The 144,179-nt window shown below is 39.1% G+C and overlaps 4 protein-coding genes across 17 annotated transcripts in view; 3 read left to right on the top strand and 1 right to left on the bottom strand.

Annotated features, from left to right (window-relative positions):
- Positions 1-24,862, top strand: part of QSER1 (glutamine and serine rich 1) — a 42,698-nt gene extending 17,836 nt beyond the window's left edge. Inside the window, exons 3-14 of one of the 4 annotated variants that reach the window (XM_065683235.1) lie at positions 186-353; positions 3,604-4,241; positions 5,013-7,311; positions 9,662-9,954; positions 10,945-11,061; positions 11,675-11,808; positions 12,938-13,149; positions 15,397-15,534; positions 16,849-16,946; positions 19,511-19,663; positions 20,063-20,158; positions 20,731-24,862. In XM_065683235.1, coding sequence (XP_065539307.1) covers positions 186-353; positions 3,604-4,241; positions 5,013-7,311; positions 9,662-9,954; positions 10,945-11,061; positions 11,675-11,808; positions 12,938-13,149; positions 15,397-15,534; positions 16,849-16,946; positions 19,511-19,663; positions 20,063-20,158; positions 20,731-20,871 — 4,487 coding nt within the window. In that variant the 3' untranslated portion in view covers positions 20,872-24,862. Of the gene's footprint in view, positions 1-185; positions 354-1,541; positions 1,619-3,603; positions 7,312-9,661; positions 9,955-10,944; positions 11,062-11,674; positions 11,809-12,937; positions 13,150-15,396; positions 15,540-16,848; positions 16,947-19,510; positions 19,664-20,062; positions 20,159-20,730 lie in introns of those variants that run through there. The other 3 variants (XM_065683234.1, XM_065683233.1, XR_010613552.1) reach the window with 3 other exon arrangements.
- Positions 24,863-33,367: 8,505 nt separating this feature from the next.
- Positions 33,368-42,993, top strand: DEPDC7 (DEP domain containing 7). The gene is made up of 9 exons (XM_065683230.1): positions 33,368-33,475; positions 35,919-36,306; positions 38,112-38,242; positions 39,660-39,849; positions 40,671-40,885; positions 41,858-42,000; positions 42,196-42,321; positions 42,419-42,497; positions 42,676-42,993. Exons 1-9 carry the CDS (start codon positions 33,403-33,405, stop codon positions 42,888-42,890), a joined length of 1,560 nt encoding a protein of 519 aa, XP_065539302.1. The 5' UTR covers positions 33,368-33,402; the 3' UTR covers positions 42,891-42,993.
- A 2,040-nt stretch (positions 42,994-45,033) lies between these two features.
- TCP11L1 (t-complex 11 like 1) lies at positions 45,034-63,939 on the top strand. Of its 9 annotated transcripts, none has more exons than XR_010613551.1 (12): positions 45,034-45,169; positions 46,689-46,777; positions 48,590-48,755; positions 51,375-51,507; positions 54,086-54,206; positions 54,685-54,905; positions 55,655-55,791; positions 56,218-56,414; positions 56,765-56,946; positions 57,711-57,883; positions 58,095-58,520; positions 61,680-63,939. XR_010613551.1 is itself a non-coding variant. In XM_065683224.1 (12 exons), exons 2-11 carry the CDS (start codon positions 46,757-46,759, stop codon positions 58,328-58,330), a joined length of 1,587 nt encoding a protein of 528 aa, XP_065539296.1. In that variant the 5' UTR covers positions 45,034-45,169; positions 46,689-46,756; the 3' UTR covers positions 58,331-58,350; positions 58,444-63,939. The 9 variants fall into 9 exon arrangements, 7 of the variants coding, with proteins under 7 accessions (XP_065539296.1, XP_065539297.1, XP_065539298.1 ...); XR_010613550.1 differs by having other exon boundaries at positions 60,584-63,939; XM_065683224.1 differs by having other exon boundaries at positions 58,095-58,350; positions 58,444-63,939.
- On the bottom strand, positions 61,622-112,124 carry CSTF3 (cleavage stimulation factor subunit 3). 3 transcript variants are annotated; one of them, XM_065683219.1, is made up of 21 exons: positions 111,705-112,124; positions 102,113-102,214; positions 101,888-101,983; positions 78,051-78,083; positions 77,572-77,669; positions 76,117-76,183; positions 75,991-76,025; positions 75,758-75,884; positions 73,025-73,102; positions 72,655-72,817; positions 72,126-72,235; positions 71,635-71,751; positions 70,413-70,487; positions 68,945-69,088; positions 68,748-68,850; positions 67,059-67,128; positions 65,572-65,767; positions 63,941-64,094; positions 63,474-63,568; positions 63,307-63,367; positions 61,622-62,314 (listed from the first exon to the last, which is right to left on the bottom strand). In XM_065683219.1, the coding sequence occupies exons 1-21, from the start codon at positions 111,732-111,734 to the stop codon at positions 62,112-62,114; spliced, it is 2,157 nt and encodes a 718-aa protein (XP_065539291.1). In that variant the 5' UTR covers positions 111,735-112,124; the 3' UTR covers positions 61,622-62,111. The 3 variants fall into 3 exon arrangements, with proteins under 3 accessions (XP_065539291.1, XP_065539292.1, XP_065539293.1); XM_065683220.1 differs by lacking the exon at positions 71,635-71,751; XM_065683221.1 differs by lacking the exons at positions 102,113-102,214; positions 111,705-112,124 and adding an exon at positions 91,769-91,872 and having other exon boundaries at positions 101,888-102,106.
- Positions 112,125-144,179: the final 32,055 nt, after the last annotated feature.

The raw sequence follows: 144,179 nt of genomic DNA, 5'->3' as shown, positions 1-144,179 counted from the left end.
AAGTTCCAGTTTACAGTTGCAACACTATAGAACAGTCAAAACTGAAAAATCAATGTACTTTAATAATACTGCTAATGTTTCATAGATTACTGAATGATGAATGTGTATGTTTGTTCCTTGATTGAGCTTCTTGTAAGTTCATCTAAATTGTCTGTTCTGTTTCATTTCCCTCCACCCTTATCCAGGACTTTCAGGAATATTTGATACCACCAGTATGCACAGTTCTGGAAGTAACACTAAGGAAACTTCTTCAGTTATGAATTTTCTCTCTGCTATTGAGTCTCGTACTGCTCAGGCAGTCTCTTCAGGATCTACCCTTTTACCGCAATTCAGGGCTCCTTCCTGGCAGACAGGTGAAAAATTTCTCTTGAAATAAAATTTGTCATTGTTACATTGAATGTTGAGGAGATTTTGAAGCAAAAATATCCTGACTTAACTGAAAAGGCTACATGTCTTCTACGTCTTTTCCATCTCAGTATTCAAATATCTCAGAATCAATGAAATTATATTAACAGAAGGATTCTATTAGACAAAGAATTACATGAGCAGATGTTCTAATTGTTTAGAAGGATTTTGGATGTATAGGATATTATTTTGTCAAAAGAGTCAAATATATTCTCCAATTTTGGGATTACTCTCGCTAACACCATAAGCACATTGGAGGGTGTACACCTGTACACCCGACCAGAACTTTCATTCTCAAAGTGTTCCTTGTCATAGTTGCTATTCTGTGATATTTGTACTAAAAGTCTGTGGATAACTTTAACCCCTTTGTAGACAGAAGTAATGAGCAAGATGTTCTCAAAAACAAGGTCTGAGATGCATGTTGCACAGAAATAGCTGATCTAATTTACAAATAAACAAACATGCCATCTTTCTTGGCAGGCTGACTGCCTTCTGCAAACCTCCCCATCTGTGAAGCCTTCTGTGCAAAGCAGGAAACAGTGCATATTTTGAGCTTGCTGTGGACAGCCACAGTAAGATAAGTGTTGCTACTGCATCTCTGGGTAGCTTCAAGGTATGGTTAATATTATGCAGTGATTGCACAGCTGTGCAGTGAATCAGATCTATTCACTTATCTGACAGAAAAGGTTTGGGTGGATTTTCCTTTGGTGGGATGGGTTTCCGTCATATCAGCAAGCTGATCTCTGTCCTGGTGCAGCCGTGTGATTGCTGCTTCTGATTTAGGGAGGAGGCATAAGGTAGGAAGAGGGAAGAGTTGAACAGTCCTTTTGGTGGCAGTTTGTACTTGATCTGTTCAGTGTAACATGCAGCTGCATTCTGTGAAGAGCTACTCAAAGGTGGGAAGAGAGAATGTGGCTTTTTATTCACCATGGCCAGAAACATATGTGTGGGAGCACGGATGAAGATGCACACTGTTAGTCTGTCAAAAAATCTTACTATAAATCAGTGGTATTTTAGAGTAGCGATGACCTATCCTCACAGCAGATTATCAGCTGGGAAGAAATCTTTTTTTCTCTTCGTCCTAGCATGTTTTCTCCATTGCAGCCTGCCTAACAGTGAATTGTGAAGAATGGGGAGACATGCTGTGGGTCGGGTTTGATGTTGATACCCGTGATTGAGAGACTTCTCAGTACTCAGTACTAAGAACTCATCAGTAAGCCCATTTTCAATATTACAGTTCTCTGAGCTTTCTGTTGTCCGTTAATACTTTTGTTGCTTTTCTGTATCCCTCAGTCTCCCGAAGTGTCTTTTGAGAGCTTTGTCTTCCACAGACTTTTTTGATGAGGAAAAGCAAGTGCTCTTTGCTCTTCAAGGCGACCTTTCTTTAGAAGGGCTTTTCACTTTGTTTTTATTCTCCAAACCCTGAAACTGCTGATTTTGGGGGGAAAAGAGGAGCAGCATGTTTGTTATATTGTCCTATCAAGTCTTCCTCTGGTATGTGGCATTTTTATCAGTGTTCTGATTTCTTAGAGTAGTGCGGCGGTGTCTGGGCACACAACTTACTACCTTTGCCATACCTTTTGTCTGCTCCTTTACACAAGTAAAATATAAACCCAGCAGTTCTGCTGTGATGATGCTTCTTTGACTGGCTCATGTCTGGTTCAAGAAATCACCTGCGTAGTAGGAAGGGCTTTAATTTATAGAAGGGAAAAATACAGGTTAGATGAGAAATTAACATCTGCAGTTACAACAGGTGTAAATTCTTCTCCTTCTTTGATGCTTCCGGATGCCCCTACTGCTGTGTTACTGGTAGGGATCAGTAAAAGAAAACCCAGTTGTACATGATGTTGAAGTTTTATAGAGCAGGGGGGAAAAAGGCGTTAAAACACTGCTTATGCTTTCTTACTCAGAAAGACTTTACTGTTAACTTAAGAAAAATACCTTGGTGTTCCCTCAGTCTCACATCTCTTCGTATCGGTTTGTCTTGAACAAAGACTTTCTTTTGCAGTTTCATCTGAAACTTTCAAAGCAATGTATGATTATGTTGCAATCAGTTTAAGAGGACTGAATACATTTTTTAATTAAAATTGATTTTTTTCCTGAAGTGTTTGTCTCAAACCCACCTTTTATTTACTGAGAGGTTTTTTATTTACTCTTAAATTATACAAAACTAAAAGCTGTTTTAAATGTCCAAGAAGAACTAAAAAAGGTCAAATTAAACCAGTAACTTTCACTTTTTTTTTTCTGATTTGCGTATCTTTTACAAGAAGTTTAAGTCTCCCTGACAATAAACTTGTCTTCTTCACTTCTGTTCATAGACTTTGGAAATAGCACACAAACTTTACCAGTACCTGCAAGTTACAGGGTGAAAAGCGCTGAACAGTATGGATCACTGCAAGGGAAAACTTGCAAGGGAATTTCTCACTCCTCACAATTGGAGTATTATGTGCTGTAGAGAAGTATTATTTAAGGCAGGATATCATACTAGTGTCCAGATACAAATAAGTAATACCTTTCAGTTGGATACTTGCTGTTGCACTGTGCAGATAGTTGCTGTCTTTGGATATTTTGGAAAGCGTACAAATCATATTTATTCTTTGTCTTGAAAGTCAAAGCCCTCTTTTAAGGAACACATTACAAAGTGTGTCTGTTAGCTATTTCACTGTAAGCTCCAAAATGTTTCCATAAAGCGATTTATGAAAGTATTGGTGAGGGTAGATGCAGGAGATGGAATTGTTCCTTTAACTGTGTATGTATTACAATCGGTGAGGTGTAATTTTGCCTTTTACTGTATATTAAAGGTGTACAGGGCTTTTTATCAGTTATCCTCTACTACTTTTTCTAAACTGACAGAAAAAGTAATAAAGAGCTTTCAGTTTCAAAGAAGAATTTATCTTGTACAATTTTTTTATCCACAGTTTTTATCATAAGGATATGGGGGTTTTTTTGCCCCCTTGCCAATTCACTGTAGGTACAGAATTTGGAATTCTTAGAAAACCCTGCACTTCCAGTTTGAGCCGCAGTAAGGGCCTCCCTTTTGTATGTTTTCATTGAAAAGGGGTGGTGGTTCTAATGAAGGTTACATTTGTAAATGCTGTAAAATCTTCCAATAAAATGAGTTCTAGAAATGCAGAGTGTTGCAACTTGTAAAGCTCCCTTATGCTCTTTTTCTTCTTGTTTTTTGTTTTTTTTTTCCAGGTATGCATTCCTCAACAGCCACAGAACTTTTTGTTACTGGAGCTTTGCCAACCTCTGGAACATTTCCACCGGCATCTGCTTTATCAGCATATCAGCATCCCAACACTTTCAGCAGTAGAAACTTTGCTACTACCCCTTCTCTTACTCTTCAAGATACTACTTTCAGTGCTACATCTAATGGTCTCTTAACTACCCATGATCCTTTATTGCAGATTAAAACATCACAAGGCACTGTTCCAACTGCTGTGACATTTGAGCGCCTAGGCAGTTCTGTTTTAAGTACCAGTATACCACCTCAGTCATCAACATATCGTTCTGCTCAAGAATCTGCACCCCATCTCTTGCAACCTCAATTTAGTTTGTTGCCTTCAACCCTTGGAGGAGCTCAGCAGGTTTCTCAGGCATACAGCACATCTGTCTTTACTGGTTCCACTGCTTCTATTGATCGAGCACTTCAGCGTGAATGTAGTGTTATTAAACACCATCAGCGGCCTTCAAGTACTCAGTCTGTTCAGCCTCAACTGACTGTTTCACAGCATTCCTTACACAGCTATTTAACAAGTACAGGTGGAGTTAATTTTCAGGATACATCTAGGCACTCAGCATTATCTTGCAGCCCAGTTGGAGATGTTACTCAGGTGAGCAATGGAGGACTACAGCAGAAGTCTTCTCAAGTCACAGTGGAACTTGCTCAGTCATACACATCTGCAGTTCCATCAGCTGGTTTTCCATCTGCTTCCACAACAAAAGTGAAAAACTGTTCCATGAAGCAGCCTCCAAGGTCAGCAAAGACCCCCAAACCTCAGAGTGTAGCTCCCACTGTGCAGACACAAAGCTATGCCAAAACTGCACAAAACCAGAGTTCTGTCATTACAGGCCAAGCACAAATCTATTCTACAGCACAGCTCCCAAGCCTCTTGTCGGTCAGCCAGTCCCAAAACTATGTTTCATCCCCAACTCAGAGTGTGCCACCTGTCAGTCACTCACAGGATTTCTCATCCAGCAAGGTTGAGAAGTTGCCCTCACTGTATAAAACACTGACTTTTTCTGGGCAATCACAAGCTATTACTTCTGATAGTCAAACTCTCAGTTACTCCTCAGAGGAACAGGTACTGACTTCAGTTCCAAATGAGAATTACTCTGGGCAAACGAGGGAACTTTCTTCAGTCAGCCAGTCTCAGAGCTACTCTTCTAGTCACACTCAGGGTTTATCTCCAGTTAGCCAATCCCAAGTTAGTTTTTCATCTCAATCACAAGTTTTATCAGCTGTTAGTCCTTCAGAAAGCTATTCTTCAGGGCAGTCTTTAACATTGACATCGCCTTCCCTTCCCTTTAATGCCTCTCCTCGGATACAAGCTCTTCCAGCCTCGAGTCCTAACCAGAGCTATATTTCTTTACATTCTTCTCAGAATTCTCAGTCACAGGAATCCTCCTCTCCACAGTCTCAGAAGTTTTTGCCATCTGTCCAGTCTCCTCCTTTTGCATCCCCAGCTCATTCACAGACACTGCAGAACAGCAGGCCTGCCTCAGAAACAAAGTCATATGTTAAAAGGAAGTCTGACTCTAATTTGTATGCCTCATCAAAACGAGAGGAGGAATTATCAATGCAGGATATGCAGGCATTGCAACAGCAAGCTACTCTTGAGTCTTCCACTCAAAGGCTAACTGATGAGGAAATCAACGCTCAGGATGCATCCTATAGGGTCTCAAAAACAGATGACAGATACTCTCAAAGTGTTATCAGAAGTAACTCTCGTCTTGAGGATCAAGTTGTGGGACTTACTCTTCAAGGAACAAAAAAAGATGAAAGAATGGTCAATTCTGTGGAACAGCTTTCCCAGCATATTGGCCATATCACTAGTCTAAGCCATGATATGAAAAAGACAGCTAATTTAATGCACACAACACAAGTAACTGTGAGCACTAAAGAACTAAACCAGCAACATTCTCTTATGCATAAGGTACATGAAAGTAAAGCTCAAGAACAGCAAGGCCAAGTTATCAGCACACCATCGCAGGTTCAGTCTCATGCTTTAAGACATGGTCATCAGCTGTGCTTGCCCAGTGCACAGGTACTACTGGAGTCAGCCTGTGACTTGCAGATTCTTCACCAGTCAATACTTCAGTCAGGTTTAGGACAAACAAAGGCATCACCACAAGTGCAAAGAATACAGAGTCCTCAACAGGTGCCACATCCATTCCTTCAGATGGATGGTCATATTATTCAAAGTAATGGGAGTCATTCGCAGCAGCAGCTTCATACTCAGAATTCAGAAGTCATGAAAATGGACATGTCTGAGCCCTCAAAGCCACTACAGCAGCATTTGACAACAAAAGATCATTTTACTCAGACAAATCAACATGATTCAAAAAACCAGTTTGTTTCTCTCAGTTCAATATGTTTCCCAGAATCTATACTTCTCAGTGATGAGAGGAATATATTATCCAATGTAGATGATATCTTAGCAGCAACAGCAGTAGCTTGTGGAGTAACACCATCTGACTTTGCCAAATCAAATTCTAATGAAGGGGAAATCCAGTCTGTTGAAAATAGCGAGGAGTCTAAACCACAGTTTCGATCAGTGGATGTAAGACATGTGTCTTCTGGTTTCAGTGCCTCATCTACAGCAGTTGGAAAGCCAACAAGCATTAGTAATATTTCTTTGAATGGAAGCCAAATTACTATAAATATTACACCGGTGTCAACAATACAGACAAAAACTGTGAACCTTGATCAGCAACACGTTGAAACTTCAGATCAAAATACAGCAACAAGAATGACCTCTCCCACGCTTGGCCCTGGTCAAGAAGAGCAAGAACAAGGGGGTGTTCCAGTTAAGAAACAATGTAGCATCAGTCATGAATCTGAAGAAGATAATGATGCTTCAGCTGATGGTACACTGAATGCAAGAGACACAGAATTTGTTTCAAGTGGTAGGAGCCTAAGTGGAGAAAGTGCTGCTTCAGAGAATGACTTTAATATGGGTGGTGATGATGGTACTGTGGCAGGTAACCAGTCAAAGGTTTCATTGCAGCCACTCTCTGTGCCCCAGAGTGGAGATGGAACCATTAATAGAACTGAAGAAGAATGCCAAGATCTATCTCAAGGGAACCTTCAAAAGAAGAAAAACAAAGGAAAAATCCAAACCAGAAATGCTGCAGAAGACGACAGTGCAATTCAGAAACAGCTAAAAAGAAGTGGACAGTGCAAACGTCAGAATTCAAGAGGAAGTGACTCATGTTTCACATACTCTTCTGCTGTTTCTGAAAGTTGTTATGATACCTATCAGCATCAGGAAAGAATGAGGCAAAAAATCAAAGAAGTTGAAGAAAAACAGCCTGAAGTCAAAACAGGATTTATCGCATCTTTTTTAGATTTCCTAAAATCTGGGCCGAGGCAGCAGTTTTCAGCTCCAGCCGTCCGAATGCCAAACAGGACGAGGCGACCTGTTAACCAGGTAGTTCGTGCCCCATGCCTTCAACCCTCTGCAAAGCCTCAGCCAGCAGCAGCAGCACCTGTAGCTGCTGAAGGTAGTGATGAAAGTCCAACCAAAAAAGCTGATGAAGAACTTAAGAAAAATTTAGAAGCGTTGGCTTCGTTTTCTTCTGATGAAGATGATTCTGTGGGGGGTAACCACGATCTTCAGAAGAGCATCTCTACTGCATTGTCAGCCCTGGATGATACATCTGATAGAAAGAACAAATCAGGTAAAACAAGTGCAGATGTTGAAGGAGATTTCTGTAGTTGATGCTGAAAAAATAAGGAATAATTTTAGCTATCTTCAGTTGAGGTAAAGGTTTTGATTGGGTTTGGTTTTAATCCCAGCCATAATTAAGAGTTATGTTCAAAAGGTGCATTGACTATGAACAAAACTAGTGTTTTATACAGTTAGAAAATCTGTAGGTAAACTTTTTAATGCTACTTAAGTAGGACTCTTCTAACACCAGAAAGTTATTTTATCCGAGAATTGGAATAATATGTCTGTTCTCTTCTTCTCTGGCTTAGAATGCTAAATATGATTTTCACCTGGAAACCTCAGCAAATCATCATGTCAGAGAAAATCTATTAAAAAAAAAAAAAAAAGTCTAGCAAGAGAGCATATTAAGAATTGCCATCAGCAGAAGTTAAGTTCTTCCTAGATAAATTTGTACTTCCGATAGAGTTGCACAGAGTATGTTTATGAAAGCAGGGTTTTTTTTTTTTTTCTCTTTTTAGATGAGAGGGGGAGATCTTTTTCTCTAGGGGTGACATGATTTACTGAAAAATACATAGCACAATTGAACTTAAATTGTAATAATCAGACTTAAAATACTGGGAAAAGATTGTGGAATACATGATATACTAAACAATACTACATCTTAATTATTGTTCTCTTCTGAGGATATTTCTATGAAGTTACGTTAAGTTCAAGCAGTTTGGAAAGGCAATTACAGAAGATGAGGTTCCTCATACGTCTTTCTATTGAATGCATATTTTAAACAAATAAGCAGTGACTTTTTTTTCCAGAAGGCCAAAATGTGGACAGTGCCGTCATGTGAGCCTCTTGCTGAAGTCTGTCAATTCTAATAAGCCATGTTCTGTGTACAGCTTCTGAAGGAAGTATTTCAAAGGGGTTTTGTTGATGGCCATTTCTACGAGTGTTTTATTTGCAGTATTTTTCTTTTACAATGTTATTATGACTTCTTTATTATTCATAAAGATTTAATATTTATACCACCAATATTTGAATTCACCTTCCTGTTTTGTTGTATACAAGACTGTACACTATACAAGGTGCTTGGTAATGACTTCTTTCTTACTTGCTGGGCTTTTGCAGGTTTTCTAGTAATGTTTCTGCCTTTTTTTTTTTCTTTACGCAAGTATGGAAAGACAAATACTAAGATGTAGTCTGTTGGTAGCATTAGGTAATATATGTCCATTTATCTGCTGTTTTGAAGACACTGTAATTACACTTGGGGAACTAATAATGCTGTGTCTAATTAAAGCTGTTATAGCTTTCACTGAAAAAAGACATACAACCTATTTGCAATAATGGTATAGGATATATGCAGAAGAATGTATTTCTTGGCTTAGCAATTTTGCTGAGTTGATTTAATTAATCTTCATGTATCTGGCATAACTTTTTTATTGGCACATTAATTTGATATTTAAATAATTTGGTTTGGATGACTTTTATTAAAATTCCACATTATCTTTTTTCTGTTTTTTTAAGTGATAAAGCCAGCAATTAACAGTGACTGTAATGAAACTGTACAATAACAGTTTGAAGCCAGTTTCCTAAGTGATATTAGTAGTTATGCTGTAGCCAATATGGCTTGATGTCTTTTAGATCAACAATTCAGTGTCAAAACTAATATGTATAGAAGAGTATAGAGTAATATCTAAAAAGGTTTCTTATTTTTTTCAGGTGGGAAAGATTAATAATTTTGAAAGGTGGGAGTTTCTTTTGGCTCTTTGGCATAGAGGAGGAGAATGTTCTTTCCCTTCTTTGTTGTGTATCATCAGTTCTCATTTTTCAAATCTGTTAATATTAAAAATTATTAGAATGTTGCCAAAGTTTTAATCTCAAACTTCCAGTTACAGTATCACAAAATCAAAAATGATAAATGTCCAAAAGTCAGACAGCAGGTGTTTTCGTATTTCATGTATATTTCTCTTTCCTTAATTAATTTTTAAAAAACTGCTTATCAGCAGATTGGAAACAAGATTTAGTGTTGTTAACCTTTACTGTTGTGTTTGCTTACTCGCACAAAGTACAATAATATTTCTTGTTGATCATGTCTGCAACTGTCAAATTGGTTTTGAAAGCTGTTTCTCTTTGTTATTTCTAGATGCTAACAGATGTAGCAGTTTAATATAAACAGAGATATACTAGCCACAATATTCTGGGTTTGGTTTAATTTTAGTTGTAGCCAAGATGATGCTTCTGTTTTAACTCTTAGAAGAGGTGTTTTTAATATGTGTTGTAACAGAAATGAAGAAAAATACTCTAGTTCCCATTTTTTGCCAATCCTTGATAATTTGTTTAACTAAAATTTCGATTTTTTTTGTCTTCAGAAGCTGAAAAAGTGTCAGTTGTTCCTGCTGCTGCCACCACCACTGCTGCTGTGATCAAGCAGGAACTGCAGACAACTGCTCCTGTGGTCAGTGCACAGGAGAAAACGAATCCAGCCGACCCCTTAAAAGTAGCCCAACAGGACGCTGTGACTTCAGACCAATTGGCAAAAACACAGGCAACTGTTGCAATAGAAGGATGTACTGATGAGGAGAATATGGACAGTGGAGGAGAGGGCATGTACAGAGAACGTGATGAATTTGTAGTGAAGATTGAAGATATAGAGACACTAAAGGTAACCTGAATACTTGCTGGGGAGAGGTGGGGGAAATCATGAGAAATCCTGTGTATGAATTTAGTTTCAACAAACTACCAAAAGGGGAAAGGCTGCAGATCAGTTTTCTGTTTCTATTCTAATATGCCCTGGTTGCTGCCAGGACATATTAGGTGTCTTTCATAAAGGTGTCTTTCTAGTGCAAGTTATTAATATGTTTTGTATGTACGCGACCTGTTTTATTCTACATGCATAATAAAGTAGATTTGTGTGCAGGTAACCTCTGTTAGGACTTGGAATTACCTTTTTATTATTGAAAGGCATATTTTTTTCACAGGCTATTGGCAACCTTTGATTTATTTATTGAGGTAGCAGTAGGTTTCTAAGTGTAAGCTGTTGAGGATGTTACTTTTGGACTTGTGCAGTAAAAGATCTTGGAATTGTCTTTTTTTTTTTTTTTCCTTTTTTTTTTTTGAAAGAGGTTCTGCTTGCTGTTCCAATAAGGAGTTGCTTCCATAAGCAACAGTACAGTTCTTCCCATGAATTTATGGGAACACTTCTTGTGTTCTTGATTCTTTGTTTGGTTTTGTTGCTTCTCCATGTTAAATTCTTCATGTTTACCTTTCATTTTGTTAGTATTGTAGCCAGCAATAGTCTTACCATTAATTTCTAATACTTCTGATTACTTGTCTATGTATTCATCCTCTTGAGCAGAAGTTTTAAATGAATTCACATGGCTTTGTTGCCTGCAATAAGTGATACCAGTTTTCAAGTGTTCCCTTGTCACTTACAAAAATGATTAAGGTATATTGTTATACGCAGTTCGCATTGTACTGTCTTGATGCAAATGGCACATAGTGACTATGGGTTTGGAATTTTGAATGACTTATTTTAATTTCATCCCCGTGTAACTTGCTCAAAAGTATAATGCATGACACATTTCAGGGAGAAAAATAAGAATTCTTTAGAATTCTTAAGAATTTCTTAGCAAATAATTTTATGTTCTTACAGGTTGCTTTGCAAACAGGAAAAGAGCCTCCAGCTATTTGGAAAGTACAGAAGGCTTTATTGCAAAAGTTTGTTCCTGAAGTCCGAGATAGTCAGAGAGAGTTTGCTGCTACTAACAGTGTGAGTCTTAAAAATTCCTTGTGAAACCTCATGGGAACTGATTTCCTTGATGAAAGTCTAGGAAACAGGATAAAATGTGATTCTGACATACGTTCTTAGGAAGCATCCTTGAAGGGGAGGAGGGGGAAAGGTTTCTTGATTTCCTCCTACTCTAAAATTCACTCTAATTATATGAATGGACAGAATTTTTGTTTTCCAGCGTGGGTTCTTTAGTATTGTTCAGACCGCATAAAGGAGCAGGTTTACATAACCAGAATAAAGTCAGTGGATGCAGGCTTGTGAACCGCAGTGGGAAGGATTCAGATAGGATACAGTTTCAACAGGCAGCTGTTTGCCATACAGATAATTCTTTAGGCATAACGCATGGGGAGAATTAAATAAATGGAAAAAATTAAGCCCAAAGTATGTCTTGCTTTATTTTCCTTATTTTCTTCCTTTAAATGTGGAAATCTATTGGAGAATTTCTCTTAAATTGTAAATGCTGTAGGATGGCTCATTCTTGTAAACAAGTTGTTTTTAAACTGACTTTGTCTTTAGTATTTGCATTTTTAATTGTTAAAACTGAACAATTTTACTTAACAAAAAAAACTTGTGGTTTTTTGGTTTTTTTTAGTATCTTGGGTATTTCGGGGATGCAAAAACAAAATATAAACGAGTGTATGTGAAGTTCATTGAAAACTCAAACAAAAAGGAGTATGTCAGAGTATGTTCAAAAAAACCACGGAGCAAATCTGTACAGTCAGCAAGGTATTTTATGTCTTTTTTTTTTTTGTCATTTTGCCATATTATTTTTATATTAAGAACACACCCATTTTAATAAATAAGACTGTAACTCAGGGTTATGTTAATTCAGCTTTAAGTTAGAAACTGAAAACTGTGTGTTTTGCTTTAAGAAATAAGATATAAATTACTGTCATATTAAGACCTTCCTACCTTGAATCTGTGGATTGCAATAAATTTTGGAGGTGTTGGGGCTCCTGATGCTATTTCTTTCTGACAGCTTTTGCCTCAGTATCAACATAGAAGCCTGCAGCTGTAATGATTTTAAATGTGTGGTGTTTTTTCCTATCCCACGGACTTTGCAAGTTAGTTACATTTTTCTGGATTGTTTTAATGATAATCCTGTACCGGTATACTACAAGTACTTCTCTCCTGGAAAGTTAATTTAAAAACAGAAGTCAATTGTTGAAGTTGGTTGTTGCAAGTGTGATTTTCCCTCTTCTGTACTGTCAGCACACTGACAGCATTTACTTTTCTCATTGCACGTGCCCTACCCCCCCCACCCTACCCCAGAAAGCCTTATAACTTCGAGTGATGACCAGAAGAGTCTCTCACAGAGTTACTTTGGGTAGCTCTGAGATTTCCTCAGTCACCTCCCTTCTGATAGGGTTTTCACTGTCATTCACTGGCTAAGGGTTTTTCTGTTGAATTTTGTGTTGACCTGTGACTGTGCTTTTGGAACAGGTTGCAGATTCTGTATTGAAGAACTCTGTTGTGCTTTATTGCTTAGCTTATGTTACCTTCTCACAACTTCAGGTGATATCTGAAGATTTTTTCTCTATGGATTTTCAGTAATTCAATGCAGATTGTGCTCTTTATCAGACACTAGTAAACAATAATAAAAAATCACAGTGCTCTTTATTCAAGGAATGACTGGGATTTTCAGGTAGTTGAGAATAATTCTTACACATCATATAAAAAATGAAGTAGTATAGTGTGTATGGCCTCATTTCTAGCTACATGTTCTAGTTAAATGAACTAAGTATATGTAATCCATGGAGAATATATTGTGGCTACATAAGATTATAGCTATTATATTAATATCAAAACTTGTGTGGTAATTATTTTCATAGAGATCATCTTTATGATATTGCAGGACTATTCATTGCAAACCTAACAGTAGCACCAACAAACCCCCTGAACCACCAGCACCAAAACCAGCAGCAGCAAAGGTCTCTTCTGTGAAACCCAAAGCTAAACAGCCAAAGGTAAAGGCTGAACCACCACCAAAGAAAAGGAAAAAGTGGAAAGAAGAATTTTCATCTTCCCAATCTGATTCTTCACCTGAGGCCCAGAGTGATGAGGATGGTGAGAGATACTGTTGTTAGCAACTAGGGCCATTTGAACTTAACTAAGTGTAGTAGTAGAAAAGTATGTTGCTCAGTCTTGCAATTTTTTTTTGCTAGCCTCAGAAGCCAAAAACCCCACCAAACCACCCAAAAAAAAAAAAGGAAGAAAATCTGACTGCCACACAAAATTGATTTCTTAAGACTTTTCATTTGTTTGAGCAGGAGCAAATTTATGCAACTGGTTATCTCAAGCGTAGTTTACCAGTTGGGTAAATATATTTTCACTACATGCTTTCTGAGATGGGTACAGTTGAAGTCTGATTTTGAAATACATCTCAAGAATCAGATTCTTAATTGATTTTTCCACTACAGCTCCATGTTGTGTCTGAAAGAACATTCTTGCAGTGCCTGTCTGCATGCAGATGTGGGCAGAATTCAGATGTTACTGTTGCTGTTTCAGGACCCAAGAAAAAGCAGTTACTTTTTGGCTGCTTCACTGCTTGTCCAAATGCCAGCTGTTCAAATGTAGCCTGATGAGCACATTTGCTCTTAAGACATTCATGGTGTCTTGTAACAGTGAGATGTTTGCAGTAATTCTATGGAACAGAGAGGAATTTTTGTATGTTGTTTATAGAGATTATCTATGATAGCAGATATACAGTGCATTTTGCAGGGTTTTTTGTTTATTTCCTCTATGTCTGAAGTTAAGTTGTATAGTACTCATGTTTTGTATTGCTGCATTTGCAAAGCATGTTGGCTTCGGTGGCTTCAACTGAGGATAAGCTTGGGTTGGTGTACTGGAACAGTGCCTCTGCTGAGGACAGCACCTTTAAAATACTGTTTTTCGAGCAAACTTGCCCAAATAAGCATTAATGTGTACAACTGTCCATATTTAACATTTCCGGTAATGTGATGATAGTCATCCATAGAAATGTTGCTATCTGAGAAAGTCTAACAGCCCTGCTAGCTAAATTCCTGTAAAATACTGGTGTCATATATTGGAGACTAAGAAAAGCTCCAGAATGTTCAATAGTACTGAGGACTGCTCCATGTGCATATGTAAAATTGCTGTCTATGAAAAAAAAGCAAAAAACACAAAACGACCAAAAGTTTCCTCAGAATAGGTACAAATGTGCCTTCATTGCTTCCCTGGTAAAATTTATTTATGTGGTTTTTGTGAGTTGGACAATTAGGTGGGATTGACTTCAATGGTATGCAGGCTTCTAAGTGACATGAGTGCTTGTCGTGGTTTAAACCCAACCACAAAGCTCATCCACTCACTCCCCTCCCCGCTTCTTGCCCTCCCTCTGCTCCTGGAGGGACAGAGAGGAGAATCGAAAAGAATGCAAGTCCCACGGGTTGAGATAAGAACAGCTTAGTAACTAAGGTATAACACAAATCACTGCTGCTACCACCAATGATAATAATGATAAGGCAAATAACAAGGGAAGAGAATACAACATCTCAACACCAGCAGACTAATAACTCGCCCCACTCCCCCCAACCGAGCACTGACCGATACCTCCTCCAACCCTGCAGTCCCTCGCCCTTCTGGGTAACTCTCCGTTACATCCTGGGCATGACGTGCTGTGGTATGGAATACCTCCTTGGTCAGTTTGGGTCAGGTGTCCTGTCTCTGCTTCCTCCCAGCTTCCCCTCCTCCCTGGCAGAGCATGAGGCTCAGAAAGTCCTTGGCCAGACCAAACATTTGAGCAGCAACTGAAAACATTGGCGTTATCAGCGCTGTTCCCAGGCCAAAAATCAAAAACGCAAGTGTTGCACCAGCTAGTAAGAAGGAGAAAAACAACTGCTACTGCTGAACCCAGGACAGTGCTTTTGAATGGTTTTCTGTTGGACTACTTCAAATTTTGTGGTTTTAGGAGGTACTCGCATTGACATGAAACCTGCAGTTAGGGCACTTTGCCTGACTGAAGTTATTTATTATCCCTTTTCTCTAGGCATTCATCTACAACAATAGAAAAATGTTAAAATTCCCTAAAATACTAGAGTCTAAGTTCTGATGGTTATAAGTAATTATATGTGTTTCTACAAAAAAACTTGCACCATTTATACCAGATTTGGGTTTTGTATCTGGTTTTGGCATGTAAGTTAGTTGAATATTATTTCTGATTGTATTGAGTTTTAATCTCTTGGGATACCAGTAGGGGTCACTTGTGTTTTAAGAGAGAAACCTTCAGTTTTGAAAAATACAAATACTTGAAGGATATAAAACGAAAATAGTCATTATATTCCAATTCATTTTCAGAGCTTGTACCTCCAGCTCCCCTCGTTACTCGGTTTTTGAACACAAGAGCTATGAAAGAGACTTTTAAGAGCTACATGGAGTTGCTTGTTAGCATTGCCTTGGATCCAGACACAATGCAAGCCTTGGAAAAGAGCAATGGTACAGTATGTTTAACATTTGTATGTTATAATTACATTTTAAGGTTATTAATTGGTGAAGCAAATGTATTAAAAATAAATAAATAAAAACCCCACCAAACTTTTAGCTGAATATCTGCATCTGAAGAGCACTTCACAGAAATTACTTGTGTGTGTGTGTATATATATATATTTGCACTATCTCTTTGAACAGTCTAAGTAATTTGGAAAGACTGTTTTGTCTGCTTTGTTAACATACAGCTTGAGCTGTGAATGTCAGAGCTGAGCTCTTTGTTCCTGCTGTTACTATATTTTAAAATCTTTGCAAACATTATTTCAGGTTACTGTTTCAAGTGTGTATTTACTTTCTTATGAAGAAACATCCTTATAAGTAGTTCTGATCGTTGCTGTTATTAAAAATTCTGCATTTCAAACTCTGAAACCTTAAAGTTCTGATCAAAACTAATTATATTTCACCTTTTGTTTGGGGAGAAAATGTTTGCACTTATTCACTGTGGGCTTATTTACTATAGTGGACTCCAGGATACCAGTCAAAACTCTTATTTCTCAAAATTTAGTGAGACACTCATGTATAAAGGTCCAAAAAGAGAAATCATTTCACATATTTTTTAGTTGCAGGCTGTTGTTTTGTACTGCTCTGTTTGCCTGTATTTAGAAAACTAGTTTCTATCATCTCCTTCCCTGATTTGCTCTGGTTGTGCACCGGTGCACACTTACCTCAAGGTTTCGTACCCATGTGTATATCAGTAGGACGACTAAAAGCAGAGAAATTGACATTATAAATTAAAGATTCTGTACTGAACTGTAAACTTTCATTCATGGCCACATACTTTGTGTTCAAATGTATATCATAAAATTTATAGTGGTTTATCAGATAACTTCTATCAGTAAGTGCTTTCCTCAATTTCTTTTGTTATAAATGCCAAGAGGGTCATCACTTGTAATATGGAATAGCAAATGTCAAAGCCACATACTTGTCTTTACAGAACTGCCAGTTGTATCACAGAGAAGAGGATTATCTAGGACATGATTTGAAATTGTCTCAAGATTTGTGCTCTGTATTGCTCTTACTTTTTTTCCTTTCAACTGAAAAAAGTCAGAGGATTGCAGTCTGCAATTAAACTGCATAATGTCTAGACCATTTTAACAGGCTGATAAAAAATAATTCATGTTTGAAATCAGTTTATGTGAAAATTGCATGATTTTTTTTACTTCCACATTTTATGTTAATGGGTCGAAGCATAGATTGAATAGGAATCTCATTACTGTATTTTTCTCAATCAACTGCTGACACTGGGTTTTTTGTGTCTTTCAGATGAGCTACTTTTGCCTCACATGAGAAAAATTGATGGTATGCTGAATGACAACAGGAAAAGACTGCTTTCCAAATTACGCTTGGATCATACATTCAAGGTATTCTTTTTTAAATCCTAGGATTTTTGAGTAATGTTGTCAGTAAAGTCAGTCAGTGAATGTATACCATGCAGGCATGACTTTAAACCCTGAAGACAAATCTGTAACAGAAGTGAATACAGATCTGAAAGAGATGCTATAAATTCCGTGCTTGTGTGTGGCATTTGGAGAACATTTTGTGATGGAAGAGTATATACTGCAAAGTTAAAGTTCTAGCCTTAATCCCCATGCTTTCTGGTTTGTTCTCAAGCATTTTTTCTGTTACACTTCTCAAGTTTGCCAAAAGAAAAGTCTGTTTCCTGTCCTTCTAAAGCTTTTGGTCAAGTAATTGTATTGCCTAAAAATCTTAATAAACTTTTACATGAAACAGCTATGCTGTGGAACAGATGTCTGAACTTCTTTGAAGTAGAGAACATGATCAGAATAGTTTAAAATTGGGACAGAGGGAACCTGAGAACAACTTATTTGTGTGCTCTTTCATGTATCTTCAGCATAGAAGGTTGGGAAAAGTATGGATAACAAGCCCATACTACAGCAGTTTTGACATGAAAATAAAAACCAGGTCTGGATGTGGGCAGGGAAGTGAGCAGCCCTACTGTCTCAGTAGAGAGAAGGTAAACATGAGGATAAATAAGCACTGTGGTTCCTCCCATCTAGCCCCCAGGCAACAACACAGATTTCCAAAGTGCAGTGAAGTGAATTAAGGTTATTTTTGTGTATGCTGCTGAACTAGTTGTTGATGTCTGTAATCAGACTGATTATTTCTTCTTATAACAGTTTCGAGACCAACGAGAGTAAAGCAGACCTGTCTGTAAACACCATCAGACCAAACTTGCTTTCACCTGTCACTGTTCCCTTTACATCCACAGTACAGACAAACTTGCAAAATTAGTTGTCTCTCTGTATTACTCTATACTTATTTTTGCGGAGGAATATAATAGCAGGCTTGATTGTCCTGTGTGAGAGATCTTTTTTTCCACAGCCCATTCTTCATAAGTCTTGTGGGATGCTGTGACCTTGTTTCAGAGATGAGAACATCATCCACTGGTGAAACAGCTTCAGTTCACACTCTTTTAACTCATTTCTTGTAGGTAATGCAGTTTTCCCAGTTTCAGGGAAAAAGCTCATAGGATCTTCTGTAATACTGACATATAATTATAGCTGCTTATTCAGTTGGAGTTCATAACTGTTATAATAGCTTTGCTGTGTGTGCACTTAGCAGCAGATTATGTATCATACCTCTTAAATTAGCTGGAAGCCTGTATTTCTCTGTACAATCTGCAAGAAGCTAGTGGAGTTCTGGATGTGAGGGAAGGGATCTGCTTATGGTGTAAACTGCTAGATAAAGTCTTCTGTTTGTCTTCTAGTATGATGGTACCAACTTGTGCCATCCTTGTGCCAGTATTTTGGAACTGGCCAAAGCCCCTTGACACTGAAAGTCAACCCTGAGGAAGGCTACACAGCAGCTAGAAAAACTAAGTAATTTAAACCTGTGGAAGTTGGTGTTCCAGTTTGAGAGCGTTGTGATGAATATTGCATATGCACAGGTTAGCTAGTCAAGGTTACTGCTACTACTGTGCAACTGTCTCCCTGCCAGCTGATTCCATACCTTTTTACTGGGAGGGGTTTTTTATAAAGTGAAAAATGGCTGATGTATGTGAAGTGCTAAGAAATTATAGGCAGGGAAGGTTACTGAATTCTGCTACTGCTTGTTAAAAGAAAACATAAAAATTTAATCCACTTCAAGATGATTCAAATTAGCTCCTTAAGCTGCAGCACTGGTATATTTTTATGTGTCTGTTTTTTTCTCGTACTGGAGTATAACACAAAGATAGATATGTTCATTGAGCTTGACATTTTTTTTTCAGTACCAAATTACATAGCATAACAACTGTTTCAAAGTAGCTGCTAACAATACTATATTTGTACAACAAAGTTGTATTCAAATTTATGTATGCAAATAACATAGAAATGAAGCTGGTCGTTCACTCTCATGAGTTAATATGTCTTAAAAACTTGTGCCTTTTTGAGCCAGCCATGTACTTCGCTGTGCATTAGCATTTCTACCTTACAGATACAAGATGCAATTAAGTTGTATTTTGCAAAAGCTGGGACAAAACCTATGACAATATTTAGGCATCCAATCCCTGCTACAATTGGTAGGCTGAAGTACTTGGGCATCTCCAAGTAACTTGGCCTTATTGATTCTTGGATGGAAACAGAATGGGAAGCATTCTAAAAGGTGAAAAATGCCTAGTGCAGCCTTTTTGGTTTGCTCTTTCTAATGAAGGAATCACAGATGATAATCTGAGATGCAATAAAAGGAATTTCTTAGTCTTGAAAAATTACAGTAGTCAGGAACAGGTGGTCCTGCTTTACAAAGTGTGTATGGTTGCTTGAGCTGATAAAGACCATTTATAGGCTCTTTGTGGAAGAATAAATTATTTCATAATAGGCTGCAGTCATACTTTTCAAAGAAACATAGCCAGTTTATCAGCAGTCTGGGTGGCGTGGCCATTCTTGAATTTTTCAAAATCCTTTTTCTTTATATGCTCTGTTTAAAGAATGCTTTGGAAAATTTTCCTGAACTGACAGTGATCACTCGGGATTCTAAGACAAAAACTGGAGGAACGTCTGTGTCTAAGATCAAAATGAATGGTAAAGCTTACAACAAGAAAACACTGAGGGCTTCTAAATCAGCCACTAAGTTAGCGCCGGTGAGTGTTCAGAAGGTTTATTGCTGCCACCATCTGTCTTCTAATGAAAACCACATTTACATATAAAGTACTGCTTCGTGACTTGTTTTTTTTTGGTAGATCTATCACAATATTAAGTATTTGAGTGAGGTGCTTTTTCTGTAATAAGGGAATATTAAAAAACATTTTAACAGTATATTAATCATAGGTTTAACTCATTTGTGAAATATAATTATATTCCAGGAATAAGAAATTATTTCAGAATTGTTCCTCTATTTAATGTCTATGTTTAGACCTAGATGTTCTTGTCCTGTATATTTGTACAAGGGAGGGGAGGATTCTTTACAGAAGAAAATGTCCATCATATATCTGTCTTGGAAAATAATGTGAATTTACCTAAAATAACTGTTCTTTTTGCAGGAGTTTACAGTAGATCCAGAAAAAATACAGTTGTATTCTTTGTATCACTCACTCCATCATTACAAATATCACATATATCTAACATGTAAAGAAGAGGTAAGTCTTGTCCTCTTTGAGATACTTTCATGCATTTGAGGGAATCAGGTCCAAATAGAGGAGCTGTTGTCTTGTGAATGAGTATGGATTCTGGCCTCCTATTTTGATTAATTCTTTCTGGCAAAGGAAAGGGTATGTTGAGTACTTCTGTTGCCCCTAATGGGCACTGCTGCCCAGAGCATTCAGAGATGAGGCTTACAAGGTTTGTGTGAAATCAGTTTCCCTTGGGGATAGGTAAGCATTCTTCACTGTTATCCAAAGTAAACAAAACTGAATTTTACCAATGTGTGTAACTCCTCAGATTTAGAAGCTACTTTTTGTCTTAGAATGCCCACTCCTTTATTTTTTCTGAAAATCCTTAGTGGAAGTGTTCCAGGTAGCAGAAATACGAGAATTGAGCTCTGGTTCAGTTGTTAAGAAATGCTTTTTTGGGGCATTTCCTATGTTTTTAAAGTTTTAAAGGCTTTCTTCCAAAGAAGGTTTGTATTTAACTGCAGAATATTATAAAAATGAAAATTCTGAAGTGCTGCCAGCCTAACGTGTGTGTATGCATCTTTCTCATTTTTAAATAGATTTCTTCTGTGCAGAAGAAGAGTGCAGACCTAGGACAGGAAGAGATTGTGCAGCTCTGCATGAAAAATATAAAATGGGTGGAGGATCTTTTTGAAAAGTTTGGTGAACTTCTGAACCGTGTCCAGCAGAAATGCTCCTAACAGAAATGTATCCCAAGTCTCACATTTTTCTATGGCACTAACCCAATGGAACAGAAAGCTCAGAGAGAGGCTCTGATTTCTTTTGCAAGGCCAGACTGCGTTCTTGCCCATAGCCGTTTTTATTTCTCTTTATGGAACATTGTGCCTTGGCTCTTGCTAAGGAAAGGTGATGCTGCCAAGGAAATCAGTCCTTCGGAGATGGAACTAAATGTAAACCTAACCATATTTTTAACCTGAAGAATTATTTTCTATTTTGTAAACTATTGGATAACTTAGTTTTATTTTCAGAAATGGTTTTGACAAGTGATAAAGCATGCACTACATATATTTTTTCTTTATTGCTAAAAAGATAACAACTCTTAGAATACTACAGATTTTTCCATCCCTGACTATACGACAGAAAAATCAGCGTTGGGGTAAACTAATTTTTACATGTCTGGCCACCAAATTTAGAGTTTTGTACATTTTGTGAACAGAGCCAGAATAACATCAGCTTCTGCATTACGTACATTGCCGTCATGAAATCCAGCAATGTCATTATGCTTTATGGACTCCTTTTACTATTGTCATGTTCAGGAGGCTGAACATGGAGTTGGTGCAATCCTATGACTGCTTTTTGTGTCAAATTATATTGTAATGAAAGACAATGACCTTAACTATTTTCCCTGTTTTGAAGAAAAAGAATATTTTCCTTTATACTGTGTTGTTTGTTGTTTTTTTTTTTTCTTTTGGGAAAAAAAAAAATCTCAATTGTACATTTTATCTCACTAATAGTTGTATTTTTCACAGAGGAAATATTGTGGTTAAAATTGTTACATGTATCTTTGTAATACATTTTCCATTGTTTTCAGTAAATCCTATTCATTTATATGTTGATTTCATATTGTAAACTATGTATCTCGAGGTAACCCTTTTGTTTATACAGGTTTGCTTCAGTGTTAACCAGAATAATGCATTCTAGACTAGTTTTGCTTTAAGTGTAGTTGTGTTAGACACTGCAGTTATTTTCTGATACGTGAAAATAAATTTCTTACTAAACTAGCACTTGATTAACTGAGAGTTTAAATGAAGAGCTACTACACTTTATCTTCATCAACAAAGATTGATGATTGACTAAACTATATGCAGTGTTAAACACAGCTTACATTATTATCTGTAGAACTGGCAGTTGCAGAGCTATCTCTTTTTGGTGCCTTTCAAGTCTTCAGACATCTTTGTAGCTTTTTCTCTCCCTTCCAGTTTGTTAACAGTTAGTAGTGCCACTAGTCACCCTCAGACAATGAATGTAATGGGCTCTGGTCAGGAGAACATTTTCCTTAAATTTGCCAACAGAATGCCTTACTGAGTCATTCAGAATGAATATGTACTCTACTGGCGTCCTAAAAAAAAAGTCGTTTTGGTCTTTTTTTCAGATAATGTAGAAAAAAAATTAATTCCTTTATCCTTTTGCTGCCACCTAGTGCCTTAATTTCAGCCAAGAAAGCAGGGTTCACTATTCATTGGCCGAATGAAATAATGTTTATTGCCACGTGACCTTTTTTCCCCATTATCTGTTTTGATCCTATTTAGTTGTTAAATATTCATTAGACCATAGAAATATAGAGAGTTTAATGAATAGATGTGAAAATGAAATTATTTCATCTTGAGTAATCAGATAGAGGTTTGGGTATTAAAGTATGTACAGAATTTTAGCTGATTAGCTTTAGAACGTTGTAGGATGTTTACCATTTTTCCAAAGCTTTTCATCTTTTAAAAGCAATAATTCTCCTTTATGATTTGTATGCAGACTACAGTGAACAGAAATGGGTATGTGCCCTTGCCTTTTTTAAAGCCTCCTTATAGTGGTTTTGCTTTAAAAAGCGAGGTCACTATCATATTACTAGAGGCATTGTGCTACTGCTATGTCACCTGTGATCAAGGAGAGCAAGATGGGTTTGTGTTTAGGAAGAATGTGCAGGTTGTTGGAGCTATCATGAGGCTAATTCATTTTTGTGGTGAAAAGAAGGGTAGCCACAGGCTTGAAGAGTTGCTATTGTTTTGGTTGCGCTGTGTTGACTCTGGTAGGAGCTAGAGTTTATATGATGAAACCAGACAGCATAGTTACCAGCATTGGTAGGAATCAGCTAAAATTGTTTTTATGTACATATGCACGCTGCAGATACAGTAGAAATGTGCCTGGTATACTCTTTAATTGATAGTGAAGGTTCCCAGATTTACTGAGTGTCTTCCATTACTGGTGGGGGTGGTTAGCAGTGTGTGTAGATTCATGAGAGATATTTACTTACCTGGGCAGAGTTCTGTGGTCACATTATGGTGATATATATGGACAGCACAGTTTGGGAATTCCCAGTCTGCAGCAGTAAAAATTACCAGGATACAGACTTGAGGAAACAATCAGGATGGATCCTCGATAGAAAGGAAAATGTCAGACTTTGTGTCTTACATATCCCTGCCTAATGTGACTACAGGGCAACTAAATGAGAGAGGTCTCTGTGCTTTCTAAATGGTTTCTTAACTGCTACTGGATGTTTACTCTAGAAGTTGAATCTAGAAGCAGCTTTAGGAAGCTGCATGTTCAGTCCAAGTCCTTAGAAGCTGAAGAAAGAAATGAGAGGCCTTTGGAATAGCTTGTCACTATTCAAAAAGAAGGAAATTTTAGCGACAGCAATTTAAGAAAACCCAAAGAAAAGAAAAAACCTGCCAGGATGCTCTGCACTGCCACAGAAGGTGACCTAGCTTATTTTTGGCTGTTTTGTTCCTGAGGCCAGTTAAACAAGCACTGTGGCTGTAGAAGACAGGAAAAACCTGTCTTTACTAAGACTAACTACCCTAGGCTATTAAAGATTAATATAATGGAGCTTCCATCTTTGTCTTGGGCAGCAAAAATGGTGGCTGGGTTATTAATTTACCAAATTAGAGTAAGTAAAACCATGGAAGTCTCAAGTGTGTTGAAGGATCATGAATCAAACCTTTGTTAGTGGGATCGAAGAGGTTTTTTTTATGCTGAAGCAAACTTAGAAAAAAGTCAATGGAGAGTTACTTTTTTACACAAATACTTTGTTGCATTTTAGGTTATTAATTCTGCGCTCACGGCTCAATCCTTTGGGTTTTTTAAATAACAGTGAGGTCTTCACCCCTTAACATCTGACAGTGAAAACCGAGTACTCATTTGATTGCAAGAGAAATGCATTAGAAAGGAACAAAACCTTCCTTGACTACGAATTAGTAAACCAGAAATTAAACTAATTGCAGGATGAATTACTTGGTTTTTAATGCCACTCTTCCTTCCTTTAGCATGGCATCCCTGTTTATACTGGGTTTGTTTTTCTTGAAATACATTATTTCTCTTAAAGGCAGGTTTTCTTTGAGATGCTACTTCCAAAGTTTTGCTAGCAAAAAATCAGAGACAAAATTGGATTGAGAAACTGTTTCTGAAAATGGCTAGGGACTTTAGGGTCTTCGATGTTCTATGACATGTATTGTATTCGTATCTTGTCGAAATGAAATGCTACTTTTTAAAAAGTCAGATGTCACAGGCTGTCTTCCAAGTAAATGATTTCCATAGGGAAATATATTTTAAATATTATTTAAATATTTAGTACTATTTAAAACAATTTTAAAACAGAAAAGGTAATACTACGATCACAAAATATCAGTGTGTCATCAACCATTTCTTTTTTTGTTGCCAACAGTTCACGCATTTGGTCTCTCTCGCATACCTGTGCATTACACAGTGCACGTTTTGCCATATCTTATTGTTTAAGCTAATACTGACATGTCGTTGGTAACAAATGCATGTTTTTCTGCATATATCCTCTACGTATGGCAAAAATGAAGCTAGGGCTAATTAAGAGACACTTTATGCATTCTTAGTCCAGATTTTCAGGTGGTCCGTAATACGATGTATGGAAATGTGAAAAAGGACAGTTTTGTACCATTCATGATGTTATTAACTAAACCCATTAAAGTGAAAACACTTTTTAAACAAAAACCTTATAACGCTTAGTCATTTATTATTAAAATACTAAGTTGTGAAAAGTTAGATCGTTGGAAACCCTTGGTAATTTAAACTACATGTTTTGGTTTCCAGATGAAGAAATACAGTTCTAGGGTTTGGGGTTTTTTTTTCTTCATTTTACTGCATGAATTGAGCATGTCTAGTTGATCTGGTTTGTTACATCCTTAATGTTCTCAGCCAGACAGTTGGCGTAAGAGAGACTATTGCTGTGATTCATGTGTTTCTCAGCTGCACTATTTTCTACTGTTCTTGTTCTTGCTAAACTAGAATACCATCTCTGTATCTGCGGGAAGAAATGGTGCTCTAGAGGGTTTTAGTGTCACCCCACATTACAATTAATTACTCTGGATATTTTTAGAAATATCTTTTCCCCATGCAGAGAGATGAAGTCCTGTGGTGTGGCTATTGGCCGTAAGATACATAATAGGCCTTCTCTGAGCCACTTGCTGGCACAAAAAAGTGAATCTGAAGGGCTGGAACATGAGGGGGGGTTTGATGCTCCTGTGTGCAAGAGCTGCTTCCCAAACCAATATAAGTGTAAGACATTTGCCCATGGAGTTGATCATTGTTTTCTCCAAAAAGCACTGGGAAGCAGGTAGACACAGAGAATGCCCTTGCAATGTGGAGGATGAACCTTTAGCTGCTGTGTTCCAGATACACATTATCATTGATGAACTGTTTTGTTTTTGAAGAGGAAAAAAATAAAAAAAGCAAGAAGCTGAATGTATGCAGCTTTTTAAAAGAAAACTATCCTCCTATCAGCAATTTGTTGGTAAGTATCAGGCAATCAAAAGAACTTATTCTGCATTAGGTATTTGCCCCTCCTATAGAAAACAAATCTTTGTTTCATTTCTAGAAACAAAACTGTCTTAAATTGGTTTTAATTTGGAAGAAGCATGGGTTGGGTGTGAGAAGACATTGGAAAGGATGAAGAATTTGGAGGGAGGCTAGGGGAGTTTTTGGAGTGAAGGTAATTGAGGAACAAAGGGTGTGGTAGTGAGGAGTGGTCTTCATTAGGAATAGCATCAATTAGGTCTGCTGCAGCCTATATGCTGACTGAAAAGCAAATAAGCCAGCAGCTTGGCCTGGCGGCAGGTGGACATTCCTAGCAATGAGTCCCACTAGGGCACTTGTAGCATTTTGCTGCACACAGTAAGATTAATTCAGTCTAGTCCTAGTTCTGCCTTTTGTTATGCTATTAAAAAGGGGGCTTCTTTTGAGAAGCATGGATTCCAGCATATATATCCATATAGCAGCAGTGGGGTTTTATTGCCTCCTACTGTAACCCATTGTTAAGAGCGTGTATTAATAGACCGTGGTTCCTACTTGGTTTGTCCTGTATTGTCAGTGTTCAAACAAGTAGGAGGAGAGCAAAAGCCCTTTTAGGAAGCATTTGTATTGCAATCATCTGAGGCAAGAGCTTTTGTTTTATTTTTGCAAGTGCAGGTATATCATAAGACATTCAGTGCTAATCTTCCTTCCATGTGAAGGGTTAAAAAACCCTTATATTTGGACAGTGTCCTGCATACAGTTAGTATATTAACTTTAAAATACAGTAACTGGGTCCTAATGGAACATCCTGAGCAGTGAACTGTTGATCGTATAGCTTGTGTAACAGCTTCAGAATCGGGAGTATGTCTTCTAGATATGCTGGGGTATTTACACACACAGGAGTTGGAACTGTGTATCTGATCCTGTGCATGTGATAAAGGTAGCAGCCTTTGCAGTAAAGATACATGGTAGCAGCCACTCTTGGCTCCAATTACTATCCTTAGCCTTAAAAACTCAATTTAAAGTGCCGTGGTTAATGTTTAATAGGTGGGTTTGGTTCAAATTAGACTTAAACTAAGTCTCTATTCTACATGTGTTACTTGAAATCTTGAACTATCTCACTGGGAGTATGTGCTGTAGCTTTCTAAGACTTCCAGGACTTAGCAAGACCTTTTAAGTAAAACCACATTGTTTGGCCTCATTCTCTCCTCTCTAACTGGTCGTTGCTGCTGTGCTTTGTCTGTGCATTATGTATCACACCTATGTATCACACCTTTTTGATACAGCAGCAGAAGGCAAATGGTATGATAACTGAATAAAAGCCAAAGCAGCAATGTTTTATCATGTAGTTAGATCATACTGGTAACCCATTCAAAGCTCCAGAAGAATAAGGATTTAGGTCTGCTCTCTAAGTAAAGCAGCTATGATGGCTTTTGAAGCCTCCCGAATTTTTGCTGTTGGTCAGCACGTAGAAATTACCATCCTTCCAGCTTTTGTAAGAGAATAGGGTAGGTGAATGCCCTGTATTTGCTTCAGTACAAGGTCCACCTACTTTGTTTAAACAGTCAGAGAGGTAGTTTGTCTGTAGTCAGTCCTTCGCACTAAAGGAGTTGAAGAGAAAGCTTGCATGTTGTGTGAGAACCCAAGTGTTGCAATGCTGGAATCAGCTGGTTTAAACAAAGGCCGTAAGAAGCGCTTGGCTGGGATTGTTACTTTCTTCTTGACATGGACTCTGCAAGTTCTTTTTGAGTTTTAGTGGGGTAGCAAAGCTCTCTGGAGGATAATTCAGGGCCATTTTTCCATCCTAAACTGTGGGCTTGGCAAAACATGGCATAATTGAGTTTGGTGGCCCCGGTACATTGTACAGTAATAGAAAAGATGAATTACAGATTCCTGCTTGTAGCATACGTAAACGTAAGCCTTATCTTCTGCTCTAGAACACCAGCCTTGCACTCAGTGTAGACATCAATGGTAAGTAGCTGTTTTCTGATTAAGTCAAAATGAATGGTAAAAATCAGGAATTTGATTATAATCAAGAAATCCATTTAGAGTACTCACCTTTCCCCCCTCCGTTATCCCTCAGCCCATTCTGTCCCATTAAACTGGTGCTATTTGTGGCTGCTCACTTTGGGAGCAGGGATGTGAAGTTGTCCCTGGCAGATCAGCGTAAGTTACTACTTCAGCATGCTGCTGCGGGGGACCTCCACAACTGCACAAACTGGTGAGAACTGGTCCCCTAGCTCTTTATGAACTGACCCAATGCCATTTTCAGTAGTCACGTAAGTTAGTGTGTTTGGTTTTTGGTTGCAGTATCCAGGAGCTCACATTCCGTCAGTTGCTGCAGGTCACCTGAGAGATGGTAACTCCCAGCTTGGGCAGATGGTAACTTCTAATGTTCCAATTATTTGTGCCTGTGCATGCTCATTCTGGTTGAACAGGTTTCTGCTGTGTAGATGACAGTGAGTTTTTACTGCTCTGTGAGGAGTCTTTATCCAAACAGTGTTGCTAGGACCATGCTGTCCTGCACACATTTAGGCACGTACACTCTTGTCTCCAGTTACAATACAGAATGATTCTTGAAAGTCCCAGAAAACTTCCCCAAGAGGAAAAGTTTTAAAATCTATTTAAGATAAAATTATTTAGTGTTTATTAAGACTGAGAAGCAGAGCTTGTGCCAGTGTTTTTGGTGACATTGCTGGTCTTTACCCCCTGTGCACTTCAATACAGTAAGTCTCAAGTAATTCCAGCTCGTGACTTCCTCTCCAGCTGCTGTGCCTGGCTTGTTACTCAGAATGCAGTGTGCTCCACTGGAGGTCAGTGTGTGCCAGAGCGTTTCTTCCCTGCCCGCCCTTTGCCATTGCCCAGCTTGACTTGGTCCTGCAGTCACATTGGTATTCCAGCCAGGAATGGAAGGATTTTGCTCCTGAACAAAGCACCCTTTGTTGATTCAAGCATTCGTCCAGAAGCTTCTGTCCTGGGAGCTTGTTTACTGTTCCAGTCTCTTCAAAAATGCAAGGGTGGAATCCTCACAGATTTCATGTTGGTATAAAACACTGGAATTTGCACTCTGGGAGTAAATTGTACTCTGGCCCAAACAGAAGAGCCCCTGTGAGCAGCTGCTCCGTGGCGGGGCAGGCATGCTTAGTATGGGCTTAATGGTGCAGGGTGGCATCACTGTATTCCACAGAACCTGCTACTAAACAACCCTTTCTAATTTGAATGTAGATGGGAAGTTGGGACTGAGCAGAGTGTATTTGTGAATAACCTGCTCTGCATCATAAGGGAGAGTGTCAGTCCTCTCCAGTCCATGGAGCCCAGTGCCAAGCAAACCTCTGGTGCTTTTCAGTATAAATAGCAGAATGTGTTATTAGTAATAAGGCAGATTCACTGCAGGAGTTCTTTCAGCTTCCTTCATATCTGTCTAGCATATTAGATACCTTTTTGCAATCCAGTATTGTATGAATAGCTGTTCATTCTCTTAAATTTGCAATTAATAAAGGTGGAAGAGATTTTTCTGATTTTGATAGGACTGTTTCTGTATTAAAAAACAATGTACAGGACTTTGTATCTTCATGCAATGAAATAGATGAGATTTGATAAGCTTATAAGTGTGACTTTAAAAATAGTAATTTTTGTAACTGAAGCTGTTGATTTTTCCCTTACGTATCTTCATGTGACAGTGAACCATATCACAAAATTGTATGTGTCTCATCATGTGTGAATGGATTGAACAACATCTTAAGTGTTACTGTATAAAATGATCTCCTTCATCTACTTAAGCACTGCAGTGAATACAGGCATTGTTGATGTTTGGGGGGGGGGGGGGGGAGAGTAACTGTTCTAAATAACTGGAATGCTTTTCTGAATTTTTATGGTAATTATTAATTTCTGTGCATTTTCAGAAACACCCATAAAGACTGGGTTCAACAGATACTTGCAAATGTGGGAATAAAATTTTATGGATATGTGAGATTAGGCTGTGTTGAAACACAATCTTTAAAGCTATTATTGTTATGGGAAGACATTTGAAATCTAAAGAAAATAGTTTGGTGGAAGAGCGAGCCTTCTGTAGTCTGATGTGTTTCTGAGATGTAAAATTAGCGTTTCACATGCAGAGTTCTGTGTTAATCCTTCAGAAAAGTGGGACCTAAATTGTTTTGGAAATAAGAAATGGGATAGTAGTATTCTGTGAGAATCCCTCTTTATTTCATATTCATTTTTAATGTTTCCGTTTTGGTGCTTAGCATGTTCATTGGAACATGAAAACTTCTTGGGTTTAGAATATTTTATTTTCCAGGTTTGGGGTCCTTTCAGCTTTTCTAAAAGTTTCAAAACGGAAACAGCATTTTTACTGTGTCTCTTTCAAGAACACACAACATTTCCCAATCCGTTAACTAAGCATTGATCTGCCATAAATTAAACAGTAGTATCCTATATTTTATACTAACATTCTTCCATCTTTGTTAGGCAATGGAAGCCTACAACTTTTGTCTTTTGGATTAAGGTGCAGAAAGACTAAATCTTCTTTCTTTTTTTTTTTTTTATTTTTTTACTTTATTAATGTCCTCTATCAATTCCGTCTCCTTCACTTGTGCCCAGAATACCTGGGAATTACAGGTGCTCTCACATCCAAACACTGGCTGGCTGCCCAGCTTCTAGGTTCATTATGGAAAAAGCCAGACAGCACTTTACATAAATGTATGCATCAGTTTCTCACTCTGTGATGGTACAGGTTTCCATTCTGCCTTCTCTCCCCCCATAATCAGAGAAGACCTAGATGTGGGTCTTTATCATCATCTTTATCCTTGAGCAAACACTTTATTGATACGAGTAAGTTAATCAGATCCTGAGCAGCAGACCCGCCTGAAATTGTGGCTGTTGAATTTAAATGCTGTATTTCTGCTGTATGCTTCTAATTAAACCCTGCAGTTCTTATGTGAGAGTCAGAAGTTCTTCAAAATTTCAGTCTGTAAATTCTTCTAAACAAAGGCCACTCTCTCAATCCTGTTGTAGTTGGTGGCAGTATTTCTAGATGACCTGGAAATAAATCAAAATAGACTTCTCTTTTGCTGTTCCTCACTATAGAAGTTCTTTATAACAATTTCAAATAATCTGACACAACTGTACAAATCTAGCACTTGGCTGCATAATGTGTTAAAATACGTTTTTGTCACCATAAATTGTTCTGTGCAACTTCAATGACATTATTAGACAGAGAGGCAACAGTATTCTATATCATCAGACTTCATTGTCAGGTGCTGCTTGCAGTCTCCCTTGCACACCTGCACCCTGTGCACTAGGTTTTGATACATTTACCTGCAGCAGCATCTGTCTGTATGTAGTCCTGCATTGTTGCGTGGAGCTGTTTTTGAAGCAAGCTTATAGTTCCATGTGCAAGTAAGAATGCCATTAAGTTGGTCCTAAATAATTTGACGAATGACTTATGTTAATTACATCCTTGTAACTGGCATTCTCTTGTGCATCCCAAGTTCAACTTTATGGAGGTTAATTTGGGGAAAACACTGGAAGGGGGAGCCAAGTACAGCATGTTGCACTCTCATCCTGAGATCTTTCCACCACAGCCTATGGAATGACATCAGCTACGAATGACCATGCTGGCTGCACAAGATTATGTTCTTTAAAATAGCTATATAAAAGTATAAATGAATTACGTATATATCAGTAATTACATAGAATATATCTGTGCTTTAGGAAGGCATTTTATAATAATGTTATTTTAGGAAATACTAAAAGATACAGACCATTTTTCAACATCCTTTGGTACCAGAGACCGTTCAACCAGAGCTACCTGTTGGCAGACTCATCTGCCCCTGGAGAACCTGGTGTGTTAACAGCTGTCATCACTGTGGGGATACATGAAAGCAAAGGCAGAAGTCTGAGGTAGACTGCTGCTCACCTGGGAATAAAAAAATAAAAGTCTTACAACCTTCTAGATGAGCCTCTCACAGTGTATTAGCTGTGGTTCACTGTTCCCTGCAAGCAGTGTTTTGACAAATCATTCTCAGAGGTGTCATAACAGTTTGGTAGACCTGCTATTTGAAAATGTCTTTAGTTCTAAATGCTGTCAAGATTATGGTGAGCCATTGCAGAGTGGTTGGCTGCATCACTTTACTTCAACAACTACGCAAAAATAATTAATTTTTGAAAATAAACTTGCGCATTTACTGATTTGCAGTTAATAGATTCTGGTAATGCATCAAAAAACTCTAGCATCAACCTACTACACAAGTAGGAAATAATAAAATGATTTATCATTGAAATCCCCACTGACCCATGTAATATCTAATTTTTATTAGGTTGTTAATGGCAACTGTAAAACAGACACATGTGAGTCAGAACTGTTCTTTCTTTTAACAACTTCCCCTTTTCCCCCATAAAAGAAATCTCTGTCAATTCCTATTGTTGGAAAACAGTATGAACTTTCAAAGGCTAGTATATCGCTACCATTTGAAAAGATCAGTTTTTCTCTGGGCTTAAGACCACAGATTTGAGACTTCTTTTATCTGAAAAACTCAACAAGAACTTTCTTAGAACTCCACAATTAAATACTTTGTTGCTCAGACAGTGAAACATGAAGAAATGCTTGTTTGCCCTAAATTTGTGGTGTCTAGCTCCCTGTACCAATTTTTCACAGCCTAACATGAAGAAGCCCATTGTTTAGTCACTTGTATAGGATGAGCAAACTTACAGTGCCCTACCTTCAAGTGTGACAAAGGCGAGAGAAGGTTGACCTGAGCTCCAGTGGATAGCAGACATCCTGCACTTTCACCTGTGTGCGTGAACCTATTGTAGAACAGGCTGAGGTTTCACAGGGGGATTTTGTTCTGCAGAGCTACTGTCGACAGTTCAATGCTGACAACTCAAAATGAATTTTTGTATTGCTTGTAATATCGATTATTATTTGGTCTTTCATGTGCATTATACACTTTTAAGTTTGCGTATCATGGATAGCAGTTTGGCTCTGTGTCTGCTTCTGTTGAAACCAGTCCAAAAACATGATCGATTTGTTTTTTGTTCTATTATGATTCCATACTTAGTAGAAAACAACGTTGGATCTCTCAGCAGTGTCCTGCAGACAGCAGAGAAAGCTTATTACCCGCAAAGTGGATTTGTTACTTCATTCCGATTAACAAATACCTACTGCTGCAATAAACAGCTCATATGAGGCATCAGAGGAAAATTTTAACCACGTGTGGTTGTCCAACCTTGCTCACAAGCAGGAGCGCTGTTTTATTGTTCATCCGCAGTCACGTACGAGCCTGTTCTCCGGCCAACTTAAACAGAGCTGACCGGTTTGATTTCTTGTTTTGAATTACAGAGCAAACACAGGGCGGGAAACGCATTTGTATTTCTGCAGGAAGCGCCGGGAGTGTTACCGCTCCGGCGCTCGGCACTGCGGCCAGCTGACAGCAGCACTGCACAGCCGCGCCGCCGCTCACCAGCACGACCCCTCGCCCGCCCCGCCTCGCCTCGCCTCTCCTCCTCACGGAGGTGCCACTGGCTCCCCTCAGCCACCTCCACCCCGTCCCGCCGGCTGCTCTGAGGCGCTCCCGCCTCGCCGCCGGGGAGCCACTCACCGTCCGCCACCGCCCACGCCCCGCCCCCGGGCCCGGGCTCCGGCCAATGGGGTTGAGCGTAGGGTGGCGGCCCCGCCCCTCGGCGGTGTCCCTGTCCCTGCAGGCGGCGCAGGGCAGCAGTGTGTGGAGAGGCTGCTATCGGGGATGGCGACGGTGCGGGAGAAAGCGGCGGCGTTGAACCTCAGCAATATCTGCAGCCTTGCCAGTAGGCCGCCCGGTACGGGGCGGGGAGCGGGACTGCAGCGGGAATGGGACGGTGGCTGGGCAGGGGGAGAGGGCTGCGGCTCTCCCTCAGCCCGGGCGCGGTGGGTACAGCCGGTGAGGTGGGTCAGCCCGGCTGAGGGCTCGGAGGGTTAGGGCCGTCCCGCCTGGCGCCCAGCCGCAGTCCGCCGGGAGCTCCGTGCCGGCGTCTTTCGCGGTTCAAAAGTTGGCTGGTCACCGGTGGAGGGAGGTGTTTCCGTCCGGGAGGCCCTGTCCAGGCTCGGTGCTGCGTCGTCGTACCTCACAGAGCTCGCCTGCGGCCGGAGCCCATCGGGTGCCGGTGAAGCTGCCACCGGCGCGGAGGGACGGGCAGTTCTCTCTGTCCTGGAAACAAGCGAAAAGCGGGTGGCTCATCAGTTTTAGTTGAAAAGGTGTTCTGAGCAGCCTGGTCTAGTGAAAGTTGTACCTGCTTGTTGCAGGGAGATTGGACTAAGTGACCTTTGAAGCTCTCTTCTGCCCAAATTGTTCTATGATTCTATGAGTGTAGCGTGAAGGGCTAAAGGTCACCTGTTGAGAACAGCTTAGGCTTTTTCCTCCGCCTCGAGCGCCTTAACTTTGTAAAGCCTTGTAACTTTAATGTCAAGCTTAATACTGCTTCCCAAAACAAAGAAAGTTTTTTGGGTGGTGTGTGTAAAGGCGAGGTGATAAAGAGTGGTTAATAGTAGGAATATTGTAGGTGGTATGTGTTGATACGCATTCTGGCAACAGGAACTAGAGCTGGTGTATGTCTGGTGGCACTGGGTTTGGGTTTTTCCTTATTTTCCTTCGAAACAGTCTAGTCTGCTAATGTAAGTCTGTAAGGAAGTTCTGTGTTGTCTGCTCTGCCTACCTGAAGGTGTCATCAGGTCAAAGTATCAGCAAGTGTGTGCTTTGTCCATCTTGAGCTTTTAAAGCTTTGGGAATTGGAGCTCATAGGAGGTTTCTGCCTTGGCTTTAGTGCTTTGCATGGGAAAGGTGGTGTTTTTTTTTCTTTACCTGACCTGAATCTTTTCAGAAAGCAGGTGTCTATTTGATAGTGTCTCTGAAGATCACTGTTGCTGTCCTTTGTAACAACACTGGCCTGTTCAAGTACTGTTGTGTTCACTGCCTTTTTTATTTTATTTTTTTTTCCTCCTTCTCAATCTTTAGTGCCCCCAGACTTCCCCCTCTCCCTGCCAACTTGCTCATTTCTGGGCTCTCTGGCAGATAGAGATCAGCTGGAAATTCTGGTGCCCGAAGTTGGGATACAGTTCTGTAACTAAAGTCACTTCAGACTAAACAGAACAGAAAAAACATTTCCTGCATCTCTGTGGAGAATGTTCATGGTAATATGTTCCAGAATGAGTTGCATGTTGTGGGTTTTTTATTTGTGGGTTGTTTTTTTTTTCCCGAAACACTGCATCGCACTGTTAATTCATTTGGTTTGAGGTCTGTCATAACCCCAGGTGGCTTTCTGTAGGATTGCTGCCAGTACCCTATTACATATTTTGTCCTTAATCTTTTGATTTCTGTCCTCTTCCTCCACTTTCTCTCTTAATAAATTACTCATCTGATTTCCTGAGAATCATGCATTCTAATTCTAAGCTCTCTGACTGCTGCAACCCTTCCCAGTGAGGTGGCACCTGAAGACTTTGCAAGCATGTTCTGTGTTTTTAAGTCCTTGTGTAGGTTGTGTCTAGCCTCTGGTCAAACTGTTAGTTGTTAGCATGCTATTCTTAATCAGATTGGTAAATGAGTAATAGCTCAGTGGTTTTATTGGGGGAAGGAAGGCTGCTTAGTTTAAGGAAGTGGCATTGAGTACACAGAGCTTAAAGCTCTGCTGGAGCTATGGTAGTAGAAGCCTCTTCTGTGGGATAAACATGTTGAGTAATTGGTGTCCCAAGAGAAGTCTTGATCTTGTTAGTGATATGCTAAGCACTGATAATGGGTAGCTTGTATATATGCACAATCCTGCAGGAAACAAGGTGTCTCTTCTGTCTGATGTCTCTTCTTCCTTCCCCACCTGCATTGTTCTGCCAGTGTTAGTGTAGGAACTGGCAAGTTACAAGTACACGCAGCTAGGTCTTCGTTGTGGGAACATGTGTGCTTAGGAGTAGGCTCTGCAAGTGCAACTTGTTAGGTGATGGAGGAGTGTGAAAAGGGGGAGTGTCAAAGTGACAGGCTGGAAAAAGTAGAAACTCCTGGTTCTAAAGCTTCAGGCTAATGTCATTTAGTGAGAGCAACCACCTGAGAAGGGGCACCTTTGTACAATGCAGACAGACTTGTTAAGAAGGTAACTAAATGTTAATAACTGAGCAAGCCAAGCTGGGAGACTCAAAGCTTTTTAAATCCTTACAAGATCCATGAAAGCTAGGAGCTGGAAAGGAGTCAGTTCTCTAATTGCAGTGTGAACTCAATCTTTATGCTTTCTCTGTTCTTAGGCTTTAGCTTGGCGCAGAAACCATTTGGAGCAACATATGTCTGGAGCAGCATTATCAACGCACTTCAAACTCAAGTGGAGGTGAAAAAGCGTCGCCAGAACCTGAAGTGCTATCATGACTGTTTCATTGGCTCAGATGCTGTGGATGTTGTCTTTGCTCATCTTCTACAGAACAAGTATTTTGGGGATGTTGATATTTCCCGTGCTAAAATAGTTCGTGTATGTCAAGCGTTGATGGATTACAAAGTATTTGAGGCTGTTTCAACGAGAGTCTTTGGGAAAGACAAACGCTCTGTATTCGAAGATAGTAGTAGTAGCCTCTACAGATTCACCAATGTCTCAAACCAAACAGAACTGGATAAAGATTTCCAGCAGTGTACATCACAAAGGTCAGTACATGGAATGTGAAGATAAGTCATTTTTTTTAAAAGAGGAAAAGTTGTGTGTTCTGGGGGAGAGAAGGTGAAACTGCTGTACAATTACAGGATGTGGGGGAGGGGGGAAAAGATTACAGATGTTTGTGGGTGGAAGATAGGTAGGAAACAGCAGTTTGGAGTGAGTAAATGATTGAGCCTGCTTAATTATTTTTGCTGTGCCTGTTATCATGTTGCATTAGGGGAAGAAGGTAGAGATTAGGTGCATTACAGATACTGATCTGTTGGGTTCTAAACCAATATAACCAATTGGAACTCCAGTGCATCAACTTCTTCCATTGCATTAGCCTATCTCTATAGTCACTGCATACCTAGCTCTGGCATAAGCCAGTAATCCATCCAGTCTTTAAGGGAGGGGTGGAAGGGGCAAACCCCAGGTAAAAAATTTCTTCTTTAATCATCTTGGCTTCACTACATTTCAAATTTACATTTTCAAAATGTTTTCAGCTGTTTGTTCATGCATATATGACTTGTTCCTAGGCTAGGTAGCAGGCTGTTACGCTACTGCATGCCATTGCAGAACCAGGGGGAAGTCCTGTGGTGAGGTTTTGTTTCCCTGTCTCTTTAGGAGTGGGCAAAGAGAACCCTGATACTAAGTAAACCTTCACAAAGCAGAACACATTGCTACATGGATGATGTGTTTTCAAATAACTGCCCTTTAACAGTGTTTGTCAAGCATTCATCTGAATGTATTCTGACATATTCTCACAGAGAAACTATGTTCATGTTGTCCTGCTTCCCCCTCTTCCTCCTCCCTTGCACGCTCCCCTCGCTCTTGTTCTGTGCTAAACCAAACTGTCCCAAGTCTTTACTTGGGAAAAGAATTAGTGAGGAGTTAAAAAACACTTTAATCAACTGTGGTATTTAAAAATATATATTTTAAAATATATTCATTACAAAGGCTGCTAAAGCAGGACTTAGAAGATAATGGACAAACAGTCATGAAGCAAGATTATTCATGTTCTATTAGTGTAGAATGAAGGCATTTTTCTTCTGGGCAGGGCACAGATCCATTGGATTACATTGTTTCATTTGCTGAAAGGAACAGAATTATTGATAGAGACAGCTTGTCACATATACAGCAGACAGTGGGCATCAAAAGGATTTTGCAGTGCCCTAAACCAAAAAAGCTACACAAATTGAAATGAAACAAATATGCTTGGAGGAATAATGATTCTCTGTCTGGAGTTATGTGATCTACTCAATAGCATATGAAAGCAACTCCAAGAAGAACCAGCTAACCTAAGAAGTGGGTGACAGGTTTTCTGAAGCCTTCTGTTAGTTAATGGCATTAATAAGCCACATAGCTTTAGGATTGGTGTTGCCACAGAGCAATCACCACCTAAGTTTTCCAAAAACAGTTCTTAATTTTTGTCTGCACCATCAGGAATAATGTCTTCAAACTCCAGAGGTTTTAAGGGGGGAATTTTGTCTGGGCCTTTTTTGTTTTAAATACTTTTCCCTCCTTAACCATTTTGTCATCCTAGATTCTCTGTGGTAACTGAGGTGGCTTGTGGATGCTGTTGCGTCAAGTTCCAAGGGAAGAAACTCTGCACTTCCATGCATATAGTTCTTTAAGGTGTCATACATTCTCCTATGCAACTTGGACAGAGAAAGTTCCTGGCAGGGGAGAGGGGGGAGAAGACTACATGAATAGTTATGTAGATAGAACATTTTGTAATCTCAGTCAGTTACCCATGTGTGTTACATGGTTTTCTACATATGGATATAAATAGACATAAACTGTTTTTTAATCTCAGACATGAGAAGAGCATGTTGTTTCACACTACTCCTGTCAAACCAGAAAGCTTGGAGGATCTCTTGGAAAACCTGAGTTTAAAACCTGCAAATACCCCTCAAGTAAACATCTCAGACAGCTTGTCCCATCGAGGTAAGCCAAGCAATGTTACAGCCATTTGTTTGTGGGAGAAGGAAGATAATCACTGTAGGACTGGAAAGGCTTATGCCTGTCAGGTTGGAGAGGGAATCAAACTGACTCTCATAGTACTTTGTTTTGAAACAGTGTCATAGCAAAGGTGAATTGTATTTGTTGCAGGCTTGCTTTTTGCCTTTTTATTTCACCAGACAGGACCTGTTATCTATAGTTGAAATAAGCCAAGACTGAATTTTGTGGAGAAGAAATATACAACTGTACAAAGCTTGATCTGAGTTAGGAACATTTTTCATAATATTTAATTACCTGCTCTGCTTTTGTGCTTGACTTACTCATTGCCAATAGTCTGCTGTTAGCTAGAACTCTTTCCTTGCTTTTTACCTGTGAATCTGCACCATCCAGCATTCCTTCAGTATTGTGTGAAACTGTCCTTGACAATTCATGTCTTCTCTCTGACAGGGCTGTGTTCTAGTGTTCTTTTTCCTTTGGTTAAAATGCTAACATATACTACAGACTGTCAAAACTTGAGCCAGATCATAATTGTGGAAGCTGTGATAAGGACAGTCTCACAGTTACACTCTTGTTCTTAATTCCTTATCTAGAACAAATGTTGCTTGCAAATTAGAGCACAAAGAATGTAAGGCACTTCAGACTTACCCAAAAAGCAGTTCTCCAGCACTTGTAGTTAACTAAACAAATGGCTAATTTTTGCCTTTTGCAGTTACAGAATCATAGAATAGTTAGGGTTGGAAAGGACCTTAAGATCATCTAGTTCCAACCCCCCTGCCAGGGGCAGGGACACCTCACACTAAACCATCTCACCCAAGGCTTTGTCCAACCTGTCCTTGAACACTGCCAGGGATGGAGCATTCACAGCCTCCCGGGGCAACCTATTCCAGTGCCTCACCACCCTAACAGGAAAGAATTTCCTCCTTATATCCAGTCTAAACTTCCCCTGTTTAAGTTTTAACCCATTACCCCTTGTCCTGTCACTACAGTCCCTCCCCAGCATCCCTATAGGCCCCCTTCAGATACTGGAAGGCTGCTACGAGGTCCCCACGCAGCCTTCTCTTCTCCAGGCTGAACAGCCCCAACTTTCTCAGCCCGTCTTCATACGGGAGGTGCTCGAGTCCCCTGATCATCTGCGTGTTCTTCCTCTGGACTTGTTCCAACAGTTCCATGTCCTTTTCATGTTGAGGACACCAGAACTGCACACAATACTCCAAGTGAGGTCTCACAAGAGAACGAATGACACAGCTGTTAAGGGCCGTACTCTCTGCTGCTGTAAATCTTGTTTTGGTAAAATTCATCTGTTCGGTTAGGACTGGTGGGAGGAAGGGGGGGGGTCGTCTTTCATAATCTCTTTTTGCATTTGCTGCATCACCATGTGCTTTATGTATTTCATCCTTCCCAGTTATTAATGAAGTATGGAAAGAACAAACAATTGCTCGTCTGCTGCAGCTTGTGGACCTTCCGCTCCTTGAACCGTTACTTGAGCACCAAGAGATCAGACCTCAGCTTCCACAACCAAGGAAGGGAACTGGATATGTCATCACAAGTAACTACCTAGATAGAGAAATTCTCAAGGCTTTCAGTGACTCACAGTAAGTATTTGTTGCTCACCTCTGCAACTTTGAACAACTGTCTGCCTTCATAGGAATGTAAAGCACAGTTGATCTTTGGGTAGAAGTGTAGCAGTCTCTGGTACTGCAGGAAGGATGTGAGCAGGCACTTTTCTGCCAGTTAGACTTGAATGGATAACTGGTAAATAACAGTTGCTAACCTCTAAATCAGAAGTAGCCAAGACGGTTTCTGCTGAACACTCAGATTTTTTTTTTTTTTTTTTTTTGCAATGCAATGGTAGTGTTTTATAGAGTTTGGAGGGGGATTGGTTTCTGCATTGAGGGAAGAACAGAGCATTTTGCTGTGACATTGAAAATTTTTCCATTAAAAAAAAAATACTCGAGGGAAATAGTTAATTTTCTCCTATTACAGTAAGAGCCAAAAATGCTGAGCGTGAAACTGTATATAAATACAGTTTAAAACATAGTCTGGAAAATTTACCAATCTGAATCTGATTAAGGTTTGTGTTTCTGCTTATCTAGCAATAATTATGTCCTTGTCTAACAGTAGAGGGCATGACTAACTTTAGGTTTAACTGCTTGTGACTGTTTACCTACGTGGGTTACTAATTCTTTATCTTGATTAAATACCTAACAGAGATACGTGGCTGTGATGTACCAGAGTGTGTCAGGAAAGGTCTTTTTTGGTTTTGTGTCAATTTCTGATATATTTAAGTACCTACACTAGCAGTTTTCACTGTGTCTGAGAAACCAGTCTAGCTGATTTCTGTGGAAAACAGTGCAAGTGACTCTGAAAGGCATCAGAAAGTAATGCTACAAAGTTAAACCACTCTGTCTTCTAGGACAGACGAATGGCTCTCAGCAGCAATAGATTGCTTGGAATATCTTCCAGATCATATGGTGGTAGATATTAGCAGGAACTTGCCTGATCAGCCAGACAAAGCAGACGCATGGAAACGACTGCTGTTTGAAAATATTGGTAGATACTATGGCCAAAAAAAGGAGCCACTGTTAAGCCATGCATCTGAAATTCATTCAGGAATTGCAGAACTATTAGGTAAGTAAAATAAAGTTGCATTCCGAAGCTTATGTGTGAGATGCACTGAAAAGCTAAGTATTTACTACAGCAGCTAAGCTTAAAAGTTGACTTCAAGCCTATGGGTTTTTTTACTTTCTAGTCATGAAGACTGTGCTTTGAAATTTTGGTCCTGACTGTATGCGATTCTAGTTCTTGTTCAGGCCTATGTAGAATGGCTGTGAAACTGGAGTGCTATAATTCGGTAGTTGGTATCCATGGAAAGTAAATATCCACTGGAAATTAAATAAATATGGTCTAATAGTAAATATTTGGGCTATAATATCTAAACTTAAAGCTGTGTGTATGCTTTGTACCCCATTTGCAACTCTCCCTGTTTTCAACAGAAATGTGTTTCTTAGATTTCATGTTAAGACAGCATTTTAGAAAGCTGCTCATGTTTTAGTCCACAGTTAACATCATCTCATCCTTGTTCTCCTTATCTTTCATCCTTTTCTACCTTTATTATTCTTGGTGGGAATATTTTGCATTTATATCCTATTCCTCCTCCCTACATGTACGTATCCAAAGTGGCTATTCTGCAGTGTGGCGAATTAAAACTTGGAAAGCTCTACAAAATGGTTTGCAATTAATTCATGGAGCTAGCCTGCTTATCGGGGACACATTCCTCATTTCTTGTGAGATCGTTATTTCCAGAACAAGAGGTTGTTCATTTAACTGAAACCTTTTCCTTTTTCAGTATTTCACATTCACAGAATGGCTGAACTGCAACTGAACTTAATTGATAGTGAGTTGTCTGAATACAAACCTGGGTGTGGGCTGTTCTCCCATTGTATGCAAATAGCTCTAATCAGCCTGGGAGGACTTTTTATGAGAATGAATTGCTTTGTTTGACCAGTTCTGTCGAGAGATATGAACAGTGGCTAATTTAGATGTTCTATTATAACATTTATTTAAATAAATATGGCAATAGATACTTTTATCTCTCCCCAGTGAATGGGAAGATGGAGCAATCTTTAGAAGCTGTTCAACTCTATTTGAAACTCCTAGACAGGCAAATCAGGGAGGAGTTCAGAAGACTACTGTACTTCATGGCTGTTGCAGCACATAATTCTGAGCTCAAACTACAGGAGGAGGTAAACGTGTGTGCTTAACTGTTACATGTTGCATTACAATTACTGAAATCACAGATACTGGTCAGAAAACACATTTGTAGGTTAGATACATGACTACAGGAAAAGCAATGGCTGTACAAAACCAAAAGTAATGCCCTTCTTGAAGGAGGAGACTAATTCTCCTCTTCTGGTCATTTATTTCACATTATTCTTCAGAGTGACAACAGGATGGTTGTGAAAAGAACGTTCTCTAAGGCTATTATCAACAATAAAACCTTATCCAGAGGGAAAACTGACCTCCTGATCTTGTTCCTTGTGGACAACCAAAGAGATGTGTTAAAGGTGAGAGCTGGAATGTGACCAGTATGTTTTTGTTATCTCATGTGCAGAATTGCCTTTTCCTAAACTGCTGTTTAACTGTCTTCTCTTTCTGTTCAAGATCCCAGGGATGCTGCATAAAATGGTCAGCAATAAACTGTTGGCTTTGCAGAAAGGTCAAGATCCAAGTAACATAACAGGTAACATCTTAAACAGAACTTTTTACTCTTGTCTTGCACCCAAATAGAAATAAAAAGGACAGAGATCATGTGAAAAGACATTGCTGTAACAATGACTAATTTGACTCTGAAGGGGGATGGGTGTGTAGAATCTTGTGTGGTGTGAACTGTTTGAATGCCTCATGTTTCCTTTTTTTAGGCTATACCTTTTGCCAAAAACTTGATGAAAGAGAATATCGCTCCACTACAGAGAAGACCACAAAAGAGGAGCTATTATCTTTATTGAAAGCTATTGATGAAGATTCAAAGCTCTCTGACAAAGACAGAAAGAGACTGCTAGGTCAGTTTCATAGTAGCAATCCAAGTATTTTTATGCAGTATTTTGGAGATAGAGTTACTAATATGTATATGTGACTTTACAAATAGATAACTTTCTATATTCCAGCATTGAAAACACTAATATATTTGTAAATCTTTTGTATTCATGTATCTAATAAAATTATTTTGTGGCAATGGATGGAATTTTATGCAATTATTACCAAAGCCAACAGTACCCAAGTTTAGCCCATTCTTACAGTCATTCTGACTTGCTGTAGGTTCAAAATAATCCTTCCTGACCTAAAGCCAAGTCTACTCCCTCCCTCTATTTAAATATCAAAATCGGTGAGATGGGAAACTCCCCTCCATGAGCAAGACCTCTGCCTTCATTTACCTCAGCGCTGAATTTTTTGCTGAACAGTTTTTTCTAATTGCCCTCACATTATGTGACTATCATGGAGCATTGATCTTTGACTTGCTGTGCTGTGGACAGAGCTGAGTAACACCTTCTGCTTGATACTCCACCGCTTTTCCTCAAGCTTGCCAGCTTAACTATACTGTGTGCGTATATGACAAATTACTGTGCTGTTTCAAGCTGAAGGGTGCTGTGTTGAGAAATTGTTCTGTACCCTGAACTCCCATTGACTCTTCTGGAATGGTAAAGATATTCTGGATTTTTAGTCAGTCTGGCTTTGGCTGCTACCGAACATGCTGTTTCTGGCTAGTTATTTTCATCCCTGCAGTGTTTTGCTGTTTGTAAGTCTTAATTGACGTCACCAGCAGTAATTAGAAAAGAGCTGGAACAAATGACGAAAGGCCTTTGGGTTTTCTTCTAGCTGTATATTTTATCTACATCTAGTCTATAATGGTAATCTCAAGCTGTGCAACACAGGCAACTGCAATCAGGGAAAATACATAGCATGATTAGAGATCTAATTGTGATTCTTGTGGGGCTGCCTTTGGGGTAATGCCAGCAAAACTTCCTTGCAGTCACTATGGCAAGAAATCAAAAACTCTGTTCCATACCCAGTGTTGATAGAGCTCTGTTCCATTGTATCTGGGGGGAAAAGCTAGTTTAATTGGGATCAATGGTAATTTAATAATGAAAAAGGAAGTAGTAGTAAGTTTTAAATGCATGTGGTGGGCTATTTTTATAAACAGTCCTATTTGAGATACTACTCTGTAATGTCTCACTGAGTAACTCTGCAGGCATTAGTGGTGTCTGTTGCCATTGGCTGTTGTTTTTCCAGAGTACTTTATCTGAATGTGAGATGACAACTTGGTGTGCAAGAGGATAATATGTTAATGTACTCTGGTGGGGGATGGAAGACAAATGTGTAAGAGGCTGATTCTAGCCAGTTAGAAAGGGCTTCTGAAAGATAATCAGTTCTTGAAAACTAATACTATGAGTTGATGTCTAACCCTTACTCTTCAGTAGTTAATTTTTTTAGTTCTTGGTTTCAACTGAAGGCTTTTGGTTTTTTTTTGGGAAAAGTGGCTTAACTTGCAGTTTAAAAATGTGGGGGTGGAAAGGCAGTTTCTTGATCATGTTTTGAAGTTACTTTTATGCATGGGTTGCCTTTTCAGCAGAGGTATGTTCCCTTTTTCTACATGTTCTGCCGTTGCTGTTAAGAGGATCAGGTTTCTGTCTTGAAAATTAGCTCTTGCCTATGGCCATTGCCTGCTGGAGTGCAAACTCTGACTTACATATAGCAGTGCACTGTGCAGTCACTGGGTTGGCTTTGCTGCGAAGCGTGATTTTGGGCTACGGACATGCAGGCTGTGGGGAAGAGCCTGGCACCAGGTGATGCTCAGGAGCATTCTGATAGGCACGGGACCAGAGGCTTACATAACAGTACCTGAGGTGGAAGTTAGAAGGGTCTGATGGTCACAGTGTGCGGGGGGTGTCTGTAAGTGAATACACGCCAGCAGGACAGCAGCCGGGGCTGCCTTCCCTGGCTGCTGGATGGATTTAACCTAAAAAGGACAAGGTGCTAGGAGCAGACACCTCTTTATCTGCGCTAGAGCCTGGCTGGAGGTTACATGTGTGCAGCCCTTGTTCTGGCCCAGAGGTGACTGCTAGGGCTCAGGGCTCCTGAGGCAGATGCAAGCGCCCCGCTCCCCTCACGACGCAGCCGTAACGAACGCACTGAGCCCCCGGCCCCGCGCCGAGCCGTAACCCTCCATCGACGCACTGAGGGGCGGTGACTGCTCGCCCCGCCCCCGCGCGGAGGGGCGGGGAGCCGCCGGGCCAGGCCCTGGGCAGCCGCTGGGGCCGCGCCTCGGGCCGAGCCTAGCAGCGCGGGCCGGCAGGAGGGCGTGGGGCCGGCCGCCCGCTCCGTTACAGCTGGGGCCCGCGGCTCTTCCGAGCGGCGGTAAGGAGGCGGCGGCGGCGTGGCGTGCCCCGGGTGGCAGCGCAGTCCTGAGGCGGCGGTGGGCAGGCCGCCGGGCCTCCGTTAGGCCCGGAGCGGCGAAGAGGGCCCTGGGCTCGGCGCGGGCGGGGGCTGATGCTGGGGCCTGTTCGCTGGAGTGCGGTGCAGGCAGGAGGCTGCTGCCTCCCCGGTGTTGCTGTGCCGCGGCCGTTCGGTGTGTGGACAGACAGCCCCCGGCTGCGCGCCGGGGCCCGTTTTTCGTGTGGCAGCTGTGGGTGGAGCTGCTGCCAGCCCCCGGCCGGGCAGTGCGTGGAGAACGCCGAGCCCCTGGAAAGGAAAATGGGTGCCCGGCCCTGGGAGGTTAACAGTGCTGCGGTGGTTTCCTGACGGTGCCTTCCTTGCGAGCGAGCCTGCCGGTAGCCCTGGACTTGGAGGGCCGTACACGGAACAAGCTGTAGCGAGGGGAAATGGTAGGAGTCCACAAGCATCCCTTTGAATGTGTAAGATGGACTGAGGAGCTGAGATGCAGCTTGCCTTATGGTGGATTGTGAGGGAAAGTAGGTTGTGATGTGGTGGGAGAACAGAAGGAAGGGGGGGGGGAGAGTTAAGTGTTGCAATCAAGCTTGAGGAAAAGCGGCCTTCAGGGTACATTTGCTTGACCTTAAGGTAAGGGAGTTGTCAGGTCTGGTAGAGGCAGATGGGTGACACGTGAAGGAGGAGCTGCTTCAGTCTTGTGTGTGCTCCATGTGAAGTTTAATATCGGTGTGCCTCAGATGATTCGAGGACCTTTGATGAAAACAACCTGTGGAAATATTTTGTTTAAATTTTAATTTGTTGGGTTTTCTCTTGCATTGCTGTTTTTATTAAAAATAAAGTAGCGAGCAGTGGACTTTGTTCTGTTTAGAGTCAGAATTGTTTCTGTGAAAGAAGAGATGATGATCATACTTTTGGAACAGGTATTGTCAAGCTTGTTTACCCAGTGGAAAGAGGATGTGTTCTAGATGTGTTCTAGCAAATAACAGCAGTAGTCCAGCAGAAAAGAGCAACTATTGCAGACTAGACAACTAAGCCAACAAGTGTGCCTGTTCACGTCATCTGCGGAGCAGTCATTTGGTAGAACAGTCCAGCAGTTCTCATACCCACTTTCCACAGCTGAAGCAGGACTGTTTTCTTAAACAAATGACAATTGAATGAAATTGTTGGGTTTGAGACTGTAGCTCTTGGTCTGCCACTTTATGGAATGTGATACTTTAGGATGTGGCCTGCGTGGTAGGAATGATGTCCTGGTGGGCAAAGCAGGGAGTAGTAATCATGGGACTGATTATCATCTTGTTCCTGTCAATTACCTTCTGAGAGTCCTCAAGCAACTTAATGCATGTCTCAATTTCCCCTCTGTAAGTAAGGAGTATACTTTTGTAAGGGCAGTGAGGATAAAGTGCAGTTAGGAACTGCAAGGCACTGTGAAGTGTCATGTGCATTAAAGACCTAAGTGGGTCTTAGTTGAGCCATCTTTGTGCTTCAGATTTTGACTTCAGGAGGATGCTTTGTGGAAGAGAACGGATAGGAAGAACAACCCTCCAATATGGTTGAATGAATATGGAAGGTTTTATGGTAATGCTTTTATTCTAGTCAAATTCAACAACACTTTTCCTTCCTCTGTTTAACCAGTCCTGTCTTACATTTTCTATTGCAGCTGCTGCTGTGATCTTTTCTGTTAACTGCTCCTTTATTAACAGAGCTTCTTGCCATCCTGCTGCTAGAACGTTTGTAGTAACAGACCTCTTGTCTGCTAGACTGGAGAGTCACTTCTCCTGGAGCACATCAGTGGTTTCCCACTTGCATGCTGGATTGGGTGCCTTGTGTTATACCTAGCTGGAGGATCTGCCTGCCTTAGTTAAAAAGTGACAGTGACAGGTGCTTTCTTGTCCCAGTTGGGATTGCCTGCCTTTGTGAAGAGGGATGATCAAGCATTTGGAGCAGGGACATCAGTGACTGTTCCAGCTAGAGGTGTCATATATGGTTCTGACAACACCTGTACTGATGTCTTCATTTTCCTGTGTAATTCATCCCATGCTTTATATGCTCTGTTTTCTTTTCTGAAGCAGAGCTTGTGTATCTCATGCACAATGATGATCCTGAGTCACTGCTGTAGAACAAAACCATTTCTTATGTGCACTGAGCTTTCCAGCTGTCCTCTAGAATCACATCAGTGCAATCAATTTAAGCACTGGTGGCACAGGGTTACTTATTGCAGCTCTTCTATGAAATGGAAAGAACCTGTGCTGTGCTTTTTATTTCTACACTGTTGCTTGCTTATGCTGCATCCTCCTCAGTGTAGTCTTTGGAGCTGCAACTATTTTTAACTCTCTTGCTGAGAGCTTGTTTCTTTCAATTTGGAAAGTGGGAATGGTGGGATGCTGGGTGAAAGAGGACAGTGGTGGCGTTCCAGGAGCTTTCCTTTTTTATTTGAAAGGCACACTCTTCCTGACTTCCCCCTTCACAGAACATGAAGGTTATTTAATTCAGTTAGAGACGTTGCATGCTCTCTAACAGATTTCTGTACAACTGAAATCTGAACTGTAGCTTCCTGTAGGATGGAGAGTTTTCAATGGGAAGATGTGCAAATTATGTCCTTCAGAGGGAAAGCTGAATGTGAAATAAGTGAAGATAATGAATGGTGAGACATGCTTTTTTAATGCCCATTTTTGCAGCGTAACTTTGGGTACACTGCTGGTACTTGTGATGTAATAGAAATATTTAATATCTAATGTTTAATAAATACTTAAAATACTATAGCTATGTACCCTACTGTTGCAATGTGGTGTTTGTTTGCTTTTTAAATGCATAAATCATGACTCTTGCATGGAATGAAAACATGGGAGTAGAATTTCACATTAATTAAACTCCAGTCCTTTTCCTGCTTCTTAATACTTTTGGATGGCTCACAGTGAAAACTTCCAAGTTATGAGCAGTTGGGGCATACCATAGTCCAGGGGTATGTTACAGTCAGGCAGATTTATCATTTTGCATTGGAAAAATATCTGGCATAATCTTTTCGTAAAACACGTTTCTAATAGTATTTTTTCAGTAATTTCATAAGCACTGCTAAGAAAGAAAATGACTTTCTCATCTACATGCATTATGGCAAGGGAATAGTTTCAGACTTTTGAGAACTTGTGGGAATGGAGATTACGTAAATGATAGTCGTATTGTAAGCATCTCGTTTTGTGTAAGATGGGAAGTGAGTCATCGATTCCAGGTCCCTTACCATTATGGGAATGACATCATGTAATTCCTTATGAGAATTCTTTCATTCTTAATTTTTTCTTAATCAGGAGAACTCCTGGTGATATTTCCCCACTCAGCCCCGTCAGAAAATGCTTATTCATTCCCTTTTTCATATTCTTCTCTTTTTCGGAAAAGAACCAACCGAAAATGTCCCAGAATCCTGACAAGCCACCATCAAGCAAAGAAAAGTCAAGTGAGCTGGGGGATGGTCAAGAGGAGAGCTTGGACAACCCGGATCAGTCTGTCAGAAAAAGAATACGACAGAGTGCTTTAGGATCACACAGAGATGATACGCCAAAGTGTAAGCAAAGCTGCTTTATGAAAAAGACTTTGAAACTTTGCAACACCTTTCTCCCCATTTTTAGTACTTAACTGTACACAGTAACCATGTTCTGAGCCATGTATACCATTGCACGTCTGCACTCATGGAAGGGATAAGCACAGCTCGAGTGTGTTCCAGCTAAACTGTCACTGCTGTTTGCATTATCAGCTGAACCTTCTGGATTGGTGGAGCAGCCTCTGTTTCTACTGCAGGGCAAGAGAAGCTGTTATCAACAAGTTATGTCCTCTCATCCCTCTCCTAATGCTAACAGAAAGTTGTACATTTAGTCCTAATACTACTTCTAGTGGCAAGCAGGACTGCATATTGTAAGTTTATTCCTAAATCATATTTGTCATTCAGCTTTTGACATGAGGAGCTGAATGCAGTATGGTTACCAATTATTTCTAGCAAATCTATAGATAAAAGCAAGGGAAAGTTTTCTGGTCCCAGGGATTCAATTCAAAGAGGCAGAGTTGCTCAGATAACTAGTTCCAAGTTACTGTAGAGAGTGTCTCAGCAGGTAATATTTTATTTATTGCATTCCTTTTATTTTTTTAATGGTCTTCATTACTACTTGAGGTTTAGTGTTGTGGTTTACTGTGATGTTACACAGAGGAGATGTTCTGAGGGAGTTTATGTTCTTATGACTTACTGGTTGCCTGACAGGAAACGAGTTGTATGTGTGGAGAGATGCTGTGAGCACAGGGAAGTAAAATGCACAGCACAGTCTTGCACTGCACTGTACTACAAAGTAATCGTGGGTCTCAAGCTCTCCCCTTTTGTAAGGGAGGAGATACATTAAGAGGATGAAGTAACATGATTTAAGAGCATTCTTTGGTAAATTAAAGAGGCTTAGCTTTTAGTGCATCCTCTGCTAGGGTGATGTCATTTGGCAGTCTGACAAGAGCACTCCCATTCAGCTCTGAACTTTGTTGTCCTGCTAGTTCTCAGGATATCCAAGGATAATCCTTGCTGTATTTCCAGAGTCACTGTGCAAGATTAAGCTGCAAGTTGAAGGAAATAAGGGTTTGGGAGGGCTGCACAAAATGAGCAAGATATGAATGAAAAAATACCACATTGGAGCCTCACAGTATATACTTGGAACAGCTCCAAGTGGCAGACAAGTGATGGACAGTTACTCTTACAGGATCTTTTCTATGTTACCAGCTTAAATCCAGTTAAATTGGATTAGCAAATGAGGCTGTCATGATAGTTTGCCTAAAACATACCTCAGTGAACGCAGCCTATGAAGATCCCTGGTTGGTTTCTTCCATTTTGTGAATTAGCATGTTGCTCCTATGCCAGGACTCTAGTTGAAGTGAATGAGCTATGGAAAGGAATTGATCCATTAGGGCAGTTCTGCTGTGGCTCTTCCCCTGTCCTTCTGCTCCACCAGATGTTTTCTGTGGAAGCCGAGGTGAACCTTTCCATTCTTGTCTGCATCACCTGAGGACACCAATGCTTTAACCTTCTGCTTTTCCTCAAATACCTGGACCAGGGAAGAGCTATGGTGCTTCTCCTGACGTTGAAAGGGCACCCCCACACCCTGCTTCACTAGAGCTAGCACAGCTATGGGGAACTTTTACCACAAAGAATCAGCAGCAACAGGTTTTGGTTGGCTTCAGTGGGGATGGGATTACCCCCCTAACCAGCATGGCCTACACCCATGGCACCTTCTCTGCCTTAATGTGTCACTTCCTGCACTACCACCATGCCGTTCGTGTCCCAGGAGGATGTTTTATACTCCAGAACAATTAGGAGCCATAATTCCAAGTGCATATTAAGTTTTCTAAAACTGTCCCTGTCCCTCTTCTACCTTTTAGATTTCTACAGTCAGCCACTACCTTTGTCTCCTGCCTGATGAAAACTGACTCTTTTTTTTCAGGTCTAGAGCTTACTCCTACTTGCTTGTATGCCCCAGGGCCCAATTTGCAGTTGCTTGCTCATCCTTGTCAGTCCCAAATGCCTGCCAAAGGAAAAGGTCTTAGGCAATGGTGCTGGGACTAGGTCTTGATGTCCTTATTGCTTGGACCATGGCTTCTGGAGGAAAAAAGAAAAAGAGTCTGGAGAAGTGCCTGTTGCACTGAAAGTAGTGAGAATAATTAGCTACTAGTGTGTTATTGCTTAATGTTAATGGTGGTTTGTTTGCTGACTGCTTTAGAGATGAAGTCACTTCCTTGAAAAATATAACATTGAAATGGCAACATCAGCACAATAACTGAGGAAATAGTGGGGTGAAAATGCTAGTATTTTTAATGATTTCTTCCTACACTATGGAAGAAGATGCTAAGATACTATTAAGCAGTCCTGAAGAAGTGGGAGTTTAGGTGTGGGGATTTTGGGGGGTTGTTTTTTAAAAGATCTTGGTAGAACTTGGAAGCAATTGATATACTGAGCCTAGAATATCAACTGGGGTTCACTCCTTTGTTTTCTGTAGTACTCCAAACTCTGTCATCCCCAGCTGGGAAGGGAAGGAAAGAAGAATCTTCAAGTGCCTCTCTGTGCTGTAAAGAAGGTGGAAAGGGTCCAAAAGTATTAGCAGACTTTTTTCCATAGAGTTTTATAGGTAACTGTCTGACACTTTCATTTACGTTGCAGCTAATCCTCCTCGGCCTGTGTCAATAGAGGAGCTCATGGAAACAGCTAAGGGAGTAACCAACATGGCATTAGCCCACGAAATTGTTGTTAATGGAGACTTCCAGATAAAGCCAGCTGAATTACCAGAACACAGGTAAGACTGTTACCAAATAGATACATAAATGAAATTTGCATTTGTAGAACTACAGAACAGCTCTTAGTGGATCAGGTACAGGCTCTGGGTAGTATCTAGTATCATAAGGAGAAGGTGGTAATCATACTGTTCTGCTTCCCCAGAAACGTGTGTGTGTGAAAGGAGTAACTGTGTGGGCACAAATCCCAGGGTGCTGGAGTTTCTGTCAGTGTCCCCTTGTCCCAGGAGTCTGAGATTGCGGTCTTCTCAATACTCAAGTCTAGCTGCAGATGCAGGTGGTGCTCTCAGCATTTTTGAAGCTTTCACCACCTGTGGCAGTTAAGATGAAATGCTGAACATTTTAGCTTTTTCTGTCAGTTTCTCCAGGGATTTTTTGGGAAGAGATTCCTATGTTTTATTAGGTTAGTCCTTGCTCATTTTAAGTTTGAAGTCTTTCCTTCTCTATCTGACCTACAGTAATTCTGTCCCCTGCTGAAAGGGAAAACAGAAGCCATGTGGATGTCTGGTCACGTACTGGCTAGTGTAGCTGACCCAGTCCTATCTACAGAGGCTTTGTGTGCTCGTTTTTTTTTTTTTTTTCACACACAGAGGGATCTGGCTGACCATGTTTCCTGGGTTGACTTGTGAGAGTGAGTGCACATTTCATGGAAGGAACTTGGTCCACATTGAAACCAGTGTTATCTGGAGATGCCTCTGTTTGAGAGAGAGACCCAGAGCACGTTAGCCTTCATGGGTGCTGCAGAAGAATATGCTGCAGATGGCTCTTAGAAGACTGGCATTGCTTGTCCTTTATAGAAATCGGTCATTCTGAGACTTTGATGCCCATCTCCACCAAAATATGGTGACAGTGGTTCTCATGAACATCAGTAGTGAGGATGTTGCTTGGAACTTGAATTGTCCCTGCCTGAAAAGGCAGTAATGGGAACATTCTCATCTTCCTTTTTCACCTGGACTGTTGCTGTTTTTCCGGTGTGCCACTGATGTTCTATTAATGGCCATGGACTGCTAAACAGTAGTAACCAAAGAAAATGTGCTCATGCCATCAAATACACGCTGGACCTCATGGCCCCAGCAGGAATGGCCTTTCAGTAAGGGTTGAATGGAGTAGATGAGGGTATTTGCTATATGTTCTTCACTTGTTTCAGCTTCTCAATTGGTAGGAAATGGAATGGTGGCCTCCTCAAATGCTGAGGACAAACAATATTTAACTGAGCTGGCACATAACACTAGATACCTCTGTTGTCCATGAAAACTCATATATATTTTAGAGCTCAAGTAGTGATTTGATTGGTCTTCTCAGCACCATCTGTCAGTGTGTGTGCCTTGTCTGTCATTAGACCCCTGCTTTGCTGCCTTATTTGCAGGTCATGTGGCTCTGTGAACTAGGAGCTCTCTTGAGTATGGAGAGTATGCCTGAGGTGTGCAAAGCTCCTTCTCCCCACTCTGCCTTATCTTCTGTGTCTCAGCATCTTTTTGTGTAACTTTCATCAGGTGTTTTCTGCTTTGCAGCTGATGGCTGAGAATAAATGCTTCATCTAAAGTCCCAATTAAGAGGGTGCTGTTGTATTCAGTGTCTGCTGCTGCTCTGTGTTCCTTCAGATGGATTTCTCATATGAAAATGTGCTGTGATAGTGGATAACTTTTCCGGTATGCCTAAATGCCATGAAATTGATCTCAGCATTTTTCAGAGAAGAAGGATTTTAGCGTTTTTTATTTTTTCCATCCTTTCTTGTATGTCTCAGGCTTACAGTCCCCTGCAGCTTGAATGTATGTGTAGACACATGGTTGGAGGAGGAAGCTTGTGACTGTATTTGCAGTGGTAGATGCTGTCAGTAGAGCACATGTTGGTTGCCCTCAGAGGGCCACAGGGCATAAAGGCCTCTGCGTGCTGCCTGAACCTCAGCTGCACAGAGTCAGAGCCTTGGGAACCTGCTGTGTGTTGTGAGCTGCTTCTGTGTTGAAGTTAAACCTGCTCTGAACAGGAGCCTGCTGGCTGAAAAGGAGTAACTTTCAGTGTTCTGGATTAGGAATTGGTACTGAAGCAGTAGAATTCATTTATTTTTTTTAAACAAACTGGACTGGGCCTGTATCTCAGAGTACTTGCAATATCTACACATTGAAATGTAGAAGCTTTTGTGTCAGGGAAGTGACTCCATTTCTGTTTACTTAATGGCTTTTCCTTCGTAGAATTGCATTTACTTAGTGTGGCTCTTGAAAGTAACAGGAATACTGGTTCTCTGGTCTTTTGAAGACAAAACTAATTTTTGTGATCTCTCTTCTTCCCGTTGTTTGGTTTAGAGGTAGCATGTGATAAATAATTGCAAGGATTTTAATTTGTAGCTACTTCTGCTTGTGTGTAAACCTTTAGTAGGATATAAGTCATCCCAAACCCTTTGTCCAGTTTTTCTCGCTTTTCTGTGTAACTTAAAATGACAGATCTCTTCTTTGTTGATCAGCATATATTCATTATTACACTATATTCATATTATTATCTGCTGTTCTTCAGGAGCTGCAGGTTATCTTTGTCAGGTGGTGCAGAGACAAGTATTGTTTATTAACTGGTCATATTTACCCACAGCTTAGAAAAAAAAGTAAGAGATATTGTGCATAAAGCTTTCTGGGACTGTCTGGAAGCTCAGCTAAAGGAAGATCCACCAACTTATGACCATGCAATTAAACTACTGGGAGAAATTAAAGAGGTGAGATGATGTCATATCGAGGGAAATTACCGAATTTGAGTAGCTGCGTTGATATGAATGAGCACAAGTGGCTGAAGTTTGGCTTTTCATGAGGGACTTCCTTAATCTTTTTCACTACTGTATCATTATCTGTGAACATATACAAGTTGTATGACCCCAGAGGAGAAATTTGAATGTAAAAACAAATGCAAAACAATGTAAGAAGATTAAAAGGAAAGTAAAACTAGTTTCCTCCTATCAGGCTTCCTTCATGTTATGACTGTAGTATCTGTACTACAAAGTATTTACCATTTAGTAACTTCAGTATCATAAAGAGTGAGGGAAAACATTTGGTGAATGGTTGGTTAAAAAAAGAAAAAAAATCTCCACTCATAAAGGGCAATTAGTTTAAATAAAAAGTGGTTCAGTAACTGTTTTGATCCTTGTAGTAGTCTTTGGTATGTAGAACTAACACACTGTTAAAAACTTTCCATTTCAGAATCTCCTGTCTTTCTTGTTGCCTGGTCATACTAGACTGAGAAACCAGATTACAGAAGTTCTTGATCTGGATTTGATAAAACAGGAAGCAGAAAATGGGGCCCTTGATATTGCTAAGTTGGTCGAATTTGTTATTGGGATGATGGGGACTCTCTGTGCTCCAGCTCGAGATGAAGAAATTAAGAAGCTGAAAGATATTAATGAAATAGTTCCTCTGTTCAGGTACTGAAATGGTATTGATTAGTCACATTGAGAGTGCCTTCAATAATTTTATGGGGGCTGGGGGGAGGGAGGGCCGGTCCAGCAGGGCAACCTGCAAATCTCTGTAAGAAAAGGGAGTGATAGGGCTGTAGTTGTGGGTGTGAAGGGGGGAGAGGCTACAGAGGTCTTTAACAAGGACCATCTTTGTTCTGGTGAACTGGAGTATTTGGCTCCCGCATGTCAGTGAAGGACATTTTCTTAAATGCCAAGTGTGTATAAGCTGTAAGATAGCAGGTGAATGGGCAGTTTGTATTAGAATGAATAGCAACAGCAGAAGGGGGTGGTGGTGGGAAGAGGAGCAGCATAGGAAAAAGGTGTTACTGTTCCCCAACCAGTTCATCCTTTCCCCTCAAGTGGAGCTCTCTCTCCTACCCAGAGGCTTCTGCTCTGGCGCCGTGTTCTCAGCTGAATAGTTGCTGCCCTCTTCTCTTCCCCTTTCCCTCTCCCCCTTCCCCCACCCCCAAAGTTGGTAAAGTCAATTCCATGGAGGCATTTTTACAGAAGACCAAGATTTATTTCCTGCTTTGAACAGACACAGACACACACATGCTTGCTCCATCTCTGCCCCATGTTCTTACATTGTTAAACATCCTGTTAATGTTCCCGATGTATGTTTCTGCTCTTCCCTTACACAGTCTGTAATAAACCTTGTCAATAGTATCTCTCAAACATCTGCAGCCTTGAATAACTTTTTCTGTTTGTTTGTTTAGAGCCATTTTCTCTGTGTTAGACCTAATGAAAATGGATATGGCAAACTTCGCTGTCACTAGTATTAGGCCAAAATTAATGCAGCAGTCTGCTGAGTATGAAAGAAAGAAGTTTCAAGAGTTTCTTGAGAAACGGCCAAGTATGACTTTGTTCCTTTCTTTCTTCCCCTCTGCCCTCCCAGTGAACTGCATGCTTTTGCTTGTAGATCATGCGAAGAAATCAGATTTTTCATTAAGTTCTAGATTTCATATGGTAAATGACAGCTTGTGCCCCAAAACTGTGGTTTGACAAAATCTTCCAGAACAACAGTTCTGCACTTCATACACTGCAGTTTAGTTTCATTTCAGTACCGTGTAGGGCATAAATCATCTCACCTCTGATTTCCTGTAGCTGCATGGTTTTAATTGTCTTAAATGTTCTGCTTAGTCCAATAAGTGAAATGCATGTCAGTAACTGATATCATGGTTATTAGTAACTAATGGGATTATTTAGAAATCATTGGTGAAGAAACCTAACTTTGAAAAGGAATTTTCTTAACAAGATTTTTTTTCCCACTACTCCGCAGATTCTTTAGACCTTGTCACAAGGTGGTTGCAAGAAGCAGCAGATGATCTTGTCAAGCTGAGATGTAAAATGTTGCCTCCCCACTGTAGCAGTGATGGTGCCACTGGTGGAGCTTCCGCCTTGTGCTCCACTGCTGTACAAAATCAGGCCTATCTGAACCTCCTGAAGTGGGACCATGTGAACAGGCCTTTCCCAGAAGTAGGTTATTTAACAGAAAAATGCATTTCTGGGCTTGTTCTACTTTTTCTGTTTCTGGCATATAACAGAAGCTTGTTTGGATTTATAGCCTTGTAACAAGTACAATACTAAAACATCCCTTGATTGAGGGCTTTTGTAGCTCTTCTAATGGTGCTGCTTTTCAGTATTGAAACTTAGTTGAGAAAGAGGAGTTATTTAATTTTGTTCCTGTTACTTGCCTGCTGAGCACATACTGCTCTTTTCTGTGTCTTTGTCTTGCTGTCACTGGTGTGGCTAGGTGGGAATTGCAGTGTCACATCACAGCCCAGTGTGCTGACTTCACTGTGTGCCGGCTTCCTCATTCTTTGCAGACGGTGCTAATGGACCAGACCCGCTTTCAGGAAATACAGCTGGAGCTGGAGCAGTGCCTCTTGACTGGGACAGTCCTTCTGGTCACCTTCAGTGCAGCAGGCCCGGCACTTGCTGACATGCCTGGATTTGCTGAGAAAATCAAAACCATTGTCAAGGTGCTGCTGACGGGAATCCATCTGCCGTGAGTACTGAATAGTCCTCACACAGGCGCTGGCATAGCTGTTCTCACCCTAGTAAATCATCAGCTTAAGACGCTTTATGGCTGTAGAATATGTCAGAGGAAGTGATGAGGGCTTTTTATGATCCCAGGCTGACAGTTTTTGTTCAGCTTACTCAGACAAAACCATCTTTTCTTGTGTGTTCTTTTGTGACCTCTACGTACTCCTTTATTCAGAGGGTTTTCCTTGATGCCTTTTTGGCACATGAGAGCACCAGCAGCTAACCATGCTCACCTTTTGTGCCAGGCTCCCTCAAAAACTTGAGTGTGGTACAGTAAGATGCTTGCAGATACAGAATGGTTGCTGTAGACATTATGGGTTGATGACTGGTTTTTGCATTAGAACTGTCTCTGAGGGCAGAAGGGTCAGCTCTTATTTATGTGGATTGTTCAGGCTGGAAATCTTTAATGCCGTCTATTCTACCTGGTTTTTTCTACCTGGTCTATTCTACCTGGTCTCTCCTGGTTTTATATCTCAACTTTATTTTTCATATATACATATATACGCATATATAAAAAATATATTATTCTTTATAGTTCTGGGTTTATCTGGATTACACTTCTTCCATTACATTTGATAAATAAGGCAACTGTAATTGGATATTATTTTATCCAATAATAAAATATCCAACTGTAAAAAATATATTTTTATAGTTTATTTTCTAAAGGTGGGGAAAAAAGGCAACTAACTCCTGTAGTTCAGTAACGCTCTGCTCCACATTCTCCAGCTCCTTTAACCTGAAGGAATCTTTGGCTACCACGGGTGAGAAGGTGTGTGCTGAAGTTAACACCTGCCTCTCCCAGCATGGCTTCACACCGCTCTCAGCTGAGCGAGAGACTGTACTTAAAGGACAAATCCAAGCGGTGGCCAATTCGGATAACACCATATGCAAGTTAATAGGTATGCTTGGACAAAACCACTCTGTCCTCAAGTGACCACTTGTCTGTCTTTGCACATCTGCTGGTGGCATGACATGCATGGTTCCTCATTTAATAAGCTTCAAATGCTCGTTTGCTATGTTCAGGCTTTCTGTACATTACATGAGAGTACACTATTTCTAATTGACTCTCTCTTTTGAAAACAAACCAAACCCTTGGTCCAATTTTTCCAGATTCTCGAATTCAAAAGTTTCTGGAGAATTACCTTGCATCTAGTCACCAGAAATCATTGCCTGCTGTTCCTGGAGGACTAGGCCCTATTCAAAAAGAGCTGGAAGAGATTGCTGTGAAGTATGTTCGTCTTGTCAACTACAACAAAATGGTCTTCAGCCCTTACTACGATGCAGTCCTTGACAAAATACTGACTAAGGAAGAATACCAACTTGCAGTGAAGTCAGAAGAATCCTAAAACCAGTTTGTATGCTACCAGTACGGTATTGTCAGCTATTTTAAACACTTGCACCAATATTTGTCTAGGAAAACAGCTTCCCATGTAAATACTGGTTCCTTTTAATTCACTAGTGATGACTGATGAGGAAAATACCTGAGATCCAAAAGGGGTTCTGAAATAAATGGTGAGAGAGACACGCATTTTTCATGTAAGTATGCAACCTGGGTGGGGGAATGTCTTGGTACTTTTCTGGCTGCAATTTTTCAGCTGGTGCTAAGTAGGACAAGTTTAAGAATCAAACTTTGTATTTAAGTAAGTGGCTCATTTTAGGGCATTTTACTCTAATTTACTGTGAATTTAGTTTAATTAATTCAGAGCAGATTAGCTATGGGGTGATTTGACTTAAAATAATAAATAAATCTTACTTCAAAGAAGGAAGCTAAAATTCTGGATAAGAGAAAAAACAAAGCCAAACAGCACTTTATTGTAACATTATGGTCAGTGTAGTAGGCTACTAGTTTTTTCTGCATTTTACTGCATTTTTAATAGCATTTTTTTGCTGTTTACCTGCAGATGTTACACAAGACATAATATATTTTTGTAGTAAATTTTCTGGTTATTGGGTAACTGTCCTCTGCTATGTACAGTACTTCCAAAGGTGGCAATCTTATAGATTGCAGCTGTATTTATCTCTTGTAAAGACTTCAGAAGGGCAGAGCTAAAATGTTTTGATATAAGTGGCATTTCTTACCTTTTTTTTTTTTTTTTTTTTGCTAGCAGTTTACTCGTTTTTATGTGAAATACTCATTTTCAAGGGACTCTGTCATTTTCTGAGGGCAGATTTCAAGCGTGTGACACTTTAGGCTGAAAGTTTTACTTGTGTTTTTAAAACTACAACTGGAGATGGTTGCATTTTCAATCATATCTTCAAAACTATCCTGGAAGTGCAGAGCACTCTCGGAAGTATAAGTGATCTTGATGCACTGTGAGAAGTGAATGATTTACTGATAGTTTGAACATACAGGGAATATTTTCAGTAGAAGATTTTTTTCACTTTGTAGAGGTGTTCTTGAAACTTAAAATAGTTGCAGGTCTTGAATGGAGTTAGCTACATGTTGTATAGAGGAGCATTCACAGAGGAGCTCAATGACTTTACAGCCTTACTGAGATTTCAAACTCAGCCAGGAGGGAGGTACATTTGAAATTTTCCTCTGGCTGACCACTGTGCTGTGCTACAGTTATCAAAATTTGATGATTTCATGAAAGCCAAGTTCATAGTTAGAAACAGTAAGTGTCCCAAGTACTACTAGACTAGCCAAAAGAGAATGTGCTGGTGTCTTAAAAGCCATGAAACCAACAAGTTATGTAAAATAAATAAATGAGGGCCTTTTATTGCTCATATCCAGGTTCATTTTATCAATCAAAATAATAGAACTTCTAGAAGGAAGCACTTGATCATGAATCAGTGCTGATGTTTCCCTTTCTAGTTTTCCTTTAATTGTCAGTGTCGATATAGCTGCTCTGACTTTGAGTTTGGAGGAAGGTGGGTTAAGTAAGACCTTTTATTCCATGTTAGCCTATGCAACTATAAACCAAATCTTTTCTCAGTCATTACAAACCCTGTTCCCCAAAGGAAAAACCACACCAAAGCCCTGTAAGAGATCAGCAGCTCAGTCAAGTTATTTTTCTTTTGGCTAAAGTTACTTGGATAGTAAAATGTGATCTGTCTTTGACTCTTTGATAACTCAAAAATGAGTAGGTTTGGTTAGCCAGAAAAGTAAGTTCTGAGTAGGTTTTTGGTGTGGACTGCTTCATTGTCTGAATCAGTACAGGATACTACAGAGGTCTTCAAGATCGCTGCATCTGCTTACTGTACTTTGTTATTAGTGCAGGATCCACCTCAAAATACAGCCTATAGCTCTGCAGCTCCAACAAGGTAATTCAGTTGTCTGTGTAAGCGCTAACAGAAAAAAAGAGCTAACAGAAACATTATTGCTAGAGATGTATAACCAAGACAAAGCTGTTTTCATTTTTGTTAAATGAGAGTTGCAGAAGTTATACATTGCTGCTGTTGTTTTATATTTTAGCATTGTCTATAAGCTGCCATTACAGGCCCCTGTGGAATTACGCATACTACAGAAATTTAGGTGCTGTAGGGGATGATCTCCAGGATGTGAGGAAGAACAACATAATGATGAAACAACATACTTAGAAAAGCAGAATGACTGGGACTGCATTATAGATAGATAAAATTGTACTTGCTCAATCCAGGAGATGGCTGCTCCCACTTGAGGAATTCATGGTCCAGATGGCTGTGACGATCAGCTCCTGCTTACTCTGCCATCGAAGCACAGATTGTGCTGCAGGCTCGATGCAGTATGCCCCAGCTCTCCTTGCAGCAGGGGCTTGATCCTAAGGCTTCACATGGAGAGAAGTGCAGTACCTGCCACTGGCTCCAGTTTTGCCTGCGGGGGTACAGGCAGTGGGAGTGGGTGCCTAGGTGAGTGGTGGGTGTTGTGGGCCTTACAGCAGCAAAGATCTAAATAAATGCCCATGAGTGCAAATCACCTTAGTGGCTTTGGTTTTTTTTAGTGATAGCAGTTGACAAATAGTTTCTCTACATCCTCTTTAAAAGAAAAAGGGAGATATGATTAAGTGGCAAAGCAAAGAAGAAATTCTATGACTGATAAGGCCAGACCTTACCTCCATGGGAACATAGTTCTATGGTTACGCATAGGCTGTTTCACCTTTTAGTCCAGTAGACAGGAGCACTGACTGGTGTCATCTCTGCTGCTGGTGGTGGGAATGTCTGTGTGTCTGAATGTCCTGTAGTCCACAGGGATTCTTATGGTCTCAGCATGGTGAGTGCAGTTCTGAATAGCCTGTTACAAGTTAAAAATCTACAGTATGTGTAGAAACTGCTTCAAAAGTTCATATAGTGGTTTTGTTAGCTTGTTTGATAATACCAGGTTAAACTGCTTTGCTAATATATTAACATTGAGCTTTGTACCTTAAGTGGAAGACCAGTGCAGTTATTCAGGAACAGACTGTGTGAGCTAGTACTCCTGGACAATCCACATTAGAAATATGTACTGAGTTTGTCTTACAATGCTGTCTTCTTTAAACAGTCTGGAATTAAAGGCAAAAGTATACTGTATCCTCTAGAACAAATGGAAAAAAAGCTAATTCTAATATGTATGCTCTGATCAATTTCCTGTGATGGTCCTAATAACATTGCTTTTGAAGTGGCTGAGTCATATTTAAGAAGTAACTTGTTGTGTTTGAATAAAACCAGAATGAGGCATGATGTTCTGGATATCCTTTTATTTTAAAGGAATGTTTCTTTCCATTTTCAACTACAAAACAGGTTCCATACATTCTGCCATAAATAAAAATGAACAATAAGGCAGGAACTACATGAACAAACTGAGAACAACTGTTTTCCAGAAAATGTGAATTAAAAATGCTTCACAAGTATAAGCCATCCAGTTTTTAAAATAAAACTGTTGAGAACCCACCAGATCTCAAGTGGTAGATGTGAACACCTTTGAAGAACAAAATGCAGTTTTGACATTTTGCACTTTTGGTTCTGAAAACCTTGACTTGTTCAGAGCACGTTCTAAGGTTGTTCTGGCTGTTTTCGGATCAAGAACCATAGGAGAAAAGAGGCACCACAGTAACAAAACCATTTTCAAGATTTACTTTTGTTTGCAGCTGTCCCTTTTAAATGCCTGACTTTTAAGAGACTGACAGACTCAATGCAAGTCTTTGTCTGTCACAGCAGAACTCCAAACTTGTTTCACCGGATTCGCTTTTGCTGTCGTGCTCTGTAAATGTCATGTACAGGGGGAACTACAGATCCTTTCTCCTCGTCGTCATCAGAATCCTCGTGTGGCCTCTTAATAGCCTTGTTGAGCATAGCATTGTTTTCCACAGGTCCATTGCCTTCCACAGCTATTTCAGGTAGGCCTCCGGTAATTACCCGCACAGCTTCATCAACAGCTGCAGAAAGAGAAAAGGATTTGTTTCATTTGCAAAACTTAACCTCTCCAATTAGAAATAAGCATGTGAACAGGGACACCAAGGCAGGTACATTGTGGAGATTTCTGGAACATGAGACATTTTCCTACCCTGTTCTCCCATAAATGTTAAGAATTAAGTCCTGACTGTGGAAAATTCTAAGCTATGGCAGCACTAATTATAAAGTAAATGCTGCTGCTTCAGCATGAGACCTCCCTTTACACAAGAATTGAGGTCATTTGCAAGCTTAATAAAAGAGGAAAGCCTGCAGGGGAAACAGTGTAAGTTGTTCATGATTCATCAGAAAGTATGCATACAGAGCAAGTCAGTGTCTGCTTATCAACAAAGAGGGCTTCAAAAATTCCATGTGTAATTTCAACGGATGTTTTATTTTCACTCTAAAAGAAATTAAATCCCAGCTTGTGTTCTCGCTGATCATTTGCTCCTGAAACTAACAGAGGGAATGAAAGTCATAGTTTATGTGAAGCCTGGAGTATGGATCTGTCCTGGTTTTATGTTTCAGAACTTCACCTCTTCTGTAGGAGCTCAGAAAACACTGCTCTTCAATTGTTCTCAAGCACCCCATCAATGTGCATTCAGAGTTATGCCTTCCAATGAACTCCCCATACTGCAGATGTGCAATTTACTGCTATGGCTACAATGCTGCTACAAATAACACCTTGCTTCTTTTAAAGGATATTCTGAAAATCTTAATGTTTTTCTTTTAATGGTTACCATCAGAAAGTTATTAAAGTAGAAGCTAGTGATTTTTGACTTCTTGATCTTCCCACAGTTAAATGTACAAATGTCTCTATGTAGATTCCAACCTACAAATACAGCTAATTCAACAGTACACTCTTAAATAATAATTATACACCTGTAAATGAGGTCTGGGTTTTAGACAGCAATATTCATACGTAAAACAAAGTCATATGCAGCACTATCACAGACTCCAGAGCCAAGAAATAACTTACTGTCTGGCAGTTTGCATCTTCTAAATATCTCCATGAGCTCATCCACTTGAACAAAGGGACCCTGATTTGTTACCAAAGAAGAAAGATTATTTTCAATGGAGTGATGCACACTGTGGTTCTGTCAAAGCAGAATCTCTTCTACAGCTTGAGAATTCATTAAAACAAACCTGAAAGCAAACAGGAGGTGGCAGGAGCTTCATAAGAACTACGGCTGCTGGTGGAACAGGAAACACACCGCCTGGGACGGGATGTAAACCTGGAGCTGAGGATAGAAAAACTATGAAGGCAGTGCAAGACAGCTAGACCTGAACTGCTTTAGCAGCACTATTATTTGATACAAGTAATTACTAGCCTGTCACACTTGCCTCTACTAATTACATAATGTTTAGTCAGTGATCTGAAGTCTATGAGCAGTATGTATAACTGCTTATTACCATTTACCAGACCCCAAACTTCTTGTACTTACTGCCATGTGACCTTAGTATTAAGTAAAATACTGCCTTTAGCAATCCAATTAAATAACAGCCTCAAATTTAAGTACATGTTTGGGTGACTGAAGACTAGGAAAGTCTGTGATTAGCTTTGCTAGGTTAATAACTTGCCACTGGGTGAAATAAAACCCCATCTGACTTACGTGCTAAGTGTCGTGGCTGAAATGGAATCATTTGTTGAGTGTCCGGTTTTGGATATTCGGGTTTTCTGTCCACCTCATCTTTGAGAACAGGCACGATGGAAGGTGCAACCACAGGGTCTGGAATTACAGCTGACAGCTTGGCACGAGAGACGTCCTGTGAAAACCAATGAGAGAGCCCTGAGCTTGGCAGGATGATACTACGTGTTTAAATAACAGAACAAAACCAGCCCAGGCGCTTATTCGCACTCTTGTCAGTTCACTGTAAGTTCAGATGTCCTGTTAGAAGACCATCTGGGCAAAGCTTGCATGTTTTCATCAAACATTTTAGTCCTACAGTGTCCCAGCTGGGAGTGGAAGCACTTGGTTTTGTTATTGAATGGGACTGTGTTTGTCATTATTGACTGGCTCCTGGTTTTTGGGTTTAAAAGATTTAGGTGAACAGGTGCAGACCACTAGGCCTTCGCAGCTATCACTTCTCCCTCATTTCATTCCCTAGATTGCTTTAGCTGGAAAAGAAATAAAGCATAAGGCAGTCAGCAGGCATGCAAAGCATCAGTTCAAAGAGGATTATATTTTGGCATGTTACAAGCAACAGAAATCAGCCCAAGGGCTGAATGCTCTTGGGAATGTGCCACCTCGCATGCATTTAGCAAGACATACTCTCACTTCAAAATAACTTCGTCCTGATCGGGTTAAAAGTATTCAGTGGCTCAATGTGGCTCTTGTTTCCACCTATCATTACTATTTATTATTTATTTAGTATTATCACTATTATTTTACAGCTGTGTGAGGACAATGATTCAGCTGCTTTTCTAACCTTGATGACTTCTGTATTTTTCAAAAATTACTTTTCTGTGCAAGAAAAACAGCAACCGAGACTTCACATGTCTGAGACATGAAGGCTCTCTGCCTGGTCATGCCAATGGGAAACAGCAGTTCCTCAGCGGAGCTGTTTCTGTTTGTCTGACAGATTGTTTTACATCATGCTTAAAAAACATAATAAAATCAACATTTTATTCCATTCTAGTGGTTTTCCACATGACTAAAATAGCAGTTAAAATACACGTGGTCAGAAATGAGATGGGAGACCACCAGCTACATGTGTATGGCCTAGATTTCCAGTTGTGAATAGCAACACAAAAGCACTTAGCCATAGTGAACAAGTGAAGAAAATCAGGCAGCTACTGATCCCTGGTAATTTTCCTCAGGCATTTTGCAGCAGCCATTGGGACTGCAGTACGTTTGGTTTGATAATGAAGTGAGCAGAGTTTCCATACAGATGACCTGACTACAGAGTTCCAAAAGAATTTTGTTTTTTGAAGGAGCTCAGGTTTCGGTCAAGTGGAAGCCTGTAGCTGCTGCAGGATGATGGCATTTTCACATGGACCTCTTCATGGGAAGATGAGAGGTAAATACGAACACCAGAAGTTAGTCATGTTCCTTGCTGCTTTCTGCCTCTGGCCAGCAATGCCCAACAAGGCAAGGAGGAGGAGGAGGCATACCAGGCCTGCTTGACCTGCTTTACTGTCAAGGGAAGAAAAGTCAGGCAAGCTGTAAGCAAGGAATTGCTTGAGTTTGCCAGGATTGAAAAGAGCAAAAGTAGAATTAAGTGTTCTTATCCACTTACTTACCTTGTATCCAAGAGCCTTCAGTTCACTAGTAGAGCAAGGGTACAAATCCATGAACTTGTACCTGTCTACCAGCAGAGCTGTTTCTTTACCCTCATATTCTTCCTTGAATGCTGTAAACCTCCGTTTTTCCACTTTCAGTATACTGGCCAGATCACCAATGTTACTTTCAAAAGCTAAAAACCGAGCCCAGATTTCCCTGTAAAACATAAACAGACAGCTGCTGAAGGAGGAAGAATCACTGATCACAGCCCAGTTAAAAAACACACGAGAGGAAAGATTCAAAGTGGGCAATCAGGGAACATGTGGGTAGTTCTATTATTTCGTTTAGATGCATCTGTAAGATGTGTTACCTTCCCAGGGCTCTATATGTTTCTGTAAAACTTTCAATCTATTGAAATGGATCATAAAGGACTTGGTTATGGTAAAGAAAAGACTACTGGTGTGACTTCAGCCTCTGAGGTAAGCTGTCACCGTCAGCGCAAGATGCACGAATAGACTTCTCTCATCCTGCTACACAGAATTGCACTCTGATCCTGCTCTGTGAGGGACTTTTCAATATAGATTGTGATTTAGTTCATCTGCACAGAATAGCATAGTGTAGCAGGCAAGAGCAACGCCCTGTAGCACAACAGGCAGCACTTTGGAATTTTAGAGAGCCCAAAATATATATAGTTATTGCTCATTTCTCTGTGGAAAATGTCAACTAAAGCAACATCTGGCCATGTTTCTGGAGTTGATTCAACTTCTATTTTAGCTTTGGAGTTCACCTTCAAAGAAGATTCACCTTTCAAATTCTAGGTTTTTTCTCACTTTTAAATGGACATAAAAGTACTTCTCATGAAAGGTAAGAACTGAAGTACAGAGTGAATGTGCACAGCAGTGCCACATCTAATTCCGTAGTTCTGCTGCCTGCATCTACCAGAACACTGGTGAACCCTTGGACTGCAAAGGGTTCGGTAAACATTTTTTCAGAGAAGTAAGCTTAACAAGTAGTAATGAAAGTCTGGCGATGAGTGGTTAATCCAAGTCTTTCCTGGGTCTTTCCCTGTTTTGTGTTCAGCTGTCTGGGAGTCATTCAGATTCTCCTCAATAAATTCCTGACTTGCCTTCTCTAACGGAGGTGATGTTCTTGACTCCCTCTCCCCATCTACTTAAAGCATCCCTGGTGAGTGATGTACGTCAATAGCCATGCCACCTGCTCAGACCACTGCATGCTTACTGTGCAGGAGACTTTTGCACTCTATCCTCAACAATCCTGTGTCAACGAGGTTTTAAAGTCAATAACTTGATGAATTTCTCTGCAAGTGGAATAGGGACTTCCACAAATCTGTCACAGTACTTGCTATTTTATACCACATGAAGAAGGGAAGGAACATCTGCACCTAATTCTGTCCTGCTGTTCATGTTTCTAATTTCTTTGGGATGTTTGTAGTTGAAAGGGGTTATGTATCTCTTTTAGTGTAGTGAAACTGCTTTTGCGGACGTACCCAGATTTCTCAGGTGGAAGGCTCCCTGAAGTTAAAACGCGTTCAAACAAAACTCTTGTATTATTGTCCTCTTTAAAAATAGAAAAAAGAAAAATCACACTGAGTAAAATATATTAAAGGCAATTTAAAATCATGTCCATTCAAAGAAATGTGTACACTGGATTAAATATAAGGCTGACATTCTAATACCTGGATTTGAAGTTCAGTAAAGTAGGAAGAAAGTCTGAAGGCCTACATAAAACTTTACCAGCATTAAATTCTACTGTGAATTTGTGATTTGAAAGTCTATTTTTGTTGATAGCCACAAACCCATCCTACCACGGGTTCTTTTATAACAGCACAGCTATTCCTTGGCATTTTTTCAGGATCTCTGGGTTTTTTCCCCATTTTCTGTAATTATAGCAGCTTATCTTGGTAATTTAAAATTTGGCATTTCAATTCATTACTTCCCTTTTAAATGAGAACAATAGTAATGCACTTCTATATTCCTTGGAAGTCCTCCCAGAAGTATGAGACCTGGCTGGTGGTTTTGGTCTTAAACCTGCTGGCTTCCGCCCTGTCTCTGCATGTTTTGTAATTTCTTACATTTACAGGAGTTCAGAGACCAATTTTCTTGTTTTTCAGTAAGGTCAGCTGGGTTGCTGACACACAGCAATACACTGGCAAATCTTAAGGTAATTTTTCCTAAAGGCAGTCTATGGAAAGGCATTGCAAATACTCATGTAGACCTGAAATAATTCCTCACAAAATGCAATATACTTTGACTTGCAAAAGAGCTCTGTTCATGGCTCACAGAACTAAAAAAAAAAAAAGAAAGCTTTCAATCTTTTCAAACTTTTAGAGCCTGAAAAAACAAAGGTCCTGCAGTCTGACAGGGTGCCTGCAGAATGCACCAGGAGGTCAAGATCCCGCAGCAGAGCTACCTGCAGCCACTGCTCATTCCAGCCGCACGGAGGCCAGCTCACAAACCTGAGCTAGGCAGAGGAAGAGACTGGGATGAACTGCTCTTCTCTAGCTCCCCATGAAATGAGGACCAGGGCAGTCCCACAGGAAGGTCTTTACCAGCCCCTGCTCCCCACAGCAGCACAGGCTTCTTATCACTGTGAACTCTTGCACCAGGGAATCCCACACAGAGACCTTCCACCACCTCCACCACCCCCTGCACAGCTGTTGCTGTGCCCATGTCCTGCTCTTTGCATCCAAACCAGTTCCCCAGCAACTTCCGAGCAGGACCGATATTTGCAACACTGCTTTTACATCCTGCTCATCTCATCTATTTGAGGAGAACAAATTCACATTAATTCTAGTCAGGACCAACTAATCCATCACTTCTCTTCAGAACTTCTTCCTCAGGATTTGGATTTTTCGGTGTCCTTCTCACTGCTCACAACAGATGCTGTCAAACTGCTGCAGTGCAAGCAGCAAGTTATAGTTTGGAAAGTTCACTCTCCTCTATTCGGCAGAGTCAAGATCTAATTCAAGATCTGTACTTCTGGAACTTCAGTAAGGACAAACCAGCAGGTTTGGTTTTCAAATTAATTGCTGAGTTTCATGAAGAGGTTTCACGGCTCTTCAAGAACAATTAAAACTAAAATATAAAATGTAAACTAAATTATAAAACCTTGGCCTTTAAACTCACAGAGAAGACAGATGAATGTTTCACTGGACCTCTCAAAGCATAAAACTTACCATTAAGATGAGAAAGGTAGTCGATATATGCCAGTACATATTCTGGAATGTCCCCGTATTTTTTCAGTCCTAGCTCAAAAATCTTGAAGGCCACAGACTTATCCTGCAAACATTTAAGAAGAAAACCATTATTGGCTTCGGTGAGCCACACACCCTCCTGACACTGCTTTAGTATCAGATGGAGCATCTATGATTACCTTACTACAATAATACTCCATTAAAGCTGCTGTAACGTAGACGTGATGGCGGGTACGGGTATCCTCTCTTGCTTTCTTAAATATCATTCTTCCAGATTTTATGCCTTCTGCTCGCCTTGCAAATTTCATATATTGGATATAGACCTAAGGTGCATATTAATGTTTATATAGCATCGGTCCTGACAAAGAATACTAGAATATAAAAGAGTCCTTTACTATAGCTGAAATAATCTTTCCTCACAAAACACAACTAAAAAGTTGTAACAGAAACAAGACTCTATTGTGCCTCCGTGGCGTTCTGCTAGAAATTCTGAGGCAAAGCTTTTTATATACTTTTTTTGGGTTTTTTTAAAATGGAATATACCCAAGACTGATGCCCTGAAATGCCAACAGTTCATACACAGATTTTTCAAGGAAGGGGAGATGAATGTAATTTACATAAACTGGTGCCTTCAAGAAACTAGAGGCTTACTGTAAAAACTGTAACTTCCCAATGAAGTTAAGACACCCATAAGGCTAAAGAACAGCCCAAAGGCCTGATGAAGCATTTTACTGTCCATTATACAATCAAAGATACAAACCGTCCTACAGATATTTATACCTGATCAAGGAAATAATGAATGTCCTGTTTAATTCAGTTGCCAATTTGTGATCTGCATTTCTTTGGGATTTAACTTTCCTCCACTCTGAATTAGATCACAAATAAGAACATTTTCAAATAGGAGGAACTAGTACATCTTTTCTCAGAAAACAGGCACTTGGGAAGCACTGTGATGTGTCTTTACAGACTAGAAAGTGTCAGTAAGGGATACCTTTCCTCTGACCCTGACCCATTGTTTAATTTTAGACCCTAGACCTTCATTTTCCTTCTCATGCATTGTCATGTCTATTTATAAACTAAATGACTTTCTGAGGGCAGGTCACTTCTCACACCATTTGTTCTGTGCTACCACAGCTGGCACTACAGACAGTGTTGTTTATTACAGAACTTAAGCAGCTGTACAACAATACTCCTTGATACTAATATGGTGCATTACAAATTTATATACAAGCTACATGTACACAGGATGATGTATTTCAGCATAGGAAGAACAACGGGCAAAAGCAACGTGCTTTTAATCAGTTAAGGGGAGGCAAAGCACAATTTTATTTATTTGAGCCAACAAAACACACACTAATTCTTATGAGCTGTATCATGAAATCTTTAATACCGTATATCTTCATTGCTTGTCTTAAAAGACTTTCCAAAAGAGAGAGGACAAAACTGCACGACTTGGTGCATCTAAGTGGGTTAAAGGCTATAATAAATCACCCTTGCTGAAATGTTAATCTAATTCTGTCCTCTCAGCACATCTGCTCAATCACCCTGTGACCCAGTGAACTCCTGCAAGTACTTCCCCATTATTTGTGTGCACTCAAGTGACTATTAGTGCAAATGTGGAAAAACTCAATGCTATGGTCATCTTACCAGGGTGGGATCAATGTCTTCAATAGCCAGGAGCCGGTTATATATGCTGTGTACTTTCTCATACTTCATACGACTCTAAGTAAATACAAAGGAAATACAGACTGTCTGGTAATACTATTACAAACCACCTGCAAGAATGCAAAAATCAATCTGAAGGAAAACCTGCAATATTTCTGTTCCCTTTCCCCCCCAGTTGAACACTATGTCAGTCCCTTTATGCCAGGCTGCATTTTCTCTCATGCAGTCACTTCTTTACTTCCCACATTAATTTCTCACCAGTGCTTATGTACAGGGTTTTCAAGAGTTTCTGATGTCTTTTTCCACACTTTAGTAATACTGCAGCAGAACTGGGATTGTATGTGTTTGGGATAATAAGACTGTTTCCTTTACCTCTATCTAAAAGTAATATGCAGACAGCTAGGAAAACCCCTTTCTTTCCTCTCCAACATTCACATTTCAAATCATCCATTCTGTTCCCTGCCAGTTGCAGCCCTCCAAGCTTTATTGTGCAACCTTAAAAACCCTAAATAGCTGCACTGAAAGCCAAAGAAAGCTTTTTCTTTAAAAGTCAAAGGTTTGGGTTGTTTTGGGTTTTTTGTTGTTTTTTTTTTTTTTGCTGCTGTCCTCAGGATCCTCCTGCAAAGACTCTTCCATGTTATGCTAAGTGGGCAAAGTATATCCTGCAGAGAACTCCACAGTCCTTATCTGATCAGTGGAAAATGGACTTTATTCATGGTGGCTCATGTGCAAACCCAGCCAATGTCAGGGCATAATTATTCATTAGCAAGGCTGTGCAGCAAGGTGGCAGCCTGGGTAAAGAGATTTCTCAGGAGAACCTGCCATCCTCCATCACAGTCATGCAACGACAAACATCAAACCCCCAAGAATTAGACACGAAAGGTGTCCTTTATCCCCATTTTCAAAGTGAAGAAGCTGATGCTCCGGTAAATATAATAAGCCTATCAAGCTTGCAAGCTCATAGCAATTTGAGAAATACAGTTAATATTTAAGTGGAAAGACAGTAGATTTTCAAAATTTTTGTACTGAATACAATGGATTTTTTCTCTCCAATTTGTCAGCCAAGTATCAGAAACACTGAAAGAGAAGAATCAGTAAGTTACTTCTGTAGACTTCTGTGTACTCAGTACGTTTCAAATAGATGACATTATCGATGGGAGATGTCTTTGGGTTTTAAAGTCAGTACATCACTATTTTTGCTCACCTCTTCATAATCTGCATATGCAAAATAAAGAAGCATATTCTTCTTTAATAAAGTGCTGATCGCTCTTTCATAAATATTAGCAGCCTCATCACTGAAAAGTTTAGCATTGTTCATGTCCTGTTGTAAAATAAGTATAATATAATTGTTCAGCATCTATGACAAGGCAGGCCAATCTATGGAATATCTTCTATGTGTGAGAAGTCCCAGTGAACTTCCATGCAGTGCTCCAATAAAGAGATAACATCTCCCCAGTACCTAAAGAATCACGAAGTCAGGCCAAACCCCACCCCCCAGACTTAAACCTGGCCAAGACTGAAATAGTTTTTCATAATTCTTATCTCAAAAGCAAATATTTTTAAATTCTGGACAGCTCATGGTGCTACGTATTTTTCATCCCCCCCTAGTTAGTTCTTAATTATTTGAGGAAAAATTAACAGTACACCACAGTGAAGTAATGAGGGAAGAAAGAAAACCACTGTCAATCTGCTTACCCCTTTTTCAGCTAGCAGTTTACTAGATTGCTCGAGGTACTGTGCAGCTTCATACCAGATATCTGGGTGATGTCCCAGAACCAAAAGGCATTGCTCATAGGCAAACATAACTGTGGGGAAAAGAAAAGAAATACCCCTTGTATTATGGCAGAAATGGTATCATTTTGCACAGTGGAAGTATGAAATACAAAAACCAGCAAACAAATTGGACAATACTAACACTAAATGGCTTCGAATACAAGGATTACAGTCTCATATTGCAAGGAATTTTATTAACCATAGCCAGCAGCTAAAACCTGTCTCCTCCCAGCAGAACCTATTCAAGAACATCAGCCACAGAATCTGGCTGTGATCCACCATTTCCTGACCTCCAGGGAAAGTTCAGTGGCACATGACCATAGCAACCCTCAGTTCAAGAAACTTGATCAACTTCTGCTCCAGACACTAAATCACATCATTAATTATGCTGGAGGTCATTAATGGAGCTAACAAATACAATTCTACATGTCCTAGCACAGTATCTAATTACCTCTTTTTGTTATGAGAGTTTGATCTTCTGTACGCAGTGGATTGCTCTTTTCCCACTGGATGTACTTCTTCCACATGTCTACCTGCTGAGCCTCTTGGGGGGTATTTTGTGGGGGGACAGAGGGAGCGTTGCGGTCCAGACCTTTCATCACTGTCTCATATTCCTGAAACAGTGAAGCAGCAATGTTTCTAACAACAGATTTAAACACTTTTAACACGTATTTCAGGTTATGCTTTATAAAACTGATACAAATATTATAGCATAGCAACCTCATTAGTCTAACACATGCTTTTATTTGAAAATAAGACTCAAGTTTAATGCTTGTTTGTAGAATTAAATAGAACAAAGGAAAATCAACACAAGGCTTTACCTTTGCTACACGTCGTGCATTCATATAATCTCTACTCCTGTCTTCAATCATCTTCTTAGCTAAGTGAATATTGATGCCCTGGAGAAAGGTGAAAAGAGGAACTGGGAATGTGCAATTTCACTTTAGAAATACTGAATCTCATTTCATACAGAAAAGGGCTTTAAAGGGGATGCAAAAGTGAGCAAGAAGGACAAGGTTATTCTAGAATACTACTGTGAAAGGTACTGCATTTCTCATAATAAACATGAGCAAGAACTTACTCATTAGAATTAACTCACTACTAAAAATCCAACTGACATAAAGCAACTCCTGTAGATTTTTATTCACTTACAGCTTTCAAAACCACAATGAAATTACATAAATCTGCTGGGGGAGAAAGTAGAAAAAGACTATTTGTGATTTACATTTTTCCTTTTCAATCACGGGCTGTCAGTCTGTGCCTAGTCAGTAAAGCTCCCTGCCTTGCTGCTCACCCCGTGGACACTGAGACAGTGTATGAGCAGCTCAGTGTTCTCTGACAAGCAGTAACAGATTGACCTCCCAGCTCAAAGCTCTCCCTTCTCTCCCATTCCTGAAGTAATTGACAGCTTTCACACCTGCCACGTGTGTACATCTTTCAGCTGAGAGACCTGAGACCCATCACTGCAAAAAATGACACCCCTCCAGGACTGCATGGCCGTGCAGAGAGCTCTGCCACGCTGCTGAGCAAGAGCAGTAGGGGATCTGGGGCAGACAGGCCCCAGGCACACCTCACAGCTCAGCTTCAGCAATGCAGGCCTGGTCACGGGGTCCCAGGCATGAACAACATCTCAAAGCACTGCTCTTACAGCAGGATAAGCAAACACCCTCCTGTTCATGCCTGCAACTGGGTGGAGTTTGCTGGTGTGGCTTGCCAGGACTCTGAGGAAGGGGAGTGCAGCTTTCAGCCCTGTTCCAAACAGGCAGCTGAGCCAGGTACCCGCTACAGAAGCAGAGGTACCACCTGGACTCGCGCAGAGCACCGTCTGGGATAGCTATCTGGGCCAGTTAGCACACGAAGCCAGCAATGCCCCATTTAACCCAGGAGCGTGCTGAGGACACAACATATTCTCCCAGGAAGTGCTCCCAGCCTCATGAGGCACAGCTTCATGAGCCAAAGACAGTCACTTCTCTGTCTCACCAGGGGTGCTACCACTTTTGACCATTTGTCTAATTAAAGATACTGGTGGCTGACAGGCTGACATTGCTACCTGGTGGCTACCCACTGAGCTAAAGGAAAACTTGAGGATTTTAATTGCAACAAATAGCCAGTAACCTTTCATACTGAGAGCTGCACGTGATCTCTGTGTTGCTAGGCTACTGATGTGGGGAATAAGTGACCCCTCAAAGAGCCCTTCTGGTGAGGAGCAGTTCCTTTCCTGTGCCACCACACCCGTGAGCAGCAACCCTTTCGCTTGAGGCCAGGCTGGCCAGAACACGATGTGCAGAAACCTGAGTCCAAGCGGAGCACTAGCCCCTGCCTTACTGCACCTCGGAACAGCCCAAGGTGTGCACTACCACTGTCAGCCAGAGCTGCTTCAGCTCAAAGAAGGTATGGAACAAATGTAGGACAGGTTTCAGCTATCATTTTGGCAGTCTGCCTACATAATTAATGAAAGTAGTAGGAATCAGCAGTGACAGCCTTCATTTGCTGTGTGGGAAGGGAAGAGGTTTACAGGGAGGCTGTACTGCGTATTTTCCTACTCAGGAGAAGGCAGATCACTGGCTACCTTCCCTGGTGGTCAGCAGGCTATCTGTGGTACCCGAGTACAGCGGAATTCAGGATTACAGTACATGCTCATGGCTGTGGATGCCCAGAGGTACTCCCACTAGCTTAGTACAGTGGCCCTATTAATGTCAGAGGTCACCAAACCTACAACTAATGGGCAAGAAGGAAAGTGAAACTGGGCCTTCTTTCCTGCTCAGTGCACAACTGACCCATAGCATGCTGACCCCTGCAAGCCTGAGCACAATAGGCAGGACAAGGGAGTGCTGTATGAGCATCTCTGCTTGACAGTGCTGAGCATGAGTACATCCACCCTTGGTTCTGCACTCTCACTTCTGCTGACTGGGTTAGTTTAACAAGCTGCTACCAAATGTGTTTACAAACACACTGTAAAGGTGCAGCTACAAAGTGGCCTGCAAGGCCAGTGAGTTGAGGTTACGCTTGCTGAAGACAATGTGGTAGCAGACTCACCTGAACTGATGCTGTAATGGCTTCAGGTGAAGAATGGTGGGGAGCATTTAATATGTACTTGAGCCCATGTAACTTCATACTGTGAAGGAAGTCCAAAGCATCACAGCTGAATGCCATTTTATCCCATTCAACTGTAACTGAAGAAGGGGAGTGCCTCTTTGGAGAAGCAAGCCCTCACTGCCAGCTGATTTGCTTTAGCTTCCATTAAATATATTCTCTGCCACTGAATGCCATGATTTCTAATCCAGTAGCAAATCCATTGGGCCACCAGTGAAATCGGCCAGTTAAATGTACTCTAAGGAAAGTGTTTACAATAAACCAAAAAATTCACTCAGGTACCTGCAGAGTTTTGGCACAGGCCTTGGTACATGCTGCACACTCACACCACGTTTATACTGCCAGTCATTGCTTTTATGTACAACTATTTAGTGGACAGAGTTTGGGTACATACTTGATTATACGATTATTATTTCTTTCTTAATGTCACAAAAAAAGAAAAAGATCATGTTCTTGATTACCTCTTCATATTTGTTATAATCTCTCCAGAGCTGTTCTATGTTTATCATTGGATTCACGCAACCACGCTGGTAAACCCTACGGACAGCTGTTATCCTCTGGTTTTCTGCATAAGATCCTACTGCTTCTCTAAATAGTGGGGAGAGAGATGAACGTCAGCTATTACAGACCATAACTAGCATGAGCATCAACGTTACAGTAACTGAGCTTCAAAACAGTCTTTTAAGGTACTTACACGCCTTTCAAAAAATTGATGTAATCCACCCAGATCTACGTGAGAAAAAAATATAATGAAACCAATATTTAATTGTACTTGTTATAAAGGTAGATATTAAATGTGTTTTGATAAAAAAAAACATACCTGGTATGACATGATTTCCATGCCAATCTTATCCAGAGCAAAATCATATGCCTGAGCCATTTTTTCTCTGAGGAAAAAAAAACAAACCACAAAGACCATAGAGCAAGCGTTTAGTAGTTTGAAAAATCTTTATTTAAGAGCTTTCTTTTGTGCAGCAAATTCTAACCAAACTTCGAGGCATGAAAAGAATCATTCAATGGCTGAGAGTAAAAACTGGAATTCAGGTAGCTTTAAATTCTGCATTTATTCATTTTTAATTGAAGAAAATAATGTAGACCTATTGGTGGTCATCTAGCATCCTAACAGCTCCTGAGAACCTGTCCCTCAAGGAAGTGGAAATCCACATATACTATGTGAAGTTGAGAAGACAGAAACCAAGTGGTCTTTGTATCATCTCCACTGACAGATGTACCCATGGTTTCTTTTTTTCTCAGAATTCCACAAACCCTGTTGTAATTCTGCAGGAACACACAAGACTGTGGTTTGCCCTGTGTTGAAACTGCCCCAAAACTTTCACATTCTCTCTTATCCCCCCAAATCCAAAGTATTTTTCCCCAGATTAAAACATTCACAGAGTACTTCCTTGGTCAAGTTTCAATGAAAACAGCTTTTTCTCTCTCCCACTTTCTTTTACTCAGACATCTTTCAGTACCTTGCTACCACCTTGACCATACCTCCAGGAATAAAAGAGGAAATTTCAAGTGGACCAAAAGTTTGGGGGTGTGTGCTGGCACTTTTTCAGAACAGTCTTGTAAAACTAAATTTAAAAACCCCTTCTTTTTTTCTCTGTTGATGCAACAGTTGCCTTGCCAGGTATAGTACACAGAAATTATGGTGGGCTGGGGAAGAAGCTGTTTATAGATTCTGAGAAGCACTGGTATTTTTTGAAACCTCAAACAGGATTATAAACAAGCACACAGTGTAGAACTGAAAAGTGATAAAGATTATTGCACCCCAAAATTCTGATTCCCTGATTTTTTAATGCCTTTTTATGCATTCTGAAACTTTCTCTAATTACAGAACTGAGTACTACTGCTAGTTAAATACAGGACCTCAGCTGGAATTGGTGCCGAGTTTTTGTAAAGACTCTAAACAGGACACTAAGGGGAAGGACAGCAAAAGGACCTGACTGAGGAAGAAGTATGCTTCAGACTGGCTCAAGCACCGATCTCATCTGCAGGGAACCAGCATGGATATGCCAGCTATTCCCCGCTCTTGTCCCTCCCACCGTGTTAGATGGATCCAGACTATGGAACCAATTTTACCCAGCAAGCTCAAGTAAAGAAACTTTAAAGAAATGTTTTCTAAATGTAGATTATCTATTATCCCCCCAACACTCTACCAGAAGATCCCCAGGCAGGTTTGCCATCCAGGCTCCTCCCCACCCCCTAGTCAATAATCAAGAAGAGATTCACCATAAAACTAAAATAATTCAGAGCGAGTCTGTTAACTTACTTGTAACTAGGGAGCTTCCCCTTGGTTTCTCGAACATAGGAAAGGTAACATTTCCATAAATCAATGTGTAAAACCTTCATAAGGCATCGCTGAAATAACTGTTTAATACATCAAGAAGACGTGATCAGGATTCCAGATATAGAAATTAGGTTTCTACTTTCAAAGCTATACAGTACAAATTAAAATAATCTTTGTAATTATGAGTGAGATTTGTAAGAAAGAGTAAGTTAAACTACTCATCCTTTGGACTAAAGCGTATCTGTGTTATGCAAGGGAGCTGGACAGAATTAAGCAGAGAAATTCCTCTGCGCATTTCACTGATTACAGCTTGGCAGCAACAACAAACTGATTTTACTGATATTTAGCTGTGTTTTTAATAGAGCATTCGGCAACACTATAGTTCTTTTCAATCTGCTTTAGCTTAATCACAGGATACGTGTTCTTTCTATAGAGATACATTACATATTGATAGGACTCACCTTTTCCACCTTGTCATAATTTTTTGCTTTAATCTACAGGGAAGCAGAAAAAAAACAGATCACTTAAGAAACTATTTTAGAATAGTAGGAATATATTCTTCATACACTACTACAGCATTCCAGTTTCTACTTTGGCTGCCTAAACCCATTACAATGTAACACCACATAATGTCACAAAAATATAATTAAACATAGAAAAATCATGTACTTCACTTCTTCAAAATTAGCGGGTTTGGGTTTGCTGCTGTTGTTTTTAATTTAGTTTTCACTTCCACTAGGGCCAAAGTTCAGGTACCAGTAGGTGAAGTTGCTTTCCTGCATTCCAGTTTGGAGACCTAGACTTAGCCTCTTAACTTCAAGATACTCTGTTGCCTTAAATGCATATACTGACTCAAACACCAAAGCCTCTAGATCAGGATTTAGTAAATTAAGGGTAAGATACCATATTTTAAAAAACTAATAGACTGATAAATGTATTATATTTGAATACTTATTTCTCAAAGTACACTTTATTATATTATGCTGATGCTGAACAAGAGAATAACAAATAAACCATGGAGACCCTGTTTTTCAAGAGGACCCCAGGTCTGGTGCTCTCCTCCAGGAGGGCCCAAACCACACTCACATCTGGGCACTTGTGTCATTCAGACAGCACACACACTGCAAGGGTAGAGGGTGAAACCTAGTCTCGAAGTAACATGTTGCCCTTCAGACAAGACAAAGAATAGCACAAGACAGACACAGAGGGCAGACTGGCACCCTGCATGTATTTAGTAGCTCCAGTTTTGTTAACATGCTAGGCATGAGGTAGAGACACACTCTGAAGAAACAAGGAAGATTGACAGTGCCTTTGTAAGCTGCTTGTGTGCACTGGAATAAAGACCCTTTAATAAAATAAGGATTTGTTATGCTGTGTTGCATTTTTTTAAAACATTGAAACTCCACTTTAAACCACCTTGCTCTTTGTTTACTTAAGGATTCACAGCTTTTATTATGGTGTGTAACACGAGCCACAGAAGCAGCTCTGAGCGTTTCCTTTTCCCCCACAAAGCACAAGGGTAGGCAACAAACAGCATCCTTTTGCACCAGGTATTAGTTATACCATTTCTATAACATTCCCATTCTAAAACACAAGAGAATTTTTAATGCAAGTGCTAAGAAACACTGACTCATCTGCTGGAGGCCTAAAATAAATATGTCCCGTACTGCACCTGTGCACTGCCTGTCCTGTTTGCTGCTTTCCAGATTCCATACTCCTGCAACATCCCAGCCTTCAAGAGTCCTAACAGAGCATCCCCCTTTCTCTCACTCCTGAACAAGATTGATTAAAATGAGAGAATTCAAACCAGTTTTGCAGGAAAACTTTTAATGGCATACATGGCAGACCAGACCCTGGTGTCTGTACTGCTTTCGAACTGGATCAGTATCCTGTCCAGGTTCCACAAAATCCAGGTTTACAGAAAATTAATCCTAATTATACCTGGCATACACAATTTTCAAAGTCTTTCTGCAGACTGTTCAGTTAAAAGATAGCTGACCAAAGAAATGACTGATTATAGAAATAACAGTGCTCTGAAATACCACTGAACTCAAAATCAGGAGGCAGCGTGTCCATGCTACAAAGAATACCTCTAACCCTTGCAGTAAGACGCACTGACCCAACACACCCTCAAGGACGGGGATGTATCCTACTGCCATTTCCTCACAGCTTTTTGAGAGTAGAGCACCTTTCTTCACCTTTAAAAAGCACCTGTAGTAACTGTAGGGTTGTTAAGACAGAAGGCTTTTCTGGACACAAGGAGTCTGGCACCGCCCGACTTCTAATTGAAGGAAAGTAAATTCTTGTATTTTAGTTTTTTCCTCCACTGTGAAGTCCAAAAAAGACATCTCCCAGCTTTACTTCATCCTTTTTTGACAACAAGAGTAACTTTTCAGGTTCCTCAGCACCTGTTACAATACAACAAAAAGGATTCAACTCCCACTGAAGAGTCAGAACTCTCAGTCTACACCTCCCATCCCCTGCAAATGCCTTTCATCCTTGGTCACTGAGTGGAAAAGAACAAATGAATCTTGGTTTGTATGTCTGGCACAGAGTACAGCTGCCTGCCTGCTTGTACTTACTCAAGGAATCTTCAGTAAGATGAGACCCCACAACCAAAACTCAAAGTGAATCTCAAGTATAAATCCTTTCTTTGTGAAAGTTAAGTAAAATGAATCCATGGCTTTGCCACTCACAGAAGGCGTCACCTTGTAGTTATTCAAGAACAAGACCCAAACTAATTTTTAAAAGCTCAAAATGAAAAGCTGTAAGAAGGTAGGGCAAGGCTTAGCCATGTAAAAAGGGTTTTGCACATCCACCCCATGTCAGAACACAAAACAAATTCCTAGACATAGCTGATGGGTCTGTGAATGCTCTCTCCCTGCCCCTGTCACCCAAAATCCCAATGACAACTATTACTCAGCAGAAATGACCTAGACTGACCTCAGTAATTGTATACAGCATGAGGTAAATGCACAAGTAAAAGGTAATCCCACTTAAGTGCTTATTACGGCAACTTTATTAGTGCTTGGCAGCGCTGTCACCAAGCAACATCAAAAAACAAAAGCACACAGGGTACTTATCCATTATCCATACATGGACTTCCAATAACCAAAGACCTTGAAAAGCAAAATATTTTGCTAAGGAAAAAAAAGCTATTCCTTATTTGCAAGTGTTATGACTCAAACAACAAAATATTTTCTACATAATCACCCTATATATGAGAAGCCACTGATCACATCTGGACTTCAAGTCGGTGTTACATATTTGATAAATCAACACAACTGGTCTGATACTGACATCTGAAAACTCAGAAATCTTGGTACCATTGACATTAGGAAGCTGGAGTTTTTATGAAGCCCCCAGAGCCATAGGGCAGAGCATCTATATCTCCTTGCAGGCATCTGTTTGCATTTCTTGGATCACCACTCCCAAGCAAACATCCTGGCAGCTCTGGCTCAGGGATGCCACAGGGATGGGGAAAGCCTATCACCAGAGAGGGCACATACTGCCTCCAGGACCCACCATCACACAGTTGTCTTACATTTCTTGGTTTTCCTATTACAGACACAGGACCAGGCAATGATTAGTGGACAAGCATTAGAGGACTGACATTAATACTGTATTTTTGTCCTTGAAGGAAAACATAAGTTTAGAACAGATTATCAGTTTGTAATGCTGGCTGTATTCCTATTCTGACTGCTTTCACTCAAGAAGTAGGCGTTACCCTCGTGAAGACTAACATACAAGAGTGTCTCCACCACAAATCCAGCACCTACAGAATGAGCTTAGGCATACTGTCGTTCTAAGGAAGAACTGCTATATATGAATGTCACTTCTCCATCCTCAAAGATTATACAGGAGCTACCTAGTCTGACCAGCTATACTTAAACATCTGACCTTGCCTTCCCCTGCCTGTGACAATGAGAAATTCCACCTGTTTTGCTGAAAGAGTAACTTTAAACGTGATGTTCCAACAGGAAATTTAAGTTACTACTGTATCAGCTTTGTGAAAGAACAACTCATAATAACAGCATAAAATTTCTTCCCAGAGTATACAACGTGATTCCCTATAATGAGCTTCAAACATTCAAGGGCAAAATTTAATCCACAAATTACATTGCACTTCACCCTTTTTAACAGACTTACTACAAGACATATGTGTCATTTATGATTATGCAAAGCAAGTAATTTTGTTAATCTAGAGATTTAAGACTACTTCCTGGTATCTGGCAACGTACAACACAAGCCTAAAAGCTGTCCTAGTTTTTATTTCAACCTTTTCAGCATTTCTTGGTTTGGATTAAGCCCTTAAGGAAGCAAGGCTAGTACGTGGTACTTAAGGATCAGCATGGTACTTACGGACCTATTTCTATATCCCAACTCTATTCTTCTTTTTCAATGGAAATTTTCCAAAGGAAACATTTGTTTTCCCAAACATAAAATCTAATGTTCCCTTATCCACTGACTCCAGCTCTCCCACTGGTGAGGTAGATCCTCTTGCCCTCTACCCACTACCCCTGCACTGCTCTCCAACATGCTTTGGAACTTTTTCTGGAAGAGGGACCTGAAGAGGAACGCTGTGCACCGCTGGCAGCCTCCTACAGGCAGAGGAGCTCACTGTGCAACACCTATATTCATTTACAGTGAGATGATGAGGTATTAGATCATTAAAAAGAATTTAAAAATAAAATCAGAATCTGTGTTGACCATTTACCTTTTTAATTTTTTGCATCTTGACTATTAGGGTAAAATAATCAACTACCCACTGTCAAGCCAGTAATATGGGTCTCTACCAGTATAGTAGATGTAAGGAAAATACATTCCCATTTCTCTATCCATGTCCACAGGCTAGGGCTGGCTGGTGAGATGTTCACACTTCAATTACAGACTAAATACTGGTTTGGAGGAGAGCAGTTCAAACTTTCAGACTGCCTCAAAATAATGTAATCTTTAAAAGAATGGAGCTAGTGTAACATGCTAATTCCCTCTTCTATCTTTAGCACATTCAGCCTTTTGCTATTTACTGAAGCTTCCAGCTACTGACTAATTGTGTGAGCACTTAACACAACAGAGTCGTTTTCCTACAGGTCAAATAACAGCAATTACCTTTGCAAACAGCAAATCAAGCCCCATTCAAGTACATGAAATGCAGGCAAAATGCAGACCAAATGCAGGACTAACACTGCACTTGCATGTGGTCATTAACCTGAGGAGGCTGGATTGTAACTGCTTCAGTAACTGGATGTAAAATTCACATATGCTGAAAACAGCACATATTTCATTTGTGCAAGATATTCCAAAGCTTAACCAATTAAATCCTTTATTTAAACCATTAGCACATAACTATGGATGTAACTTCCGTAATATGCAATTTTAGTACAATTTGTACCAGATAAGGACTGAATTGTTTGGTATTTCTGCAGTCTTCATTTGGAGTTTAAATATTCCTTGTGAAAATGTAGCTTTTATCTTGCTATTAGTAAAGACTGCATAGAGTACATATAATATACAGAGTATAGGAAATCTCATTTCCTCAAAAAGGAATGAGATTCTAAGCATTTTCATTCAATATGCTGTAATTTTTTAAATTCACAAGTTGTGTCTCAATTTCAAAATCTGCCATAAAATGGGATTTGAAAAGTTCCTTAAAATTATTCTAAATTAAATGACTCCAACTACTATTACATGAATTACTTCTGGAGCTTCCAGAACAATGGCACTGCACTAACATTTAAAAGTAACATTGTTTCCACTAGATATATTACCACTTGAAAAACAGGAGGCAGTCACAGCTGCCATGTATCTAACTGGCTATAATGTAGATGGGGGAAAAAAAAAAAGCACCAATTTGCAGTCTGCTTCAGAGGATAACTAAGAATAGATCATTTCAGTTGGAAGGGACCTACAACAATCATCTGGTCCAACCGCCTGACCAAAAGCTAAAGCATGTAAGGGCACTGTCCGAATGACTCACAGACCAACCTGGGGCATCAACCACCTCTCTAGGAAGCCTGCCCCAGTGTTTTAACAAATCACGCTTCCTGATCATAACCACTTTTAGGTTTCACAGTTCTTTCCTGATAAAATAGTGGTCTATCACATACACTATCATATCTTTATATGTAGATCTATTTAGAATTTGTTCACAATATTTAAGAATAAATTTTTCAGTAACTAAGAATATCATTTAAGCTAATGAACAAGACTTGTAATTCTAAAAATCCAATTACCAGTTAATATCCTGCATACAAACATACAAGAACACTTACTGAGCAGCTAGTGAAAACTTAACTTTCAGATGCATGAGGAAATAAATGCACAAGAATACAGGAATGTAATATTCTTAGGCGTCAGCAAACTGCATTCCAGAAGTGCAGTCACACAAGGACTGAGAATCTGGACAACCTTGCTGAACAAACTTACAGTAAACCGAGTGATCCAGAAGTGAAGAAAAATTAATGCATTGCCGTAAAGAAAGTTAACTTTGCTACTAATAGTACAGTGTGGAATAGAAGTGTCTACCCCACCTTAACTCTTAAATATCTACTCTAAAGAAGAACAAGGACTTCATTAAAATATTGTGCTTTTTTTAGCAATTAAGCTACTGTGCTCTAGATTACACCTTAGTGCAATTTGATTTAATTTCCACATATAAAGAAACCTCTAGGACTAGTGTCTGCCTCTGCTCCCTCACAGAAAATAAATGTTGGCCTCTTGGTCCCACAATGAGACACTTTACTCACTTAGTAACCTGAAAAGTAAACATAACTTTCAGGCACCACTATCAAGAGAATAGCCAGCAGCTGTACAGAGAAATATTTACTTACAGGCAGCCTTAAAAAAAAAAGTTGAATGGTGACAAACCTGTTAAAAGATTTTTCTAGTTGGAGAATGGTACTGAACTACAATCACCGATTCATTATCTACTGTATTTCTGATGTCACGTATACTTCTCTTTTTTCTTCCTTTTGCTTTCAAGCTGGACTATAAAAATCCAGAAGCAGCATATTCAAGTACATTTCCTCTTTCTTCCAATATATTGTATTCTCTTACTGTACCCTTTCATTATGCTTGTGTGTTTTATTTCTTTTCCAGAACACTTTCAGACAGAAAAACCCAACCCATCAACCAACTCAGATTTGCAGTTATGTTTAAACGCCACCCCGACCCATGTTACTACTTGCACAACTATTTTCCTTCCTGACAAACTGAGTCCCGTTATTGGAAATCTCTCTTTTGGATTCCTGTAACTCAAGTAAGGCTGCAGACAGCTCTTTTCAAGTCATGATGAAAAGCACACTCCATGCCCTTAAGAAAAAAAAAAAAAAAAAAAAGGGCAAACCAAAATCGACTTCAGTTATCTATTACTTCACCACCCTATGGATCTGACATTTAAAACTGCCTAGAAACTGGGGGTGAAGACAACAGCTACCGCATCTAAACTTTTGTCTACCTCCAGTACTGCCTCAGTCTACTGAACTGACTGTTCTTTGCTGTACTGGGGGAAGATACCTATCTAGAGCTCACATAAAGCAGCAGCACTGCCAGCTTTTCTTCCTTGTTCTATTTCTTCAAACTTTCCCATGCAAAATGATTGTTTCCTCTGCAAGTGTTTTAAGACAACTGTCCCCAACAGAATCTGATATTATGTATGTAACAAATAGCTACACTTTGCCCCTCAGATCACTTTTCACGTATCTGCTCTTGACTTAGTGTAAGCAGTTCTTACATGCCAATCTGAAAAACCAATAGACCCGAAGACCTCTTTAATAAGCACCTTGTATTTGTGGTCATACAATGTTTCATAGATGGCAACAACTACTTCCGGGTTAGAGAAACTTCGATATCTGTCACAAGTTACTTTAAAAGAAAAAACATACAAATTTTGATTCATTTTTTTAGACATTTTTTTTCTCCTGTGTTACCTTTTGCTCACTGTTTGCATTGAACAGCTTCGCACGGTCAGAGATACTGTTCCTTACCCACTGACTTCACCTGACTGGGCTGCACTATTCACTTCACTACCCCCCACATTCCAAAATGTGCCTGTAAAACTCCAGCAGCCTACCAACATACACATATGACTAAGAGCACTGAGACCTACCACACATAAGGAAGATGCCTTTCCTACTGTCCGCTCAGCACTATTCAAGAAAACAAGAACTTCACTTAGCTGTTTAGATCTTGCCATGCACAAGCATGTTTTCTGTAACAGCATCTAGCTTTATGCTTATAATTGGGAAGTACAAGCTACCTACTTCAATCATTTTTCCAACTAATTGGAGACAATTAGTTCTTTGCTCCTTCAGTCTGAATTTTATTGTACGACCCATCTCCATCTATGGTACCAATTCTTTATATCTTCCCCAAATCAGAAAAATCATTACCTTTTTTATTTAGGCAATTTGCCCATTAACAAATGTAATATTAACTGTATGAAGCAATTTACATATAATATAAGCATCCTTCTATTTTCTACTCATTTCTAACCAGGTCCAGCCTCATACCTAGTTTCCCAATTTGTCACAAATCTCACTTTGATAAAGTCAATTTTCAACATGCCCTGCGGCTTGTAATTTCCTCCTTAATTTCACACTCACTTTAAGCCACAGCAGAAAACAACACCCCGTATTCACACTCCTGCAAACTACCTTGCTTCTTTCCTGACTTATGCATTTTGGCTCTTCTTATGTACTTTAGTTCACTTCTTTTTTCCATTCCTGTTTTTCAATGTCTTTTGTATTTTACAGAAGCAGTGGAAAGTTTTAAAATGTGTTTTCAGATGGCTAACATTACCAGTTCTATTGATAAGCTTTTCAGCTGGTGTCATTTCAGAAAGAAGCAGTGGGGTCTTTTTTCACCTAGAATTAAATTTATACTGGTTTACCTCCCAGAGGAAAAAATTAGAGGATCCACAAGCACGTATAGCACCCATGGAGTGCAAGATAATTCATTAAATATGACAAAATGCAGTGAGGTAAATTGAAGACTTGCTGTCTTACCTTTTGGCCAGATCTTTACAGTTAAAAGGTTAATTTAAGAAGGAAGCCTAAAAGCAAAGAATTTGCCCAATCCCATTGGCCTAGAAATCCCTAATTTGTAAACTCAAAATAAATTACACCAATTGTCCACCTCAATTGTGTATCATAACCAAAACCAGTCCCTCAGCAGAGAAAATGGAATCGGATATATGTGCTCCTCTAATGGTCTTTCTCAGCTAATTTAGCAAGATACTAGCCATCGCTATCTTACACATGGCTGCCAAACTGAGAAGCGTAGATACCCTGCAGTCTGCCATCACCACTAGCGAGGCACTAACCCCATAACCCAAGATAAAAACTCCTTACAATACTAAGACCTTAAGAATGAAGCAGGGATCAGACCGCTGCAACAGATTACAGATCATAAAGGGTATGCGAGGCAACACTAGGAAAAATAAAAACCAGTTGTTTCATTACACAGTTCTCACACCTTACAGCACTCTAACTTAAGATTTTAAGACCCTTCCTTTAAGATCGCATAGTTGCCTTTCATTTCTATAAGAAATCATTACAGTAACACAGCTCATTAAAAAAAATAATTCCTCTGAGATTTTAGAATCCTCAAAATACTTCAGAGAAAGTGAGAAAGCAAAATTTGTAAGAAAGTGGTGATGTACTATGTAATTTGATGATAAAGCTGCAGAAAATGGGACATTTTATGGGACATTAAGTTCTCTATTAAGTTTATAGTTTGATGATTTCTCAGTACACTCAGAGTAGTTTTGATATATTCTTTTTCAAATCTGCTTGCATAAAAGTACCAAAAAGTAGTTTGATAACCGTAATTGTTTAACACTGAATTATTTATCTATTTTTGTAGAATGAAGTTATCAAATAATAGCAATTTTTGTATGAAAGGTTTTAAGAATTCTCCATTCATTTAGGAAGATTATATGTTAATAATACATCTGAACAAGCCAGAATTTCAGAGATCTTACTTTTTAAGGGGATCCTTGAACACCTATGTTAAAAAAGTAACACACCTAGAAAACAGAGAAGATAGATCCCTTTAACAATCTCCACACTGACTTAGCAAAAAAGGCTAGTAGTCCAAATGAAGACCTCTTAGGACCAGACATATGGCCAAATTCAGTGAGACCTCACATTAATCCCTCCCATTTTCTAGTGTAGAACCAGCCTAATAAAGACTCTCCCCAAAACAGCCAAACAAGCAACTCTCCTAAGGAAAAGGAACACGAGTTGCTCAAAGAGTAAGAAATGGTACTCGGAAATGTAATTATATCATACAGCATAATCTTCTTACTGTTACAATATTAGCACAGGACTTAGCTTGGCCTGTCAGCAAAGAACAAATTGTTCTTAATATTTTGTCTCCACAGCTGGAACGTGAAATGCAATTTTCCAATAATTTGTTGCAAAATGGCTGCTCAAAGAATGGTTCTCAAACCTATTACACTGGTCCTAAGCCTCCAAAGGTGCCACGGGGCTCTGATGTGTGACCACAGCATACAGCTGTCTCATCACAGGAAAACAGGAAGCAGAAATCTAAAAGTTAATAGTGGGGAATAATAATGCACAGGCACAAGTCATTCTCTGAACTGCATCACAGCATCAATTTGCAGTTGACAGGAAGAACAGGATGCAAACTGCAGGACAAAAGAAACCTTACTAAACCCAAACCAAGTGCACTTTAACTTCAATTCTACAAAAATAATCTTATAAGGAAGAGACCTGGGTCCTGGCTTTCCCATGGATTTCCTATAAAATCATGAAGATACATTTACTATGTCAGTCATTTACTAAACTGGGAAAATAATCTGCCTCAGAAATATAAGATTAACCTAATGACCGAGCTGTTTTTATTCTACAGCAATGAGATATTCCAGCTGAAGTTCAGGGAATTAGTGCATTTTTCTAATATGCGCAACTGTCTTAATAAAATCCTTCATATGTCTGTCAAAAATAAAGGAAATTCTCTACAGTTTCCTTTCTGAGAATGAATATTCTTATTCATGGTTTTTGAAAAGTCTCATCTATAATGTTAAAAAAAGAAAGGCTATTTTAAAAGCTTATTACAGAATTGAATTTCCAAATTTCTGTCTGAGAAGGAAACGAAATTAATTGTAAAAGTAGCATTCACTGGTTTCCTTCAGCATACGAGTTTTACATGCAGGGTCTTCTCAGTATCTAGTTACCAAGTCTGGACTGCTCAGAAGGAACCTAAACCAGAACCACACGAACAATGCACATCTTCTCAGTTAAAGACCTAATTCAAAAACATTTAAGTGGCTAGACTGCACAACTGTTCTAGGACCCGTGTTTCCAGAATACTTGAATTTGAGTGTAATTACTATTTCAGCTAATCAGACAGCTTAGTGCATTTAACCTCCCCCAGGTTTCTAGAATATTTAAATGATATACTGCTTTGCCCATTTAAAACACTGTACAAGTACAGTTTTTAAAATTGCTTCCTCTTCTCCTTCCCTTTTAAACTTCAGCTTGATGCCTCCAAAGGTTAAAGCTAAGCCTCCTGGGCTTCCATCTATGGGAATAATCCCGCTATTCATAAACCAGGATAAAGATAAAAATACATGTATAGCTGCTTCAAATCAATGTAAGTTGATACTGGTGCTTAGGTAACTTACTAAGCTACTGCATGTTTGAATAATTGTCTACATAGAAATGCACACTGAAGTTGGAAAATAAAAATACAGATTATACATTTCCATGTTTTAAAAATGAAAACTACATAGGTGACGCTTCTGCTGAAGGGGAGAGTCCTACACTGAGGTCTTTAATTTTACAGCTCAACTAGAAATAGCTTCTATGTGAGTTTGGTTTGTGAGTTTTGTTATTATACACTCCACACAATAAGATTAAAACCCATTTAAATCAGCTGTACATTTTATAAGATGAAAGACAAAGACCATTCAATACGTTGTTCCTATTTCAAATTAATTGGTGTTGGATTAGCAGGGAAGAGCTGCTCTGACTTCAGATTTCAAAAATGTCATGTGCTTCAGATTAATTTCACATGCAGCTGGGCAGTGACATTTAGAGTCTACTTCACATCTCATGAGAAAGATGAAATGCAAAAGCCCATCATAAAAACAGTACAGAAATTCACGGCCCATGTAGCCTGGCAGAAAAAAAGATGTAATACAACTGACATCCCAGTTTCCTCCCACCTCTCCCCATCTCAATATATAGAGAAGAAATACCAGAAATTAAAGGTCAAGTATTTATTCTTGAGACTCTGATTTTGGAGTGCTGAAACAACACTGGCACAGGTATATCCTTAGGTTTGCCAAAGAAAGGTTAGCCTTGACCCATGAGCTAGAAAGAAAACCCTGCTTACTGACCAGAAATGGAAGTGTTGCTTTTATGTCTACCTATACAGAACAAACAGAGCTCGTAGTTCTGCTGCCTTGCTAGAGAGCACTCAGAACAACTTTCTTTTCAGCAAAGCCCTGTTTGATACTCATGTTTGTAACTTCTTACAGCGAAAAAACATCCCGTCAGTTTGCTACGTCTTCTCCCTACCCCTCAAACCAAGCATTTTATGGCTCGTCTGCTATAATTGATGATTCAGAAACCCAAGAGTAGTGTTATAAAACCTTCTGTAACAAAAGATCTCTTTAGTAGACAGACAGCAGATAATGATTCGATTCAGACTGTGAGGACTTTACATTAGCTACAACAGATTCATTGTTATGTAGCCAAACGCTGGACAGAAATCCACAAAATACTTTCAGATAGCATTTGCTTTAAAGAATGATGCAAAATGCCTGCTGGTTTCAAGAACTGCATTAAAAAACAACAGTATGTAGGTTCTCGGGTGATTTTTTGCATCTAATTTGCACATAAATGCACCAGGGATCTCAGAAATACTAGGATAGTTCTTTTGTGTTCTACTATGTGGCTTAAAAGAAGGATGTCAAGAATGATTTGATGTAAAGACACCAGGCACACAATACTAAACTACCATCATCTGTAGAAGTGACATGTTAACTAACATAGCAGCTTAACTGGTAATCTCTATCACTGGCAGAAAATATTTGGTTGAGTATAAAAGAGAGAACGGTTACCAAAACGTAATTTAAGCTACCTAAATGGAGAAGATGCAGCTCAGAGCAAGGCAGGCAAGGTTCTCAAGAAAAGGTGTGAATTTCCCCTCATTCATACTTTAGCCTGGTGTTGGAAGATGACAGTGCTTGACTTGGTTTTGGTGCTATATCATCATAGTGATGCAGCATGCTTACAAAAATGCAGTCTGAAGATTTAGGAACAGGCTGAAGCATCACTACGAAACCTCCGTGATTCACTGCATCAGCCAGCACTTGAGCAGAGAGCTGACCTCCAATATAGCTCAGAAAACTCAGCAGAAATGTGAGCAGAATGTGAGCAGAAAACTCAGCTCACATGGGTGAAAACCATCGTTGTTTAGACAGTTTTCATTAACTGCCAGCGCAGGAGAAAGGCAAAGCACAGATAACACTACTGAGTTCAACTAGTTAGTTTTACTAACTGTAGGTCAACATTTATGTGTGATGGAGGCCCACAGGTACACTTTAAGGACAATGAAAACTGTTTGACCATGAAGTTTTTGCAGAAATTTCAGACCACTGTCATGCAGGTTAGTAACAACATCATATCAGTGCAGTGTCTTCACTAATTCAGACCAAAAATCAACAAGAATTATCAAACTTACTGAGATAAACCTATGTTTCTCTCACTAGTAAATTAAATTATCTGAGGGCAAACCTGAATTTCAGGAACATCAATAAAATGAAAACATGCACTAACTCTGTGCCTTTTTTGTTTGTAAATAGGTTAAATTTCTCACCTCTCTTTTCTTTCTGGCATTACGAAGAAAAACTTACCGCCATCTGCTTAGTGCCAGAAAAATATTTCTGCTGAATTAGCCTGACAGCTAATTTTAAACTTCATCCTTACTTCCCTTTTAAATTTCCATCTTTAACATACAAAGAAAAGCAGAACAGGGATATAAATTATCAATCTTGTATTTAGTTACATCTTCTGTAGGAGAAATTTATACTGCCCATCTTGCTCAAGTACTCCAGTGCAGAATTTGAATTGACATAAATAAACTGACAGTATTTCCCTGAGGAATGCAAGCTAGTGGGCAGTAATGGGAAGTAACATATACTTACCAGGGCAGCAACGCCTTTGTTAGGGAGTGGAGTAGGGACTGAGACACTGCTCTACGTTAAGCATTGCAGCTTTCACCCACAACATTTTTTCAGGTAACTTGGATCTAAAAATTAATGCAGTGGGGACTATTTTAGAGTGCATTTTTACAAAGAAAACCTTAAGCAGCTAGCAAGGTTGTCAGAGGCACACACACTTTTAAACATTTATCCCAGTCTATTTAAAACCAGCCCACTTGAAACTTTATGGCATTATAAATAATGCGTATTTTCTTTCAGTTACTTTTTATATCATTATCACTCACCACTACCCCGGTATGTTTCTAGCACAATTTTACAATTAGACAGAATTTACAATTCCCAAAGGCACACAGTATTAGAATCATGGAATTCCCTCAGTGAAGTTAAAGCCGCTAGACTAAGGCTCTCTGTAAGGCTAGTCATTCTAATTCAATATGAAGGACATGTTTCTTCATGTATGAACGTGTCAGCACTATTAGGTTAGGCAGGCAGACTTTGAAAGCACACTGCTTGTATTAAAACCATTAATAACTGCAATGTGTGTGGAAAATCTGGGGAGAGGGCTCAACTGGCATGGCCTAGGGATTGAAAGCTGCAAGCTGAACTTCCACCAGCAAGATGTGTTACAAAAGCAATTTTCCGTAAACTTATCCACTGTAACTCATCTTCAATATTAATTGCATGTTAGTAAAAGTCTCTAAGATGAAAGCCTACATATATTGCATCACCACCATTCTATTCTCCACAATAGTAACATCAATGAGAGGGCTTCTTAGACCTCAAGCCCCAGCACAGTACGATGTTAGTACAATTTTATCTTCTAAGTATCTGTGATACAATACAAAAGAGCAAACAATAGAGATTAACAAAACCAAGTTTCAGGGAAAGTTTAAATGAAACTCATTCAGAACTCTTCCATACTGCATCTCATAGGCTACTAAATGTTTTTGTGTGGTTTACAAATGCAATGCCATTACACTCTCACCAGCAGTTATGCAGCTGCATAATTAGGAGATGTTAAGGTTTGTCATGGGATTAGTTTGGGATTTTTTTATTTTTATTTTTTAACAAAAATCAGCGAACTTACAGGAAAGCGGAAAATAGTTACAACGATTACTAGGGAATCCCCCCCCTCCCCCTGCCTTCTGTCCCATCAGAATTGTAAGTAGAATTATGACACTTAAATTCAAAGAACACATCTGAACTGTCCAAAGACAGCTTCTTGATAAGAACTCCTAGATCCTCATCATCTGAAAGACGAACAGCAAGGGCACATTGAAAAGATAAGGCCCACAATAATATCTGGTAATCCACACTGCTTAGACCAAATATATTTCTAATTGTGCCCATGAAGACATACAAAAATCATCTTCTGATGGATAGGGGAGGAACGGAAAAAAGGCAGGCCAATACTGGGCTCCAGACAAAAAAAGCAAAGCAGGAAACCTAGCTCGCTCTTTCCCACTCCTTTACATACTACATCAAGTCATGTTTTTGCATTCAGACTGAAGTTTCATATAATAAAGAAACGTCCATTCCTTGTTATTCTAAATATATTTCATTTTGAGATTATGCAGATTATTTCTGAGTACCTATAAACTTCAGTAATCTAAGTAAATTATCTGCAGATTTGCACTGTTCTCTTGCTCATACACTCAGATTTCTATTTAGTATGATTTTAAAAGAACATTAATTACATTGTGTGCCCTTATTACATAAACATGTATATACACATCAGACATGTATACACATACACAGAGAGATTCCTCAGCAACCCACAGGCATGGAACCTACAGCATGTTTTCATTTGGCCACAAAAACTACAATAATCACAATTCTGTCAAATAAATTTAAAATGTTGCATTTGATTGTTCCTCTACCTCCCTTTCCAACCCTGTAAATAGTAAATACACCTTTATTTTTTTTTTTAACTTCTTATCCATCACTTGGTTAACAAATACATGTCTGTAACTATTGGGAACCACAACAATGGCCCTAAAGAAAGCTGCAGGAATGCAGAATTTGACAAAAGTACAGTATTTGTTCCTCTCCTTCATATAGCCTGAAAGCAGATTTGAGACGAATGGTATCGGTACAGAAACAGGACAAGTCACTTCGTAGTTTAAACTTCAGTTTGAAACTGTTTTGAAAATATACTTTAAGAGTTCCTAAATTAAGAGAGAATTTAACCGGAAGTTTTACCAGCACTCATACCTACATTAGAAAATGCCACCAACTACAGCCAGTGTTACAAATTTCAATTCTCCAAGCAGGAGAAACAAACAGAAAACAGTTCTTTGAAAGGGCATATTTCCCTTTCCTAAGGAAAACAAAAAAAAAAAAGACCCAGCTGCAGCTAAATTGCCCTTTTTCCAATTTGGTCACACTATGAACATTTTAAACATACTTAGTTTCATGTATATATGTAGCTACACTGAGAACAAGGAAGTTATCTCTCGTATTACACTGTCTGTTTCATCAGTAGGACAACACATAACTACACAGTTGCTGCCTCATATTTGTAAATCTAACCCATTTTAATCTGAGTAGAAAATTGATTTTTAGTTTTAACATTAAAAGTGGTGTTTGAAAATCTATACTTCCAGGAGAGATGACAGCTAAAGGAAGTTGATGACTTTGCTGCAGCCTGGACATAGAAAATACTGAATCAAACAACTAGGCAACATTCTGCAAGTTATCTTTCTAGTCCAAACACATGACTTGTGAAGTATTGTTTTTTAAATATATTTTATATTCATTTTCACATTAAGCAATATGGAAGTACCAGGCTGTCTCTAAATAAGTTTGTTCTGCTGTGGTCATGGGTTAACACTTCAAAGACTGTACAGCCATTTCTCCTCCCAGTTACATACTGGTTATGTACTTATGTGTAACTTACTCTCTGTTTCATGCACTAATACAAACCATGGGGAACTGGAAAGGGCAAGCTGGCTTCATTACAAAGTCTTAAGTTTCATAGTCATTTTACAGGAATCAAATGAGGTAAGACAGCCAACCCTTCACCGTACTACTAATCTTTTCAAATTAGTTGATCCAGAGCAACATTTTTAATTGACAAAGCCTATACAATTTAGATATACGCCTAAGTTCCATAACTGTTTTGCTGAAACACAGAGCAAGTGTGAAAGTAGGAGTAAAATCGCCAAGCTTCCTCAGCATACCACCAATTCTAGCTCTCTTCCTTTTGGAGAAAGTCAAAGAATTTAAAGTTCTGAAAGCCTTTATCAGTCTACAGAACAAGTTACAGGATCTACTAACAGTTCAGCAATGTGTGCTTACTGGAACCTGTGAAAATGAAGATTAGTATAGGGAGCCTGTCACATGGCTTAGTACAATCTGCTTCTCAGGGAACAGACCAGATCAGATGTTTATACTTCAGGTCAGAAGTGAGGTATACTAAAGAGTTTGTTTCAAGATGCAATAAGACTCCACTCTATAGTACTGAAAACTGTCCACAAAATAAATTTAAAACCCCCATCCTTCTACTCATAATTCCTATCCTTAAAAATTAAAGATTTCTGATGCCACAGCTCAAATGAACTCTGGAAATGCTCCCATGCTTCTATGCTATGAATACGGGTCACTACCAAACTAGTTAAACCCAATACCATCCAAATTCAAATCACTGTAACATATTCTTGTGTAGTTAACTGCATGTATACAATGTGCCATGAAAAAATGTGAATGGTGCCTGTACAACTGTACAACTATGCACCAATGCATGTTGATTTCTTCTAACTTTTGAATTATTTCATGTAAGAAAGTAAAAATGTCCAAGCATACAGTATTAGGTATACAACACTTCACTGCAGAAGTCCAAATTTGCTACTGGATGTAGAGTGCCTGAAATATTGAAGCCATCAGTGAGAAAAAGCATACCCTAACAAGGGATAAAAACAATGCACACTCTTAAGTGAAGAGTGTTTGTACTAACAGGACACAGGAATGCCACAATGAATGGCTTGCCTTCAGAGTTTCTAGCTAAGAGAAGCCACTGTACTTCATCCACGGCAGCGACTCAAAGCCTTTTCATAGTCTGCAGAGAAATTCTGCAGCGAATAAAGTCGAGCACTGTTTTATGTAGTAGCACTAATAGATAAGGCTTAACAGAAGGTGTTCTCTCAGGCTTCTCAAAATCTGGATAAAGAGCAGATAACTCAACCAGCTGACAAACTGGAAGAAATGTAGAAATGAATGAGAAATTACCATTGGAGTTCCTTAACCCATACAGATGAAGACAACCAATCTGTAGTCAATACAGGGTACACAAGAAAGCCCTGTATTTTACTTCTGATTCTTTCAGGTTCAGACGTGTGAAAAAAGCTAAAGTTTGTGCCTGACCTGACACACACATTCCCCCCTCAAAGCATCAATAGAATGATCAGCAAATGACTTCAACAGAAGAAAGCACACAATCAGGAAAGTTTCCACTGTCCTTGTTACATTTGAAAGCAAGACTTCAAAAGTGTGGTGAACAAATTCTGTATAACTAACACTTCAAACAGGGATGTTTCTGTCACCCCACATGGAAAGAATACAACAGAACAGGAAGTAGCTAACGTTTATTCATGTGAAAAACCAGCAACACACTATAGAAAGGATTTAGAGTAATCTCTTCATGAGGCATCACTTCAACTTAAAAAAATCAGAATTCCTAACTTTCCCATGATACTTTTAATGAATAGAAAAACCAGAATCACAAAGAAACCCACTAGTGTTGTACCACACATCTTCTGAAACTGTGTCAGTTATGTGGATAGATTTCTGATATTAAACAACCTGTAGAACCACGGCCACTATGCAAGATGTGCATGCCTGTATTTACATATTGAGTAGAAAAGACAGAAAAGAAGTTGCATTCACTTTCTAGTGCAAGTCTACAATAATCACACAGACAGAACAACATTTATTAACAGGAATGGAACAGGTCCACACACGTGCAAGAAAAAATCATAAATAAATACAGCTGTAAAAAAGATTAAAAATCTCAGACTGAGGTAGTCAAGTATGTGCAATATGGATGTTTGTACAGAGCACCTGTACAGCCATTTTTCAGAAGCTGAAATTCACTCTATGTGACTCATGTGACTAGTGGGGTGGGCATGGATTACAATGGGCATGCCTTCTATTAAGAAACTAACAAAGATCAGCGAGAGATATATACAATATTCTCAATTGAAAGTACTACTAAACAGAATACCAGCCAAGAAGTCTACTCTACTTTGACTCCCGATCACTGCAACTTCATCCTGACAGAAGTCAATTCCCATTTTTCCCCCAAGCAGAATTCTGGTGGTTCATATAACAGTTTCTTTCTGAACTCAGAATTGGATTAAAGTAAAACAGGGGAAGAAAATGCTTTGAAGAAACACAAACATTTTAAACAAAAACAATCATTTTTCTAAACGGTTTTATTTACATTTTTCATATACATGTTAAATGATACATTCTGACTAGTATCCACACCAGTGTGAATTACATGAATTAAAGATACTGATGTATTGCATATGATGAAATGCAAAACAATCAACCCTAAGCTTTGGTCCCACCATTTGATTGCTCATACAGCATCTGGTTTGTTATCAAGACATCTAAAATCAAGTGTTCATATCAAACAGAAGTGAACAAGTGTATTGAACAAGTGTATCTAGTTTCATTTCATTAGAACAAGCAATAACACAGAAGTCTCACTTGCAGAATTTGCAAGACAAATATTAAGACATATTAACAGCCAAACACTTTACATGCATGTTACTAGCTTTGTATTTATTGTTTCTAGACTTAGGTTTTCACAGCTGTCTTGTGCTAATGATTTTGAAATTTTTAATTATGGCAACCTTTCAACCCCTACTAACAACAGTGCAAAGTGACCAGGCTATAAGGTAATATACTCAACAACAAAAGAGGTAAAAAGGTGTGGTGTGAACTGGTCTGAAACACTCAGGACAATTACAGAGTTTAATGAATGTTCTTAAAGATTTTCAACCTGGTGATTTCTCAAAGGAAACTAGCAGAGAAAGAGGTGACAACTTCAAATACTTGCTTCAGAACTACTGAAGTATTCACAACACTGGTAAAGTTTTTACGTGCATGAAAAGCATCAGCAAGTCTTTCTGTACCTAAAAGACAGTTCAAACAGTTGAAGAGACAAAGGAAATAAGACAGCTGGGCCTATGGGATCATAGGGTGTTACATCAGAATTTATTTTTACATTTCTGTGGCACCTTTTCACCAGATGCCAAAAGTACTTTAAGCACTAAAGTGAGCCTCACAACAACCCTGTGAGGTAGGTAGTATCTGTTTTAATAATGCAAAACAGGTTAAATAACTTACCCAAGAAGACACAGCAAATCAGCAGAGCAGGCTAGAATCCAGATCATGTGATCATGAATTTAACATTACAGCACACGTGGGACTGAGACTTACATGCTCCTTTTTAAAAATGTGAAAGAGGGACTGCCATGTGAATTGATTCACCTTTTCTGGAGGCAGACTTTTATGGGAAAGGTATCGAGAGAAAAATATGATTTAAGCAACTAGAGAAAACAAGACCCTGAGTAAGAAGAGTGGTATTACTGTACCACTTGCCACATTTGAGTGGATGTAGAATAGCAATTCAACTATTTTACTTGCTAAAATATGTATAAAAAAAAAAGACTAGTCTGTCAAAATCACTAAATGAAACTCTATTCTCAAGTCTTAAACATTCATAGGCTATGACTCAGAACCATGGTCAGCTGGAAGGTGTTTCATTCAATTCTATTATTTTTATGTCCCGCAACTGCTTCTTTGAATGTCAGAAGAAATAAGAACCCATGTGAGAACCAAAATTTTTTGATCATTCAAACTTTAATAGCAGAGTTTCCATTAACAAACTGTCAAAAGCATGCTCTCTTCCCAGTTAATCTCCGTTCTATTAACTACTAAACCAGCCACAATAGAGAGACCAGAACGTATAAATCAGTGCTTGGCACATAAAATAGAAACATGAAGTATTCGGTTACTTCAGCCCAGTCTCTGTATCAACAGCAGTAAATTAGATGACACACTAAATGTTGAGCACTGCTTTACACTATATTCCACTAGGCAACAGTCACACACAAAAACGAGAACAGTTAGCGGCTGAACAAACTGTCATAAACCCAAGATGTAATCACAGCAGCAAGGCCTGCACTTAAGAGGTTTACATTACAAAATGAACTGGCATATGCAGGGAAACAGTTTTTGTGCATATAGATTATAAGCAATGATTTCTCCTTGAAGACTGGAAGTGATTAAAAAGAACACATTCCTCAAGTGAGGAAAAGGGAAATTTAAGACTTCTAATGATCTTATGAAGAATAATGCTGATAAAGGGCTAATTCCTTTTCTGTAAGACCATGATTCTACGATCATAATCATAATCCTCACCCTAGCTCATCGTCCACTCATAGACTACCACTATGTGATGATATTCAGCTCAGATTTATGTCATTTGCAGAACAAAATTCTCTAGTGAAAGACAACTTGCCATAAACAACCCCCAATTCCCCACAAGCCCTTTTTGTCTTTCTGTGATGCAAAGAGGAAATGTTGTCATGTTAAAGAGGAAAGTGGTATGTTTGTTTTGACATCAGGAAAAACACGGCTTACAGATGACTGAAGATTTAGCAATTTGCAGATTTAAATGCTGAGGCAGTGAAAGTGAACAAAAAACAATGCTCAACAAATATTTACTACAGGTATACTTTCCCAACTCAAGGGTGGGAAGATCGATACTTCTGAAATATCAAAGAAAAACTTTCTAACAGGACGACACTACTAAGACTTCCAAGGCAAAAAGCTTTTGGAAAATACCTTCCTGTATTTCTTGTACATATTAAGGCTGCAGTAAAAGAAGCCTCAGAACAATTCCTCTACCTCAGGTAGCCTTCAAAAAATAATTGAGGTCTTAATTTACACTCAACCACACTGTTACAAGAATATTGGAGAAAACACTTCATTCTGAACTTACTCTCAGACAGGACTGTACATGATATGCAGCTCAAAACAACGGTGACAACAGTGCCCAATTGTGTGAATATATATTATTTTAGAGAAGAATTTTGGAATAGAACATTATTTCAGCTTATAGGTATAATAGTTGCATACTCTAAAAGAAAGGCAGAGATAAGCATGTTGCTTTTTTAGTTAAATCGGTCACTATGTGAGTTTTGAGAAAAGTTACTGGAACCAGGAAAGAAAACTTGAACATTTAAATTATAACTGGGATTTTAACAAATTGGCTGTTAAGATAAAAGATAAATTTCTAGAAGTAACCTCACACTTCTTTCAAATATAACCATTTTTGAGTGGAACCTCTACCAGAACTCTACAGATCACATTTTCCATTTTTTTTGAATAACAGAATCATATATGACATTTCTCTTGTATTCAAAGTGTAGTTATAGGCAGGCACACACACACACACACACACACACATACACACATGAATTAATGACCTTCATGCCAATTATTTCCTTCTCGAATTTACTTTGTGTTACCTGTTACCATACCTGCTGGGTAGAAGCTCATCTTCCTTCCCTGAAGAAGCACTTTAAAAAATTATACCCTAGACTGTTTTATCACTGTTAATGTTTCTAAATACTACTAGATTATAAATTAGTTAAGAGGTATTGATTAAGTGAGGTAATGTCTGTTAATTCATCTCTGAACGTGGTTCAAGACAAGAAGCCTCAGACAAGCAGCTGTAAACAGATAATAGTACTTTCTGCTGAAAGATCTACAATATAGTACAGGCTTTCTGAAGTGGTTTTATTCAACTCTTAAATTTCAGGCATGAGAAACAGAAAGCTTTCCAGTACGCACAGAAACCAGGTAACTTCATGTAATTATCAAACTAGACTAGATGCTGTAGGAAACATTGCAGGGTACAAAAGGCTAGTGGATTTGGCTGCGGGGTCCCAAAACGAAAGATACACCTTCATGTGTTAGTTCACTTACAATCTCCCAAATATGTCCAATCACCAACATCACAACTACTACTACAGACTACTGGAAACAAAACATTGAAAATTCTATATTTAATTAGGTAACATTAAATTTAGGTTGCATTATTTTGCATTGTAACATCTCACTATAACTTACAACATAAAAATGTCTGCTAGATTCCTATGATCCCAATTTTATTTAATAATCTTAAAAATTTACTAGCAGAATACATTTGGATACATAATGTAAAATAAGATGTAACTCTACATGCAGTTTCGGCACTCAGATTGCTGCTTAGCATTTGCACATAAAATGGAAAAAAATTTAGCTATCTCATTTCTCATCTACAGAACACGTCCTCACCCTGTAGTTTAGAATGTAGGAGATGTCACTTAAAAATGTGCAGCTAGAAGATGCCCACAAAAAAGCATGTGTATTACCATCAGTTACAGGAAAAAAAAAAAAACAAGCCCAAAACAACCCCAAACTTAGATCATCCAGTGCATTTCATGGCATATCATTAAAGACTGTTTAAATAATCAATGCACTTGTGGGAAGTTTTATATGATTATGTAAACAATCACAGATTTCTTGGGATTTTTAGAAGCTAAGGAGTTGTGCCAATGCATTTTCCCCACATTTTCATTCCAGAAACAAGTTTCCATCCCACACCCTCCCTGAAATCACTATTCACAGAAACACTCAATTCCCTAAGAAATAAAAAAAATAAAATAGATCCATTCACAGAAAGTCATTCAAGTAAGTTTGCATGTATAAATAAAAAAAAAAAAAGTCCTCTAAATAAATGACACAGGAGGCAATAAATTGACACGACAAGTAAATAAAAGGCTAAAGCACTCCAATACCATTGAAACGGTTTTAATGTTGTTGCAATTCCATAATGCAACAATCATCAACTCATAAAAGACCCAGTACTTAAGAATTCACTTTAATCACTCCTTTGTACCTATTTTACAAAATAAAGGCAAGGCATATTTAAAATCCCCTTTTCCCTAGGTATTATGTGCCTATTTAACTTATGCTTATAGAAGTGTAAACTTAAAAATCCTATTAAATGTTATATAAGAAAAAAATATAAAAAATATTAACCTCTGCTTCAATGTACAGTTTCCAGAATCTGCCAGAACTGGGGAACTGGGCAACAAGGCGTTCATAGGTCTTCCGTGCTTTGTCTATAGCTTGGTTCTAAAAATTGAAAATCAAAACAGCATTTACAATATTATGATTTATGTAAATGAATACACTGATTTTACTCCAGAACCAAATAGTGTGAGTGGACCATAGATAAGGAAATGTAATCCTATGTCACTAAACCTGTGCCTCTCGAATGAGAATGCTCCAAGCGTCAAGGTCATATGGATTTTCTTCAAGTTTCTTTTCAGCTTTCTTCACTTTTTCTGGGACATATTCAGCAGTCTGGAAAAAATTAAAAATGAGACATAAGAGATCACAAGTAGCGTTCGAAAAGTTCCGTCCCAACTACAAAGTTAAGGTAATGACAACATTCCGACAACACAACATTCCAAGTCTCAATTTTTATGCTGGAGTTACTAATTGCAACTTTACCTGGAAAAGTAAGGTAATGCACTCTTACCACAAGTTTCTATGTATCTGGCGATCCAGCAAAAAGCTAGACTAAACTGACTGTTTCTAAAACACTCAAGCACATTTGAGTCTGCCAGAGAATTTACTGCACTGGAAATGTTAAAACATTTTTTACTGACCTGAAGCTTTTAAGATGCAAAAAGTAAATTCAGAACAACTTGTCTATTGCAGACCTTAGCCAAACAAATCCAGGTTACTGCACAAGTAATTCCATATATGCTATTCCATATATGCTACTCCATATCACAAGTTAGAGATTTAACAAGAAAACTATGAGATGACAATTCTAGCAGCAACATGTATGCCATCCAAGCACAATTTCTCTGTTACTTTTCTCATTTGTCCATGAGTGTACAGCTGTGCTCCAGTAGCTTTGGCACTAAACCAATTTTTTTCTTATTCACTCGTATCAGAGTTCTAAAAGCTTTTTTTGATACTAAAAGTTTTACCGAATTGAGTGTTAACTTGTTAACACAGTTATACTACAATAGTATAGATGTAAGTATTCTTTTAAAGGCTTGTGAAAATATCTTACTTTGTAATTATTTTCATCTACTTTGTGCTAACGTTAAAACTAGAAAACTGAAGATCACAATCTGATGATCACATACAGGTAAGACTTAAAATACATGCTTGTTACAAGTCTAAATGATACTAAGTTTTTTATGAAGCATGAAATAGTTCTAACCTGTACTCCAAACAGCTTATTTACTAACTTTCCAAACTTGACTCATTTTCAGCAGATGTTAGCAGTCCCAGATCACACGATCAAGTAAATTCTTGCTTTCTTGAGATGTAACAATAATAACCTGTAAATTATTACTACAAGACCATCTTGTGAAATATTACAAGTTAGCTTTATAATTACTGTTAGAATATATGATTCTGTACTGTATAACACAGCATGATTTATTTGCTACACAGAAAATCCTAAAACACCCCTGTCAATTGCTAAGAGATCATTTCAAGGTAATTCTTAATATTGGATCTAGGTAATACACAGCTCTAAAAATGAAAAAGACAGTAAACATGGCAGAGAGAACTGATATCAAAGGTGCCATCACAAATAAAGGGAAACAGAAGGTAACTAGACACTACAGAGCTATGACTTCTAGTAAAATTAACAAGCACCACTATTGCACATCACTCTTGTACAAAAGCAGACATTCCAATAATACAAACGCGAAGTATTATTAATAGATTTTACTAAAGACCATTTACAGTGGCATTATACAAAGATAAGCTGCCAGTGAAGTATAAAACAGTGACTAAAAAAAAGAAAAGCTGAGGCTAGTAAATCTAAGTAAAAAGCTTGAGTTACTTAAGAACATCAACTTTATTTTCATGAATGCCCTGCTCCTTTGCTTTTGTTAATCTCTGCAAATGCACTACCGTACAACAGCTGCTTATGTTATACGCTGAAATTCAACTTGGTCATTTAAAAAAGCTACCTATTTTTTTCAGCACTACCAGTTTTTGTGTCAGTCCTACAAGCACGATATAATTCAAGACATAAGCCTTAAGATTTTAAGACTAAGTAAATTAGATTTACTTATAAAACAGAAAAATTATCAAAAACATTGCAGAACTGCTAAACTGACACATAAAAGCAGCCATGCATGAAAGATAAAAGGAAAAAAAGAGAAATCAGGAGGATGGGCTTTATAGGAGTTTAAAGACCATCATTTTTTTTGAGTCAGTGCAAATTCGTAACTGCTCATTGCAAACCAGTGCAGCTTGGAAGGCCTGCAGCAAGTCCCACAACAAACTGAATTACAAAATTAACTGGATTTTAAAAAAATCGAATTTAAAATTAATAGCTCAAAGTTGTCAGCTCGAAACTAGTAAATTTATTAATTTCCATATACTTTTACATCCTTAAGTCCATCAAAATTCTGGCTCTCAAATATCACGTTATAGTTCAGCTGATACAGGCTTAAGATGCAAAACACAGTAATGAAATGAGCTAGTGATCTTATTTATTCCAAAATGGCATGCATAAACGTATTTCATCTTCCAGAAGACAGCACTGAAGCTGAAATTTCTAAAGTTTAAACTCTATTTATGTAAGTTATCTATCTCTACAGATGATCAGAATTTGAAAAGTTTATTCAACAAAGGGCTAATTCTATTTCACCCACATCAGCAGTAAGCACCGCTTCCCATTATATACCATCTCGGTGAAATCTGCTTGTCTCAAATATTCAAACATACATTACTCTGCATTCAATTAGATAGAAATGCCTATCAGGAGTACTATTAATGTCGGCTACAATTAAAAAATTACAAAATAAACCACAAACAAGAACACAACAAACCCACACTACAAAAACAACTGAAGCATTTGCAGCACAGGGTCCTGCACTGCAAGTTGCAGCTTTCTAACAGGAAAAAGTAGAATGGGCCACTGAAGCACACCTCACCTATTTCTACAGTAGTTCAGCTTTATTATCTTAAACCTCTTCACGTGACACAAAATAACTCAGCTGACACTTTAGTGAAACAGTTAAGGCTTCCAGGAGTTTAATTTCACCTATGCAGATATTGGGTAATTAAACTCAGAGAAGGCTGAAACAAATTAAGCTGGTAAAAAAATAGATGCTGAAAAGATGCACACTTGTAACATTCCTACATAATTTTTTTATGCTCGATACAGGACTCCTAACTTATAAATCCTAATAAGATGTTCATTCTTTTATTAGAAAAAGAAACAAACAAAGAACCTAAAAGACTAAATGCCTTCCTAAATAAGCAGATATATTCACTTAGTGGCAGCAGATGAAACATAAACTATTGGAATTCTACACATATCACCAGGGTTTTAAACTATACTTGAAATTACTTGTACCCTATGGCACACTCAACTTGTTAAGGCCAGTGAGCACAACCTCTCCTGCCTCTATTGTTCTCCAAGACAAATAAAAGCCATCCACATTTCCAAGAGGCAAATCAATGTCCTGGTTCTACTAGAACAAAATTAAAGCCTCCTTACCTTGCACCTTCACACACAATTACTCCTAATATATTAGGATTTCCAGCCTGGACTGTTTCGCCAGAACTAGGGCATTTGAGCAAAAATGCATTCAGTTATACACCGAAGCTGTGCAGACTCCCATCTACCACAAGCATACAATGAAAGGGAGCAAGGAGCTTGACTTTTAACCTAGCTCATTTATAGCCAGAAAGATATTTGATCCCAGTTTTGAAAATTTCACAGTTAAAGGAGTATGCAGCTTTTGACTATGTATTTGTCATTATAATGCATGAACAACAGCCAATATCCAAAAGTGTGAGTACTTAATTCTTGGGTGTTCACTGCCATGATCTTTTCCCTAAATGAGCACTTTTACTCCCTTCCTCTAGTTAAAAGAGGCACTTAACTTAATCTCACCCTATCACAAGTCAGTTCATGGAGTTAAATCAACAAAAAAATAATACTATTAGAAAAATGATTAGTTTTATAATGGTTCAACTCCTTGATTTCAGGATCAGATGTGATGCAGAATAAAAGATGCAAAACCATACAGGACTTCATCAGTCCTAACTTCGCTCAGCTTACAGTATCATACAGCTGCACATAATCAGATAGGTACTGGCTTCTAGCATTTCTTTGCTACCTAAAAAAAAAAAAAAAAAAAAAAAAAATGCTGCAAAGAACTGTTGCATAGAAACTGGAAAAATACTTCTTTCCCCTCTGCTTTTGATAACTGTGTTCAGTGTATCTCACCCACACATAATTGGGCTCCTATCCCACAAACAACCCTCTGAAGGTCATGGCATTTTAGCACTTAAGGTTCCATGACCACAAGTATCTCTGTTATTACAATCTAGCCTGATTCACAGCTTCCCTTTTATTATTTATATACAGGTAAATAAAAACGGAATTTTAGTTTCACGGATACTAAAAGTGTAGAATCATCTTTATGACTATAGTTTCCAAAATCTGAAAAGACCTAAATCCAAATTATCCAACAAGCAGTCTAGGAGCTACTTTCTGCAAAATACCTCAACTGCACAAAATCCAAATTTGAATTCATAAGAATGTCTGAGGGAACAAGAACAGAAGAAACAAAGTTGACTTTTAGTATGCAGTAGAAGTATTTATCAATGAGCTTCAAGGAAAAATTCTTGGTTTATACCTTACTCCTAAAATCAACAGTTAACAGTTTCCCCATACCTCTGAAAATGAACCCTTGTGATTCCAAATTGTGTAAGGAAATACCTAGTCAAACACTATCTGCACCACCTAATGCATCCAGTTGCTTAAAGCAGCCTCCTGTTTCCAAATGAATCTTCCACAACGAAAATGAGAAGTATTAAACAGCTGCTCCACCTGTGAAGCAGCCAGTTTAAAATGGTTTAAAAACTATCACTAGTTAGGAAATGAGAACTTCTACGAACAAGACATACAGGCCACTGTACACAAAAAAGACAGGGATTTTAATGGATAGTTCAGTCAAATCAGTTCCACATCCAAAAGATTTATGTCCATTAAAATTGAAGCTACTGTTTGGAACTATTGCCTGACTGCTGCAGTTTAGCATAGCCTGGACTGTAGCAGGTCCAATGAATACAACTTCAAATATATTAACATGCAATTTAACAAGCATTGTTAGTGGTTCAGTGAGGTTAATTTACAGGTGTGTCTCACCTAAGATTTTTTCCTTAAAGTTTAGTTATAGCTGTATACAGAGCAAGTTTTAAAGCCCCTTCTTCAGTAAAACATTCCTTCACTAGACTATAGTAACACCTTATCAACACTCACACTTTCTTGAATCAGTTTTTAATGCCTTGCCGCCTTCTACTTTACCAGCAACTCAATTCAACTGTGAACAAAATCTTGAAAAAATTTGTTGTCACTATTAACAGACATAACCCAGCATATTAATTTTAAATAATTTTTAAAGGATACTTTCATATGTACTGGCCTGCCCTAACATAATCTGGGCTGTTTCATCAAACTGAACAAAGTTTTAGATTATCATTCTTTCCCCATGAGACTATTTCCCAAACACTGGCATCTAGACAGGCATTTTCTACTTTAACAACTTTTTGGTATACCTGGAACTTGCTGACTCTGGAAATGCAGCTAAAATATAGAAATTACTTAAAGTTGTGTAAAAATTTGAAAAAACCCACTGGATTACCAACTCACAAGTCTTCCTCCACCAATTCATGTTTTCAATCTGCTTACAGCCTGCTCCTACTGTAAGTTTAAAAAGTGACAGTAAACCCAGTTTTATTATATATCATACATAGAACAATATAATCTGAGAAACCATCTTTCTTTCAGATGGCTCCTCCTGAGATGTTAAACCCACACAATCCTACAAAAATAAACTTCTGCTTTCAGTACTGCGCGCAATGACATCTATTTTTAAAATGTTAAGCTAAAGTTAGCTACAGTAACATTTACTATTGCATTTAGAATTCAGAAACTTACATGATACACTATGACAGAGAGACACAAGGCATGAATGAAAGGAAAGACAAAAGCAGTCTCAAGAAACTGGAACAGACTGCTACAGATGTCTTTTCTGTAGTCACGGAGACAATACAGACATTTCTTTTTTCCACAGCTCAGTCTTGGATCATGTAAAGTTACATGCATGCCAGACTGGGGAATGTATCATAGAAATGGTTACAGGAAGCATGAAATGCATGTTATAGGCTTAAAAGATGAGAAAACTAATGCAGGAGTAAAGGAAATAGTCTTCAGGTAAAATTGATGCCTGGCAAGTATATGTTTATTAAGCAGATAAGAACAGTGGTCCTGCCAAGGTAGAAAGAGGCAAAGAGCACAACACATTTAGGCTTTGTTAGAGGATACATGAAACACGACTGAAATGAAACTAGACATGTACATCGAGGTCCTGAAAAAACATAGACATACATCATTGTACTGTTTGTAACCTCAACACATGAAGAAATTGGGAAAAGCTTGTCAGGAAATTTTCTGTCAACCAGTGGAAGATAGAGCCTTTCCGTGTACAAATGAGGGTTTCTATGATATAGGCAGGGCTAAGCATTTGGTATTTTAAAACCCAACTTTGGAAATTCTGGTTTGTTAAAATATCATGCAGACTTTGCCAGGAGTCTGACAGGGACCTATGAGAATTCAAGTCCTGACATCATTCAATTGGTTCTGAAGAAATTAATGTGGGTCCAGCATAGCTGACACACTGCAAGAATTTAAAATATACTGCAATAGTGGTGGCTTCACACCACTCTTCTGTGGCTTCATCACATTTCTTTGGCCCCCAGCCCTTCTCTGTTCTACCATAATGATGCAAGAAGGGGACAACCTACATAGGTTAGGCTCCTGAGCTACACAGTAAAGCAGCCTAAGAATGTCTGGAGCCAAGCTCAGCCTACAGGCAGTAAACCCACATTTCAGTTGTACTGTACCTGGCCAGACAACTAAAGACCAGCTGCACCTTTAACCTTACAACACCTTTACTCTCCCATCCTCCCTACATCCAACATTCCATTCTGTTCTTCCTTCCCACACTACCAGCACTTCATACTTTATGCATCCAGTATGGCAATTTGTTATTCACACAGCAGCATGATGTAGACACCCCTGCGTACAGGTGAGTCAGAGCCAACAATTCTGATTTGTCAGTTATTTAATATCGTACACTCTCATGTACATCTTAAGAAAACCATAGATGCAAATTAACTATACAGTCACACCTTTCTACCGATCTGTGTGACTGTCAGTAAAAATGGCACCCAAAACTTCAGAAGCTGGTCATGGAAGTAGCAGATAAAACCCAAACCAGGAAAGTCAGATGCAACCTAACCTCTGCTTAGCTTCAGCTTCCTACAGAAAGAAGCATCTGTAACTGTAAGAATATTGCGCATACAAAGTTAGAGAGACATTCAGACAGCACTTCATTACAATATATAGCAGCTGCAATGGGCGGAAGGAAGCAGGGCACAACTGCCCCAGTCCTAATTCTCTATTGTTCCTTCTGTCACTGAGACACAGTGAATTTAGGTCTATCATGCTCTGTAAGAACACAGTTGAACTGGCATCAACGCTTACTTAAGGTGCACTTCCCTCTCTACGCAACTGGATGGGTGGTAGCCTACAGTGCAGAAAACCTCATACATAGTTAAAGACACTGATAGCAACTGCAGTCTACCTCAACATTAGGAATAAGAAACAGAATCCTGCCAGGGTAAGAAAAGAAATTGTGGAAGACAAGGTACTGAAACTGAAGGAAATGATGGAAGTGTATAACTGAGCATAAGAAAATTAGAAACTTCTAGGACACCAGAATCCGAAGGCCTTCATAAAGAAGATGGAGTAGGAAGAAAAATTATTTAATCTAACTAAAGAGTTGCTTGGGTTTCTTTTTTGTTTCAGGGTTTGTTTGTTGCTTTGTTGGGGTTTTTTGTGTTTTTTGGGGTTCTTTTTTTGGGGGGGTGGTTTTTTTTATATTTTGTTCGGGGTGGTGGTGTTTGGTTGGTTTTTGTTGAGTGGACTCAATGTGAAAACAGTAACTACAATGGTAAAAAGAATGAACCTTAATATGGACAAGAAAACCCCAACAAATCCAAGCCATATGTTAACCTATGTTTACAGAAGCTGCAAATAATGATTTGCAATTTCTGAATGCTAAAACCCTCTGTGATATGGCATCATGGTATTAAAGCTGTTACTTTACAGAACAGCTTTTACTTCTGTATATGGAAATTCAACATTTTGCATATTAAAGTCTCCTTTGAAAAAGAAAATAAATCAGCATAGGTTTTAAGTTAAATAGCAATGTATTACAATCATGTAATGAAGTATCAGTGTATTTTTTTTTTTTCAAAATATATCAGAGTGGGTAACTTAAACATGAAACATACTACACATTAGGATTATTAACATTTTACTGTAGCATATTTTTACTTCATTGACACCATCTTCCTTGTGATGAAGATAAACCATTCTGAAGAATCCCTTGCCTAAACATACTACGAATATATTTAGTAACCTGACCAGCTTTAAACATACAGGCTTTTAATTCATAGGATATTTTACTAATGAGCCAGGAACTGGGTATTTTACATTCTTAGCACTTCCCTACTCCCCTTCCCCAAACTCATGACCTTACAGAGTTTACACATCACCTTTTTTAAGTACAGTCCCAGACACACAGAAACATAACCTGTTTTGCAAAGAGACTAACATTCTACAAAGAAAAGCTTTAGGGAGCACTAAGTCATCAGCATCATTTTAAGGTTTTTTTGTAGGCTACCCTGGCCACTAAAGAAGGCCACAGTGTTATCAACCACTTCATCCTCAGTCAGGAACTTCCATCCCCACTCCTCCAACTAATACTAATTTTAAAAATAGGCCTAACTATTAAAAAGACCTTTTGAGAAAAATTCTGCCACTGAATAGGAGACAGCTCATGGTAATACCAGATTTCAAAAGATGACATACAACACTCTTCACATGCCTAGAAAATAACAAGTTATTATACATATTATATTAAAAAAAAATCCAAGCCTAACCCAACTGAAAAAGTAGTTATTTTTTCCACCAAGAGCAAGAATGCTGTACTGCAAAGAAGATGCTTTATCAAATAAGTCTATTTTTACTGATTCTAATTTAAAGGTATTTAAATAATACATTATTTTGGAGGAAAAGGTATTGTTAAAGAGGCTCACAGCCTCATGTTAAGCACCTATGTTCAGCAAACGCTCACCTCACAAAACAATGCAGGTGTACCAGTATAAACAGCTTATCCGGGTTTCAGTTTTCTTCTGGAGTGCGTGTACACCACGACCGCGGATAAACGAGAACGGGAAAGCAAAGCTCACTGTTGTCCACAGTGTCCACAATGCCTATTGTCCACCTCGATCTGAATTCAAGTTTGCTTACTAGAAACTCGCAGACCGAGTGCGACGCAGTTTTCAGCGCATTACCGGTTTAACTGACGACGAGCGCCAGGAGCGGCTCCGCTACCCCCAGCGAACTCTTCGCTGATAGAATGAAGCCGAGCTCAACATGGGTGTGTGCGGTGAGGTGAGGGAAGGGAAGCCCTCTGCCGACCACGCCACCGACGCGGCCGGCGGGGCTTACGGGCGCATGGAAGAGCCAAGGCCGTGCTCCCCGCGGCCTCCCGGGGACCAACAGCAGCCCCGGACGGCGGCCAGCCCCACACGCTGCGCCACAAGCTCGACCCCGCCGCGGCCTGCACAGCCAACACAATGCATCCCAGGCCGGGCGACCGCTACAGTCCCCATAACTCCCACTGCTACCCTCAGGAGAGGCCTACAGCCTCACCCTCCTGCTCACCTGATCTCCGGCCGCTCCGTCTGCTGACATAGCGTCTTGAAATAGGGCACAGAGACACCCCCCTTCCCAAGCAGATTAGAAACGCCTTTAAAAAGCGCCCGGCGCTGCCACCGCTGCCGCGGCCCCCTCCACCGGTCGCGCCAACGGCCGCGGAGAGGAGCCCCAGCCACTTTAGCGATAAAATGGCGGCGTGGAGCCTCCTGCCCGGCCGTCAGCAGGGCGGGGGAAAAAGGCGGGGTGCGGAAAACGGCGGGAAGCGCGTCATTACCGCTGCGCCGCTCTGGGGCGGAAGTGGTGGGCGCTCAGAGAGGCTCCGGTAGCGAGTGGGGAGCGCTGCGGCGAGGCCTGGTCATCCTCCCCATGCTGCGGAGGGAGGTCCTGTCCCCCGTGGGACAGTCCTGTCTGCTCCTCGCCGCACAGCGGCAGGGGGAAGCGCTGGGGCCCGCCCTGAAGCCGCAAACGGGGCGTTCCCTGAACGGCGGCCGGGGAGGGCCCTGGGGGCCGCTGTAGCTGTGTTCATGGCGCTGGGCAGGGTCGCCGTGTCTGCATTTTCTCCCCTTGCTCTGCCCCCAAGCCGGTTTGCTGGCGCACCTCTTGTTGTTGAAACTCTGAAGGACAGTGGGCAGAAACTAAAAGGCTTTGGTGATTTTTAGCCCTGGTCCTGCCGGCGAGTCGTGGGCTATTTCGTTAACGAAGCGTTGTCTCGTCAACAGTCACTTCTTTGCAGGAAGCCGGCACTGTGCCCTTGGTAAGGTAACTTCAGCAATGTCTGCTAGCAGTAGACCCGTCCCTTCCACCTCAAAAGAGCTCTTGTTATTCAAGGAGGCAAGTTCAAAAGACAAGCTGTGGGGTGATCGTCTCAAAAGACCTCAAGGACATAGGAGGCAGCTCCCCCTAAAGCTACTTAACTTCATTTGCAAAGTAATCGCCAGTCTCTCCGTGAGAGCGAAAGCTTTGAATTAGCCTCTGCAGAGAAACTATGTGAAGCATTAATTGAAGGAGGCTTGGCAAATACCAAGGTGAAAGCTGTTTTAGCTGCCTTCACAACAGCAGTGTAAGTGTTCTTAAAATTGTATAATACAGTAATTTATGCAGTAATACTTGAAAAAAACTTGATACTAGCACTCTTTAGGTTACTTTCTGCTTTGTCTTCCAAGTCGCTTCCTTACACCCCAGTAATGTGTGTGGAAAGAGGACCTTCTGAAGCTTGACACTTCACCCTGCCCCAGAAAGAGAGCAGATAGTAAATGCTTATATGACCAACCCGTGAAGTAACATTTTTCTTTCTGATATTAAAGGATTTTGAGTCTGTTATTCTTCAGAGGTGAAATAAAACGTGCTTATCAGTCTGTGTTGGTAGATAAGCTGTCCTGTTCTTTGATTTCTGAGAGAATAGTGATTTTGTGATACACGGCTACTTCATTGTTTTTTATGGGGTGTTTCTTCTATGTCACAATAAACTCTATTTTGAAAGCATTTGATATGTTACTACAATTTCTTAAAAAAAGCCCACCAACAAACAAAAAAAATTTGCAATTCATTGATGTGATGTTTTTCCATTTCCTATTAGGAACCAATTCCATATAAGTAATTGCTTAAAGCAATGCTGCTGAAATTTCTAACTAGATAATGTGAGTATTATTCTAGGTGTGCAGAGTGTTTGCTGTCTTAGTGGCCTGGGTGGAATTTTGATCTAGTTCTTAGAGGTTTTGTTCAAGCATATTTTTATTCTTATTTTAGCTGCTTCTGCCTTTGGGGTTGCTTTCTTCAGTTTCATAAAGTGATAAAGGTGGTTTTGAATCTTGACAGCACCAATGACATCTTGTTTGTCTAGTAGAATGAGTTAGTAAAGAGCAAAATGATGCCTACTGCTCCTTGCCTACTATAGGCCCTCACACCATGTAATAAAATAATGTGCTATGTCTTAAACTAGTGTTATTCTCGATTTCTTAGTTCCATACATAGAACAAACCATGGGCAAAACCCCAGGTACTGTAAATACAACTAGCTCCTATATCCTTTCTGCCAAGTGTTGCTGTGTGAGCCTAAATGAACTGCAATAATGCATAGTCTTAAATCTGTTAGCTGGAGAAATTTAAAAGGAGCACTACTGTAAAGAAAATAAAATTTTAATATTTTTATTGATACATTGTACTTTATCACTTGAGCTTGTCTTGTTTTGCAGTTAGGTGTGAACTTTTTAGCAACTTTGTGATAATATGTTTATGTTTTGGTGTGAATCTTTCAAGGGACAGTATTACTTTCAAAGCCTGTGTGTAAATGATAGGTTATGTTTCAAAGTACCTTTGAAAATGTGACTTTGTCTTAAATTTATAGTTTAGCTCTAACAGTGTTATCTTAACCTAAGTTTTACCTCTAACTTAAATTTAGGCTAATAGCTTGAGCTCAGTAGCGTTGGAAGTTTATGTTAGTTGACCCACTTGGCAGGCTGATTTGGACCTTTCTTGGTGTTGGTACAGGAGCAAATAATGGGGATGCAGCAGCAAAGCTTGCAACGACTACTTAGTTACTAATTCCTTATGCATATGTCAAACCTTGTTTTAGAATGTGGCTGTTCCTTTCCTTCCTTCTGAAGCTGTGTCATCTGGAGTGGAGTAGCTCTAGGCTTCTAGCCTGAGGTAGAGGGAGCAGTAAGACATGATTACAGGCCTGTTTGCTTTGGAAAGCTGCACTTTAATTTTCAGGTGGTTTGTGATATCAAAGCAACAGGACATTGCTAATACATGTTATGCTGTAGTGATTCATGCTTAGTTTAGTAATTGACATGAAACTTAATGGCAAGCTATGAGTTAACAAGCAAACTATTGTGGATTATGCTTCTCTGTGAGTGTTGCAGAAATTCAAAACAAACCTGAACCAGAACATGAGTTGGAGACTACTATACCTATTGTAGAGTGGTACTCAAATATTTCTGCTTGGAAAAACAATAGACAAAAAATGTATCACTTCAAAAAAAAAAAAAATCTGGAAGAAGATGAGTTCTTCAAATAAATAGATGTTGAACCTTATGGGCTGCCAGGCCAAGATCTTGGCAAACCATAAAGAGGGACAAACCTGAAAGGAAGCTACTTTCACAGAGTTGGGGCAGTGGTTATCAGATGGAGCTGACATACCCTTCTTCCAAGTGATTTTAGTTGCCACCGCAGATTATTTTTTAATACTAGTTATGAAATAGCAGGCTTTGTGTAACCTTTTGCATGTGACTCTATAATATTATTCAGAAACTGCTTGCAAAAGGATTCACTCAGATACTATCAGTGCTCAATACTAGAGAGAATATTTACAGCAGATTTGAACTGCCCTATTAATTGCTATGTGTTAGTGCTGAATCTCAAGCCATGAGTATGCTGGAAGTTGTCCTCCCCACTCTGTCATAATATTATTGGAGGCTGTGTCACTTCCCTAAAATGGATTTGAGCATATGTAGGGTGAAGACATGTTGACCTGAAACATGTCTTGCTATTGGCCAGGGCAATTGCGGGCTCTGTTGTTTCTTCAGCTGAGTTTTGCAGTGCTTGTGTACCCCTATGGAACCTATAATCTGTCCTCTTTTGTGTCTAAAATGACAATATCATGGGAAGTCTGTGACTAAACCAAGAAGGTAATCTGAATTTATATTCCTATAGGCCATAATTAAGAATTAAATTCATCTTTCTGCCAAACTGGTTTTGCTCCCCATTTGACGTTCACTGTTTTAGAATGAGGTGTGTCTCACTAATTGGTTGCATCAGTGGCAGAGATTAGGAAGAAAGCAAAATCCAAGCTAACAAGTTTTGCTGAGTTTGTTTTCTTGGGCTCTGCACTGGTACTGCTGGAGCTTGTAGTGAAGAGTGAAGGAAGCAGCTGGAGGGAGTCCGGTGGTGAGGAGAGGGCAATAGTGCTCAGCTGAAAATGGTATCCTGCAAGGACATTTCAGCTGGTGGGAGTGTCAGTGCATGAAGCTATTTGCGTGGGTATGTGACTGGTAGGAGCTGTAGCATCAGATCTGTTGCGCGAATAATATTCTCTGAAATAGGTTTCTTTCTGGACATTTTCTCACTCTTACCACCAGGTCATGTGCAGCACAGCACTACAGAGAGCCTTTCTTTGCTCTAAATATATGACTTACAGGTGCTGAAGTAGGAGGTGGGTGCAGTCAGCCACTTGCTCATCACATGAGACTCTGCTGGACTAAGACATGGGGTTTGGAATATGGAAGACTTTAATATGTCAAAATGAAGCAGCCTGGGTATTGGATCTATTGCTGCTTCTATGTCACTGGATCCAATAGTGGTCTTATTTATCATCAGTAGTTGGGAGAAGATGTCTTATTTGTTTCTAGATCTGCCCTGTTTCTAACTCGTACTTTCTGTTGTCATCTTTCCCATTTGATTACTGTAGGCAGTCTGTGCAAGAAAGGCATGTGTAGGCATACACCAGTGTTTGAGGTACTGGTGATTATCATCCCACTAGAGGTTTATGATATGGAAAGTGCAGAGAGGGTCATGTGTTGTGAGGAGTGTCTAGGTTACAGGAACAAAAACATAGGGTATGACAACAATAGCAAAGGATGAAATTCAGTGTCCCCTGTTAGCCAGTGAATTGGGCTTCATAATCAGTTTGTTATGAAATTAAAAATGGAGTCAGTGACATGCAGTGGTAAAGGTTGTGGGTGTAATGCAATGAAAGGAAGTTTCTTTTTTGGTGAAAAATAGAGAAATTTGTCAGGTTTTAAAATTAAGTTTATTTAAGGAGTGAAAGTACTTTAGAAATTTTTTATTTAAGTAGAGAACAAAGGTGAATGGATTAGTGAATACTGAGGGTTAGCAGTAGAATACAATGGTAGCAGACTGCATAGTTGCAGTTATGTGTTTTAATGGCGTAATAAGATGTAAAAATTATGGATTCGACTCTTGCCTCCTCAACATCAATTCATTTGCTTGAATTAGCTATCATTTAATGCTATTTAACACGGTATTGCCTCCTTTATTTTTTGTAAGCACCTTTTCAGCTCTCCAAGAAAAGTATAAATAATCCACACTTAGATCAAACAAGCTGTTTCAAAAGTTTGTTCAGTTTTTACTCCAGTGTTCTTTCCTCGTATAAGTAGTTGTATTCTATGACACTACTTGTGTTGTGGATTAGTATTACTGTTCATCAGTCTTTGTTTATATTATCTTGTGGATTCTTTGGAAAACTTGCTATAATGGAATGAAATATGAAGCTGGATCTCTGTCTCTGTTTAAAACTGTATTTTAACAATGAAATGCTAAGCAGTGGAAATAATGCTGAAAGTTGTTTAAGCCAATGACTGGATATTCTCAGAGGCAGGCTTACACTGTTGGGGTTTTTTTTTTTTCCTTAGTATTTGTGGATGCATTTTCATGGAGGTACCATTTATAGTCTGCACACAGAGAGTCTGACATGTCCTGAATGCTTTGGGTTTACAGTATGTGTGCAGATCAGTTCTTCAGTATGCGCATAGTCTCATGTGTCCAGCAGCCATTTCTATGGCATTCCTGTGTGCCTACCGCCAGGCTGCAACAGTATCAATGTGCCTGGAAGTTGGAGAGACACTAACGTCCTCCAGTTCTGCCTGGGCAAAATTTCCAGGAAGGCAAATAGAAGAAATCTTGAAAAACTCAAACTGCAGAGCAGAGTTTAAAATACAAATACAAATAAAAACCCCCCAACCACCCCCCTTCCCCCCCCCCCCCAAAAAAAAAACCACCACCAAAACCCGTAACCACAAATACAAGCACACACCCCTCACCCGTGAACCCACCAAAAACCAAGCCAAAAAAACCCCCCACCCCTACATGAATAATGCTATTGGCTTCTGTACTGGATTAAAGTGAAGTCCAAAACAATCCTTGCAGCTATAAGGATAAAGATGAAGTAATGTATAAAAATAGAGCAGCACAGTTCACCAATTGCAGCGTTCTCAAATTTTTGAGTGTTTGACTTTGTAACCTAAGTATTTCTGAAGTAGTTAGAAATGTGTTCAATGACGGTTGCCATGGGTTCTTCGCGTGACCGCTAGTGTCCCCTGCACTTCGACTCACCCGGGAGGTGGCAGGCAAACACCACTTCGGCTCGGCTGGAAGCGGGGCTAGGGGCCAAGCAGCACGTACTAGGCAGCCGCCCAGCAGAGAAAATGGCATTGTGGTAATTTCGGGTCTTTTTATGTCTAGATTACAGGATTTTTTCCTGCCACAGTACTATTTGACATCAGGAGTGGCTTTCTATGAATCCCGCTGTGAGTCACATCTTGCAAAGATGAATCATTTTTAAAGTATTTTAACATTAACTTATTTTAGAAACAGTCGTGCATCTCAGTTTTAAGGGTATTAATATTTAAAAGTAATAATAATAAGGGTAGAAAGTAAAAGCCTACGAAAGGAAAATAGAGGCATCAAAGGATGATAAAAAATCGAAGAGGGATCTTGCCAGTATTTAGCATAGCAGTCACAATCCAACAAATATAAAGGAGAGCAAAGTGAGGTGGGGCAGAACGTATTTATTTGTAATTGGTGTTTCATGGTTTTCCATACCAGCATTCAGGCTCAGTTGTTTTCTAGTGTATGCTTACTCTGGTTGTAAATACACAAACAAAGCCTTTTACAAACAGTGTTGATTGCAGTTATTTCTCATTAAGGATCAGTGATACAACATTTATTGTGAATTGTGTTTATCTGGTAAAATACTGGAGTGCTTCCAAAAATGTTGAACAGCAAATAAAAAGTTACTATCTAAGCATAATATTGCTTGCACTCAAATGCCTTCTCCTTAGCAGAATAATCCAATCGTCACCAGATGCAGGTGTAAAAGTAAGTTTGTAGCACATTATATGCTATTCCTTTTCATAATATACTGGAATACATAAACACAGAACATCAGAGGTTTCCACCTCAGCCTGTTTTGGGTATAACTCTTGTTTGCTTAATTACAAGTTGCTCACAAATTTGGAGGTTTTCCCTGCTGACACAAATTCTGCCTATTCAAGTGCTGTGTTTGTGAAGCCTAGAGAAACAGGAGAGGTGGAACTGGCCACCCAGTCCACCTGTAATGGGAGTGGAGAGGTTGCTATGCAACTATAGTATGTTTCGCTTGAAAGCTCAGCTCCGGGAAACAAGAGTGTACGTAAGAATTAATCAGCCTTTCTTTTTAAGTTTGTTTCCTTTTATTGCAAAACAAAGCTTGTTCGTGTGATCCAAATATATTGCAAATTCTCAGAAACCTAGAGGAGATGTGAAAGGAACCAAAGTTAAGGGTTGTTTACATCTCCTTATTTTACACAAGCTTGATGTAAATCTTGGAAATGCCAGTACCCTCCTGGTGCTGGAACAGAAATTATCCCCTCCTTCCACATTCGTGGTCTACAGCTTGATCCACAAAGTATTCCTTGCCTTGGTTCACCTTCAAAAACAATTGTGACTGTCTTGTGTGTCCCACCTTAGGTTATGCTTCTGTCTCTAATGCACTGTTGTCAGAGTTTATGGTTATCAAGGTTTATTTTGAAGAAATAAGTAATGTGTCTGACCCTGTGCAGATCTTCCTTACTGGTGATGTTACCTAGTCCAAATTCAGTTCTGCATGCTGCACTTGAAATAACAGCTCCCTTTGAGTTTATCCCTGTGTAAATTTACCTTGGCAGATTACGTGCTTTTTGAATTAAGGATTATGTTTTCATATTTATCTATAAAGTATCAGGGTACCATGGTGGTCAGATCAGGCAAGCAGACGGTTAAATTTGCACTTAAACTGACAATGCCAGGGTCCTTTTCAAGAAGTTTGGCTTCATGTTAACAGAGCTCTGTTCTCTGGTAAAACAGTGATTCCAAGTGTTAGTGTGCTACTTTTTAGTAAATTAAGAGGGACACAAAGCTAAGGAGGTGCTTTTACATTCTGTTTCTTAGCCAAGCTTGTAGTTAGCAGTGAAGATACTGCATTTCAGCCTCAGTCATGATAGCTCAACCACCACATGCTATAGTAGAATTTGCTTTGATTTTTTATTTCTGCAATAGCATAACACTGCACTTTGAAATCTCAGTTAAAGGAAATGTCTCATCCTAAATAAAAGAAAAAATAATGTTCAGGTCAACCGCCTGAAAAGTACTGCCTTGTGTAGGCAGCTCTAATTACATGTTGATTGTACTTAAATCTTACATTACAGTTCATTTCATGTTACATTCATGCATTTGTTATTGTTTTCTTTGTGTTATTTTGACAGTCTAAAAATAATAATACACAGATGAGTGTTTACTTTGAAACAGTAATTTCATTTTATTAGCACAGGGAGGGCAATGAGGCAGAAAAGGGAATGTTATACTTGTATGTTAGCTTTTGTTCTAAGTAGTAACTATCCAAAGACTGACTGGGGACAATTCCTGGAGAAAATTCCTCCCTGGTTATGGTATGCATTGTCACATGCTGTTTGTGAGTTGCTGTCACTACACAGTAAAGCAGTTAAAACCCTCAATGGTGAGCTACAAGACAAGCCATGAAGCACTTATGATATATTACTATAATTTTAGTTGCATATGTGTGTATGTATATCTAAAATTACCCAAACCTGTAATGATACTGCAATGATTTAACACAAAAATGAGCATGCTATGGATTTCTTTGTTTATTTATTTATTTGTTCCTTGACCAGAAATGGTCTCCCTTTATTTCTCATTATTCAGTCTTTATGTTGCTGCTTCTCTTTGTGGTAGTTTGTTCTGGTTTTGTTCCTTAAAGCAACAACGTGAGAGCTGCTGTTTATCAGAAGTATGCATCTGGGCCCTTCCAACCCAAACTGTTCTATGATTCCACAGTATGAAAACCAGAATTTCTGTGCAAATGTGATCACAAATGAATGACTTCCACGACTTTACTTTTTATTTCTGTAATTCATTAGAGATTATGTGCACTGAGGATGTACTTGTCCCAGCACAGTTTGGGAATGCCATCCACTCAGACATCACAGAAGGTTTGGAAATATTGTCAATGCTAATCACCTTGTAAATCCAAGTACCCATTGCAACAGCTGTGGCTTTCCCCGTTAAAAACTTACTGCCAGCAGATCTGAAACGATTCAGCACTAATTGTTTTCACAGAATGCTATAAACATGCCTTTGAGCTGTTGTTTGGATGCTAGAAGTACCTGGGGACTTTGTAGCATAGCCCTATGCATATGAAATGCTCTGGACCTGCTGTGGGTTAAATATCAAAATGTGCTTTCTGCAGTATGTGTTCATGTTCCCGAGTTGAAACAGAAGCTATGTAAGAATCACTGGTCTGTCAGAACAGAACCAGTTCAGGCCCTGGGTTTGTGTTGATGCAGGCTGACAAAGTTGCTTCTAATACGTTTGTGGACTTCGACTCCAGAACAACTTGTGAAACTCCCGTTGCTATTTCCTTGCAGAAATGTTGCATGCCGAAAGAGCAGCAGGCCTTTTATCTAGTAATGAGGGAGAGCAGAATCCGTTTTGATGTCATTTAGCTAGAATACCCCTACATTAACTTTGTTATTACTAAGGAATTAATTTCAGGTGCTTCCTTTAGCTTGTGATCCCTGAGATGAACAGAAAAGTTATCCCTTAATTTCTTTTGGGTGCAAGCAAGAAATAACATAGTATGTTGAGGTCCTGTGTGTTTCAGTATACAGAGCCAGACAGCTCTATTTGCCTATGTGCTGGTGAGATTAAGGACATGGCAGCAGCATGGAGACTATCAACAGTAGCATGGTTTTATGGAGAGGTATACAAGTCTTGTTGAAAAGCATGTGATAACTTTTTGGTTAATACACTAAAGACAAATGCTCAGGGAGTACCATAAGCTGACTGATGACAGTGTGAGTCTGTGATGAACTGAAGGATGGCACATAATAGTGTCTCCTAAGTTATTTGCTCATCAAAGGATGCAATTGTGTTTAGAAAGGGTGAAAGACAGCAGGTTTGGCTGGTTGTGTAAGAGTACTTAGAAGAGTTAGTACATTTTGTATGTTATCTAGCTCAATGTGCTTTTTTTTTCATTGGTATCTTTGTCCTCCCACTTTTCTTTTTGTTTCTTCTTTTGCTGCATAACTCATTTTTACAATATACTTTTGTTAGTTATCTGCTGGTTCTCATAATGAATCCTATCCCTTTCTTTTTCTAATCTCCTTTTCAGGTTTGCTTTGAGAATTCATGATCTTTTACTGCATTTTTGGTATAGAAGCTAGCACTCTGTACTAGTTACCAGTGTTAAAGAACCATGCCTAAGATATCTACCAAATCACGTATCTTATATTTTCTGAACATATTCAAGTCTGTAGGAAAAAAACACTGCTGTATGCACCAGAAAAGTGAGAACGTTATTAGAAATGTAAGTTAATGCCAAGAGGGAATGAAGAAAAATGCCACTGTTTTAAATAGAGTGGTAAATGACCCTTACAATCATGATAAGGCTTGAAACCATATTTACTCATCTTTTAAAGCCCTCAGAAGAATCCTATGGATTAAAAACTGTTAGGGCTTCTTTTGTTCCTCTACTTTAAACTGGTAAGTTAAAGCAGCTGTCACTTAAACAGAACTAAGAGAACTAGTTAGATTAAATGCATTTTAAATGTCTATATATCTTTTCAGAATGCCTTGAAGTCTATCTACATGGATATATAAAATGGAAGAAACAACTGGAGTTTTTCTTTCCCAGATGTATTTCATTTGTTCTGATTTTTCTATTTAACTTACATTAAAAAAGAGGATATATAGCACATGACAGTAACAACATAAAAGCATCTATAAAACCCAGATATAAGGTGTCTGGGTGAAAAGGCAATTTCAGTCCTGGATCTGCAAATACGGATTTATTTTTTAATCTATTTAAAGTATTTTATAATGTTGAACTACATCTTAGTTCAGACAGGGCTTAGGAGCTATTTGGGCTAATGCTGCTGTTTCTGTATACTCAGGGTATTGCCTATACATTTTTCTCATATTTTGGTTACTTTGCTTACTTGACACAGGGTTCTGGAAAACAAACTGAACTGTTGCCAAATGTGGGACATAAGCTATGTACTTCTAAGGTGATATAGCACGTTGTCTCTGGGCTGTCTGGTGATATTGCTTTCTATTGCAGTAAAACATCTGAGAGACAGTGAGCAACAAATGGCTGAGAAACTCCACGAAACAGGAATGAAACACAAACAACTATTTTGAGATAAACTATTTTACCTTTTATTTTTGTCAATTCAGAAAAAATATTATTCCTGATTATTATCTGAATATATAGGACTCAGTTATTCTTTTGCATTTTAGAAAGATTTTGAGCGAATACATTTCCCCATTATATTCTGGGAATAAAAAGGTAAGGGAATACTTCAGGCATTTGTAAAATGATAAAATTCAGAGAACGGTTTGTGTTACTTCTCTGTGATCAGTGCTTGTAAATAGCATCCTTTTTAGGAATTGTCCAGGTTTTTAAACTAGGGGTGAAGAGGAGATCACATTAGTTGGCCTTCTGTGTAGTTCTTTTTAAGGACTAGTGCAGTTTGTTTTGTATTGAAAAAGAGCACATAAGAAAACAATGTCTGAAATAATGTTTAGAATGCAGTGTCAAATTGTGTGAGAATCAGAGCTGCCATAGGCTAAAGCAGATACCAAGAGCTTGAGAGAGGATACAGTAAGGAAAGAGTAATAGCCCTTCCTTGTTTTCTCTTTATCCAATTTTGTAAATAAATAAATTTTAAAAAAGTAAGATACAAAGCTAAAATCCTCAATGTGCCAAAGCATATTTCTCTGCATAGAAGGGATTCCTTTTTTCATATAGGCATACTTAAACTAGTACTGAAATTTACAGTAAAATCCATCTCTAAAGAGAAACGAATGCTTAAAACTGGAGTGCAATTTGAAAAATAGTATACAACAAACAACAGCCAGACCTGATGTCACCGTTCCTGGAGGATGAAGAAGTCCAAACATGCCATCTGGAGAGTGGCTGTGATTTCACATTGACACTTGGATCCTTATTTCTTCTCCTTGGATGGTCCTTGTCTTTGATTAAATTCTGATCCTAGATAATTTAGGTATAAAATTCACAACAAGCTTACTAGTGGTTTGCTTTAAAGAATCATTTGTGATTTACAGAGATTTAGCTGCAAAATGGGGTTATAGTATATTCGAGGCAGACATCTTCTGAGTGCAATGCTGGTTTCTGTATAACAAATCTGTCAGATCCTGTAGACTGTTGCATTTGTCCCATAATTGCATGAATACTGTCTTGTTGTCCCTAACAGTTATTATGAAACTGAAGAGTTGTTCCAGTGCAAATTGTATATTTGACGCCTATTGACCCTTTAAATCCTTTTAGGAACTGGAAAAAATTTATCACGAGATCATTATTGAATTGCCTGTGGCCTGTGTCCTCTGCCTGTTTTCTGACCAGAAGAGTGCAAAACAAAACAAAACAAACATTAAACCAAACCAAAAAGAGAGGAAAAACATGAAAAGGCATTTATTCCAGACTGGTATGGCACCTCAAGGCCGATAGAGTAGGGAGAGATGAAAACAGGCTTTATAAAGAAGGTTCCAATTACAAAGAGCAAAAAGGCAAAACCAGCAGAAGACATATTAACTTGTTTACTTGCTTACTGAAACTTTGCCTTCCAGCTTCTGAGAATCCTGGTACATCCATCTCTGATATTCATAAAGCATCTGTGCTGCTTTTTCACTGCTGCTTTTGCTACGGATGGTATGCTTGTGGCTCACTGTTTTTTCTGTACTATAGGCAAGCTCCCTTAGCAAGACAGCATATGAAATCCAGAATGTGGTTTGGGAACTGTAAGACTTCACCAGTCTAGTGGATACTGAGCTGGGATATTTTCCTTGTGGGATCTTCCCTATTCTCTCAAAAGGCTGTCTTTTTGTTTCTTTTTTCTTTTTCTTTTTTTTTTTTTTCCCCTTTTCTTTGTCTTTCTTACAGAACATGTAATTTAATAAATTGTATTCAGACAGTGGTATTAAAAAAAAAAAGGCAGAAGATATTTAGGAAAAAAGCTCCAAACCTAATACACATACTCTGGTTATTTCTCAGTATAATTTGTGCCAGTAACTGCTGTGTCATGTTGCTCTGCACAGCACTGGGATTTGCACGTGTCATGGGTGACAGTCTACTTCATATTCTCTTTGTAAATTTGTAAATGTCAAGGTAAGCAGTAAACAGCCTCCTCCCAGACACTACTGAAGTAGCTTTAGGACTACAGAGTACGTGCCATGGTACTCATTAAATTGTGCCCTGGTTTCCTCAAGTGTCCTAGTGTAGGAGTTGTTACTGAGGCAACACAAGGACTACTGTGCAACTCCTGTAAAAACAAGTTACTGGGGTGTGTCAGGCATCCACATACACAGGGGCTCTGCATCCAAAATTGCCTTTTGGGGTTTGTTTTGTTTTGCTTTCTAAGTTAAGCAACTGAGAAAAGCGAAAGGGGATAGAAATAGTAACGTAAAAAGAATGCTTAAAGGTCTTTTAAAAATTTGGGGTTTATGTTACTTTTCTGTGCTCTGCTTTGGGTAGGAGAGAATAGAAATGCTGCTCATCAGCCTACCTGTGCCTGCACAAAGCTGCTAGGTGGTGGGTGGCTTTACCAAATGGTAGTCTTCTCACCTGCCAAGCCTGACAGTGAAGCAGAGCAGAATCATTCTCAACTTGGACTGGGAGGAACTGTTTCTCTATTTTACGTGGAGAAATTCGTCCATGGAGCACTAGTGTTTTGTCTGTGCTCACTATGTGAAAGTGCAGAGTGACCCAATGAAGAATATGATTATGTTGTTCTAAACAAGTGCAGTTGTGATAGTTGAAGGGGTCTGCTGGAGCCACAGCCTTTACATTTGGCTAGAGATAGATAGGAAGCAGAAACCTTTACAGTTAGCCCCAAGTGAAAGAACAGACCCTAGAGATAGGCAACAGACACAGTTCTCTCATATTAAGTCATAAGTTGCAAATAGTTGTTTGTCTAACCTTTTTGGCTTTTTGTGTCTGTACAGCAGATGTTAATGCACCTGAAAATAGAAAGTCTGAAGCTTATATATCCATTTGTTTCATATTTTAAAGTCTGTGTGTGTGTTTATATACTTATGTATAAAAATATGTATACAAATATGTATGACAGGCCCCTTTAGTGGTAATTCCTGACCCATTCATTTGCATCATGCACAGCTGACCACCATTTATCTACTCCATTGCCCAGAGCCCATTTTGTATGTTAACATCCATGTTGCTCTTGCTACTAGGATAAGCAGAGACTGTAACTGGAATTACAAGGCACTGACAGGCTTCCTGCATATGCCATATCTTGGAAGTGTTTGCTCCTGTCCTACCTTGAAGCAGGGTCCATGTAGATTCTGTTCTATGGTGGCTTCTTTAAAAAGTTCCCTTGAAAGTCCCTCTGAAATATAAAAGGCAGGCAAGCCTTGCAAGTTGTTGCCTAACACAGGTATATACCTCCAGGTGTATTTTCTGCTCAAAACCTGTGTTCTAGAGCATCTTTATAGCAGCTAAATGTTCTGATAATGGCAACCTCAGACAGTTACTGCAAGATCTTCATGTATAGGTGCTTGTTGGGTTAGCTAATTTCAAAATTACTTGTTTTGGCAAACTACTATCTGTTGCCTAACACTTGTTCCACAGGTGCTACAAACAGATCCCAAAAATGAAATGTTCCTTTGAAATGCACCCAGGTTTTTATTAGCAGGACTTCAGGGAGTTTTGGAGTTGCTTATTTTGTTGTGGTGATGCAGTATGAGGGCATATGTGAATTTAAGACCAGCTTGAAAGATCTCACAGGAAGCATATTTCAGTGAATGCTTTGGCTGTGGTGTAAGTACCTGTTAGACAACGGCTCCGGCCCAGGCTGCTCTTCCACCTGCTGCTGGGTTTCCTCACCAGCTTGGTTAACTCATTTCAGACTGCAGGCTGACGATAAGATGGCATATAGGCACTCTGAATTAAAAATCATTATTAGAAAATGGGAGAAAAATAAAGGAAGCATAGAAAGGATAGAAAGAGGAGAAATCAGTCTGAAGACGCTGAATTTTACTGGTGGTCCTAAGCTTGATTAGGCTAAAAATTCTCTTCATGGTCATAAATCTATGTTTAAAATACCAAACCCAGAAGAGTGTCAGGTTACTAACACGTGGCAGCATCCTTGCATCTAGAAAGGTTAGGCAGACACAAAATGCAGAAAGGTAAAAAACTTGGATACAAGTGAGGGCTTTATTTTAGTGGAGTGGCCAAGACAAGTCTCTGTATCTATTGAATTATTTCTGCATGAGTTGTTACAGCCATTGGCTTCCATACACAGGTTTTAATTGCGCCAGCATGTAGGTACAGGAGGAAGATTAGCTCTGAAAAACAAGTTTTAAATAATTGCTTTAGAGCAATTTTGAAAGATTTTTGGTTTTCTTCTATTCAACCATGAAATGGAGTTGTCCTGCTGATGGCTCAAGCATATTTTTAATTGAATAATTAACATGGACAATAGGCACTCAGCAACATTTTTTGTTGGTAATCACTGGATTTACTAATCTCCCAGAAGGTGGGATGATTCAGAATCTTTTAATGCCCCCAAAATAGAAGATAATTAAAACCCTACATACACAACTTGAAATAGAATTGAGTGCAAATGCTAAAGAGGAAAAAATAGAAAATGTTCTTGAGGGAAAAATGGGGGAGGGGGGAATAATTGTCCTGGGTACTAATAATAGTAAGGATACTTATGAAACTGCGTTTTAAATTTGAAGTTTTCCTTACTCTGCCTCACACTTGCTGTGTGGTCGATGGGCTTGGCTGCACTGAGGGCAGAGCACTCACAGGAGCCATATGGCCACTATGTGATGGGTCCCAGGAGATGTTCACAGTGGTCACACGTGTTCATATAGAGTGAGTGCTACACTAGTCAGCTGCTGAAAATTATATATGTAGCAACTGTCTAGTGAGCTGTGTCATGGTGAGAGGAAGCTGTTAGGGCTCTTATTGGGAGCGTTAGCTCACATAATCAATGATGCTTCATTCCTGAAGAAAGTCTAGTGAGCCAATACACATCCTGGGTGTGCTGTATTTTTTAATGGCAACTAGGAGTTTCAGACTCCAGAGCCACGCTAACATACAAAGTTGCAAAGCCTAGGTTAATCTTTGGTGTGTAATACCTTTTGTTGCAGTAATGAAGTTCTGGATATAGCCTACTACTTACATTCTGAGTATCACTTACTATGCATCTCTTACAGTCACTTGACAACAGAGGGCTGCTGCTTGCCATTGGACTTAATTCTCACAGTAATGAGGAACTAACACAAAGCTGAACACTTTCTCTTGCAATTGCAAGGGGTATTCTTTTAACATGAATTTTTCCTCCTCTGGAGGGGTTGGAAAAAGAAGCCATGACAAATGTTAGCCCTATCATTTACTTGACTAGATGAAGACAGACATGCTGAGGTGACAGGGCATATGATGGAACCCAAACAGAATAGGAAGTGAGTTACTAATCTTATTTCCAGTGTCCATAAAACAAGGCTATTAATTAACCTGTATAATAAGTACTCTTCTTACAGGGGTATAAGGGACACTTGAGACTTCACTATTCACTTCAAAGAACTAGTGATCAAGTTCACTTTGGCACAAACAGGGAAGGGCTGGATTTCTCTACAGTGTACTTCTCTTTCTAAAATTCTGTGTACTAAAATACATGACTGTGTATATTGTGAGTGTGAAATATTATTTGCAAGTTTGGAAAAAGAAAAGATGCCGTACAAAGGCCAACATTATTTGCCAATTTGGAGCCACCCTTTGATTTGTGGCAAAAAATTGTCATGAAATTGGGAATCTCTAGAAAAGTCTTGTCTGTTCCCATAAAAATGTTTAGTCCAAAATGCTGACTAATGGATACAAGAGAGATACAGTGCAGCAGTGGTCTGGGCCTTCCCACCACTGTAAACTTACATTGCTTTGACTCTTCTCATGCCTTCCAAGGCTCTGTCTCTTGGGGTCTTGCTTGCCTCTGGCAAGTAGTATTGTTTTCTGTCTTGGTCAGGACTCTTCTGCAGATAGATCAACAACAAAATAAAGCAGAATAGCTTAACAGAAAGAAAAATGGATTTGGAATGCTGCTTTTGATGGGAGGCCAGGCTCTGCCTGGCTTTTGTGCATCAGGTGGTGTAAGAGCTACAAGGGGCATCACGTATCCTTCATGCAACATGTAGGCAAGAAAAGGTGTATTAATTTCTCCTGCTATGTGTGTAAACCAGAGGACAAATGTTGCCAGAATGGGGATGGGCAAGAGGACACAGATGACTCTCTCTTCCATGTGAATTTCTACAAGACAGGAGGGGAAGGCTGCAGTGCATTCTGATCAGAAATGGGGGGTCTTAGGAATCTCTGCTAAGCTTCACAACAGCTGGTTTTTGTCTTGTTTTGTTTTGTTTTCCTAAATCTTGCTATTCTTAAAAAATACATTGTAAGTTTAGTTTAGTGGGGGTGAGGTGGGCGTGGGAGTGGTGTTGTGCAACTGTTTCAGAAAACGGAACAAAGAAGTGAACTTTAAAAACACACTGGAATTTAAACTAACCCACAATTTGTTACTACTTGGATATCTTTTGGATGGATGGCTAACTGCTTTAGTTTCTACGTCTATAGCATTCATGCAACCTTCTCCAATCACTGTATCCCTCAGAGTGAATGACTTCATAAAAGTACTAGCTTTTCCCAGATTTCATGGAGCAATACAGTATTTTACCACTTGGGTTGTTTTGTTTGTTTTTTCTTTGAGTATTAATTTGCATCATGTTTATTAAATACTTAATGAAGGTCTGATTCTGCAAACTTTTTAATTCCAGAAGATTACACTGGGCATTCTCAGGCAGTGATTATTCATGTGACTAAAATTGTTCCTGTAAATAAATTTTTACAGGAATAAAATTACATACCCTAAATACTGTAAGTTATAGGGATTCTGGATTAAAACTGGACTTTGTAAATAGAACACAGATATTATCACAGCCTCTGCATTCCTACAGTGTCTTTTTTAAATTTCCTCCCTTCCTGACTTCTTCCTTCAAAAGTCATAATCCTGGAATAGATGGTTTTGAACCTGAAGTTTGAACTTCGGGTTTGTATAAACTAAGTAGTAGAGCCATATCACTAGCTCTGAATTTGCTTTGGGTTGCTCTGTGCTACAAAAATTTATTTATTTAATGCTTTGAGGTGCAAGTGTGATCAGAGAACACACTGTAAATGTTACTAAAACTGTATTACGTCAGCATTAAGATGAATTATGAAAGAAAAATGTACAATTCAATACACTTTTGAAAGAGAATAGATGATGCCTGTATTACTTCACATCATCAGAATAGTTGTTTAATAATGAAAAGTTGCATTCTGTGTATGCAGAACTGTGTAAATCAGTGTTCTATCTGGTTTCAGAGATACTTTTAATATACTTATGAGTATTGCTCATACAGATACTGACAGAATCATTTGAAATTCAAGTCTGTGCTTGTGCACCAGAGTTCACTTCTTGTTGTAGTCACAATTTTTTAATTATTTTTTAATAGAATGACAGTCTTTGCATTTTTAAGCTAGGTATTAATATCTTGAGCAGCTTGGAATTTAAGAAAGTATTTTGGTGTAGTGCACATTTATTCATTTCCATAAGCTTGCACGTCAGTTGCACGGCATGTTAGAGGCTGAATGATGGAGTGGCATTGAATTATGATCAGCTCTCTGTGCTGGCTTTGTTACTCTTGGATATCACTGGCCTTGCTACTTGAGGGTGCAAAAATTTAGAATTAAGGTTGCCTTAAAAGGTAATTCTATCCTCTCACTTGCATGTGCCAAACATCATTCTTAATTGCTGGAGAGAGGAAACTCTCCCTATGCATCCCAAGTATGAGCATGCCTCAGGCTGCAAGAAAGGGAAAGGAAGTCGTGCCTTGAATTGTCTGATCTTCCAGCTCTGTTGGCAGAGTGAAAGCAGCAAGGTGGTGAGAAGTTTCCTTTTCTTTTTCCCTGTGATTGGAGAAAAATATAGGTTAGCCTTTAAACTTCTGTGGGAAGCAGGATATGAAGCAGCATTTCCCTGTGCTTTGTTAAACTATCCCTAACTTGAAAAAGAAGGGAAGAAAAACCCCATGCCTGTTACTGTAGGTGGAAACTTCATAGTAGTGCTGCTTTTTGACTTCTTTTCTGGTGAATTGTTACTTTGGCAATATGCATTATTTTGTGCTGCTAGCAAACGTTGGTTAAAATAATCAGCATATAAAAATGAGAAATAGCTTGTTTGTATCATGTGCAACTTAAATTGCCTGGATTATCTGAAGAAAAGACTGAGTACAAGTGTTGATTAGAGACTTTGCTTGTCATGAATTTTATATACCTCCTTCCACTTCCAAATATTAAAATTCAAGGTAATTAAACTAGTATTGCATGTTTTATATTGTGCAGTTTCCCTGGTTTATTTTGTATTTTTATATAAAGAAAAATCTAGTTTAAAAGCTTTTTGAAAACTCTTTGTCTTCCATCTGGCATGAGGAACATTTCTAGAGGGGAGGGGAAAGAAACATAGTACTGTCTGAGGTAAATTTGATAGTAGAAGATGGGATAAAACAAGAGGCACTTAGACTAATTTAATTAATGCCATGGTGAATTTAAGAATATGCTGTCCACTACAAGCATAAACATAGATCAGTAGCTGAATTAAGGAAGCAGTATTAGACTGCACCTGTTGGGTTTCAAACTGAATTCAGACCTTGTTTCAGTATTGCAGTTGGGACTGGCAGTTGCTGAAGGGATTAAATTATTTAAAGCCTTCAGCTGGCTAGTGTAGGCTAGCAGTAGCTTATAAAACACTTAATCTATTTTTTTAATCTCTTCATATGTTTGCTTTAGTTAGACAGTAAAACTATACATGACACACACCTGCCACATTCTGAAGCTTCTTTGTTGAATAGTTTAAATTCATCAATTAGAGCAGCCTTTAAACTGTAACCATTTGGGTTTCTTTGACAATACACTTCTTGTTAGCCTGTATGTCTTTCTTTGATGAACTGAAAACCAAGCATGAAGTATGCAGACATGAAGTCCTTTTTTCCACTATTTCCCTTTAAAAAGAGGTTCCCTTCTCAAGGCAAATGATGCTCTCCAAATAATCAATGTTTACTATTACCATTTGGTTTGCGATTGAAAAAGGAAACTAATTTAAAACAGTTTGAAGCTCTGGAACTATTTTTGCAGCGTGTTAGCCAACTGCTTACACAGTAGTGCAGTAAACCAGTTCAGAAATAGGTAATACTGTTTAGCTTGTTATGTGATATGCCACTTGTTTCTGGAAAGCTAAGTGTAAGTAATGAGTAGTTACAATATGGATTGGATGGAAAAGCAATCTGGATAGCTGTGCAACACAGGATTAATTAGGTAAATCCTCTTAGGTTTGGTTAGCCATTTCTTAGATCTACAGTTTGTTTTGTCATTAGTTGCTCCTGTTAATGTCTCCTTTCTGTCAAAGTTTATTACTTGGATTTCGGTTCGGCATCATATCTTTTTTGTGTCAAAATGAAGTACCACTGAATTAACTCACAACCTTCTAAACAATAAGCAGAGTAACACCTGGAGTAAATTCAAATCAGTTTTGGCATTCTTTTAAGTCTTTTTAATAGTAAACTTCTTGTAAGGGTAATTTCTGTTTTGTTCGGCGAAAGGTGTATTACATCTTTTTAATTTGGCCTTCGATGTTAAGCTACAGGACAAATGGCCATCTGTATCTGCTAATAAGGATGAGTAAATGCTTATTCATGGAGATGAAATGGTTCCTGCAGTATGCTCTTCATAAAAAGCATATGTTGTTGATATTTCTGGCCAACCTTTAATATTTTTCTCCTTTTTCATAAACACAGTGAAACTGTGGTTTTATTTCTGTAAAATGAGTTCTTGTAGCACCATCAGTAAAAAATAACTTAGGTATTTGCTATACTCTAGACTTTTTTTGAGAATATATAGTGTAAACTTGAAAAATTCAAAGTGCTTGTGTTGAAGTTGTTTCACTAATCAGTGTTCCTTATCTCACACTCTCAAACTTTTTTTATTGAATATGCCATTCTTCAGGAATAAGAAAGGAAAGGACAGAGGAGAAATAAAATTCTTATGGGAAATAAAAATTCTTCCCCCGGCCCTCAAGAGGCACAGAAAGTACAAGACCCGCACTTCAGGATGATAGCTAAATGGCTCAGCCAACTGGGGATATGCAAGAAGGCATGGGAGGAATTGGGCATTTCAGTGGGTGGTAATCAGAGTTTCATCAGCTCTGGGATTTCATATTGTTATACAGTGGTTTTGTACATGTCAGGGCAAGGCTTCATGAGCACAAAATCTTGAAGAATGGTGTCCCTGTTTTTAGTACTCCTTCTGCAGAACAATTTGTTAGTTAGAATTTATGGCAAATACTTGTTCAGTATTGCCTCTTCTAGAAGAAAGTATTATGTCTGGAATTCTATTTCACCTTGAATGTCCTAGAAAACTTATCTTCATCTATGATTGATCAGCTGATCTGATTAGATTAGATGATCATCTAATATGATCTGGTCTAGTGGAAGGTGTCCCAGCCCAGGGCAGGGAGGTGGAACTAGGTGAGCTTTAAGGTCCTTTCCAACCTAAACCAGTCTGTGATTCTATGATATTCAAAAGCAAATTATAATAGAAATTTAACTCTTAGAATACAATGTTTTTAATAGAAAATCAAATAAATATTGTAGTTGTTTCTAAAACTTATAAGAAGAGACAGACCAGAATGCTAGTTGGAATAGACAAGTGGGGAATGCAGATGATTAAATAGTGCCTTCATAGCCTTCCCATTCCTTAAGCTGACGCAGGAGCCAGGTTGGTGTCTGTGAAAGATGAGAACTCTCCCAGTTTACTGCTGACAGCCCTCTTGGGAACTGTTCCAGCAGCCAGGCAGGTTTGGAGTACAGCGTGTGCACTGGCACACCTCTGTGCTGAAGGCAAGAAACTGTGCTCCAGAAACCTCAGTTCCCAGAGTTGATCAGAATTATGGCACACATGGAAGAGGAAGACCTCCTTTTGAGTGTGCAGACACACCTTTCCAGTGTGCAGGAGGACAGCTCTGGAAATGGAAAAATAATCATGCAGCCCAGGAGAAGTATGTTGTTGATATAGGATTAAAAAAAAAAATATTAAATGTGATTAAATTTAACATTGTTAAACTTCTACAGCATTGCCTAACTGTAAAGTTCAATCTCATTCAAAGAAAATAAAAATTTTGCTGATAGTACAGCTGACTTTGTACTTCCTGACAGACCATTACAATCCATTATGATTTTCCTTAACCGGAATGTGAATTTACTATAAAGCTTTTTCCAATTGAGGAAAGAAAAAAAAAAACCCAACCCACAAAAAAGCATACTTTTGCCATTGTTTCTCTTTGTTTCCTTGACTGGTTTTAAGTCCTGCTGTGTTGTTGGACATCACGGCATAAGATGCCACCACAACTCCTGTGGACACATCCGTGGGTGGTTTAGCTCTGCACTGAAATGATGTCAGTGAGAGGAAATTCTGCAGGTGACTGCAAAATCTGTCGCCATATGCTTCCCATTCCATGACTGAAGGGGAAAGTTTGAAAAACATTGAGAAGTCTGCGGCAAAATGGTACAATTAATACCCACCAGCTTGATGCTAGGAGGAGAAAGATGAGCTTAAGCTCTGAGCCATGCATATCTTCCATTTCTGATGGTCTTCTAGATGATGCTGGGGTGCAGCTCCCCACATCATTGGTGGGTGTCATTCCCAGCCTGCCAAGAACCATTTCAGATAATTAAGCAACATGAGGAGTACATGATTGGCAGCAATTACAGTTTTCCAGGGCCACTGCTTGGTCAGAAACTGGTATTGAGGCACTGTCAGTCAGCACGCTGTGCTGTGGGATGGGATGTACCAGTTGGCCTCATGAGACAAACTCATTTCAAGAGCTTTAATAATAGGGGGGTGATTCTCAATGGGTGAGGAAACAGCTTTTTTTTTTTTTTTCTTTCTTTTTTTTTTTTAATTGTATTTTTTGTTTTTAAACAAAACCATAAACCAAACCACACATTTTGCAGTACCTGCACATTCCCAGTACCAGGGATGGGATTATATTTGTCAGGTTCTCTTATAAAATATTCAGAGAGGTTTTCTTTTGAGTAGCACCTAGATTAGGTTCAGAAAGTTTTGCAGTATTTAGCAGTCTTTTCTGGGAAATACTGATTAAACCTGGTTTAGAAAAAGACTGATTCAACTAGGTTGAAGGATTCGTGAAAGTGTAGTGATTTTGTAAATATCGGTCATAAATAATGGTAACATGTTGCAGTGTTATCGAACTGTTGCATTTAAATCATGTTTTTCTGCCAATATACTTCAGCTCAGTTATTTCTGAGGGCTGTCTTGATGTGTCTTAGGTAGAAGAATCTTTCTACTGATGTCAAAGCAAACATTTTAGGGGATGTATTAACTACCTCATTGCCAGGAACCCATGAGCAGCAACTAAGCAAGACCAGTATACAGAGAAGAACTATAGAGAGACAAAAATAATGTAAAATTGTCTGGGGAAAAAGCAAAGCAGACTTCTTATTGTGATTTGTGGAAATAGGAAGCTGTGAGTTTTCTGTGGTCTGAAATTTATCCTTTTAAAGCAACATTAGATATATTCCCTGCCGCAGATTACTTTTAATGGTAAAATATATGCTAGCTAGCTCAGATAAAATAGTTCTCTGAGCTACTATTGATTTAGGATTAGAATGAAAAATAGATTTCACCTTCTCATATTAAACTAATTCCAAATTAAGATTTAAATTGAAAGGATAGAAAGAGGTCTCAAAAATAAATTACTTTGGAAGCTCACAAATTCGTTACAGTTTGTCTAATAAGCGTTCCACTTTAAAAATTATACTCTAAAAAGTATTATTCAGACAGGAGTGTCGCCAAAGATGTTTTAAGAAGTAAGTTTGATTCCACAGTCATTTAGTGAGGGTAATAAGGTACAAAAGGGAGTGCAAAATCACTGTAAACAATGTAAATGCAAGTGATGCTAGAAATGACGGAATTGTGTCTGCTAGACCAGGAGACATTTCTGATGCTTCTGGTGAAAGACATGCTTATTGAATTGAAAAGGGGAAATGACCAGGTTGCTGCAATCAAGATACTTCATCACTGATCATAAATACAGCTCTGAGCTGCTGTTTTTCTTTGTATATAAAGCAAGTCAATTAAGGGACATGAGTTAACCAGCTCATTTCTAAGCATGGCTTAGTGCAAAGGCTACAGACAGTGATTAAAGTAGTTTTAAGTGCCTTATACTAAGAACACCACTGTTAAAGAACTAGATAACTAGGCAATTTCCTATTGTATTTTTAATTAAAAGTAATATTTTGAGATTGGAATTGAAACGTGAGAAAGTTAAAGAAGCAGTTATTGAATTAAACTTGTGCTTTTCAGTATCATCTGTGGAGTGGAATGCTTTTCTGGCTTAAAAGCCCATGTAAGCAGCTAAAGCAATCTTTCACACATGTAATAGATACAACTGTTTAATAAAAAATAAATGAAGAGCTACTCATACCCTGCTGTGAAGCAGTTATTAGCTTCTAGTATAATATGTGAATTTGCATCTGCTAAAGAAATGTGCTTAAATGGTAAACAATGTTTGATGACTGATAGTTACGTTTCATGTGTTAAAAATATTTATGTTGCTTTTGAATTTCACGTGTAAATAGCTGTCATTATGCTGGGGTACAAAAAGCTGATTTCCCTGTCCATGTGGCATGTAATGACGAATGCAACCACCCTAACAATCCAGGGTTTTCTTTTGGTGGCTTTTTTTATACTTTTCTCAGTATAATTTTGATCTCCAAGTGCTGGCTTTTGAGGGTATGTTGGTACACATGTAATCAGTGCTTGGAGAAATGGGAAAATGCCTCAGGAAGATTTTGACCCCACCCATGTCAGTGATGAGATTTTTGAAGATTCCAGTGAGGCTGATATTGTATTCTTAGTCTTCACATGGTATACACACTTTTGTCTTTCACGAGAGGCAAAATGTTGGCAGCCCAACAATAATGAATAACACTGGCACTGGCAAACTTTCTTCCTTCAGGAAGTAAGGGCTCCTGAGGCAGGCAGGCAGCTGGTGCACTGCTATGACTCTGCCTATAGTGCTGGCCAACATTGTCTCCTCTTTGCTTGTATACCCCCTTTTTCTGTCGGAATCCATCTGTCGTCTCTTGTCTGATACTTAGCTAGCGAACTCTGTAATATTTAATTCAGAAGCCGTCATTTTGGTTTCTGTTTTAGGTGACTCCTGACCATGAAATTGTGTTCCATAATTTGGGCTACTCTGCTAATATTACTGTTTCTATGTCTATCAAAATTAATACCAATATTATGTGTATTTCCACTAATTCCTGTTAGTAATTTAATTTAAGCATTATGTGATTTTGATTGAGTTTTATGTAGTAGTTATAACAAAGACCAGTAGATATTTGAATGATAACTTTTACTGTTATTCCAGCATTGATCTTAATAGCTGTATACATAAGAAACTTGATAAATAAAATATTCAGTGTGTGAATTTTCTTCAGTAATCAATAATCATCCGGAGCCATATTCATCCTAGAAATAGTTTCCTGACCATAATGGGTTTGCACCAGGAATTCATTTAGTTGCTTGTGTTGTGTGTAACTGTCCGTTAGCTTCCTTTCCTTTCTGCAGTGAGACCGTAGAAGATCAGGGCTCAGCCCTTATGATGCTGATCCTCCTGGCCTGTTCCTGAATGTATTGTGATTAATAACTAATACCACTGGTGGTGATAATGTTCATATTGTGTGATTAACAACTACAAAGAAGAAATCTGGTATAAAAGGAAACTGCATGAGGTATAGGGAGGAGAATGAAGCTAATATCAGGACTGTTTTTCTGCGTGTTGGTTGTAGTGTAGGATCTAGTACCCCGTGTGCATTGCTCGCTGCTGTTGCCATGGAGACTGCTGAACACAGACCTTCCGTCCACCTGGGACCTCAGTTGCATGGGGAAGCTGTCAGGATTTTTCTCCAAGTAATGACTTCATTTCCATGGTCTAGGGTGCCGTTTCCCAAGACCTGTGCATGTCCTTTCCTTGTTTTGTAATCTCTGCTTTAGTATAAATGAGAAACGAGTGAATAAAAACTGGTTCTACACTAAATACTTAGGGCTCAAAAAGAAATACCTTAAACCAGTGAATTAAATGGCATCGCTTTTACTCTACAGATTGGTTGAAAAGTCCACACCTACAGCAGTAGTAAATACTGCTTTTTTTCCTGCTCTTTTGCATGCCTTAGTTTTGGGATATTTCAGTCTGTGCCCTAACACTTGCCATGACCTTGAGCTGCTTTTAGGTGTTTTTGTGAAACATGAGCGATAGATGATATATTTCCTCACCTATCTGCACTTCTAGGATGCACTTTTAGGACATTTTGAGGTGTTACCCACAGTGAGAACTGTAGCGTTTAAAATTTATGAAATGGAATCATAAGTTCAACTGAGTAACAAAACATATTTTTAATTGTAATCTGAATGTAGCCAGCTCTTTGTTTTTAAATTATTTTATAAAATGCATATAGAAAAATAAGTAAGTCTCAAAGGTGCTTGTTGAAGAAGGAAAAGGATAAATTAATTTAAACTTCTTAAATTGTATTTGTCTAGAATAGCTGTACACCTTTTCCTTTTTAAAATATGGCACAACATGCATTAAGTACATCAATCACTGGCGGATGCGCTATTTAGGTAATACATGCCAGTTCATTACCTTATTCTGAGAGATTCAGTCTGTGTTTAAAAAGAAGAAAAACTGAAAATGGTCCTGAGGTTCAGTGCACATATTAGAACTGTAGGAACTGTGTTTTCTAAGTCACAAGTACAGTGTTGGCACAAACGACATCTTTGTAGAAGGATCTCCAATTCTCTATGTACTTGAGACCTTCTGTCTCATGTAAATAGCAGCTGAGACTGATACTGTGGGCCTTTTCTTGGGCCTCTCTGTCCTGATGGCAATTTTTCCATTACTTGGAGTCTTCTCCAAGAGAATCTACAGCAAGATTGTTTCACTGCTATTGCAAAGCCCTGAAGATAACATTAAAATTTAGCATGTACATACTCAGTAAAATCTCGTTGTGACCCAGCAAGGCTCAGACTTCCTAGTGTAACAGTCATGTGTGATGCTTTGCAGTCTCTGTAACTTCATTTTCTCATCTGTTGTATCTCATCACTGTTCATTTTAGTGTTGAACATGACATAATGCCTATGACATGTTTTTATTTATACATAGATTTGCCATTTTCCTTTCAATTTCTGCTTGTCACCTTCTTTTAAACATGAGATCATATATGTGTAGGGTTGTATTCTCTATTCCAATAACAGAGTGGTAATTATATCAAAGGATGATAAAGCCAGGAAAAACAACCAATTTCCTGTCCACCTTCACCCCAAATCTAATTAAAATGTTACATGGGTAGACACACTGTCTTAAAAAACTGATGCTGTGGCGATATTTTAGTGTATTTTACACTAAGACATTGTTAATCGAAAGTCTTTGTAATCTAAGAAAATAACATGAGCTTTAAGTCTTCATAACAGCAGTATGCTTAAAAAAGAAAATCAAATGAAAATATTTATAAACCTTTTCCTACGATTAAAATGCTTATAAACTTTAAAAGTTACAAGCTAAAGCATGGCCACCATCTACTGCACATGCAGTTAGCTAAGTGGAAAGGTTACCTTATCTTCCCTTCTATTGTTTTAAGAGAGATTGCTTAGAGGTTACAGTATTTGGTGGACCATAATGACTGGCTGCAGCTATTGTTCTTGTGATGTGATACCTTCTGCCAAGTGTCTCATTACTAGGAATGGACATGGTGTATTTCACTGGGTCAAAACAATTCATTAAACTGCTGCTGAATGCCACATTTTCCTTTGGAACAGATTTGGGCTGTTAGTGGTTTGGAACAGAAAAAGAAGACAAAATAAGCACAAGTTAGTTTTTTAACATTTGGGAAATTTCTTCAGAATATTTGTATCTCAGAATGAACACATTTATAGGAAAATAAGTTCTTAGAACTTAGAAAGAAATGTTTTGGTTTTTTTCCATATAATGGTTTGATCTGGTTTCATAACCCAGGTAATTAAAACGTGCTTGATCTGTTGTTCATTCTAGCAGGAGAGTCTCTAATGTGGTAATTTCAATCTTTAGGAGATATTTTTAACTGGTATTTCATTAATGATGTCTCATGGTGGGGGGGATGGGGTGTGAGAATAAGGAAGGCTTTAAGATACCTGCTTTTAAAAAGTAGGAAAACAGATGGGTGAGTTCCTGATGTATTAAGCTATTAAGGGAGGCTGTAGGTGAATATTTGCAAGCCATGTGCAAATTGACTTGGGTAAAACTGCTTCTCAGGAAGGATTTGTGCCACGAACAAGATTAGTAGCAGGACCTTTCATCAGTGCGACAAAAGGGTTGTTTGGTTTGGTTGGTTTGGTTAGGTTTTAATGTGGTCAGACTCTAGCTGCTGATAGCAAAGCCCTGGCTCAGTCCTCAAGTGCTCTGACAGTGAAGTTGGAAGGACCCAGGTAATGAGGTGGTCTTCCATTTAATTCTGAAATAGGCTTGGATGCAATTCACTGCCTGCCAGAGTTAAACTAGGCTGCACTCCTGTCTGCTGGGGTTTGTGGGGACAGTGATGGATTTGTCATCAAGATAAAACTTCTCTTTGCCATAATAAATTATCAGCCCAAACTAGGAGTCAGTTAATCAGACTATTTACTTTAAAAGGCTTTGGAATGTGTCCCAAAAGCACAACCCTAGGAATCTTTATTCAAGTAAATAGTTTTCCTGGAGTCAGTGGACCTGTTAATAAGCAGCTACTCACTTGAGTAATGCAGGATTATGTTTTAATTCTGTAATTTGACTGCCTGCTTATGTTTAATGACGTTTCTTTGTTGGAATGATGCATTTTGGGAAGTGAGGTAAGCTGGAACATTTGTGGTGTTCATACGTCTGCAGCCCTTGATCTTGCAATGTATCAGTCCCTAAAAAAAGAAGTGATTACTCAACTGTAAATCTGAAATGGTTGGTAATGTTAGTGGATGATACCCTATGAATATTCTCAAGTGTAGGGTGCAGAAATGATGCTCATTCCAAAACAGTAGTAGAAAGTACAATGTCTGCTATTAAAGATTTTACAAATTAACACTATATAATTGGTTTTTTAGTTTTAAGTAAGTTTGTTTTTTTTTTCTATTTTGAAAAGTTGGTTTTCTCCTCCATACAAACAGCATTTCAATGTTGTCTTAACTTTTTATCTTAAGTAAAAATACTTTTCCCCAATGTTTTGATATCACTAATTTGGTAACATTATTTTCACTATGCTCCAAAATGAAGTATAGCTTTTATAGCCAGCAATTTAAAGCTGCATTTTCTTTTTTATTTTGAAATCTGTCAGTGTGATTCTGTGTTACAATTCTTACTTTTCATTGATGGCCTTGGATGTTATTTTTCTCAGATTATATCAGATTCTCACAGTTTTGTTGTGGAGTATTCTGATATGTTAAAATATTATATTTGTCCTTGCCAAGTGCCTCAAAATTAGAAACACAGTGGATTCTTGTACACATGTAACATTTGTTAATCCTAACAATCACATCAAATTATTTTCCTGCTGGAAAGAGGGAATAAAAAATGTGAATATTAAATATTCTTATGTGAAAACACCAGAAAGGCTACATGAAAATGGCAAGACTCTTACAAGAAAATTACAGCTTCAAACTACAAATTTACATTATCATGACACATTTCATGAAGATCTACCCTTTCCTTGTGGATCTCCTAAGGTGTATGTATGAGGAATGATTTTGATCAGGCTTGTTCAGCCTGGAGAAGTCTCATGGGCGACCTTATAATAGTCTTCCAGTATGTAAAGGGGGCCTACAAGAAATCTGGAGAGGGTCTTTTGACAAGGGCCTGCAGTGACAGGACAAGGGAAAATGGCTTTAAGCTGACGGAGGGGAGATTTAGTTTGGATATTAGGAAGAAATTCTTCCCTGTGAGGGTGGTGAGGCTCTGGCACAGGTTGCCCAGAGAAGCTGTGGCTGCCCCATCCCTGGCAGTGTTCAAGGCCAGGTTGGACAGGGCTTGGAGCAACCTGGTCTAGTGGAGGGTGTCCCTGCTCATGGCAGTGGGATGGAACTGGATGAGCTTTAAGGTCTCTTCCAACCCAAAGCAGTCTGTGATCCTATGATACTTCTATGGCTCCTACAAAGACACAAAAACAGACTGAAAAGGAAAATAAGAGACAGAAAAATACAATCCCATGTACATTATAGTTCACATGATCCAGGAAAGATGTTTAAACTACTCTGTAGAATACTGTATTACTCTTAACTATTTATGGTCCTCTGTAAATATGAACAAGAACTTAGTATAGCTTAAGACATCTGTCAAATCTACACCTATTGATGTAATATGAGCACAAGCAGAGAAATAAGTGTTTCACGGTATCCCTGAACAAAATCATCTGTGACAAGTGGCAGGGTGACATTGTTTTTAAACGGAGTGGTCCCAGCTGGTTGTTTCAAAAACTGTGGCACTTAACAGTAAGGTTGAAAGCAAACTTTTTTTATTAAAAAAAAAAGTCTGAAAATCCTAAGATGAAGTACTAATTATTTATATAATTTCAAGGTAAACCCGTGATATTTTTCCAGACCTTGATACTGGTCCTCAGCACCAACTCTTATAATCCACTTCTATTGGGTTGCATCAGACCCAACATCAGAGGTTTCTTGCAGTTTCTTTTAATTTTTCAATGAAGAGACATAACAAATCAAGGCTGATTTTTCATTTCTTAATTTGGTGAGTACTTTTGTTTTTTTTTTTTTTTTTGGAAAGCTGTAAGTCCTTCCACAAGATTGGCTGACCACCATTTTTCTTACGGAAAGCCAGCTAAGAGGCAGCTCATCTCAAGTCAGCCAGCTTTTATCTACATCATAATCAAAAATATTTTAAAGATTCCTTCTACTTTTCCTAAGACTTACCATTTTAGTCACCATGTTATTATCTTTGCATGCAAGACAAGTTAATTTCCTAAGAGTTACCGTTAACACTTGGTAGAATTTAAATTGGCAATGTCAGAATGGTGTGTGAGGTTCCTTAGAACTAGGTTTTAAGGGTTGAGGGAAAAACAAGCATAAAGACAGGTAACCGAAGAATGTTTTCAGTCTGGTTTTCACTTTTGGAAGAGCCACAGAAGTGAAGTGATCTTCATGTGTACCTTAGGAGATCTTCAGGGAATAGCGATGCCTTCATGAAAATGAACATCGGCATGAGAACAGCCCTTGAACAAAGCCCCAGAAAGCACCACCAGCCCATGGAGGTGTCTTCTGTCCTTTGCAGTTTTTAAATCTTACTGAGGATCCAGGCTGTTAATTTAACTTGCAAATTAAACAGCAAGCAAGAAACAAAATACCCCCCTGCCTTTTCTTTTAGTCTTTTATTAAAGCTGGTTTAGTAAAGTAGTATTTTGATGTAAAAAAAAACCCAAAACAAACAACCCGGACAATGAAGTGGAGAATAAAAGCTGAAATACATGTTTGAACATCTGTGCTTATTTTTGAAAAGTACTTAAATAATGTGAACTGCATAGAGAAACCTGTGTTTTTCAATTGAAGAAGCATAGTGCTTCTCAACTGACCTTCCACTTGTTGCAGAAAGAGCAAAGTGTATGTTTGCTTTAAATTTGAAAGTAATCTTCCATTTATGCCCAGCAACAGAAGGCTGGATTTAGCATACGTCTAGCAAACAAATCTATGGGGAGGGCATCTGGGGAACTTTGAACTAGGTTTATCTGAATATGATGGTAATCAGTGGAAAGTGTAAATTTGAATGTTTATGTTTTAGAAAAGCATTTTTTATCAATGTTAACTCTGACCCCTTTACAGGTTTCAGCAGAAATTTGGATCTTGAAAGGTTTTAATCCAAATGCATCATGCTCAGTGCTTTGTCTCATAATACAAGTCATACTTCAGTGACAGTTACATCAGTTTAAAAAATACTTTAGATAAGGACTTGAGAGGATAAAAACCATAGGTAACTCTGTTCAGTCTTCTCTCTGTTTTGGGAGGATAAATATGGTAAGCGTAAAATATTTCAGCCAATGTGAAAAACAGTATAGTAATACCATAACTTGAAGTCCTACCACAAATTAATTCACTTCTTGACAGATACTGCTAAATACTGTTGGAAAGACTAAAGACTGTGGCTAAGAAAAGCATAAGAAAAGAGAAAGCTTAAGAAAAAGAGAAATTGAAGTGGAACTGTCCCCTATTTCAGTCTCCTTCTGTGGATTAGTGCTTGCTGCTCATACTCTGCAGGTTAGGTGATTACAGCCTGGATACGTTCAG

Source organism: Lathamus discolor, chromosome 6 (assembly GCF_037157495.1).
Source record: "Lathamus discolor isolate bLatDis1 chromosome 6, bLatDis1.hap1, whole genome shotgun sequence".
Classification (NCBI taxonomy): Eukaryota; Metazoa; Chordata; class Aves; order Psittaciformes; family Psittacidae; genus Lathamus; species Lathamus discolor.
The sequence above is the reverse complement of the archived record's forward strand: the minus strand, read 5'-3'. Positions and strand labels throughout refer to the sequence as shown.

Coding starts and splice junctions, on each gene's coding strand:
- DEPDC7 (XM_065683230.1), top strand. CDS start 33,403: ATGGCGACGGTGCGGGAGAAAGCGGCGGCGTTGAACCTCAGCAATATC. Junction 40,886..41,857: donor AGGAATTGCAGAACTATTAG/GTAAGTAAAATA, acceptor ATCTCTCCCCAG/TGAATGGGAAGATGGAGCAA. Junction 42,498..42,675: donor AGATCCAAGTAACATAACAG/GTAACATCTTAA, acceptor TCCTTTTTTTAG/GCTATACCTTTTGCCAAAAA.
- TCP11L1 (XM_065683224.1), top strand. CDS start 46,757: ATGAATATGGAAGGTTTTATG. Junction 48,756..51,374: donor CAGAGATGATACGCCAAAGT/GTAAGCAAAGCT, acceptor TTTACGTTGCAG/CTAATCCTCCTCGGCCTGTG. Junction 54,906..55,654: donor GAAATAGTTCCTCTGTTCAG/GTACTGAAATGG, acceptor TTGTTTGTTTAG/AGCCATTTTCTCTGTGTTAG.
- CSTF3 (XM_065683219.1), bottom strand. CDS start 111,734: ATGTCAGCAGACGGAGCGGCCGGAGATCAG. Junction 68,851..68,944: donor TGGAGTATTATTGTAGTAAG/GTAATCATAGAT, acceptor AAATGTTTGCAG/GATAAGTCTGTGGCCTTCAA. Junction 65,768..67,058: donor CTTCCACCTGAGAAATCTGG/GTACGTCCGCAA, acceptor TATGTTTTACAG/GGAAATCTGGGCTCGGTTTT.